The sequence below is a fragment of the Rhodamnia argentea genome, chromosome 1, assembly GCF_020921035.1.
Source record: "Rhodamnia argentea isolate NSW1041297 chromosome 1, ASM2092103v1, whole genome shotgun sequence".
In the NCBI taxonomy this organism is placed as follows: domain Eukaryota; kingdom Viridiplantae; phylum Streptophyta; class Magnoliopsida; order Myrtales; family Myrtaceae; genus Rhodamnia; species Rhodamnia argentea.
This window is the reverse complement of record NC_063150.1, coordinates 11,354,772-11,497,043: the sequence shown is the minus strand read 5'-3', so window position 1 is coordinate 11,497,043 and position 142,272 is coordinate 11,354,772. Positions and strand designations below refer to the sequence as shown.

The following is a 142,272-nucleotide window of genomic DNA, read 5'->3' as shown; positions in this document are numbered from 1 at the left end:
AATTTTCCTTCCAAGTCAAGTGAATCGAGGTTGGGAGCTTCAATGTCAACATTGGTAATCCCTGGTGGATCCTTCAATGTCAAATGTTTTAATAGGGGGCAGCAATATATGAGAGCCTCGAGTGGGTTGGTAGACTAATTAATAGTCCGAAGTCAGTGGAGGGACAGCTTAACAAAGTAATTGACTTCTTGAATCCTTCAAACGAAGGTGGGATGATCAGCATGAATCGGAGAAGTTTCAAATGAATCAAGTGTTGGCAATTGAAGAGGGAGGTGGGAATCTTGTATTGCTGCACAACATAGTTGTAGAGTGCGATTTCTTCGACGGAGATACTAGATAGATAATCAATGCAAGAGCTAATGTTTTTCCCCGAACGACATAATCTAAGAGAGAGCTTGAATTTCTTTATTGGGTCAAGACAAGTCAAGAGAGTCCGCATAAATGTCCTCCCCAAGTTTTTCTGAACTTCTTGCCATCCCTCGATGCCCCAGGTACATCGGTCATCAAACACAAGATTTGGAGCATAATGCCATTTGTACCTTCAATTACTTGACAAAATACTAGTCCTAATTGCCTCCTTAATTGACATGCGCAACGGGATTAGGTTGGTTATGTCGCTTTGTAACTGTTGACTAGTCCGGCACTTGCGTCATTCTCTTTCTCCATTCTGATGAAAATAGCAATAAAAGGAAACATATCATTTAAATGCAAAATTGTATCAAACAAGAATACACTTTATTCTTACTTTGACAAATTGCACTATTTAGGAACACATCATTATTCATTTTTACTTAAATAGATTTCATTGACTTAATTAAAAAATATCACTTAAGATACTTTCTCTTTATCATATTTTCTAAACTTTAAATTTAACGAGAGATAGACATTTGGGCTGACAAATCCAAAAACCAAAGCTTTATTAGATGAATTTGGCTATGTGGCAAAACTTTGTCATGTGGCTTGTCATGGAGCAACCACAAATATAAAACAAAGTTCCAAGGGATGAGAATATGGGCGAACTTTTTTTAGTTTCGACAGAATTAGTTCATAGCTAAAATTACTATGCTTTTTGAATCTCAAATTAAAGATTGATTGCCCTATGTTCTAGATGGTATTTCAATTTAATTCAATCCTATTTATTCTTCTTTGTTAGACTATAATTAGAATTTTATGTTGAATCATCGTGCATTAAATGTACCTTCAATGAGGAGCTTTCAACCTTGAGAATTTGAATATTTGGAACGTGTCGGAAGAATTTGGCAAAATTGGTTGATCGGTGATATATATTTACATAACTACCATTGAGACCTTCCGTGACCTACTTCAAATATTTGTTAAAAACTACAACACCGACATGCAGAAATTTTCCTCCCAAGTAAAGAGACTCGACGTGGGAGTTTCGACATCAAAATTCCTGGTAAACCCTTCATTGTCAAATGTTTTAGTAGGGGCCAGCAAGATATAAGAGCCTCGAGTGGGTAGGGAGAGTTTTACCATGAAGAGACAAAGTAATCGACTTCTTGAATCCTTCAAACTAAGGTAGGATGATCAGCACACATCAAAAGAGTTTCAAATAAATCAAGTGTTGGCAGTCAAAGAGGGAAATGGAAATTTGGTACCGTGGCACAGTATAGTCATAAAGTGCAATTTCTTAGACGGTGCTACTAGATAGATAATCAATGCGGGGCTAATGTTCTTCGCGAGCTTGAGAGAGAGAGCTCAAACTTCGTTAGGAACATATCATTATTCAGTTTTTACTTAAATAGATTTCATTGACTTAATTAAAAATATATCACTTAAGATACTTTCTCTATAAGGTTTTCTAAAATTTAGATATAGACGTTTGGGATGACAAATCCAAAAATCAAAGCTTTATTAGTTCAATTTGGCTATGCGGCAAAAATCTATCATGTGGCTTGTCACGGCGCAACCACAAAGATAAAATAAAGTCCCAAGAGATGAGCATATGAGCGAACTTTTCTTAGTTTCGGATTTTATTAGTTCATAGCTAAAATTACCATACTTTCTATTACAATCTCAAATTCAAGATTGATTATCGGTATTTCAATTTAATCCAGTCCTATTTATTCTGCTTCTTAGATTGCAATTAGAATTTTATATTGACAATTTCATTGTGCAATAAAATGTACTTTCAACGAGGGGCTTTTGTCCTTGAGAATCTGAATATTTGGAATATCGCGGAAGAATTTGGGAAATTTGGTTTATAGCTAGTATATGTTTACCAAACTAACTTTAAGACCTTCAGTGACCAGCTTCAAATGTTTCACAACAACTACAATAGTGACACGCTGAAATTTTCCTCCCAAATCAAGCGACTCAAGGTTCAGAGCTTCAACATCAACGCAGAAAATACCCGGTAGATCCTTAATGTCAAATGTTTTAATAGGGGGCAGTGAGATATGAGAGCCTTGAGTGAGTTGGGAGACTCATTAATAGTTTGAAGTGAGTAGAGAGACAGCTTAAGCCTCTAAAGAGACAAAGTAATCGACTTCTTGAATCATTCAAATGAAGATGTGATGATCAACATACATCCGAGGAGTTTCAAATGAATCTAAGTGCTGGCAATCGAAGAGGGAAGTGGGAATCTGGTACTATGGTACAATATAGTTGTAGAGTGCGATTTCTTCGACAATAGTACAGGATAGATAATCAAGGGACTAATGTTCTTCGTGGAAGATATAGCCTAAAGAGAGAGCTCAAACTTAGTTAGGAACATATCATTATTCATTTTTTACTTAAAAAGATGTCATTGACTTAAAAAAAATATAACTTAAGATACTTTCTCTCTATCATATTTTATAAAATTCAAACTTAACGAGAGATAGAAAATCCAAAATTCAAAGCTTTATTAGTTGAATTTGTTCATGCAGCAAAACTCTGTGGCGTGACTTGTCACGAAGAGATAAAATAATGTGCTAAAGGGACGAGCATATGAGCGAACTTTTCTCAGTTTCGGCTTTATTAGTTCATAGCTAAAATTACTATACTTTCTATTACAATCTCAAATGTAAGATTGATTATCCTTCATTTTAGATAGTATTTCAATCCAATTCGGTCCTATTTATTTTGCTTCATTAGACTATAATTAGAATTTATATTGCCAATATCATCATGCATTAAAATGTACCTCCAATGAGGAGGTCCCGGCATTGAGAATTTGAATATTTAGAATATCTCTGAAGAATTTGTGCAAATTGGTCAATCGGTAATATATGTTTGCATAACTATCATTGAGAACTTTTGTGACCAACTTCAAATGTTTCATAACAACTACAACACTGACGCAAAAATTTTCCTCCCAAGTCAAGCGACTCAAGGTTAGGAGTTTCGACGTCAACGCAAATAATCCCTAGTAGATTCTTCAATGTCAAATGTTTTAGTAGGGGCAACAAGATATGATAGCCTCAAGTGGGTTGGGAGACTCATTAATAGTCTAAAGTAAGTCGACAAACAACTTAACCCTATGAAGAAACAAAGTAATAAACTTTTTGAGTCCTTCAAACCAAGGTGGGATGATCATCACACATTGGAGGAGTTTCAAATGAATAAAGTACTGGCCATCGAAGAGGAAGTGGGCATATGGTAACACGGCACAATATAGTTGTAGAGTGCGATTTCTTCGACGGGGCTACTGGATAAATAACCAATGCAGGACTAATGTTCTTCGCGGAACAACATAGCCTGAGAGAGAGCTCAAACGTTTTTAGTGGGCCAAGGCTAGTCAAGAGGGACAGCATAACTGCCCTCCCCAAGTTTTCTCGAACTTCTTGCCAGCCCTGGTGCCCCAGGTATATAGGTCATGAAACATGAGATTTGAAACACAATGCCATTTGTACCTCCAATTACTTGACAAAATTCTAGCCCTGATTGCCTCCTTAATCGGCAAGGGCAACAAGATTAGGTTCATGTAACTTGTTGTTCTGGTCCAGCTCTCGCATCATTCTCTTTCTCCTTTATGAGAATAGTGATAAAAGGAAACACATCATTTAAATGAAAAACTGTACCATCTAAGAATATACTTTGTTCTTACATTGACAAATTGCACTATCAAGGGACACATCATTAGTCATTTTTACTTAAATAGATTTCATTGACTTAATTAAAAAGTATCTTGAGATGCTTCCTCTCTATCAGATTTTCTAAAATTTAAACTTAACATGAAAAATCCAAAAATCAAAGCTTTATTATTTGAATTGTGTTTTACAGCAAAACTCTATCACGTGGCTTGTCACAGAGCAACCACAAAGATAAAACAAAGTGCCGAGGGACAAGCACATGAGCAACCGTTGGCTTTATTGTTCGAGCTAAAATTTCATACTTCCTATTACAATCAAATTCATGGTTGATTATCCTTTGTTCAAGATAGCATTTCCATTAAATTCGATTCTATTTATTTCGCTTCGTTAGACTGTAATTAGAATTTTATATTGACAATATCATTGTGCATTAAGTATAGTTGATTACGAAAGCCAACTTTCGCCGCAAAGTTTATTGGGATATCTCAAATTAAACGCAAACAAATTCAAGCATATTCTGCGGGCACCCAAAGAAAATATGAATTGGACATCATCTCCAGGATACAAGAAACACCTAGCTGTTGACATTTTAGTTCACCAACACGATTTATACTTTCCCTTTTTTTTTATTCAGCTTCTGCCAAACCTCAAGTCCCACACGAAATAAATTGACACTTCGAACATTTATAGGTTCTCCAAGAAGCTCCACGTGTTGCTGAACATTGCCCAGATACTTCGGATTCGATCACTCACTTCTCTTCTAAAGCAGAACACATTCGTCAAAATAACAACTATGCCGACTATAAACTAGGCAAGTCATCCCTAGTAAATCATGGCATGCGTCGTTTCACCTATTGTGGATGGCCTCAGAAGGTGCACTTCCTTGCGTCCGGCTTCATCGCGCCATCAGTGATCAGTCACACGAGCTTGAAGATGCACTACCTTGCGTCCGGGCCTTGGCGGCTCACTATTATTCTGTCTTCTTTGCTCCTTTTTCCGTTTGTCCCCCATCATTCCATCCTCCTTCTCCTCCCATCTCAATCCATCTCCATCCTCGTGAACTCGAGAGAGAGAGAGAGGTATTGAAGATAGGATTCGATTGTGCAAATCTTAAATTGATTGATTGATTCAGTCAATTTGTATTGATTTAATCAATCCACAAGATTAAATACTTAGTCCGCAAAATAGGATTTTATTTTTTTGTATATCGTTTCCTACGTTGTACATCTATGTGTATACAACACACACGCTTAGGCACATGTAACAAAAAATGAAGAAATACAATTTCAATCCTCCAAAAATTTCCTCGGCCATGGTTCGGTTCCTAGTTCTAATTTTCCAGAACCAGCGGGTATTGGTTCAATTTCCCGTTCTAGATGGGGAACCACCCATTCAAACCGAACCGGACCTATTTATGCTAACAAGCCTAAAATTTCACGACACCAACTTCGTTTGTGAACATGTCGAAGCCACCTAAATGTGATGTGAGCTTGCACCTTGAATTGCGTATCATTGATTGGTGAGTCTTTCATGAGCCATCATAGATATGATGGCCGCTTGCACGCTGGTATACTCTGGCTTGAGTTGGAAACAGATCACTTTGATCTGATGGAAGAGATAACTGGCTCGGCAGATCAACCGGGTTGGGAAGCAAGGAGCTCTTATCGTGGAGGCCCAAGCCCTCATGAAGAACTTCCAGTCTCTCAAGATAGGCCACTGCAGAAGAGAGTGTAATAGGGCGGCGAATTGGGTTGTGAAAGCCCACCGGAATAAAGCCTTACAAATGAACTGGATTAAATATCCCCCCGTCTATCATTTCGGAGTTGCCATGTTCCGAAGCTAGTACTTTGTTTTATCGTACTATTACTTAATGAAAGTTATGAATGAAATTCATTTTCAGACAAATTTCTTAAAATTAAGATAAATTCATTTTCAAATGAAAAGCAGCATAGGATGTCACATCTTTTTCTCTAAAATGTTAAAAATTTTCAACTTTCACATCTAAACTTCGTTTACACCCACTTCTCAGGCAAGCTCATGTCTTCTCTTAAAAAAAAAAATTAATATATTAAATAATTACTATTTACAAAATACTATCTCAATTATCCTATTTCATCAAGAGATGTGATATGGTTCAAGGTTAAACTTTTTTTTTTTTTTTTTTTTATTTTTTCGTTGAGAGGTAAATGATCAATTATCCTTTTATGAAAAAAATTGATGAATTAGGGATGTCTTAAGCTCATAAAAGATTAACAAAAACACACTTACCACAAACTATACCCGCATGGATTATTTATATAAATACAATTTTTCGAACAAAACATAAGTAATTGCTAATCAAGATAGGTTCATCCGAAAAAAAAAAATGATGAACATTATAGCATTGTTTTTTTTTTTTTTTTTTTTTTTAAATAAATTTATTTTTTTTTTTTTTTTTTTTTTTTTTAAATTAAAAAAATTTTTAAAATTAAAATAATTTAAATATATAAAAAATAAAAAAAAATTTTTTTTTTTTTTTTTTTTTTTTTTTTTTTTTTTTTTTTTTTTTTTTTTTTTTTTTTTTTTTTTTTTTTAAATGTTTTTTTTTTTTATTTTTTTTTTTTTTTAAATTTTTTTTTGTTTTTGATTAATTTAATTTTATAAAACCCTTTAAAAATCGAACTGAATTGGTATTCGATTCTCGCCGGGTCCATGAAACGAGCTCAGTGTTTCATAATTCTTATTTTGCATAACCAATTTCTAACGGGCGATTATTAATTTTAAGTTATGAACCATCGGTCCCGGAACCAATGAACCAATAACAGCTACCTACGACTCCTTTAATCTCCTCGCGGATTGCCCCGCCAAAATCGAGGCCGTAGCGTCCTACGCCTCCAATATCCTTCTCGGCTGCGCCTACGGATCCCTCCGCATCAACGGCCCCCCGCCGTCCGTCTGGTCTCCTCCGCCCGACTCCCGCCCGGAGCTCCAGAAGAAGCCTTACGTGCTGCAGCGGAATGTTGCCAGCTTCACGAAGCGACCGTTCCTGTCGATGGAGGTGTTGGCCTCGAGGGAGCTGCTCCTTACGTTGTCCGAGTCGATTGCGTTTCACAGGCTCCATAATTTGGAGACCGCGGCAGTCCTCGCGAAGGCGAGAGGTGCCAATGTGTGCTCTTGGGACGAGAAGAGAGGGTTCCTCTGCTTCGCCAGGCAAAACAGGGTCTTTGTTTTCCGGCACGATGGTAATTCCAACCTTATTTTCCACTTGTTATTATTCTTTAGTGAACCATGGCCGTCAGTAGAATGAGAATTTCGGTACTTATGATCGTTATACGGTTAACGTACTTGAAGCTCCAATAGTGGAGAAAGCGGTGCTGAGTTGCGTTCAATATTTATGTGACTAGATTGACTTCTTTGGAAAAGTTTTCCTCTTTATTTGTAGAGATCGATAAGTGACTTTGCTTTGTGGAATTCAGAGAAAGGATTCTGAAGCTTTGTGGAATTGCACCTGTGTATTCCTCCATTTTGGTGGTGATTTTGCTTTCATTATGATGTAGGGGGAATGGGCTTTGTGGAGGTGAAAGAGTTTGGGGTGCCTGATACTGTGGAGTCGATGTCGTGGAGCGGTGAGAACATATGCTTGGGAATCAGGAGAGAGTACATGATCATAAATGCTACAAATGGTGCATTGTCTGAGGTATTTCCTTGTGGGAGGGTTGCGCCGCCTCTGGTGGTGCCCCTTCCTTCTGGGGAACTCATCCTTGGGAAGGTATTTTGCTCTTTAGACCCTTATGATTCCCTTTGTCATCTCCTATTCTGAAGGCTTAGTTACATTTAGACCAAGAATGCTTCTGAAGATGGAGTTACAATGTGTACTGATTAAGAATTAGGACTGCAGGCTAGTCTTTTGATGGCTTAATGTGCAATCCTTCTTGTTCCAATTAGGAACTGGTCGTGGTTATTTTGTGTGGCTTGTCACCTATTCCACCAACAGAGTTTGACTTGAGTGGCCCTTTGTTGATGGCCCTATGTCCACTATAATGTTCAACATGAGTGGCAGTTTTTTTATGGCCAGGTCATGGTTATTGCATGTAATGTACCATGTTTGGGTGTGGAAATATTTAAGGAAATGTGGACACTATGTGCTGTGTGGCAAGTACAAATCAGTATGCTTCTTCTTGTGGTTTGAATGCATTGTCCTGCTGAAATACTGACTTTTTGAGACTATTAAGGTGTACTTCTTGATGTCAATATATTCTGTTGAGGTGTCATCCAAGTTATGAAGGCCCTCAACAACGACAATTCTAGTAACAACTATTTACTATTCAAGTCTAGTTCCCCTAAGTGGGTAGGCTTAAGAAATTGTTTGATGCCATTATGCTCTATTACATCTCAGGTCCTCTATTAGATCAAATAGTCAAGACATTTCTTTTCAAATTTTATTGTCTCCTCTAGGTCCTTTATGTTTTCCCCTCCGCCTTCCATCCTATATCACATGTTCCCACCGGAGCAATTTTGTGGCCATTATATTTGTACCACTTTTCCAAAAAATCCACCTCAAAAGCAAAGGCCCTCAATTATAAGTATTTCCTCAAGTGGTTGAGGCCTGATAAAGCCTTTTTTTAGATTCCATCATAGCTTTTATACGAACATGTTAAGAAGTCTATGATATCCTAAGATCATTTTTTCCCTATGAGTCAACTGTTACAGCAGAACTGAAGTCAGATATTGTGAGAAGCGCTTACCCTGCAATTGGACATGGGAGGCCATATGGTTCTGCAAAGGCAATGATTCAGACATTTGCTTAGTGTCATACAGAAGCTAATAATATTAGCAGAGAACATTTTTGCATTAAAAGAAGAATCTTTGCAATGGGGCTTGGCTCCAAGATTTAGCTTGAAGAACAAACATGAGTATAGTCATGTATCTAAAACAGAGGATTTTTTTTCTCCATTATGCAGGAACTTAGAACTCAGCAGAAGCTGCAAAAAAAAAAAAATGAGGAAAATGTGAATTCTGTTGGTGAACTAAATTGTCAACGTCTAGGTGTTTCTTGTATCCTGAAGATAAAATCCAATTCATATTTTCTTTTGGTGCCTGCAGAGTATGCTTGAATTTGTTTGCCATTCTGTGTGATGCATTTAACTTGAGATTCCCAATCAACTTTGTGGCCAAGTTGGTTTCTGTAATAAAGACTAATCCTTCTCTGGATTATATGGTGGTATTTTCATATGCTTCAATGAGTTTCTGCCATATTTAGGATAATATTTGAGTTTTTGTGGACCAAATTGGGATGCTATTGCCAGAAGGTAGGATATGTTGATCGGAGGCTCCTCAAGAAGTTGTCATTCAGAAGACATATGCAGCAAGTTTATTACCAAAATATGTTGAGGTAGGCTGATAAGTGTCTTACCAGTTTATTTCTCTGTTCATCGTTTTTGCATGCTAAGCTTCTTGCTGTAACATTCTTCATGTTGGTGTACTTCAGATTTGCTCTCTTCGAATCCCATATCCATTGATTCACTCTGTTGTTCTCTGCAATGTTCGCCATCTTGCCCAAAGTAGGAGTGCAATAGTTGTTGCCCAAGATAATTCCGTATATGGGTTCTTTCCTGTTCCTACCGGTACCCAGGTACTCATGGGGCATGTCAATTTATTATGTGCATTCTTATGTATTTTCCTTTTGTTATTCTTTTTCTTGATTTATGTGCTTAATGCAGCTTGTGCAATTAATGGGAACTGGCAATTTTGAGGAAGCCTTTGCATTGTGCAAGATGCTTCCACCAGAAGATTCAAACCTTTGAGCTGGAAAAGAGAGGTTAATTCATATACTGTAGATTTCCTTGAAAATCTGTAACCATGATAATAATGAAGTAACTTATTGGCCTTAGTATGAAATTTCCATGGAAGGAGAGACAGGTCCGTAATTCAGCTCTGTGAATGAGGTTCTATGTTACTGGATTAAGTAAATTACCTCAATGGGTCTCCATGTATCTTGTGGACATTATTGCTTCAGAACTTTGTCCAAAAGCGAAATCTTATTGTTGAAGTGTTTTGCATCGCTGCATTGACTATCTCCTTACAGTAAATTGCTCCTCACACCACTGATCTTCCTGAACCTGTTACAGATATGCAAACTACCTTTTTCAAAATGGATGCTATGAGGTGGCAGTGGACCAGTTCTTGGCTTCTGAAGTGGATATAACTTATGTGCTTTCTCTATATCCGTCAATAATTCTTCTTAGACCAGATTTGGCTCCTGAGCCAGAGAAAAAATTGACGTACACTTCTTGGGACACTTCATACTTATCTAGAGGTTCCTCTGGTGTGTCAGATGATATGGAATCGTCCCCCCACCACATTCACAGGAATTCGACGAGTATTCAGCACTTGAGTCCAAAAAAATTGAGCCGTAAGCTCTTGTCAAATTTTTGCAGAATAAGAGACGCAATATAATTGAGAAGGCCAAAACTGAGGGCACAGAAGAGGTGGTTTCAGATGCTATTGGTGATAGTATCCCCTCATATGATGTCAGTTTAAAAGGACTAACATGGTACTGGCATTACCTGAAAGTCCTCATATATTAACTAAAATCTGACGATACATGAATTGAAAGAAAGAATGGATCTTGTAGGATTCCCAAGAAATTCTTCGATTTCTTCCGGAAGCAGATGATTTTTTATAAATTTTGTAGCGGCATATACGTTCCCCCCACATCGATAGAAGTAGATAAACGTGGGGTGTTAAATAACCAGCCCTTTGAATAAGCGAGGCTTTCCTAATAGAAAGAGTTGCATGCGAGAGAGATCCCAATTCCGTGTGGAAGGGGAGATTACTTGAGACCCGAAGGGAATGAAATAGAATACCTTTACCGAAAGAAGGGCGGTCCTGATTCCGGGACGGAGCCCTATGACGCGAGAGTGTAGATTCTTGAACTCAAGAAGCGAGACCCTAAAAAAGTTCAAGAAGCTATGAACTCAGAAAGGAAAGATGGAAACACCGGAGTTGGCTGAAAAAGATGGACGGTCAGGATTGCGAAAAATTAATTACATCCGAGCATTTTTGCGGCCAAATCCATTTTGAATTTGATAAATGCATTGCTTGTGAAGTATGTGTTCATGTATGTCCTATAGATCTACCTGTTGTTCAGAGGTTTTCCCTAACTTTGTCCGTGTCAACAAACAATTCGAAATGCCTCGACTTTTTTAGAACATGTCCGAGTCAAATAGCAATGATTCGAAGCACTTCTTTTTATTTTTACACTATCAGCCATAACTACGGGACAAATGAATATAATTTTGATGTTAACTCTATGCCTAAATCGTTTTAAGAAATATTTGAAAATTGGTACATTTTTTGAACCCCATAAAGGAGGGAAACTGGGATTACCCATGTTTATGGTTATTGTAAGCAAGGGCATCTCATAGCACGCTGTTCAATTTTTACTTACCAGCTATGACAAATTAAAAGAAATTATGTTCCTCTAGAATTGAGGTTATAGTTCATTGTCCAGTGCGTAATTTTCTTCAAATCAGGTACCTGTAGAAACATGGCTAAAAGATCTGATATTCGAAATGATTGACCGTGTTGTGCTACTAGTGACAATTTCTTTTGATAAATTCTATCACTACTCTTTCGCGTTATTTTCTAGGTGATCGAGTGCAATCCAATCTAATGCATAGATGCTTGAAGTTGAGTGCACTAATATTACTGCAAGCGTGCTTCTGAACTTTTTCTGTGCTTAAGTTGGTATTGATTATGGATATAATGCTTTTTGTTGGGTCCATAACTTGTCAAGTTGGATATGTCGGTTTAATTATTTAAGGTGCACTGGGTACCTACTGTCATGCAGTGTAATGCAATGCATGTCGAAACGCAATGACCGAGAGTTTACAGTTCAGACATTCTTGTTCATGTGTCAACATCATTGTGCTTGACCAGACACATTGCAATATACAGGCGATGGCATGGATATGACAAACTAATTGAACTAAGGCTGTGTTATTTTGTGTCAATGGATTTTGTGTCATTGTAGTCTAATGTCTAGTTTTGCTTTTGTTCCTCAGAGACGTGCCACCATCGCCATTGGTTCCGTTGAGAGGGACATGGCCGACTAAATTGGACAGAGCACTACTCCAAGCATTGCTTCTCACTGGACAGTCTCCAGCTGCTGTTGAATTACTGAAAGGCCTTAACTATTTGTGATGTGAAAATATGTGAGGAGATTCTTCAGAACAGTAGTCATTGTAACTTAGCTTTCCTTAGAACCACAACTATCCAAAAAAGGGTAAACTAATTCAACCATGCATTGTTTTCTTAACTGAATTTGCTCTTGAGTTTGCAAGCTTCTCCATCACAAAAAAAACTATTAGATGTTTTGGGAATGATCATTTTAAAAAAACAAAAAAAAGGGGGGAGAAAGAAAAAGGAAACCCCAACCCCCCCCCCGGTGGTGAATCTCATGGTCAATCGGGGGGAAAGCCACCAGAGGGTTGTCAGCTAATTCTTCGCTGCAGCTTGTTCTGCGACAGGAGATGATTTTAGTGCAGCTATCTCTTAACTTTTGAACTCCATAATTTTGAAGAAAATTAATGCCACAGATCAGGCCCATTTGTTGTTGTAATGTCACATACAAGTGACTGACAAACAAGTTACCCAAGTGCTGCCCTCTTTCACAAGCCTTAGCAAATCAACATTCATTGAACGTGGCGGCTTGCATTTCTTTAATCAGCTATGGACAGATCTCTATTTCAGAGTATTGGGCACGGCGGATGTTTCTTGCTTCACTTTCCTGTAGTTTAGGTACCAGGATCTTCAGTAAATAATAGAAGCATTAGTGCTTCTTGCTTATGGCAGTGTTGTCATGAAATGACAGATGATGGTTATTATGAAAGTTTAACTTTTGAGGCAAAGACCGGATAGATGAGGGGTTATTGTGATTGCGATTGTGATTGTGATTGTGATTGTGATTGGTGATAAAAAGATAAATCCGTGGAGGAAACGCTCTAATCAATTCGGGTAGTCCAGCTAATACTAAGGAAAAAAGCACAGTAATCAGCTAATTCTATAAAATGCTCTTCAACCTTAGAAATGTTGGTACAACTTTCTGCTCTGTGATTAAAGAACCGAAACATTCACAAAACGGTGGTTTCAAGTGACAAATTTCTTGGCGACACTGTTGCCAGCCCAGTGCTCCCGTAAGGGTCGGTTCTGCCATTGAAATTAGCTGAGGAAGATGACAATGTGAACCCATGGGGCGCCACGATTTGCTGTCAAATGTAATGCAATTTTTTCATCTTTTGCTTGCTTGTAAAAATTCCAATACAGATCAGAGGATTGTTTGTTTCCGGCGTCTGGACTTGGTACATGGGATTGGATTTACAGTAATCGGTGATGGTCTATGCTGGTTAAGGGCACCGGAAGATGCTTTTCATTGGCGACCGGATGAGTTTACCTTCCCTTCGAAGCTTAATTGCATAAGACAGCTCCAGGCGGAGATTAGGCCAACATCAGAAAACTCATTACATGAAAGCTCTAGTTGGACCTTGACAATTCCTCACATGATTCATGTAGACATGGAAACATAAATGTTGATGAGCCAGCAAAAGTCAAAAAAGTGAACAGATTCCATTCTCTACGAGTGTGAACTGAACTTACAGAATTTGGGTGAAGGAAAAGGATGAGGAAGCAGCCCAAATCATCCATTGAAGAACTCCCCCATCATGTTCGTCTTGAATAGACTCCCATCTAACTTAAGGAGGAAAACGGCATCATGAGGATAGATACACTCACGGCAAAGACTTGCCAAAATCTTCGCACACACGCTGGCGGCTTGAAAGACGAAGTAAACATAATCATCTTCTTACCTCCGTCCCTCGGGACCAATAAGGGGAGTGCAGAAATATTCACATGTTGACCGTCGACTATACCTTTCGGCCTGATCTTAGGCCCTAACTCACCCTCTGTGGACGTAGATTATGAAGTATTTTGATGTTATTGGTACAAATACTCGGATACTTGTAGCTCAACAACAGCAGAGTACGAGGATGCACAGCTCTAATAAAGTGCTTTATAAAGCAACATCGGAGGACTTTTTACCAGAATTTGTCGTCGAAGGCACATAAGTAATTATTTTTTTCGAATATAGCACTTAAGTAATCCAGCGAAAAGTTTTAGCATCGTTGTCATATGAAATTTATAACACTTCTAGTGTCTTTTCTCCTCCATATGTACATTTCATTTATTTTTATTTTCTTCTTTTGATCCACTCGTTTAAAATAAAGCATACACATTTGAAACAATTTGCTTAGAAGAAAATTAAATGGAAATTGAAATAATTTTGCATAAACCCGCCTAATTGAAGTTGAGGTTTTTTTTTTTTTTTTTTGGTCAAAATTTTCAAGTTGAGTTTGTTTTGGTCAGACAAGTTGAGTTTGAAAACATATAAGATTGATAATTTTGTTAAATGATTTAGTTTCTTAATTCGATCAAGTAAACTTTACTATGAATAACTTGAATGATACAGTATACTTAATTTGGGAAAGCTATTGCTTTTTTTTTTTTTTTTTGTGATTCTATCATATCCTATCTTATTTTACTATACAAACCACACTATGCGCTCTATTTGCTGCAAGTTGCAAAACCCTACTCCTTCTCACGTTTCCCTACCCCACTCTCCCAAAGGTGAGGATTCGAACCCCTCACCTCCTTCTTTCCAAATTTGCTTATTGGAAACAACATATTTGCCTTTCACTTAATTATGTTTCCTTTTCAGAAATAGTCTTATGTTAATCAAATCATTTAATAGAATCCATTTAAAAGAAAATAATAGCGAAAATCATGTTTTGTAAAGTCCACTTATTTGAAATCAATTTGTTAAAAACAAATAAGAGAGGAGTTCATAAACTTTAATCTATATCGCAAAATTTAAATAATGGATAGGGAGATGTGGTCTCAAATTTTAAATTAGCCATTTAAAAATTGAACGAAGCTATCATTTAAAGAATACGATACTGAATAAGAAAATTCACATACTTTAAACGAGAATAAATAGAATTTATGGAGAAGCTAATAGCATCCCCTTAAGGAAATCCAATTCCTTTTCGAGTCGCCTAATTGGTTTTCTTTGGATATAGAAGTGTTTTATCAATACAGGTGGCATCGGATTTTGGGATCACTAGATTTTTCTTGCATGAAAATGGGTCAATTTCAGTCGGAGCATTTTCGACCAAACTCAATCTCGACCCGACCCACCCATTTGACGGATCTAATTATGACCCATCTCAAGGACATCTCTTTGCTGTGAACGATGCGATGTCGGACTCGACAGATCCGCAAACCAAACATTCCGAGTCATGGTGTGAATCCCATATAATAATCTCCAGGGAGGTAACTAAAGTCAGATCGTATGTCTCGTCATTTCCTTCTAGCGAAAAAGAATAATCCGCAAGAAACAGTCAAGAGCCCAACCGCCATTGAGTAGTTGATCCTGTACTGCCCTCCAACCACCATCGAATTTCGTTATCAGAGAAAGAGATAGCAGCAAACAAACAAAGAATCATTCTCAAGAGGAACTCAGATAACCTAGTCGCTTGTTACCTAAGAACGGAGAATCATTCTAAAAAAATTCTGACGGGCGTATTCAACTGAAACTCCTCCCAGGGAAAATGACGTTATCACGGATCGATTAAACTATCGCAGCCTTGGTTTAGAAGCGGCGGATCCTAATTTGAATCGTCATCTTTTCCTGGTCTTGCCAACCACCGTGTAGATGAAGTCTTGCTCGATGCACTTGAACGAAATCGCAATGTGATTTGCATTTATCAATTATTTGCAGAACCGAAAGTCCGAATGTCTTAAGGCTTATTATACTATTGTTCTTTCACAGGTTGTACTCTTCTCTTATATTTGTTGAGGGAAAGAGAAGTGTTTGACATGGAATCTGAGACCCATTACACATTGGTGAAAAGATTGAAGTATGAATAGATCAAAACCCTTGACCGCGTTATCTCATCTTTTTGCCTTGCTGTTTTGATTCGTTTTGACAAAGTCCACACGTAAATTCAGAGTCCCAGTCTCCTAAGATGATTATCAAGATCATATAAATCCCTTCTGATCACTCGTGAGACCCAAACCCAACCTCACTCCAAGTTTTTCATCCACATCTGAAGCATTTCATCACTGCATTTGATTGCTGAAGAAGGAAGAAAGCAGGAAGAACTTGAAGCGGCGTGAACTGTCATTTGCGAAATGGCCAACAATACCAAGAAGGTAGGCAGCAAGAAGAACAAGCTCATCACCTGCATTAAGGCCCCCATAAGAATCTTCATGAAGGCCAAGAACTTCTACGTGAGCAGCATGGTGCAGTGCTCAGGGCGCATCGGCTACGGCGGCTTCACGAAGGGCCCAGGCAGGCCAATTAACGATGGGCTGCTGAAGAACTTGAGCATCAGCTCGTCGAGATCGAGCTTTGTCACCGAGGAGGACATGAGAGAACTAATAAGGGATGCGTCTACCAGAGGCCACCTGAACGGCCAAATTCAGATGGATCTTGTCCTTCAGAGGCACCCTAAGACTAACGGGATCTCAACAGCGGCGGCAATGGGTTACGTGCCTAGGAGTTTCTCGACAGTCATCGGGAGGATCGATGAGGACAAGCCGTGTGAATTTGAAGACAATGACATCAGGATCGACACCATTGTGCGTCCAAGAAGCAGAAGCCATGCAGTTTCATGGAGAAGAGCTTGATTTTGAGCCACAGAGAATTATGGAGATCAATTGCTTTTCTTCCTTCTTCTATTCTGGGTTGCATTTGTTCAGCAGAATCATTCTTTCATTCAATTATTCCTTGGGTCTTTTCTTCATTATGAACACGACAATTGACAATAACGCTGGGCATGTCAGGACCGATCTACCAACAAGTTAATGTGCTAATCGAACATTTAGAAGAACCACTTACAGTCAGCTACAGCATTTTAGTTCATCAATTTCATAGACAATCTTGATATGTCTAAGATTACTTTTGATATATGATTTACTGGGATAAGTGTCCGAAAAGTTCTAAACTTATTGTACGGCGGTCAATTCAATACTAAAATTTTCAATGGTGCCAATGTATTCCTAAACCTTTTGTTGATTTGCCAATTTAGTCCTAAATTTTTCAATTGTGTCAATTTAGTCCTAAACCTTTTGACGATTTGTCAATTTAATTATAAATCTTTTGATAATTTGTTAATGTAGTTCTTTCTACGAATATAAGTTTAGGATTAAATTAGCAAAATTTTAAAAAGTTTAGGACTAAATTGACACAATTGAAAGTTTTCAAATCGCCAAAAGGTTTAGGAATAAACTGATATAATTAAAAAGTTTATGATTAAATGGACTATAGTACAATAGATTTAGGACATTTTAGACAATTTTTCCCCGCCTTTGTCTCTCATTATTAATTTTGGAAGGTCGATTGTGGTCTCTACTTTTCCCAAACTGGCCATCCGTGGCAATCGGCTAAGTAATCCTACTGCTGGCTATATTATAAGTTACAATCTATTGTTTGGAAAGGAAGATAGTAGTAGCAACCATGACTTTGAAAAACTGCAAAGCTGGACATGGTTGGTCATTTCTTATTTTTCTTGAATCCTTTTCTTGCTATGCTTTTTTTAGGAGAGTTCTTGTACTGGTGCCAACTATTTGAACCTGAGACAAGATCAGATCATCAGCTTTCGAATGACAAAGTCAAAGGAAGTTTTGGGGGCAGAACTCTTAATTACATCTTATTAGATCGATATATTTGTAATTTGTAATTTAATATAGTGTATTTCGATATATTTGTAATTTGTAATTTAATATAGTGTATCTCGTTATTTGGTCAGAGTCAATCATGTGCACAACTCGTACTCCGTCTAGGTTTATATTAAATATTTATGAATATATATGAATTGGTGATTTAATTCTTTTGCACCCTTTGCCTGTATATTCCTCTCCAATATCTCATTTTCTTTAGATAAACTCTTTAGTAGAAGAGGATCGGTCAACCAACATTCATCGAATTCAAAAAAGATATCAATGAACTTCTATGAAATGGTTTCACGGGATTTCTTGAACGAGCTATGAATTGTCAATTGGAGCTATGATTTCGTGCCTTCGCTCAATATTATAAGTTTTATTTAACATGCACAAAATCCAGTATTCAAATGTTCTCTTTCAATTTATGAAAATCTCTTTTCGTCTAGTTATATGTTATGATGTTCTAAAGGTCCATTTGCGCGTGAGATTTGTAACAACTAATAGGTGCACAATGCAAATGAGGATTATCAACCGCAACCAAATGTAATCAAGGATTCAAATCTTTAAAGTTGTAACTGTGTTGTAAGTTACTCGTTTGATGATACATTACAACCCACAACCTCAGAAGAAAATATATCTGACTCACTAACAGTAAATGTTCATAACATGAAATAGCGTAAGTCTAAAATAACACCGTGTTATAACTGAAGTTTTATGAAGGGCTAAGTCTATCTTCAAAATCCAAATGAGCTTAATGCAGGTAGAATTACCCAATCAGTAGTCCTAAACTAATTGTACGGATGTCAATTCAATTATAAAATTTTTAATTTTGTTAATTTAGTTATAAATCTTTTTTATGAAATTCTAATGTAGTCTTTACGGCTAGTTTTTATCGGAAATGGCTAACGTAGTGGTCCAATTATTGCTGGTCATCATACATGGCACGTCCCGACGTCAACCATTTAAAGCGAAAATTAATTGGAATGACTACATTTGAATTCTATGCAAAGATTTAAGACGAAATTGGCAAAATTGCAAAGTTTTGAACTGAACCAATATCCGTACACTAAGTTTAGGATTAATTGGATAATTTTCCATGCTTGATGTATAATGATTGGTCATTTCAGCCACCATCTCAAACTCCTCAAGCTATTCGTGCATTCACATATCTCATAAACAAATATACCTTTAGTAAGGTTTTGATCCACTAGAAGCCCAATAACATCAAATAGAACCCAAAGGTTGTGAATTCACATCTTGAAATCTCACCTTGTGTTCAGAGTCACTCCCGCCCTATACATGTCGATCCCGACGATCATGACCAAACAGTGACGCTTGTAACAAAATTCAATATGGCTCTAGTGTAAACGTTATGAACAGTATACAAACCGATAATCGCACTAAAATGAAATTATAACAATACAATACAATAACAATACAATAACAGAAATGAATCGAAATGGAATTGCAATAACAATATTGAAAAGAAATGGAATCGATACAAATAATACCAAGGCCTGTGCATTTAGAAAAAGAGAGAAGTTTTGCTTAAAATAGAATGGGACATCTCCCTCTAGGGTAAGTGGGCGTTTCGAAAAAAGTTTTCAGGGTGAATACCATGAAAAACCTAAGTAATGACAAATTTACCCCAAACTATTTTTACCACAAAACCCCAAATAATAACAAATTACCCCAAACTATTTTTACCACAAAACCAAGTATATTTACAAATTACCCTAAACTAATTATTTACCACAAATACTCTAAGGTACACATGTACAAATTCACCCCCATTAAATCGTCACTTTGTTTTGGCTTTTGGTCCGCTACGATATGGGAGGACACAACCCTTGGTGCTCCACCCATCCGTGCGCTATGGATGGTGTCATCGTAAAGGTTCACCTTTTGACATAAATAGGTAACCCTTAGGCAACCAACGGCGAAGATCCGACCATGGAACAAACCTGGTAACAATGATACGAAAGCAAGTCTTCGATCTTACAAAAAATTCAAAGATGTCAAATGCTAAAGAGAATAGAAAAAGAGAGGTTAAAACATTTGGTATCCCATCAACTTTCACATGTCACTAAATCAACAATTTGATAGTTAAATAATAAAATTAACGGAATGGGAAGCTATTTGTCCCGGTGTACTATTTAGGTTTTTGTGGTCAAAAAATAATTAAATCAAAGTGCCGGCTGGGTTTTCCAGGTATTAACCCTAATATTAATTTGACGCTATTAACGCGACTCAATCAAGATTAAATCTGCCGTTATAATATTAGTTTTGTAATAGCAATGCCATTAATCTGCCATTACTCAATTGATTCAGTAGTTGTTAAAAAAAAAACTTGTAATAGTTTGAGTTGGAAAAATAAATCAGAAGGCAAAATTGGGCTTTTCGCGAGGCCTACCTTTCGATCCTACATTTGTGTATGCGGGTCGTGCACTAGCACTCAAGTTTCAGCTCGTTGGACCCGAGATTTGCACCCCCTGTGCCTGCGCGCGAGGTATAGTTCTTGTACTATGATAGTTATCACTCCAAAGGAGGGTAACTATCTATAAAGCATTCTAAAGCCTTCTTCCTTTTCAATGTAAGATTAGTGTCTTCTACTTTCCCACTTCCAACTCAAGGGTGTTCTTTGAACATCAATTTCTCATTCATACACCGTTCAATTTATCCCATATTTCGAACAATCCCCACATGAATGAAAATTATTTTAGTTTTGACTCTGCGATAGTGTTCAATAAATGAAACCTGCATAAGATAGGCGGTGTTTTACCCTTTGAACATTCCGTTGTGAAAGTATATTTACTTTACTAGCTGTCCAAGAGACATGATGTCCTTCAACTGCCATACTTTCTTATGTAAATGAATCATACACTTCACACAGGAATCATCTAAATGTTTGTTCAGTTCTCATGATTATGTTCGTTTTGGCCATGAACATCAACCTGGCTCTACAAGAGTTTCTAAAGAATTTAGCCCTAAATAATTCTCCCTTGAAGCGGCCCCACTTTTCTGTCACATAGGTGATTACTTAATTTTGAGTAATTTGCTTACTCCATTTAAAAATCATTAAAGCAAAATTGGTATCATTTTTTCCTTACAATATCCCCGATATTTTATAGGAATGGTTTAGGAATAAACCCCCACAGTGACATCATTAATTTTATATAATTAGGTTGTCCCTTTGAACCTATATCTTGGGATCTCCAATCAACTAAGTTGGGTTTCCTTTATATCAACTTATTCTTTCATGGGCTTCAGTCCCAATCCTCTTATCGATTTTTTAACTAACTCTTTGTTTAACCCTTTGGTTAGTGGATCCGTAATATTATCCTTTGACTTTACGTAGTCAATAGAAATAATTTCAGCTGAGAGTAGTTGTCTAATGGTAATATGTCTATGACAGTATATGTCTAGACTTACCATTATACATGTTACTTTGTGCTCTTCCAATCGCAGACCGACTATCACAATGTATACAGATTGGTGGCACGGGTTTTTGCCATTTTGGAATATCCTCTAAAAAATGGCATAGCCATTCAACCTCTTCACCACATTTATCCAAAGCTATAAATTCAAATTCCATTATGGATCTAGCTATAACGGTTTGTTTATAGGATTTCCAAGATACGGTTGCACCCGCTAGTATGAATACATATCCACTAGTAAATTTTCAATCTTTTATATTAGATATCCAGTTAGCATCATTATATCCTTCTAGAACAATTGGGTATCCGGTATAATGCAAGCCATGATTCTAAGTATACCGTAAGTATCTAAGTACTCTCACTATTGTTTTCCAATGGTCAGCACTCGGATTGCTTATATATCTACTCAATCTACTAACCGTATAGGCAATATATCTGATCTAGTACAACTCATTAAGTACATTAGACTTCCAATAACTCTAGAGTACTCTACTTGAGAAATACCCTATCCTCTATTCTTGGACAGATAAAGATTATTGTCTAATGGTGTTCTAGCAATACCAGAATCATTCATGTTGAATTTTTCAAGAATCTTGTCCACATAGTGTGACTAGTTTAAAATAAGATCTTCTGATGTTCTTGTGATTTTAATTCCTAAAATCACATCAGCAAATCCCATATCTTTCATGTCAAATCTTGAATTCAACATGTTCTTGGTAGATTTGATCGTTTTGTCATCACTACCAACAATGAGTATGTCATCTACGTAAAAACATAAAATGACATAACCATTTTTTGTCTCTTTAATGTAGACACATTTATCACATTCATTGATCTTAAAACCATTGGTAATCATTGCATAATCAAACTTTTCATGCTATTGCTTTTGCACTTGTTTTAGGCCATATAATGATTTCATCAATTTACGGACTTTCCTTTCTTATCCTGGAACTTTAAAACCCTCGGGTTGTTCCATGTAGATTTCTTCTTCCAAATCACCATTTAGGAAAGCTGTTTTTACATCCATTTGATGCACTTCTAGATTTCGCAATGCTGCATTTGCAAGTATCACCCTAGTGGAGTTTATTCTCATCACAGGAGAATAAGCATCAAAGTAATCTAAGCCTTTTCGTTGTCTGTATCATTTGATTACAAATATGGCTTTATACTTATCAATGGAGCCATCTGCTTTCATTTTCCTTTTAAACATCCATTTGGATCCTAAAGGTTTACAATCAGAAGGAAGATCCACTAGCTCCCAAGTATGACTTTGCAAAATAGAATCAACTTCACTTATTATTGCTTCTTTCCATAGAGGTCCCTCAAAAGAATTCACGGCTTCTGCATAATTTAATGGTTCCTTTTCTAACAAATAAGTTAGAAAATCTTTTTCAAATGATTTTTTCACTCTTGCTCTTTTGCTACGTCTGAGTTCTAGCAATGATCCGAATCATGACTTTCTCCATTCATAGTTTCATTTGTTCGTTTAGACGAACTTGATCCATCATTGGAATTACAAGGAAATACATCTTCAAAGAATGATGCATTCCTAGATTCCATGATCGTATTCTTGTGTACATTTGGAATTTTAGATTCATGCACAATAAATCGATATGCATTACTGTTATGTGCATAGCCTATAAAGATATAGTCCACCGTTTTTGGACCTATTTGTATTTTCTTTGGTGTTGGAGCAGCCACTTTTGCAAGACACCCCCACACTTATAAGTATTTATAGGATGGTCTCCTACCTTTCCATAACTCATAAGGGGTTTTATCCTCTTTCTTTCGAGGTACCTTATTTAAAAGGTAATTGCTTGACAAAATAGCTTCATCCCACATATTTTGAGGTAAACCTGAACTTAGTAATATTGCGTTCATCATTTCTTTCAATGTGTGATTTTTACGTTCAGCAACACCATTTTATTGAGGTGAATAAGGCGCAGTTACTTAATGTATAATTCCATGTTGCGCATGTAATCACCAATGGGTACTTTATACTCACCACCTCTATCACTTCTCAATCTTTTAATTTTCTTATTAAGTTGATTTTCAACTTCATTCTTATAGAGAACAAATTTCTCTAAAGCTTCATCTTTGCTTTTAAGCAAATACACATAGCAGTATTTAGTGCTACCATCGATAAAAGTAATAAAATATTTATTACCACCTCTTGTTTGTACGAATTTCAAATCACAAACATCACTATGAATTACTTCTAGGGATTCGGTGTTTCTTTCAAGTGTTTGAAACGATGATCTCGTTAATTTTGCCTCAACACAAATTTCACATTTATGTTTTGAATCAATTTGAAATGAGGGTATATGTTCCAAGTTAATTAATCTACCCAATGTATCATAATTAACGTGTCCTAGTCTACCACGCCATAAATTGGAAGACTCAAGCAAATAAACGGAAGACTTATTATCTTTATTGATAATTGTCATTACATTGAGTTTAAAAAGCCCATCAAATGCATATCCCTTCCCCACATACATTCCAAATTTAGACAAATTAACTTTGTCCGACTCGAACACCATACGAAATCCACGCTTATTCAACAGAGACCCGAAAATCGGGTTTTTTCGGATTTCCGGCACATATAGGACATTGTTCAGAGTCGGCTCTTTTCCGGATGTCATCTTCAGCGGTACCTTTCCTTGGCCTTCGACAACAAAAGAGGCAGAGTTTTCCCATGAAAACTTTCTCCCCATTAATTGGTTTGAGAGTTGTGAGCAAGTCCTTATTGGAGCATACGTGCCTAATGGCACTAGTGTCAATCTACCATTCCTTCGGATTGGACCCAACTAAGTTCACTTCAGAAACCATTATAGAGAGGTTTATGTCTTACACGTCTTGAATGATGTCATTCACCATATTTGTCTCATAATTCTTCTTCTTCGGAAGTCTGCAATCCACGGATCTATGACCCATCTTGCTACAATTGAAGCATTTTCCTTAAAACTTGTTCTTGGAAACTCCTCCTTTTTGTCCCAACTTTGGCTTGGCAATCTTCTTGTTCTTGTGGCCTTGCCTATGCTCCACAACATTTGCCTTAGCTGTAGTACGATTGAACCCTTTGCGTTCAGAACTTTTGTTGTCTTCTTCGATTCGAAGTCTAACAATCAGCTCCTCCAGGTTCATTTCCTTTTACTTGTGCTTGAGGTGGTTCTTGAAATCCTTCCACCCAAGAGGTAGCTTTTCAATAATAGCAACCACTTGGAAGGTTTCACTCAAGTTCATTCCTTCAGCCTAAACCTCATACAAGATCACTTGAATTTCTTGCACTTGACTAATCACGGTCTTAGAATCCACCATTTTATAATCAAGGAATCGACCGATAACAAATTTCTTTGCTCCGACATCCTCTGTTTTATATTTCCCATCCAAGGATTCCCATAACTCCTTTGCCGTCTTTATTGCACAATAGACATTTTACAATGAGTCGTGTAAACCATTCATGACATAGTTCCCTGCACAGAAGTCAGAGTGCTTCCAGGCCTCAACATGCTTGAAGGCTTGCTTATCCATTTCTCCATCGGATAACTTAGGAGCTTCCTCGGTCAAGAATCTCACAAGATTCAAAGTTGTTAAATAAAACAGCATCTTTTGCTGCCACATTTTAACATTCGATCCGTCGAACTTTTCGGGTTTCTCACCATGGTGGACAGAAACCGCAGTAGGGGTAGAGGATGATCCATGCGGTTGCACACCTAAGGTAGAGGCAGAGCTTTGGTTGATGTTGTCGGCAAGCACATCAACAACTTCGTTTCCAGTAGCCGTTTGAATTTAAAGTAACGAATTTGTTTTAAGATTGTAACAAAATTCAATATAGCTATAGTATAAACATTATAAACAGTATACAAATTGATAAACGCACTAAAAATGAAATTATAACGGTGCAGTACAATAACAATACAATAACAGAATTGAACAGAAATGAAATTGCAATAACAATATCGAAAAGAAATGGAATCGATATAAATAATACCGAAGCCTGTGTTTGACATAGTTTCCTTAAAACAGATTCGTCTCCTCTAGTACGTGCTCGAGTTTTCGTGAACATATATCTCCCAGGATACAACGGTTGGCAACAAAGAAGCAAGCACAACACTTCAAAGCCTTCGGCGAACTTGAACAAACCTGAACCGAACACTATAAAAAAAATAATACAAATCTGAGAATAAAAAAAGAGGGAGAAGATTTTCTGGTGCATAAAAATTAGAATAGGAAGCCATCTACTTCTAGGGTAAGTGGGGGGCATTTCGGAAAAAGAATAATAACAGCTGATTAAATCTACCATTATAATATTGATTTTGTTGCAGCAATGCCATTAATCTGTCATTACTCAATCGAGATTAAATCTGCCATTATAATATTAATTTTGTGACAACAATGTCATTAATCTACCGTTACTCAATTGATTCAATAGCTGTTACAAAAAAAAAAACTTGTAACAGTTTGAGTTGGAAAAATAAACCGGAAGGCAAAATTAGGCTTTTCACGAGGCCCACCTTTCGATTCTACATTCTTGTCGTGCGCTCACGCCCAAGTTTTAGCTCGTCGGGCCCCGAGATTTGCACCCCCTACGCCCTACACGCGAGGCATAGTGCTTGTTCTATGATAGTTACCACTCCAAAAGGAGGGTAACTATCCATAAAGTACTCTAAAGCATTCTTCCTTTTTAATGTGGGATTAATGTCTTCCACTTTTCCACTTTCAACTCAAGGGTGTTCTTTGAGCATCAATTTCTCATTCATACACCCTTCAATTTATCCCATATTTCCAACAACGATGTCCCTAGAAACAGACATCTATTTACGTACGAGAAAAGTGACATGACATGACATGCATGAATACAACACTGATGCACCACTCGAATTAGCCCATGGCCATGCCGGTAAAGCTTTCCTATAGTCGTTACAATCACACAATCGAATAATGTAACTCTGATAAGGTGTTTGGCAAACCCTCCAAAGTTGTGGCCACCTCAAACTAGAAGCTGTCTCACCCAACTTTGAAGTGTTACAGCTATATATTCGTATATGTTACCCACTAATTTAGTTTGTTTAGAATTCTAGCTCTTTTAGAGTAGTATCTCACTGATGGCTTAGGCCCCCCGAAAAGAGGCCTTTTTCGCCTTCTATCTAAGCTGTGTAGGAAAGGCCCAAAGCCAATCACAGGGAACAGTAAAGCTTCATAGGGGTCTTTCTGTTCAAGTGCGGGTAGTCTGCATCTTCACAAACATGTTTATTTCACCGAGTTTTTCTCCGGGACAGTACCCGGATCATTACGCCTTTCGTGCTGGTTGGAACTTACCCGACAAGGAATTCCGCTACCTTAGGACCATTATCGTTACGGCCGCCGTTTACCAGGGGGATGATTAAGTGGAAATATTTTGTAGTAACAATTTTTTTTTTGTCGTGATAAGGAAATTTTAGTAGATAAGATATATTGCCAAGTTCATCATGATCGAAACAATCGGTAATAATGACCGGGACCAAGGCACCTTAAATGAACCAATGATCGTGAAATTCCGTTAGTGCTCTGAGCACCATCTTGTACAGAATAAGTTATTAGTCAATTGAAATGGCAATAAATTCAGAAAAAATCGCTGCGTGCTTTTTCTTGAAAATCTTGCCCTCACTACGCCGCCTTCACCTTGTGGCTGGTGAGGGCAATCCAGCCGTCACCGAGGCCTCAGCAACCGGTGAAGGGAAATAGGGAAAACAAAAGGAAAAAAAAAAAGGAAAGACATCAAAAAATTCAGAAAAACTGTAAAATATATATATATGTTTGCATTAGCGTCGGTCGCGCTCTATAAGATGGCTACTGTCCATATTAGCAATTCCCTATCAAAATGGTCGGAAAGGACTACATTGACAAATCGTTAAAAGATTTGAGATTAAATTAGTCAAATTAAAAAGCGTAAGACTGAATTAACAGTCGTATGATAGTTTTATGATTTTTGGGACTATTATCCCAAGTGTAACCGAAGTGCTCGCTGAAGAAATTAAAATTTGACATCAAGATACGGGAATAACACAATTGGAGGCCTAATTAAAGAGATCTGATTGGAGAATGTGTTCACTTAAAGGGGAAGGTAAATTATAATTCCCAATTAAAAGAGATATATGGAGAATCAAGTCCAAAATCTTCATTAGAAAATTTATTTCAGTTTTAAAACTTTTATTCGGTGCAATCAACTCTTGAACATTGTCCAAAAGGGAGTTGCTAGCCCGACAATATGACAAGATCGTTAGTTATTTATGACCGCATTATCTCCCAATTAATGAGTGATTCATGCAAAACACGTGATAATGGTATGTGAATCTACGGTTAAGATTATACTATTATTGACAATACTGCTCCCTTTCCAAAATTTGCACATTTAAGTCCGAAACTTACTTTGAACAGTATAATATAAGGATGTCGACAAAAAGTCAAGTTTTGAGCGTCTCGTCAGCAACTTTTCGGTATGGTTGTTTTAGTAAAAAAATATGGGATTTGATTTCACGGATTTTATTGCATTTCATACATGAAGTTTTAGGACTTTTAATGCTTTTTTCCCCCTTAGTTTAAATCAACTACTGAGGTACGAATTTCACATTTTTGAAAGCTCGAATAGATTTCTCGCCGGACACGGAAAATGGACATTTTCGAAAAATCTTAGCAGACGTGATGTTTACTTTATCTTATGCTAACTTATGCCAGTGGGAAATCCATTATCGCAGCACCATGCTGATGCATGACACTTCATATGTTCACACAATCATGGCGCTTCGGTTAAAACCTACTAATCACCGGGACAACAGGCATACCAGCCGGTCGCTTGTCCTACGTCCAGTGTAGTTTAAGCATTCATAGTACTAAATAGAGCGATGTGATCTGCCGTCGCGCATGATGTTTTCGTTAGCCATCTCGATCACAAGATCGTGACATGTATCCATTGTTCTATAGTTCTTACTACGGGATGAGCATAATGCAACTCGAACCGTTTAATCAAAATCGAACTGAACTGTTTTACTGGTTTGGTTCCGTTTACGAGAGGTGGGTTTTTTTTATAAAAAAAAAAATGTTTGTAGTTTGCACCACATCGTAGTTTGGTTTGGCCTCAACAAAATTTAGAATCAAACCAAACCGGAAAGCTGTTTTTTACGTATATGGCGTATATGTTGGTATTATTAACTTTGCAATCATCTTTTATTAATGTTTAAGGCGACATCATGAAGAACATCATACCTTGTTGTTCAATTTGGACTTTTGTTGGTCAATTTGGAATTTTGGATCAAGATAATACGATTACGTGCACTTCTCTTGTGGCATATTGGAAACAATTTTGTAAAGTGCAAAAATCTCTTTGGTCATGATTTGATCCGGCTTGAATCCAGTATTTACTTTGGTTCTTTTCCAATAAGTAAGAAAAGAGTCGTTGTCCAACTGTGCTTATACCGATTGATTTGGTTTGGCCTTCAAATCACATCGAAATTTATGGAATCGGCGCAGCGGAAACTTAATACATTAACCCTAAATGATCACCCACAAGAAGTCCGAGCCCGAGTGTGTCAACATATTCAGGTGTACATATATCCACTTGAAATCCTAATGAGTTACGGCGTGAGACATCGATTGGCCTAGCATCCTCACACGTGCGCCTTGACAAGATCGATATAGACAAGTTATTATCGCCGAACGAATTTGAGAGAGACGACTTCTTTGGAAACTGCGGGAAGTCCTGGTGGGGACTTAAGCCACCACGATCGGCGGCATGGATGATGCTGGTGCGAATAAAACTTTTGGTGGGACTAGACCTAATAAAAGACGCCAAACCAAAATCGTTTTTGACATTTTTGCCATTTCGGTCGCATTCCATATTCAGTCCTACCTAGTGATCTGATCACGCACCCAGTTTTCTCTGACCGTCCGAATCCAACGCCCCACCCACGCCACTTCCGTCAAAAACTGGGGCCATCCCATCTCTCGTCGTCCGATTTCTGATCATCGCTCCAAGTTTTGGTCTTACGTGCGAATAACAACTTTCACCTTTTTAGGTCGGACGAAAACCTCCCATCTCTCTCTCTCTCTCGCGATCGAAATCGCAGGTGGGTTTTTGCAGATCTAACACGTCTCCAATCTCTCTCTCTCCCTCTCCCCTCTCTCCCTCTCTCACCAGCAGCAGCAGCAGCAGGAGCTGCTATAACGAAGAAGAAGACACCAAAATCTCCCACATCACACCACTCCCACCTTCTCGCCTTCATCTTCATCATCATCATCATCCTCCTCGTGTACCCATCACCATCTCTCTCTCTCTCTCTCTCTCTCTCTCTCTCTCTCTCTCTCTCTCTCTCTCTCTCTCTCTTGTTCGTTCAGATTTCGCTTTCCCTATTTCCATTTTTCCTCGTCCAACGTCTCTGTTTTTCCCTGCTAAAAGACCTCTCTTTGTTCCGTTTTCTCCAGCTTTTTGTCGTCATCGGGAGAGAAAAAGAGAACCCTCTCGATTCCCGCCGTTCAGTGGCCAGCGTCAGAGCCAATAAATGCCACCAACTCTTCTCAACCCCTAATCATTGGGAAACTCCCCCGACGATATTTTCTTGATATTCGTTTTTCTCTCTTTTGGAGAAAGAAAGAAAGGGTTGGATTCGGATGGGGAACTGCCAAGCGGCGGATGCGGCGACCGTGGCGATCCACCACCCCGAGGGGACCAAGGTGGAGAGGCTGCACTGGTCCGTGAGCGCCCACCAGATCATGTCGGCAAACCCGGGGCACTACGTCGCCCACGTGATCGCCGCCTCTCCTCCGACGGCGGCCGCGGCGAATGGCGAGAGCGGCGCACCGTCGAGGCATCTCAGGCTCCTGCGGCCCGATGACACTCTGCACATCGGGCAGGTCTATCGGCTCATTAGCTTCGAAGGTATGTACCGAGTTTTCACGCGTAGCCGCGGATTCTCTGGGCTCTGTGGTTCTTTATTTTTCGATTTCTGAGGGGTTTGGCTTGTTCTTCTTCTCCTTTTTTTTTTGGCGTTGGGTTGGTGGAAGATGTGTTGAAGGAGTTTGCGGCGAAGAAGTGCGTGAAACTGGAGAAGCTGTTGAAAAGATCTGGAGGGGTTGGAGTCGAGTCGAAGAAGAAAGAGTCGAGGACGAGTCGGGGGCCGAGTTCGAAGCGGGACTCGGTGTCTGCCAACGACAGCATGTCCACGAAGGTATTTTATCAAGCTTGGCAACCAAAGCATATACTTGCATTGATAAAACATTTTTTTGCCAATCTTGTTTACGGAAATGACTCGTCCAAAAAAAAATCCCAATTTTTTCAAAACGTGGATTGTATTACTACACAACACCTAGAAACGATTAATCACAGGATTTTTACAGAGTGCGAAAATCGAACTCGGTACCTGTAATAACCTGGATACTAGGTTCCCCATCCCCCAATCCCTTTACCAATAGGCAATCGCATGCCTATAAGCATCTTATTTTCAAGACAATAGTAATTAGAACTCGTGATTAACATAAATCTAAATTAGAGGGTCATGCATAAACAATGACATCCCCCAATCTCTTTACCGGTAGGGCAGCCGCATGCCTATTAACATCTTATTTTCAAGACAATAGTGATTAGAATTCGTGATTAACATAAATCCAAATTAGAGGGTTATGCATAAACAATGACGTGGAAATGTGATGATTATCTATATATCTATTTAATGTTTCGCGACGCAAACCAAAAGTGGAAATATTGGATTTCTCTCCACATTGGGTACCCGAAATCAGGGAATGCTAGCTTTGGGGTCCTTTTTAATTCCTCATGGTCGGATCCTGCCTAACACAAATCCTAACTTTCCTTTTGATATTCGTGATTTCTTTCTTTGTTAACAATTTATCCGTTACACATCATTTTGTAACTTGTCTTACCTCTTATCGTCGTGAGTTTTGCTGAGTCCTATGATTCGTGATATTCCTCAGAACAATAGTGATCTCTACCTAAGTTAGTAGTAAATCTCTTTTCGCGTCGTACCCCTAATGAATCTTGACTTTCCTTTACGGTACGTAATTTCCCACTTGTAGCAATTTATCTGCAAAATATCCTTTTCTAACTTTTCTTCGCAGGGGCGTATTATCTCTTTGGTGGTAGTAAGTTCTCTGGATCTTATGATTCTTGATATTCTATTCTAGAAAGTAATCTTCCCAAGTTAATAGTAAATTTAATTTGCATCATTGTTGGTAAAATACTAAGTGATCCTAACTTTCCTTGACACTTCCTGAAGTTTTGCAGCTTATGCGTCCGTAATTTTCTCTAGGAAAAATGATACAAATGACTTATAAACTTTGGCTCCATGAATTTATAATTTGTTCAATGTGGCCTCTAAACAAATTGAAAGTTTAGGGACCATATTGCACTTTGGGTTAAGGTTGAGGGACCACATTGAACAAATTAAAAGCTTAAGGATCACATTGCATATTGAACCAAAATTCGTGGATCATTTGTGTCAATATCCCTTGTCTCTACTCGATAAAATCTTTCTTAACCAAATGTAGGTTTGATCCCCTTTGCATCAATAAGTTATAATAGAAACCGATTTTGCAAAGCAGATATGATAGACCACAATTTTGCTTTTTATCCCACGATCCAAATTGAATGCATGATAGTGCTAGTAAAAACACTTAGGCTCTATTCATTTCGCAAAAAATAAATTTTAAAAAATATTTTCTTAAAAACGATCTCTTGAAATATTTAGTTAATGTAAAATATTTTCATTATTGACTACAATTTATGTCTAAATATTTTCGTGGACGATAAAAATATTTTTCGTTCATTCATTTTAGTAAACTGATACAAGTGATCATTTTTTTAAAAAAATATTTTTCAAATCATTTATTTTTTCACAATTATTCATTGCGTAAACTTTTTAAGGAGAGAAAGAGACGAAAGACTAAGGTAAACAACATTTACCAATATTGCTCTTTTCTCATAAGCAGAATGTCTAACTTCACGTGGGTCCTCAATAATCCTTCGATTAACTAGTAAAATATATTTAGTAAGTCATAATTCGTTTAATAATTCTCTTCTATTTTTTGTGGGTCCGGTTAGTTTTCCTGTGCATTTCATTTTCTTCTGATGTTCCATAAAGTTAACCTAATCCCATCTTTCTTTCCGCCATGTTGACCCTAAGTCGTTTCCTTACACATGAACCCACATGACTGGATCCTAAGAAGTTAGAAAGTGCTTGGAATAAATAAATTTGAGGATCGATTCATCTTCCACCATGCCGATGACATGCATAAAAGTGGATGTGAACTAGCTTGTTCAAATATATTTCGAGCCGCACTTTAGCATGGTAATTAGAATGAACATTTTCACATATGGTTTTAGATTGGTGTCGGCGTAAGAGGTCTCGATTTCAATTCACTGAACTCGTCTAGGTTACAACATCTCTATGACACTTAAAGAGTCTTCGTCACCAAATCGACTTTTACTTGAGGGAGGATGTCATGTTAGGAAATATATTTCACACTGCTCTTTAATAATTTGTGGCGTTGGGATGTACAGTTTCACATATGACTTAAAGTCAACCGCAATTCATGGTTTATGTTTGACACCAATTTCATGGAGAATGCTAGAAATATGAAAATTAACTTGACATGATCATGGTTTCTCTGTTTGCATGATATTGTCCTTCCATGAGTATCATGCTCTATTTTACCCTATCTTTGACATGATCTACTAATAATTTTATAGGTAAATTGTCTAAATGTGTACTTTTACCTTTTTATCCAGCGACTTATTGTCCTTTCCCATTTGATGAAAATAACCCTCCCACGCTTGCAATTTCACCAAAAAACTCTTTTTGTCGCGCGGGTTTGTTAAATACTGTCAGCAGAATGTGTCATAATATTTCAAAAATTGCATTTTTCATAATTCTCTCGTGTTAAGATTATCTTCTAACTTAGCTGTCCTAGTGGCTCAGAAAATGCCACTTGCGGTTTCTTTTTTTTGGTAAATGATCCTCCTTAAACTGGTCGAAATGGTTTTCTTGATGGGATTGTAAATGGACACGGCTGCTTTTCACCAAATTAAAGATACCTAATCACCGGATAAAAACATGAGAATACAAGGATGTTTGGACAATTTGTCCTGATGTTTGACAAAGCTCAATCAAGCATTCAATTTTTCAATTTCTTCCATTAATTATTATTCTTCAGGAGGAGCAGGGGGTTGATGAATGGGGAAGCAGCGGCGGCGGTGGCAGCAGTAGCGGTGGCCTGAGAGGGGTGGTGGGCGGTGGGAGGCGGTGGGAGCCAGCCTTACAGAGCATTTCCGAGATTGGAGCTTGAACGCTGCTCTCTCTCTCTCTCTCTAGAATAAATCCAAAGTGCCAACCAAAAGTTGTCCATACTTTTGTTCCCTTTTCACCATCTCCGATGTAGTAGTAACTAGTCAATCACTGTCCTTGTCAATCGAACTAACGACTGTTCTTTTCCTTCCTTGGATTCTAGTGCGTTTTAGAAGTAATAGTTTTTTGTTGTTTTTTTTTTTTTTTTTGGGGGTCGGAAGAGTAATAATTGATTGTCGACGCTTTGTGGCTAGGTTGATCATGCCCTTTGCATTCATGAACTACATGTTACCACCATGTTGATCTAACAAAGACACTAGAACTGCTTCCGGCGACGCAATTTAACTCCGCAGTAGACGGGGAAAGCCTTTCGTGTGCATGCGAACGTCCCGATTCACTCGTTAATTCATCCTTCTTGGATTGGCGGCAAATTTGAAAAGTTTAGGCTAAGCAACACTGGAATTCTTGTCTAGTTGAGCAATACTAGCAATACTGGGTGCTTGTTTGGTAAGTTTTCTTTCAAGAGTTAGTCGCGAAAAGAGACGCTGCAATTTTCGTGAAGTGTTTGAAAACTCGTTAAAATTATGACATTCTCAAAGATATGGCAGCTCGTAACATATTTTAGGCCAATGTCTTGCCAATTTTGAGATGCTACAACTTTAAACCATGTACCACCGAATTTAAAAATTATGAGACTTCAAAAATACAATTATTATTGCGGCACTGCCATAATCATACCCAAAAAAAAATTACTAGAAATCAATATACCGAGGGCAAAAATTTGGGCGGTCTTGAGCACCCTATTTTTATATAGAGGTTGATTCATTGAAATTCGATGTATGTTCATTTACTTGCACTGAACATACAAGATCATAACCCTACCCAAATCCCAAAGCCTTCTCAAATTCCTTATCTTCCTCTCTCTCCATCCTCAAATCCAGGTAGTGTAGATCGTTGAGCTGAGTTGCCTACGCCACCATTCTTGCCGTTGCGTTGTCGCCTCAACCGCTCTGTCCCGGTCTTCTCTTTAGTAAGCTCGACACCACCTCTATGAGTACGTGCGAGACTCAATAGCCATAAGGTCGTGAATTGTATCACATTTTGGGCAATTCAATCCTAAACCTTTTTAATTTTTTCAATTGAATCCTTGACATTTTACATTTTTCCAATTAAGTCTATTCAATCAATTTTGGCCCGAAACTAATGACGTGGTCATCACGATCTTACATAGCACGCCCGATGTTGACATGGCCATTTTCACCGTTTGTATCGATGTTTACAATTTCTTTGCTTTCTAATTTTGGATGTAGGCTATGGATGCCCTTGCCCAATGCTAGAAAGGACGTCCCGATCCTTGCTTGTGGCCAGCATGGGTCAGCTAGTGATCCTTGCTGGCCCTCGGGCCAAAAAAACAAAAAAAAAAAAAAAAAAAAAAAAAGAATAAAAAATATGTCAAAAATTTCAAAAAGATACATTCTCTTCTCTCCTCACCTCCACCTCTCACTCATTCCTCTCCTTAGTGGCTATGCCTCACTCGTCACTCGTTCTAGAGGGTGCATTCACAAAGGCTTTAAATGGAGCAACATATAGATGTTGACGATCGATTCATTAAAAAGTAGACGTTTTGGTAAAATTAGGACTGCCACATTGATTCCGAGAAGATGAGACGATTTTTGGCCCTTTGGCTATTGTACGTTTCACGGAGAGACTCTCGATGGTTCGCGAGTCAAGTATGTATATAACAAGTTAGGCATACATAATGTCTATGCTCCAGCATGAGCGGGAGCGTTAGAAATAACCAATGGGGTCATAGTAAACTTGCATATAGATTGTTCAACATTACGTGATCTTGAAATCCCTATTGTGAAACACTTAAATATGGTCACACTTATATGTGTTCGTCCTCCATGACACGCGCAATTTTTTCTTTCCAATCCTTATTGTCAATATCACACCTATCTTATTCGCATGAATATTGGTCACTATGAATAAATGTATAACATAGATCAACTCATAATTCCGGTAATATATACTTTCTTAAATGTAATTAACCATTTCATACACGCTTGTATCTACTATGAGATAATAGTGCTATATGGTAATATCGAATCATCACTAATAGGATACTATAGTTAACTTGTTATTCATATTCGTTATCATATGTAAAGCTATCTAATTCTATGAATAATGTTTTTGATAACGAAAATGTAGATAATCACATATTACCTTCAATTAAATAATAAATTCGCTTATTATTATGTTACGGTTAGTGTTATGATTATCATAATTAAGAAGGTATGTTAGCATTATATCAATTATGCACGCCACCGTACTAATTATCTATCGATAAATTACGATTGTGGCTATGAAGCCTATGATCATCATATTGCAAAGAAATATAATTTTAATAACTATTAAGAAAGCTAAAAGAGACGGCAGCATTTTGGAACTAGCCATCGCAATTTTGGCTATAATAAGTTAATAACTATCACATGGGGAGTTGCATGAGATACTTCTGTTCTATTATAACTTTCATCTCTATGATTCCTCAGGGATATGCCGCCTAACACCCCAGGGCGCAGGCTTATGGTAACATTAGATTCGTCACCATTAAAAGAAATCAACTTTTGAAATTGGCATGAAGTATGATTTCGTTACTAATCTCCTCAAAAGTAGATGGTCAGTTGATTTACAACAAGTTCTATATTCTACTCTAGATTGACTTTTGAATAGTAAAATGGGGTCGTAAACTTTGATAACAATTGATAAATTTGCTTACTTTTGAAACACTTATTAGACACTTAAATGGCGTCCTCGATGACTAGCAATTTTCCGTGCCAATGGTTAGGGTCTATGCCACACCAATCTACTAGTTGGTTTCATGAATAGCGTATGGTAACAAAAAGAAGAAATGTCATCAAAGTGCCCAAAGTGAAGTCAAATTACTGTGGTAAGGGGCGGGATGTAACTTAACAAATAAATAATGAGGAAATCCTTCAAAAATTTATCGCCCCTATATTATCGATGGGTGTTGGGCTATGGAGGAGGGGGAACATAGGTCAAGTCATAAGTCCGGTAAGGTGGTTTGAAACGTAATTAACCATGGGCGATGGGCGGTGGTATCTACTATGAGATAATAGTGCTATGGTAATATCGAATCATCACTAATAGGTACTATCGTTAACGATATTCATATTCACACGGAGTGTAAATGCTATCTAATTCTAGAATATGTTTTTAATAACGAAAAAGTTAAAATTTTTACTTCTCAAAATAAGCCAAAAAATTTGTTTCTTATTAAGTGAAAGCAATCTTACCATTAAGTGAAAAAATCCTATCATAAAGTCAATTTTTTTACCAAAATACGGATTATACTCATATTGGATTAGGTTTAATTTCATTAACTACAAGAAACTTAACGAGACGGGCATTTTGGACTAGCCATGAAGGCTAAATAGGTTAATAAATTTCACATGGGAGTTGAGTCCGCTATTATAACTTTCACTATGATAGGGATTGCCGCCTAACTATTATTGCAAGCAAACATTTGGCTATCATAACTTTGATTATGATAGGGATTACGGCATACGAAGCAAACATTTGACCGGACGGTGAACTTGTACTAAACATGACGGTGTAATAGTTGCTTTTTGCAAAACGTGCTATTAGTACACCAATTTCAAGTGAATAGTGTGTTTTGCCGTGGAAACAGTGATGGGGGCACGGACTTTTGCCAGGAAAAGTGTAAAAAAAAAAAATCACAAACATATTATGTTGATGTCAATTCAGTCTTAAATTTTTTATTGATGTAAATTTAGTTCTAAACCTTTTGCATTAATGTCAATCCAGCCTTAAACCTTTTATTTGTGCCAATTTAGTCCTTAATTTTTTACATTGATACCAATTTAGTCTTAAACCTTTAATTTTTCTAGTAATTTTTTTCTTCTTTTTCTTTCTGACACTTTTTTTATTAGGAGCCATGCAATAAGCAAGGTCTTGAACCACTCGACCATCTCTTCTACACAATGAGCTTCGCCTAAAAAACGTAAAAAATAAAAATAAAATAAAACAAAAATTATTAAAATATTAAAATATTAAAAAACCACTCTCGTAAGCCATCTACAAAAATTCTACATAATTTGAAAATCGGCCAAATTCAATTGGCAAAAACAATAGGACTAAATTGAAAAGGGTACCAAAAGTTTTTTTGGCCAAAAAATATTTAAGACTCGCAGGAGACCGGGTCTATGTAGCACCGACACCCAAAACCCCCCCCCCCCCCCTCCCCCCCCCCCCACCCCCCCCCCCCACGCGACCCCCCGCCCCCCCAATAAAGTGCAAGAAAATAAAAAATAAAATAAAACCAAAAAAAATTATTAAAAATATTTAAATAATATTAAAAAATATACAAATCAGCGTAAGCAGTGCTATGTTGGTTAAGAGATGTTTACATAAGTAATTTTTGGTCAAAATTGGCCAAATTGAATCAATTGGCATAAATGCAAAAAGGTTTGGGACTGAATTGGTGTTATTATTATATTATTTTCTAGGCTGGTTGGGATCAAATTACGGAAGTATTCATGGCATAGCTTCTTTTGATTATAAGTAAAAAATTATAAAAATAATAATATATCATGCATATATAAAAAATATTCATTTAATATACAACGTTCCACGGATTTTTATTTTTTTTAGAAAGGACTTTTGGCGTGTCGCGACCTGGCCGGGGGCTAGGGAAGAGCACCGCCTGGACAGGGACAGGACCAAGAAGCCTGGTCGGGCTGCCCCTTTTCAGGTGAACCATGGACCCTTCCGATGGGCTTTCTTAGTGGTCCAGTACTTACGAAAAATTTGGGATTAACCGGCCCGCTGATTCTTGATCCAGTTCAGTTCTTCTTTCCTTTGTGAAGAAAGATGGCGCTTTTGAATGTTTACGGTTGAAGCTGCAAAGCTACCGAAGATACCCTCCTCCGTCTTCCCCAGCAGCGACCACGGAGGCCATGGACTCTTCCGCACGAATTCGCAGCTTCATTTGCTCTTTCTGGATTTTCTTCCTCCTATTCTATGGCGCCTCTGGCTCAGCCGCGGAACCCACCTTAGGTTTGAGCTTTTTCTTCGTTTCTGTACCTTTCTCTGTATTCGTAAGCTACTGGATTTGATCGGCTTCCCTAAGGATTCGACGTACGGCTACTAGTTGATTGTGCGCTTCAGCTGTTTGAAATGTGTTTTGGAACTTCTTTCCTGATTAGATTTGAGTTCACGTTTTCTTCTTTCCTCGTGGAAATCCCACAGCTTCACGGCAATAGCAGGATGAAATTCCTCAATCCATTTCTGGCCCCTTTTCCCCTGCGAGAGAAAGAAAGGACATTTTTGTAGTTTGTTTTGTGGGTATTGATATGGGCGACTGAGTGTTGGTTGCCTGTGTTTGATTGTGTTCCGGCTCCGCAATGGCAATTGGTAAAAAGACAAAGGAGATGGATTCGAATCACAATCACGTAATGAACCCTTGCCTTACCAAACGTAGCGTTTCAAGAGTTCCCTACCAGTTTCATACTCTATAGTTGCAGTCAGTTGATTCGGCTATGCCTTGTGAGTAGTGGCGCTTTTCACTTCTAGTACATTTTGCCAAACCACTTAGTGGAAAATGATTATTTCTTCTTGTTGTTGTTAATTTTTTTTGTTTTTCGTGTTATGTCTATAGATCTTGTATCTATCAAAGATTACTCTTCCAAAGTGCAGATTAAGGTGCCAATTTGACGGGTCTCTTCTATCAATGACTACTTTATGCTATGAATTTGCAATGGTTTTTGTTACTAAAAGTTTGTTGAATAATTTTGCATCCAAAATCCCCAAGAAATACTCAACTGGTAATTGTACTATGCAGAGTTTTCCTGTTTCTTTACCCAACTGAGCAAGAATTTGAAAGAAGATGAAGGAAATAAGAAATGGGCATGTGTTGGGTTATCTTGACTTATGGGTAGCTTCATTTTCAATACCTGGATTGAAAAATCAATTGAGTTGGCCAAAAAAACAAAAAGATATCTTTGCAGCATGGCCAAAAAAGGAGAATTTCTTGGTCCCTCTCTTTGTTTTTTGGTTTATTTGGAAAGATACAAGAGAAACAGTGAAGAAAATGAGTGTTCTAATTTTTTTGTAATATTTTTGGAATTATAGAAAATTACAATTGATGTAAATGCATTAACTGACTTTTTATATGACTTTTTCCTTTTAACTGAGATCCGTTTTGTTGCTTGAGCTTTTTCTATATTTGGGTTTGCATCCCTTGATGCCCTATGGTGGGTTCCACCTTACCTATAAGAGAAAGAGAGAAATCTGATTAAAATCCTTGTAAGTCCTGATTTTTGCGTGGCTATAAACATGAAAGTAACGATTTGTGCATTACCTTCATTAAGCTGTTTCATCTTCTCATGCTTGTGGCTTATGATAGAAGTAATTGTCTTATTGCCTTTCAGTTTTTTAAGTGCGTCCCGGTCAAGGTAAGTTTGGGGAAAACATGCATACTTCAATTGTCTTCTCTACTTATCGGACCAGTTGTTCTTCCTAACCATCATTGCCTTTATGGAAGTGTCTTGCCAAAGAGGCTATGAAGGATCAATTGTGTGCACAAGATACTATATTTTGAACATTCAGTTCCATGATAGTTTGTATCAGATATACTAATTGCCAGATAGAGGCACTTGATTTTGCTCATTAATTCGATAAAAGAGTTGTGTGATGTAAACTAAAATTGGTTTCGCATAGCTTTTGATTCGATATTGCTCTACTTGTATGATTATATATTCCAGAAATAGAGGAGCCAAAAATTGTAGAAACAGATTATGGTCATAATCAACACATCATTATGACCAAAAAAAAATTCAACACATCATAATGCAGCATAACCATTTCTTTCATTTCCATGCATATGCTTCAAACTTACTACTGTAGTATCAATTTTGCAGTTATTGGTCAATCTACTTCAGTGCAACTATCTCCTGTATTGCTGGTGGAAAACTCTCCTGGTTCCAGGCCCGGCACTTCTCTGTTTTGTGAAAGAGTTCATATCCATGGTTTATCAAGGATGAAACATTTGAGTAAAATAGCCCATTCAGTTAAAGTGAAAATTCTCTCTAATAGTAGCAGTCTTCGTCCGGCCAAGTTTGAGGTTTGTTTCCACAGGTGAGTATTTGTGATTCTTTGCTGATTGTGCCTCTGGAGTGCGTATTTAATATTTTACTCTTTCATTGTATAGCATTGTCAAGTGACATGTTGATCTACTGATGTTAGACATGGATAATTGAACCCTCAGAGTCATTGTACACCTTTTTTCAGTGGAAGGAGGCACAATATTTTGGGTTTTCTTTTGAGGAAAGTTGTGCCAATCAGTGGAGGATCCCTCTTCGCAGTGAAACTAACTCCAAGTATCACATAGAAGCTATACTTAACTTGATAAAATCTTTGAGTTTTGCCATCAAGTAATTGTTTTTTGGGGAGATTGATGCTGCAATTCATGTTTCAGAAGGCACGAATGAATTTCCTTTCTTGAGTGTGCACAGTTTGGCTTGTCTTATATTAATTATGATTTGCTTGAAAGTTATTAAGACAGGAGAAATTTCTATCCAGTTATTCTGGTCCATGTTATTTATAGGCTTAGGCTATTGAAGAATGTTACCCTAACTGTTACTCTAATTTGCAGGAATTTATCTCTTGGAGCGTGCATGTGCCCTCAAAACGAATGGGAAAAAGTTGGCAAGGGTTCATGGTTTCGGTCAATGTCACCATTTGACCATAAGCTCTTAGATATAAGAGTAGCTGGTTCATCCTTGGAAACTTTTGAGTTGTCAATTGAAGAAGGTGTCTAGCAGGAATTGATGAATGAATTGTCTGCCTGCATATTTTTCCCCTTTAACTTTTGACACTATATAAATACCGCTTGTGTATGTTTCACAGAATATTTCCTGTATCGGGTAGTCCTCTTGGTCATGGGCTTGGTTTTAATGACCTTTGCATCTTCTTTGAGCAATTCATTGGCTTTCTACTACAGCAGTGCAATGGCAGTTGGCATCATCCTTGTTGTGCTGATGGTTCTTTTTCAGGTGGAATGGATTCTCTCTAGTTGAATTTTTCATAGTATCATTCTTGGTTGCTTCTTTGAATGGACAATGATCACATCTCTATGGCTTGGATATCTGGTTTTCTCAGTTCTAAATTCAGTATTCTAGAGATTTAATCGATGTATATAACTGGTTATGTAGAATTTTACCCTACTCTATTCTTTCTATTGTCAAGTTTAAGTTCAATTTGAGCCAGTTCTCTTATAGATAGATGCAATTTGGTTGGGTCAGGAGACTTTCTTCTGTTATATTGCATTAGTTTGAGTTTGAAGACTGAATATTCTCGCACAGTTTTGTATATCATGTTGCCATGCACTTCTCTTGATGTACATCCAACCATTTTAAATTCATGAGTACAGGGAAGTCTCTTCCTATGACCATGCCCTATTTCCATTCTTCCTTTGGCTCATAATATGCATGGTTATGTATGTTTGCGTCCAGTTGTACACATACACATATGTTCTTTCCACCTAGCTATCCAACGTCTGCTTACTTTGTGAATATTGTGCTTTGTACTTTTAACCTTAAAAGCCAGTGGTTGTTCTTTTTCCATTTGTTTTTTTATAAGGCCCTTTTGTGGAACTATAAAGAGGTGCTTTAGTTCTTATTTCTTTGTTAATGATCATTGACAGGGAATGAGGCTGTTGCCAACTGGGCGAAAAAATTCACTCATGATATTCATATATTCATCTCTCGTGAGTATCCGGATGCTGAGCATAATTCTTAATCTTTCATTGAGAGAGAATCTACTGCATTAAGTATGATGTCCCCTTTTGTTCAGATCGGTTTGGGCTCTTTCCTTCTCCGCTACTTGCCTGGACTTTTTCATTCAATACTCTCAGAGTTGGGAATTAGCGAAGACATGTACAATCCTGTATGTAAGTTTTCAACAGACTTTTTATTGCTGTCAGTCTGTTTTCAAGCAGATACTCATTTTTTTTCCTTCCAACTACTGAATTATGACCTGTTGACTTAAACTACTAGCATTATACCCATAAGTTGCATGGGATTTTTATCTACATAATTTATATTAATTCTGGGTGTACTTAAGGTTGGAAAAAGATTTTTTTTCATTCTACTTTGTTTCTGAAAATATTTGCTTTTTTTTTTGTGTGTGTTTCTTATGTCATGCAATGTTTTCATGGCAAGAAGAAATACCTTCAATGTTTTATTCTTGGTCAATGTGAATTTTTCATGATGTTTATTACTTTAATTAGTGTTATCTTCACACTTTGATATGATAATCAGGGTAGACCAATTAAAAAAATCAATTTATTGGAATGTACCTTTTCAATCAGTTAGTACAAAGCATTAATGAACTGCAGTTTTATATTGGATACAAGTTTACAATATCATACCTAGACTTGCAGCTGTGAAGCTTAAACTGTTTTGCATTGGATTCGCTTGAGTGCTTAGAATGATTAATACAGTTCTGAAGCATGCTTGTTAATTCCCCAATATAGTCAGCTATGTATTCTGGAATGCTGTAACAAGGCAGCCCTTTTAATTGTCATCTTTTCACCTTCCAGGCTGATATTTTCCCTTAAGAAAGTAAAGGTTTCCCTTGTACAAATTTTCCTTCTTATCTGCTGAAGAAGTATATAGCTCGAAAATTCTGTATCCACTTTGAATTGGTCATCGTTTTTCACGCTTTATACCTAGGTCTTGTATATACTGTCTATAGTTCAAATAGCAGGTTGTGTTGGATCCTCATAGTTTTGCAACCAGATTGTAGATTGTTATTCAGTTTCTGTCTAGGACTGTATTCTAAGTTAATATATTTGAGTGAATTAAACCATCTATCTGTTTCATAAATTAGCCCATCTATCATGAAGTAATGCCCAGTCTCAGTTTCAGTTTTGGGAACAATGGTCCCATTGACTGTTCACCTGCATTCTATGAGGAGATTGTTATGTTTTATGCTAATTTAATAGATTGCAATAGACACGTACATCTTGTTTTACAGACCTGTCACTAAAGTTTGCTCGCTTTTCTGGAGACTACAGTTGGCAATTTTTCTCCTAGTCTTTCTGGTCCTTACTGGAGCTTGGTTGGGATTTTGGGTTGTCCGGAAACTTGTCCTCACAGAAGATGGGTCAGTTGATGTAAGCACTTCTCATTTTGTTGCATGGTCCATTCGAGTTTTGGCTGCTGTTATGATCCTTCAGGTTTGTTTCCTTTTATCTTGAGAATCTTCTTTTAGCATGTAAATCTGTTAATTACAATCTAGCTTGACCATTGAGGCCTGACTCACTTTTTGTTGCCGACTGATTACGTTTCAGTGTTCCCTTGATCCCATACTTGCTCTAGCAGCATTGATATCTGGTATTGCTACCTCATATATGATCAGGAGATTTGGCAGATTGAGATTTTTTCGCCGACTGTGCAGGTATTCCTTGACAAGTCAGGTATCATGCATTTTCTTCAATTGATTTTTTGGGGTTGCTACAGTAAATGCATGGTGAGGTTAAGCCTTAAGCACAGTAGAACAGATTAATCTATTTGCTTTGTCTTTACTTCCATCTCTTGTTTTGTTGTCAGCAGCCAAATTCAATCGCTTCATTAAAATCATGACCAACTCTTTTATTTATATTCATACGGCTTATCAGTTGGTGCTTTAAGAAAAACGTCTGAATTTTGTATGTTGTGCTCTATCAACTAAGCCCAAGCTGGTACCTGAGACATTGAGTTTCATTTCACTATTACTTGTCCCTGAGCTCCTTGAACTTTTGCAGGAAACTGCTTTCATCCCCTAAGGACTACGGTAGAACACCACGAAACTCCCATGTTTTGCATGATTCATATGATGAGAGAGGCAGGTCCAAAATGTCCTCTCCAGGATTGTATAGTTCTCCCTTGCAAGGTTTGCTTCAGTTAGTTGATATTATGTCCATATTGCTAAGTTGGTCCTCATTATATCATCTTCTACACGAACTGCAATTCCTCAGGGAGCAGGACGCCACCTACTCAGCCATCCGGTCCAGAGGCTTACTACTCTACCTTCCACACCACACCTGATGGTGATAGGAAGAGATACTCAGATGACGAGTGGAGAAAGATCACCAAAGAGTACACCAAAAAATCCCTGGAAGAACTCGTATCTTCTCCTGACTTCAGCAAATGGGCCGTCGCTAATGCTGAAAGAATCACTTTGGCTCCAATCAACAATAATGCTAGCACGAGCTGGGCCACGAGACTTCGCAACCTGCTACCATGGACTTAGGCCACATCTTAGGTCATCTTGAGATGCGAAATGTGACTTTGCAGCAGATGGGAGAGCCAAACTTAATTTGGATATATATTCAAATAGCCTTTCAAAGGTAAAGTGGTGCAAGCGGGTTGCTTACACAAGTCACTAATTATATCACACTGTCCCTTTTCACTTGAGGCAGTGAGTTGTTATCCAAGTCCTCATAGCAAATCGTGTCTTTGCTTTTGCGAATGGTATGTAATTGTGACATTTTAGTTTAGGAGATTGTGCGTTACATTTTTGTTGGTAGGGAAAACACGCAGCTTAACTTCTTTAGTTTAGCGGAGTTTTCGTCATAGGTGACTAGTGAAGAGTAACAAACAGCATTCTTGTTAACTTCTGAGGGAGAAGATGATGTGTAACACGACACTCTCACAACTTTCTTGCAATTCTTGCTCAATTTAACTGCGATGTCATGGCTTCCGAGGAGCATATTTTCTTTGAAGAAAGAAGTGAGAAGAAAACTATATGCAGTTTCAGCACTCTCCTGTTGAATGATGATGGATCAATGTTCAAGTATGAGAATATGCAGACTTGATATCTCTGGATGCAAATATGTGTTTCCTGTATTGCCGTCCCATCCATATTTTTTCAGCTTATCAATGCCTGACCCTGCAAGCATGTGAGATTGCTACTTGCTTCAAAGGGAGCAAATTGCTTTATGCCCCCTGTATTTCAGGGTTGATTCAACCCCTCATAATTCGACTTGTTTCAGTCAATCCTCACTGTTTGAGTTTCGACTCAGATTGGCCCAAAATTTCAGTTTGGCACAGTAGAATCCAATGCTCGCGCCATCATTCGAGCAAATTCAAGCACTCGGTCCGGCTAAAACAGTAACACTGCGCCTTTATGTGAGCGTTCGGAAGTCACAAGCAAAGTTCGTCACGTCCAGCCGGAAACGGGTCTCTTGAGGGGCATAATTGAAACTCTAGGGGTTGGCAGTAACGAATTGACTTACTGGGTCGATCAAGAAAATCGTGATAGTACAGGGGTTAAACTGCAATTTACCTTAATTTTTTTTTTTATTTGAAGACAAATTTACCCTACTTCAAAGCATGTTAAAAAACCTCTTTATGGTATGGATAGTAGGAGTTGCTAGGATTGGCTGTATCCGTCCTCTGACCGTTCCGACATCCTCCTTTTCTCCCTGATAGATAATGGAGTGACGGCGGCCTATTACAATCTCTTATGTTGCCATGTGATCACTCGTACCAACAACCGAGTGTTTGTGTAATCAATTGTGCTTTACTAAAGATTTTTCATCAGCCATGCATTAGATTTTCTCAATTTAGGGTTAATCAAGAAACTTATTTACTAATGCCGGAACTTCTTTGAAAAAAAAATTTTGAATCCCCACTTATGTTGTTTGCACACAGGTGATTAGCGAATCGAATAAATGGTAGGGTGAGACTGAGCGAATAGATCCAGCATAAACTCAATTGTTATCAATATTGACTTGTATGATTTGAAGCTAAGTCCGAGCTCAAACTGCTTGGTTATCTTGTTGAGTTCAGCTCGTGCTTGTCGGGCTCGCAAACTTACTTGAGCTTCTCTCATTTGCAAAAGTATGCGATAGTTAAAAAGTCAAAAATCTTGAAATCTATGTAATATATCGTTATTAGGGAAAGAATTCGAGCTTATTAAGCTTGAACTCGAATTCATTTGTAACTTAATTGTGATAGGCTTGAGCCGAGCTTGTATTTTACTAGTGATGTTTTCCACATCCACGTTTGCTTTTTTTTTTTTTAATAACATACCAAAGCAATCTCTATATTCCTATTTAGATTGCATTTTATTGTGTTACCAAACTTGGAAAATATTGATGTGAAAATCACGATCGGTTGGTCTGTCATTATGGTCCTACATCTAATCTATTCGCTATTGACCCACTTTCTTCGCTGCGAAGTCTTCATAATCTGAACATTCCATATTTACTATAAAAATAAAATTCAGAAGACCAAATAACAAAGCAAAGGAAAAAGTTAAAAATAAATAAATTGAGGGTCGGTTTGTTATGAACATATTAAGTAGATTTTACTTTCTCGTTAAAATTCTCAAGATAAATACATTTTTAACTAACGAAAAATCAGGATGATCCTACATACTTTAAACATTTGTGATATTCGGTATCGAATGAAAAAAAAAAATCACAAACAGACCTCTAAAACGAAAAATTCAAGAACAGAGGTGCAGAAGATATAATCAATAATGAAATTCCCGAAACCCAAATTATCTTTTGTTTGTGCATACAAAAAACAAATGTATCATATACCAGTGCTGCACGAATTTTCACAATTTAACATTAAGTAAATTGGACTCCAGAACCACTCGATTTACTTTGTATCTTACCCGGATCATTTGAGGGATATGGATTTTATGATCTCAATGGAGGAACAAGAATTGTGGAATCACAGACAACAAAGTTTCTAGAGTTTCATATGACCAAAGAGAGTATCTACTCACGGACTATTAAGGACAATAATACGGAGAGGACTTTTGTGTCAATTTTTCTCTGCCTATACAGATGATCGTGGAGCATCCTAAATCACAAAGTGAACTTTTTGTGTTCGGTATCCTGTTGAGACAATTCCCGATGAAGTTCATTAAACCCCACAAGCGCAGGATAAAATTGAAGTAGCTCCACTTAATATATCTATCAAACAGAGACGATCAACTATATCACCGCACTATATAATCTATCTAGGAGAGCATGACTACAATATCGGTTGTGTATATTATCCAAGAACTTATACAGATGTTGTTTCTTGTTCTCAATAAGATTTGTGGTTGGATGGATTGAAAGACGAGACGTAATCTATGAAACATAATGATGTTTATGAGGAAAACTTTAAATAAGGATTTGAAATATAATCATTTTTTTTTCTAAATAAGGATCTGAAGTGCCTTCATTATTTTAAAGAATGGTCTGACCAAAGTATTTTCATCTTTTTACATTTTCTAATTTTTTTCTCTTTTATTTTTTTCCTTTTTCTATTTTTTTTTTCTCTTCTTCCTCACCAAAGGCGGTGGGCGGCCTCGCTCCGCCCAGGCGACGATCGACCTCGTGACCGTCGGCGAGGGCGGCCACCGACGAAAATAAAGAGGAAAAATGAAAGGAAAAAAAAAGGAGAAAAATGGGAAAAAAAATCAGAAAATATAAAAAGACGAAAATACCCTTGATCAAGCATTTCTTTAAAACAATGAGGGGAGTATTTCAGACTTCTATATGAAATAAGATTCACTTCATGTTCTTATTCTAGAAAATAATGGCATTTTGACTTCATATCCTTATTTGGTTTTCAACAAAAAGAAGTATATCCTTATTTATAATTTTCCTTTAAAATGGGGGTTTTTTTTTTCACGTTGCACTTATTTTTTAGCGGGGTCTCTGTTTCCATTTAAGCGCACAATTTTTCTTTTTCTTCTTCTTTTTCTTTTTCTTCTTCTTCTTCTTTAATTTTTTGGGGGACAATTAAAAAAGTTGTCCGTGAACGCAACGCCTATTTCATTTTCACTCTCCTCTTTCTTCTTCTTCTTCTTCTTCGTCTTCCTTGCGAACCTCGTTGATCATCGTGGGGCCAGAGGTAACCATCGGCATCTCCTCCTCTCTCGTCTTCTTCTTCCTCCTGCTCCAAGCGCGACGGTGCAGCGCTTCAATCGCCATTGCGATGCAGCGCTGCGGACCGCTTGCATTAGCGTCGCCGCGGCCTCCGATTTTGCTCAATTCCCAGCTTTTTTTTTTTTCCTCTTTTTAATCCGGTTTGGCCCGTCGGGAATCGGCGGAGCGGTGGTTATCTGCGACTGCCGCCGCGTTTTCTCGCTTGCTTTTACGTTCTTTTTGTCCCACCCCCTCCGATTTCCGGGATATGGTTTCTTTGTCCATGCTCCGGTCGCGGATTGATGGAATTTTGTCTCGTTTAGGATCAGAAGCTCCGGGGTTTGAGCTGATTCCGGACGAACTCGCGTGCGATTTCCCTGAATCACCTTCAGTGACAGTTTGATTTTCGTGCGATTTCAGTTTAGTTAGAGTTTTAGCAATTCGGTGCGTAAACATTGAACGGCGTGCTGTATCCTGGCCATCGGCTGCCAGCTGCTTAAACAGAGAATGCTGTTTTTTTTTTTTTTTTTTGGTTTGGTTGCGGAATTTCTCTGTGTGGCTTTTGTTTTAAATTCAGAACCTACGATTGATTTTGTTTTCTGATTTTCGCTGTTGAATGCTTGCTCAATGCTTAAGACCTCTTATATGTGTTTTAGTGCTGGAGATAGAATTAAAAAAGAATTGATCTTTTAATGTTCACCTCTGGATTTTTGTTAAAAAAATTTGTTCTGGTTTTCAGTTCATGGGTGCACCTAAACAGAAGTGGACAGCAGAGGAAGAAGCAGCCCTTAAAGCTGGAGTAATCAAGCACGGTGCCGGAAAATGGCGTACTATACTCACGGACCCAGAGTTCAGTGCCATCTTGCAGATGCGATCAAATGTGGACCTTAAGGTATCTACTTGAATGCACTGCAGTTATTAGTATTAATTAGTGTCGAGATGATTTCAGTTCAGGTGACCGAGTATTTTATGATTCCATCATAGCACTTAGCTATATGAAAGTGGAACTTTTCTTAGTTTAGTGTAACCAAGCACTTTTCTCTCATGATTTGTGAATGTCCGAGCAGGATAAATGGAGAAATATCAATGTGACTGCAATATGGGGATCGAGGCAGAAGGCCAGGCTTGCCCTTAAAAAGAATCAGCTGACGCCTAAGCATGATAGCAACCCCTTGGCTTTGGCCACTGTAAGGAATGATGAGGAGATCCTTGATGCCACCCCTCTTGCGGTTTCCAGCGAAACAATTAACAATGCAAATTCAAAAGAGCGAATCAAAAGGTTGTAGGCATGGTGACAATATTATTGCTGTTTCTGTTTGTTATCTTTGAAGCTAGTGGCGATTAATAGTACTTGAATTTTTCCATTTTCGAGAGTAGATATGGATTTGAAAAACAATGCATGCTAAATAACACGAAAGTTTGATATATAGATTGGATAATGTGCATAAGTACTTCGTATGAATCAATGTATGGAAGTTGGAGTTGTTTTCTTACTTACGGTCAACCATAAGATGCTGATTCCTTCAGAGTTATTTGGACAATTTCGATTCACGTGTTGTTTCAGTATGATTGTAACGGAAATGTTAATGTCATATCAATTTTACAGAGAGTCTCTTCTTGATCAATCAGTTATAAAATTGTTTTTTTTTCCCATTTGTCCTTATTCATGAAGTTCAAGTAGAATTTTTATACTGGTCTTCCATATTGGTTGCCATGTGGGAGACGCGTCTGTCCAGCATCAAACATCATCTGATTTTCGTGTGGGAGCTGGAAGAACCTAACTTTTATTGCCCTTTCGAATGCCTTGATGATTCAACCAAAAAATAATAATAATAAAGAATGCCTTGATTAGCTTCTCTAGCCCTCGCCATCAACTCATTTATGATTTTGTCCTTTTCGGTCTGCCTTCCTTTGTTGTAGGTTGGATAATCTAATAATAGAAGCCGTTACGAATTTGAAGGATCCAAGTGGTTCTGATAGAGCTGCAATTGCCACTTACATAGAGGTACTTTTTTTTTTTGGTCGAAACATAGAGGTACTTTTATTTGTCATAATGTGCTTGGGGCAAAAAGGTGAACATTTATGTCTATATTCACTCAGATAAGATTATCTTTTTGCTAATTGTGAATTTGTTGCCTGCTTATCTAAAAAGGGGAGCAAAGAGAGCATTGCTTGTATGGTAGCGTTTGGATTGTTTCCGCCTTTTCTTCCAAAATGCCTTATCAAACTATTCTTCACTTCAATTCTCCTAATGAAGTTGCCTTTTGCCATCTTTCTATTTTGCGTGCATCATCTTGTCCACATATTGTGACCTGTGTCTATTATATCATACACATATTCTTTGTACGTGGGCGACTTGGGTTAGGGTGGGGATGGCCTCCAATTTCTATTTGCACTTCGAGCCCTCATTCATCTTGATATTAATTTAAACCTCCTCATTTTGTCTAGATCCAATACATTAATGCAGATACAGATGGGAAAAATTAGTGCTTAATTACCTAATACTTGGTAAAATGCTAATGCTTATTATTATCTAAACAATATCACTTGAAATAACGTTAACCAGCAAATTATGTATTTACTAATGCTGGTAGTTGTATGTTATTGAAGGAGTGGGTGAAATTTATAAAAGACTTTTTCCAAAACGCTTTTAATGTCATCAGTTGTCCTTGAATCTTCTCTAATACAAAGAAGTAAAATGCAGATTTTTGATAATTTCGTGTTCTCTGGAAAAGTATCCATATAATCATCATCGAATGCAAAATTATTTCAAAAGGATCACAATTGCCATTAAGGTTCTATACAACATTATAGACATAGTGTTTAAAAGTCACATTAGTATGCTTTGGAAGATTCCCAATTCTATTCTGGACATGAAAAATATTTGAAGTAGAGTATAAGTCTCTTTTTTGCATCCACTATGATAGGAGGACAACACTCATTAACATGATGAAGGCTCAAATAAATATACTTCCCTTTGCAAAGCTATATAATAATATTCTAGGGCATATTCTGCCCTTAAGCTATACTTAGACATATAAAGGATGTTCTGGTCCATATTACAGTTCCATGATGGTTTGGTGTTGAAGAGGATGTGTAGGACTTAACCATTAGGAGGCTGGACTTTCAGAAGCCTTTGAGAACTCCCCAAAGAGCACGATGCAGTCATATACAATATTACTTGTTAGCGAGGTCAAATAAATGGTAGAGAAAACAATCTAGGAGGGGGCAGACGCATATGCGATGTTTTTTCTGTTTGAATATAAACCCATATGCAATGTTGAGCTTACTAGGTTGCTTCTACTTTGTAAAGGCACCAAGAGGGAGAAATTCTGTTTGTAGCCTCTTGGGATGTTGCTCATAATTCCAGTCTGTTGCATTTACTCTGAATTCATGGAAAAGAGGTTAAGAAAGTATCTATCTTTCCAGGAAATACTATACGTGCATTGCATACCTGTTACTAAAGAATGAGGATTATTGTGTGTAGTCATCATAATTCTAAAGTAGTTTCATGGCCAAAAGGAGAATGAAAAGGAACTGTAGTTAGAAAAATAGTTAATCTTGAACCAAGAGCAAGTACTGGGAGCTGCTGGAGAAATTTTTAAGTATTGCAGGAGTAATCATACAAAAGATTGAGATTAATAGTTGTGATTGCTCGAATCACCAAAAAGTTTTCCATTGCCACAAGTTTCCAACTTACTAATGTATATGTAAGTAGGAGATATAGTCAAAACTATATCTTAGGAATCTCTCAAAAGTCCTACATGGCATGGTGCCAATGCCAACTGAGCGAAGCTTAGTTTATATCTGTTGTATTTGTCGTAGAAATTTTGTGTCACAGTGTTTTGCATATGATTTATTGCTGATTCCTGCCTCCAGTCTTGAATCTTGGCTACTTCTAAACTTATAAATCTAGCACTCAAATGATTCTAAACCATATCTTGGCAAAAGGTTCATAGTATTAGGTGGTAACAGCAGGATGACTTAACTAGCATGCATGACCAAATGATTCGCCACTTTTTAGTTTCCAACAAAAAAAAAGTTTAAATTGCTTAACAAATCATGACGTCTCTTTAAGATGTGTATATCCTTGTCTTGGAGTTTTTCAGTAGATGCTCGTTATGATCGTTTGGATGTTGAAGGATTTTCACATGCAGGACCAATACTCGGCACCACCTAACCTCAAGAAGTTATTGTCAACAAAGTTGAAGATTATGATAGCGAATGGTAAATTGAGTAAGGTATGTTATTCTTGGATCTTGTGAGGAAGTTCTTGATGGCATGTGGAAATACTAACTAAAAGAGGAGAGAGCTGATATTATGTAATAAACCATCTTTGTTAAGTCACTTACTTGATATAATGGGTTTCATATTTTACGTCCATATTTGAAATTATGCAGATTTATCTTTCACATAATAGTCTTTCGTGGCCTCGAGCTTTGTTGCTTAGTATGAATTTTCTGGTTCGAAGGCTATTGCATGGGGATATATGTTTAAAGCAGATGAAGGGGTAACTGCAGGGGGAGATTGATAACTTGGTGATGCCTCCTTTAAATGACAGGTAAAACACCGGTATAGAATTGCCCAAAATCCAAAAACCATGGAAGCTAGAAAAGGCTCTTCCAGGTCAATTCTCGAGGGAAGGCCGAAGGATTCTTGTAAGGGAGATAAGAGAGAGGTCAAGATTTTTACAAAATCACAGATTGACGCCGAGCTATTGAAGATGAAGAGTATGACTGCTCAAGAGGCTGCTGCGGCTGCTGCTAAAGCAGTTGCTGAAGCAGAAGCTGCCATTGCAGAAGCTGAAGAAGCAGCAAGGGAAGCAGAGGCTGCGGAAGCTGAAGCTGAGGCAGCGCAAGTTTTTGCCCAAGCAGCAATGAATGCTTTGAAATGTGGAACTCTTCATGCATGGTAAAAGTTTTTCTCTACTCTAGAAGTACATAGCATGCACTGTCTGGTTCAGATCATTTCTTTTTGAGTATATAATCTCCCCTCATTCTAGAGTAAGTGATACAGGAGACTTGTGGCAAAATTTTCTTATAATGGGGTAAAAAGTGCCCCATCTGAGCGAATCATTGCAAAGGAGCCAATATCTGGAAATGAGATGCCTCTGTATCAGCACATATATTTCGGTTGAGTTCTTGTTTACCTAGCAAAATGCCAATTGATGGAAAATGTTCTGTAGATCACTCAGAAAACCTTCGGAGATACTTATTTTCATGGCTGTATGACTAGGTTATATATCTTCTATGTTACTCCAACTCATTTATGGAGGTCATGGTCCTTTTTAATAGAGAGACCTATGTGGGTGTTGGCATGGATGGGCATCTATTGCTTATGTGAACCACGACATCAACACCTTTTTAAAATAATACCTGGAAGGAGAATCATCAGAATATTGTGTACAGTAATAGGTTGGGGCATGTATCACATTCTATTTTTTCTTTTTTCTAATTTACAACGCTAAATGTCAAATTTTCCATTTTTATAGCATGACTTCATCGGAAGTGTGTTAAAAATCTTAAACCTTATGTGCAAAATGAAATTAACTCGCAAAACCTTTTGAGTCACATAATTAAGTCTTGAACCTTATCAAGTCTCCTACCAGAAATTGCTAACATGCCGACAGAAATTGCCTACGTGACTGCTTTAAAGAGCGCCACGCAGTAGAAATCGGGTTGCATTTTTGCTAGGACTTATATGAACCTTTTCACAAAGGTTTAGAAGTTGATTGCATCAATTGAAATGCTTAGAACTGATATTGTCTCATACACAATTTTAAGGACTTCTGGTTCAATTTTCCCCATGACTCTGTACATCCCATAACTAGATAGATGGACAGTTTCAACACTGGGGTACAGACGCAAATCCTGTATCCAAGAATGAGCAACATACAGGAATCCTCTCTCTTCAGCTGATAATCACCTGAGATTTGTTCCTAACATAGACTCCTAATTGCTGACACTATCTTCTCTTTTGTCCAACTGTTTTTTTTTTCCTGGGTAGCAGTCCAAGTGAGCTTTACGTCTGCCATGAAAATGCTCCAGTTAGATTCCTTCTCTCGCTGAAAATTTTAAAGGAACAGTAGGTACAGCTAGTCCATGAACAGCTAACCATCACACCATAAAAATTGGATACTTTTACTTGGCCGCTACTGTGCTTGGGTCTGAGTTGGATCATAATGTTTGTGTTTGTATTTCTAAATGAAGTATAAGATATAATTGTCATTGGCCTAGTGGCTTATTCTTTTCCTGTTTCTTATCAGATAATTATGTTCTGTGTTTTTGCAGACAACTGCTGTGACTTGCAGGTGATCTCAAATGCTGGACATAAACCATCGCTCAGGATGGATGTGAACCCATCCAGCTACTTTTTGTAACTCTTTTTTCACTGTAAATATGTTTTGGGCTGTAAATCTGGGGAATATTTGGGTAATTTTGGGTTTCTCCGGAGGGAAAAAAAAAAAACTGTGTAGAGCTTTTAGGTCTTTCTATTTGAAAGACCACCATGAAATAGAGGCAAAAGAAGAGGAGAATATGGGGAATTGAGGTGCCAATTGTGTTGTCTTTGTTTCTGAACAATGGAGAGAATGAAAGTATAGATTTTGCACAAATGTTGTAGATCACGGTCGGAGAACACAATGGCAAGGACTTTTGTGGCTAATATGCAACAGTTTCCAGCCGCACATTTTATGCATGTTAGGCTCTACCTGGATCTTGCTAAGAAGTGTCTCAAAGAAGCTCAACAAGAAGCTTCAAAATGGAGAGAACTATTTCCTATATACATTGAGATACATTGAATATTAAAAAACACAAGAAAATGTTATTACTGCTTTTTACAAAGTACCATGAAGACATTTTTCATAAAAGGGTCTTTTGGAAATAGGGATAATATTCGCCAATGCCTATCATAAGGATGAAGATGCTAACAGGTGCCTCTGGGAGAATTTTTTTTTTTTTTTTGGCCTGTCCTATTGTAATTCTCATTTCTCTTTCAGATTTTTACTTCTTTGCAGAGTCAAATCTCACACTTGAAATTAAACACTCTCACTCCAACCAATTCCCTTACCATTGAGTCGCGTGCTAGGGGCTCATCTCTTGGACACTTGCCTAGTCTCACTAATGTACTTCGAAAATTTAAAATTTACTATTGAAGTGAATGAGTTTTTTTTATAATTTGTATAATTCCTCCCTTTTAAAGGCCATTTTCATTTTTGGTAAACTTAATTAGTACCAATTAGTGTATCCAGAGCATTTGTTAATGAGAACCTTAAAAGGAACTTCTCGAGTCGTGAAGATGGTCAAGAAAAAAGTTTGGGACTTTAAGCCCGACGAAACCGCTTGATCGAAATTAAATTTTTTTGTCTCGATAAATTTATTCTCAACTTAGGTTGGGAATTTTTTCGAATTTTGTAACTCTAGTATTTATTTCCCAAATCCTCTTATACCAGTATTGATGACATGCTTTTCAATGTTTTCATGCTATGTAAAGTCATCTGAATTTTTAGCCAAAGTAGGAGTAAATAACGTAAGATATAAAATCTTTATACTTTTCTATATTCTATTCATTGTTTGGTGAATTGCGGTTAAAGCTGAATATTTTCTTTGTTTGATACGAACTGCATATCGGTGTAAATAGACTCGATAATGCACCCAGTGTAAATAATAAGAATCTCTCACGATTCACTATTAATGAAACCATAAATGCATAAACGAAGACAACCTCTTACAACCAATCCTTGATCATTATATGATCTAAACCTTAAACACAAAAAGAACTCATTAGGTATTCCGGAGCGCTAGATTCGACTACAACAAAAAATGTAAACGTGTTACTGCAGCATTAACGGGATAGATTAGCCGGCTAATGCCGAAAGCAGTGGGTGAAAGAATCATAACCCTTGAACTTTGCAATTCCAAAGTGTAGTGTTTTTGACTCTTTCGCCGCTTTTCATGAAGTTTTGACATGAGCAAGAGAGCTAAGAAGGTAGAGATTTGACTCTCTTGCTACCTTCGTGAACCTTCGACATAAACTAGAGAGCTGCGAAGGAGAAGATTGGACTCTCTCGTCATTTTCATACAGCTTCGACATAGAACTAAAAACTTACAATGCAGTCATAAAACTTTAATGTGAACAAAACTACAGAGAAGGAGAAAGGGGTAAGGTTTTTTTTAAAATCTCATTGCCTCTCACTTTCGAGAATTAGAAAAATATTTTCTAAGTTTAAATGTGTTCATTCAATACTTGGATCGCTCTACTTCATTTTTATTTACCTATTTTGTTTATTATTTTTTTTTGGTGAGGCCTATTTTGTTTATTATTGTCACTCTCTTTTTCAATTTTTTCTGTTTTCCTTAATACAAAAATATAGGATATACAACTCTATTGTAGAACAAAAAGAAATTCAAATATATAAATTAAATTAGTACAATTTCAATATTATTAATTTTTTTGGGTCTAATTAATCTTTTTAATTTAAGAAGTTTGTTATAAGTGAAACGACTAGTCGCTGCTGTCACACAGCTATTGGATTGCCTTGCCTCCATCATGGTAAAAAAGGATTGAGAAGGTCATAATACAATTGTTTTGGTTGGTGCAAATAACCAAATAATCGTTTAGCTTTTATAGGATTGATATAAGACATCCTATCCACATTTATCTCATTGTCTATAAGTGATATTTTTATCCAATCTATACCACTCCTACATTCGCCCTTATCATGTCTTGGATATGAACCAAACATAGTCCTATCGTAACTTCTAGTGGGGACTTTGATCCATTGCTTTATTTGACTACCAAAGAACTTTGTTTATTAAAGAAGACAGAAAGTCCAACACCTTTTATTTTAAGCTGGTTTAGATCCCACGCCGTTTGGGAACACATTCCCGCCTAAGATTCTTATATTGTACCGAACCGTCCAAACCCGGACTGAAAAAAATTGTGACAGTTAAGGCCCTTAAGGGCTCATTGCTTTCTTTTGCTATAGTTTGGAACTACGGGGGGCACTAAGAATGCCGGAAGTATTGATCGACATCGTCGAAACTGTCCACCAAGATGGCGGAGATCTCGTGTAAGAGAAGAGTACTCATTCTCCCATCGAAACCGCGACGATCCCTAGGTCAGGCAGCTTGTGGAATGATCGAGCAATGATGATCTTATCGTATGACTCCAGTTTCTCTACATCTGGCTCCTGAGGCTTCTAATTCAATATTGAGCTAACGTGTGTTTAAAGCCAACTTACATAATTGAACGTGACAATAAGGAACAATACTTGATTCCTTAGACCCCTCTGCTACGAGCAGAAGCTAAATACAATAGAAACAGAGTCATGTTTAATCAAGTCATTCTTTAAGGCAAAGGCAAACCTCAGAAGTCAAACTTGATACCTCTCCTGAGAGTGATTTCGAATCTTCCTGGAAGCACTCTATTTTCACGATCCTGCGACATCAACAAGATGTTTATTATGACGCATACCATGAGATAAGCTAGTGCATAGCTAAGATCGAATAAGAAGCGTTTCACCAGCAGCAGTTACGCATATTGATAGGTGGAACTCAGATACTACTGACTATCAAGGACCAAATAAAGAATACTTCCAAATCCATCATTACAGCATCAAAAAATGATAATTGAAGAAACAAAAGCAGGTGTGAAGTACCATAAACAGTTAAAAGCAAACACTGAGTTTCTGATTACAAGCTCTGAATCGCGTTCAATGCAACTGATATGCAAAGATATAGCTCGTTACCGCCGGACCACCTTAGAATTTCAAGTTTTTTTTTAGTTTTATTTTATATTTTTATAATTATTTCTTTCCCTCAATCGGTCTTGCTTTTATTTTATTTATTTTTGGATTCATCAACCGCTGATCCTAACTAGTTTAGGATAAAGGTGATATTGATGTTGAATATGGAATGATATTGGCAGCAAAGAAGCAAGAAAGTAAGGAGGATCCATCAATCCTAGAAGATGTCATCCAAACAGCCTTGAGATATTTAAGTGAAGAGAAAGGATAGAAAGTAGGAAGTACCTTTTACGTTCCAGAAGCTCCACCGTCTAGAATTGCGACTTCTCCAACAAAAAATACTCAAATCAGCAGGAAAGCCTACCATCACAAGGATCTGTCTTGCTTTTTTGATTAGTTTGACCCAATAATCCTTCAGTAGAAGTCTGAACCAAAGCTCTATTTCCAAATGAAGAATCAATCCAGTATACAAATTTCGAATAATCCCAACACAAAACTTGGAAAAGCTATGCTTGACGAAGCAATGTTCATTGCCAGCAAGAACTCCACCAGGAAATCGAAAGTGGACTGTCAATTGCCTCTTCGATAAGCAATGCTCAACTTCACCAACACTTCCCAAACATTTTCCCAGCACAAAACCCACAAGGAGCAACACTCAGAAATAATTCCCCGGAATGGAGAAAATTCGCACATATCATCAAAATTTGATTCATTTGCCAATGCTCAGCTCAATGTTATTCCAAATTACAACATCAACTCGACTAGAAAAATAAAAGCAAAATGTCAAAAAGGAACCAAATTCATTCCAATACCACAGTAGCACCCAATTCCTTGAGCTTCTCCAAGATCGGAGCCGCCTCCTCCTTCGTAACCCCTTTCTTCAGAACCGCCGGCGCCTTCTCCACCAAGTCCTTGGCCTCCTTCAGCCCCAAATCCGTGGACCCCCTCACCTCCTTGATAATCTTTATCTTCGCCGCGGCATCGAACTTCTCCAACTTAATGTCGAACACCGTCTTCTCCGCCGCCACCGCCGCAGCACCCGCGCCGGCATCCGCGTGCTTCGAGCCCGGCCCGGGTCCTCCCGACCCGACTCCGGAGACCGCGGGGCCGTACTTGTTGAGACCCATCTTGAGGTTGAACAGGATGGAGTAGTCATATCTCTCGAGCTTGGTGAGGCTGATGAGCTCGTCGGCGATCCGCTCGAGCTTCTGAGTCCGCGGCTCGGTGGGCGTCGTCTGGGTGCAGAAGAAGCGAGGGTGAGCGGGGCTCCGGGAGGCGGCGAAGAGCTTGAGGAGTGATCCGCGGTGGATCTTCGCGGGCATTTTCGCGAGAGGTTTCTTCGGAGAATTCAATGTCGTGATCGGGTTTCATAGATCATTCGATGGGTTTAGGGTTTTAGGGGGTTCTTCATTCGATTGGAACCAAGTGTTCTTGAGCTCTGGTATTTTCTCTCTCCTCTGTCCATTTGCCACGTAAGTAACATTTATTCGTGAGAAATAATTATTTTTAGGAAAAATTTAAAAAGAAAAGGCCAAAACCCTCTCGTTTTTTTCATTAAAGGCCCAAGTGAACTTTATTTTAAATAAGGGCTTGAAATGACATAATAAACTTCAAATAAGGGTCCGAAATGACAATAGAGTTTCAAAAAAGGGCCTGAATTAAATGGTATTTTCGTCATTTCTTATTTTTTTTGAAATTTTTCTCTATTTTCTCCTTTTCCTAGTTTTTAAAAATAAAAAAAATTGAAAAAACAGCCACATGGCCGAAAAGACTGCCCCTCCAACCTATGGCGGTCGAGCCATCACTGGTGGGGGTGGCGAAGGCGCCAAAGACCGGTGGGGTCTCTGACGCCTCTGCTAGGGCCGTCGACCCCTCAATCAAAGGGGAGGGCTAGCTATTTCTGCTCGGGTGCGGGAGAAATCCAACTCGAGCTCCTTCGATTATAATTCTAGTTTCGAAGGGTTCTTGTTGTCCAAGTGGGGCGGTGGCCGGAGGTAGGAGGGGTAGCCTCCTGCCTTTGTATTTTTTTTTTCTTTGTTAAATTTTAAAGAAACAAAAAAAATTAATAAGAAAGAAAAAAATTCAAATACAAGAGAATACTAAAATGCCCTTAAAATCAAGCCTTTTTTGAAATTTCATGGCTACTTCATGCCTTTATTTGAAACAACATTCACTTCAGATTCTTGTTTGAAAAGATAATGACACTTCATACCCTTATTGCAAACAAAGCTTACTTGGGGCCCTTAATTGAAAAAACGAGAGGACTATGGGCCTTTTTTTTAAAAAAAAAATCCTTATTTTTAAAAATACAAAATATATTCACCATGTACCAAAATAATTAAATATAAATCGATCGATAATGCAAATTTTTTTATTGATTAATTATTTCAAATCACTTATTATTAGAAAAAATATTTTTCAAATCGTTCATTTACTGGCAAAACAAACGCTCCCTTAATTTAATAAAAAGCACAAAAGAAAAGAGAAAAAAAGATACAAACGTATAATAGACATAGCATGTATATCTATTATGTTATCCGTTAATGATATATAAATAATAAAAATAGAATGAAAAATATATTTAACTATGTGGATAGTATAATGACATAACCTACTATTAATATGACCGTCAAAATTAAATAGAGTCATTTTTATTAGGTATATAATTCATACTTTTTGCAAATAAATTTAATTCATCAATGGTTAATTATTGACAAATGGTATTGCCACAACCAAAATGTCTTCTTCCACAACTATTTCAAATTCTATCATTTTGCCTAGAGGTGGCCAAATGGACCCGTGAGCCCGGAGCCGGCCCGTTGACCGGCCCGGAACGGTTCCGAGCCGGTTCCAACCTGGTTATAAAAAAAAAAAAAAAGGAAGTAAGTTGAGTGAAAAGAGCAATTGGGCCTTGGGCCTGGCGGTTCCACCTTTTTTTGGAACCGGAACCGCCGGTTCCTGAACTGGAACCCGCGGTTCCGTCGAACCGGCCACCACTAATTTTGCCCTTAACAACTCATTCACAAGGAATACAAATATAACATATGTCAAATAGAGTAAATAGTCAAAGTTTGAACTTACCTTTTTCCTTTCTTTCGTGGAAAAAAAGCTAGCTCTATCTTCATTTTTTTATTTTATTATGAAATAGTACTTTCTCTAATATAGTTTATTTAATAAAGTGGATAAATTTTACATGATAAAAATATTCACTTACTACTAGAATAAAATGCAATTGCTTGTAAATCAATACAAGAAATATTCATCTTGTTTCATATTAGTTTATTTAATTTTCATTAAAATGAAATTGAAAATTATAGCATTCTTTCCTTTTTAAAAAGTTATTTAGGATAGCAACATTACTTATGATATAAAACTATAATTTTTCTCAAATATGATCTTTTTTTTGTATATTTTATGTAGCTTACTTATTTCCTTCAAAATCCATTGTCTTATTTTAATTTTTTCCACTTTTGACGTTCGTTTATTAAATAGATAGCTTATATTATATATTGAATTCACTTAACCAAGAATAATAATAATAATGAGAATAATTCTATTAAAACATCGGCATAATTTGATACGATACTTTCTTTAATAAATGGATATGGAAGAAGTTCATGAGCTTTAACTTATTAATTTGGTTTGAATAACAAATAAAATGAACTAAAGAAGACGAAATTATAATAAGAAATGGAAAGAGTTAAAAGGAAACGGAACGATTAGATTTTAAGAAATAGCACAACAAAAAGGCTGAGTGAGATTTCTTTGATTATATACTCTATTTCAATGCTATTATATTGGAAACGCCTTGGTGTTAATTTGGTCGAAATACAGAAAACAAATGCAACATAAGGAAGACAATGGTGTAGCGGATTCTCCATGCACCAAGGCACAGAACACGCGCTATTTTTTCCTTCTGAGAATCAATCACTACTCACGGGCAATGCGCTCGGCACATTAGCACAACCGATACTTCGTTGAACAGATCCAACATGAACCATCGAATCAGACTAGATGAGCATAAGTCGAGAAGCTGAAGAAATATCGTAAAATGGCTCGGAAGAGGACTGAACATAGATGTGAATAAACGATTCATGTCAAAACAATTGACTTGTCTACCTTGTACCGTACGACGGACAAGGGACTTCACATACTTCTACCACTACGGTAATCGAACATCACGTATCCGCACTTTGGCAGTCACCAAGGTTTGAAGCAACATGTACTTGTTTCTTGCCAAGTTGAAAAGGGAAGTATATACCATCTTTTTGTCTGCTCAGTTTCCACGATTTCAGAATCTCGTGTGCTGTCGGCAACTTTGGTTCGGAATCCTCGGTTGGCATGTGGGGACCGTCTTCGTCAAACTCTTTTAAGCTCCCATCCGAATTAAAGCTCGAAAGAACACTGTCCAGACTAGTGGATTCGCTGCTCGCCATGTCATTTGCCGACGCATCGTTATCAAGGTCATTTCTTCCGTCTTTCCAACATGGAGAATTCCCAAACCTACGAGTAGTCTCTCCCTGAGGCTTGTCTCCTTCCATGTCGCTGCTGGTTCGGTTAGTAGAGTTATGCATAGAAGAGGCAACATTTGCAGTAACCTTCAGCCGATTAGTCTGTTCAGTTTTCACTTCCTCATGACCTCCTGAAAGATACTCAGTTCTCCGTCCTGGCAGAGAAACACCCAAATCTGAGATATCTCTTGATACCGCGGATGCAGATTCACAGAGAGAGCGCAGTGATGTCAGTAAGTTTTTAAAAGATCCTTCTGTCATTACATGGCTTTCTTCGAGAGCACTCAGAAGGTCCTGCAAACAGTGGTTTTCAACCCTGTCTGCATTTTCCACGAAATGGTCCGTCCATTGCTTTTCACTAAGCTGAAAGGACACATGAGTCATAGCAGCAACGATGGTGACTGCTCTTTCATACTGATGTTGAATTGCAGCTTGGAAAACCATCTCAACAAAGAAAAGCGGGTGAGGCACTTCGCCGCTTTCTAGAATAGCATCAAACGCATGCTCAAGTAGATGGCCCTATAGTAATAACAGCATATATTATTTTCCACTGACACAGTGTTCAAGAAGGAATAGGAGATGGAAATAAAAAAACTCCATGCATAGTCAGAGGACAAAAATGTGAATCTATTCAGTTATTGAAATCGTAGTTTCAGCAGAATAGAGGAAAGAAATCTATCAGTGTCATAGAAGGAATCCAGAAATGGGGAGTCTTAAGTTTTAGTGACAACAATAACACAGACCAAAAATCTACAAATTTAAGCAACCTCTTGTGCAGATACTTCAGCAACCTTCCAAGAAATTATCACCTAAAATTTCCTAGTGCCATCGCGTATCAAATATACGTGAAGATAAAAATGGGCATAGTGTAGTCAACTTAAGAAATCAACTAAACAGACCCAGTCCACCATGTTACCTCAGAAAAATATTCAGCAAACCGTGTATCCTTCTCCATAAAATTGCAAAGTCAAAAGCCAGGACAGACTCTAAATACCATTCCGAATTTTGAATTTACAAACTTATAGGATAGTTCTTATGCATCAACATCTTTCTAGAATGAATTAACAGCTTCAAATAAGTGTGTCGGGTAATGCTTTCTTTATCTGTTGATCTACCAAAGAAAGGGGTTGAGAAGCATACCTTTCCAGCTCTGGATGCTGCCACAAGCAGTGAAGTGTGCTTGTTTTGGTCTAGCTGATACCCCGAGAGTGACATTTCCTTGTAAACATATTCAAAGTATTCCCACTGAAGAGCACTAGCGGATGCCTCGAGCATCGAGCCAAATGTGTACTCATCAGGAACCAATGTATTGCCACCATCCTGGCACTTAGTGGAAATATATCTGGTTCCCTTAACTTCCTCAAACAATTCTTTGGCATTAGAAAACATATCATTCTTACCAAAAACCTTTAGCATGATGTTTATGGTCCCAATATTAGGAGCACAAAGACCTCTCATCTGATTAAAAATGGACAGGCAATCATTGATATGTCCACCTTCCATTGCAGACATTATCATCCCAGTGAAGGCTATTTCCATCGGTTTAGCATCAGGAAGCTTCCTCAGCTTCTCAACCTGCACAGTTGGCTTCACTCAGGAAAAATGTACCACGAAACAGAAATAACATTTATTGCAATCATCTCAATGTCCACTCAATAATTACTCAGACGACCAATTTGAAAGAAAAACAAACTCAATACTGCTGTGGAACAATACTATTGATGAGAGTATCAACCAATCATGAGTTAGCATGCACTTAGGCCTAAGCGCCATATTAGCAAGAACAGAAGGTTCCAAAGCTAAAGGATCAGGGTCGTCAAGGGCCAATGGACCACAGTCTTCCAGGCGTGTTGCCTTCCTCCATGTCATTGAAGGGGCGAGTTTGTCAGGAAAAGGAAGTGAAAAGGCAACAAGTAAAAAGTCCTTTGGGCAATAGAAAAATTCATAATGGATGGGGAAGACTATCAACTAATGGCAGATTTCTTATTCCAAACTGACATAAGAACAGTGCATCTACTTCTAGTTCTAAATGTAAGGGGAAATAACAACATAAAGTTTATGATTCACACAGGCTGCCTGCTTCAGTTTTGTATAGAAGAACAAGGTCCCTCATAACCAACCAGCTAAAATAATTTGGGCAATAATGGGCCAACAATCATGTTGTCCAGATAGATTTGGTCATGAGACAGCTCCCTTCACTCAAACTAGCCAATAAAGCAAAGAAACAAAGATAACTACTGTCTACAAGCTCAAAGAAATCACAAAAACAGCTTTTACTTGGAAAGAAGACAGGTTCCTCTACCTTCTTAAGCAATGTCAACACAAAAAGCTAAATGTTTTCTTCAAGAACAGTTCAAAATCCTTAATCAAGTGATTCTACTCTTAACACTAAAAACAAGACAAAATCAGTCACTGAGAGTGCCCGCTTCTTCCTGCCCTATCCTTTGAAAAAAATGTATATCAGAAGAGTTTTAGATGCCAATATAGCCTCTTGCCATTCTTCTGGCAGAAGTTAGATTATAGAGATTCAACTAAATGAATCTAAAATCTATCTTCTAAGAATTAAAAGGTAAAAAGGTCACCTCCATTATAGCCTCTTGCCATCTTCCACTGTTACAGAGGCAGCAGGCCAATTCGTAATAAACACCAGCCTTTCCGACCACTCCCCTGCATTCCATCTCTCTGACAGCTTCTACCGCTTCATCAATTTTACCTTCCTCCCAAAAGGTTCTGACAAGGACTGTAAGTAGCAAACATTTATTCCATAGTTTGTACAGATTCTTGCATGAACAGATGTCTAAATGAGGAACAAAGAGTGTCACCTTTATAAGAAATAGCCCTAAGGGCTTCCCTACTTCTCTTCATTTTCCGGAACAAATCATGGACAAGGTCATACTTTCCACATTGAAGCATTACCTTTCAAGAAGCACCTCCTGTAAGACTTGAATGCGCATATAATTTGAGGACAACAAAAATGAAAAGTTTGCCAAGCAACAGCAATTCCCCCTAGAACTGTCCGTAGCTAAGAGAATCCGCTAAAATAAAAATCAATTGCCTACACTAACAAAACACAAAAATAAATAGCAACAGACTCCAAAATCATAACTGCGACATTATGTCGGTTACAGTTTCCCGTTCTTTCATACTTTAGATTTTACTGGTTTGAGTGCTTTCAAGCTCCTCTCGGTCTTGTTCATAGTTGGGATAGGTTAAGGAGTTGTCAGCCTCATGAAGTTCAAATGAATCTTTGGTTGGTTGGAACAGTGATAATAAATGTGCTCCTTCTCAGAAGATATGTCACTCAGAACCAAGGAAGAACTAGCTCACTCTTACCTCCTATGTGACCATTAGTTTCATCTACATGTTGATGACGGCCAATCCACCTCGGCAGGAGTCAAATATTTTCCCCCTTTACGTTTCTATTTTGACAGAACCCAGACCACCCCACCCCCTAAACCCCCTTACAACAATGGCAAGAGATATGTGCTCCTCTATCTACATATTAGCCAATCGATCAGAAAACATATTACCTCCATTGCCAGTCCATATGTTGCTCCATTGGGTTTCAGTCCACTCTTTCTTAACTGTTCAAACACCCAGGAAACACCCTTCCACTGGTGAGATGGAACACAGGCATTCAGCACCTGAACAAATTTAGCACCCACCGATAAAATATCGAATTGACTGCAAATTCGCATTTGTCGAACGAGTGAAAAAGGGATAGTTACTCACAGCATTATACACAACTAAATCAGGTTCAAGGACTGGATCCCAATTCTTCCGGCGCCCATTTTTAATTATCTTTAAAGGCTTCTGCCTCATGCACTCGACAATGTTCATCAATTCTCTCACAAGACCAGTTTGGCCAAGGGTTACAGCAATGCTATGGTATGCGGCCATATCGGGATATAGATGAAAATCTTCCTGCACCACTCAAAAATTAGTCTGATGGCAAGTTTTTATATGACAAATGATAAAGAAGAAAAGCAGCTGAAGATTACACGCATCAGATTGAAGAAATGGAGAGCTTCCTGGGGCCTCCTTGCATTTCCAAGAACTGCCAGGAGTTTTGTGTAGACAAATCTGCAAATGTCAGTCACTGTTTATATATATGGAACTTTTCAGATATTAGCAACCAAGTTTCCCACATTTTCATACAATAACACAATAAAACAAAGTTTGACATGAAGGATTTAAATCCAACAATTTGTGGTGATCCTCTTTCGAATTTAAAACATTTGGCACTGCACTAAACAATCCAATGGATGATGTAGAAAAACACAAGAAGGTTATTCTGCCATGTAAAATTTAGTATTCTACCACTGAAACAATCATCTCATAATTACAAAAGAGAAAATATTGACCTGCTCCTCCAACATCTTCGTTCTTTATCATGATACACCCATTCAACAACCGCCATTGCCTGTTTCCAATGCCCATCATTTCCAAGCCCGCGCAAAATATTGAGCAACTGCTTTTCCGTGAACTGCAATCCCGATAGCTTCATCATCCTTGAGAATTTCCAATCCTTCCATTCAATCTCCTTGGCACCTAACCTGACCCCCCAAAGCAACCTCAGGAATCTCAAAAGCCAATCCAGAGCTAGATTTCGAATGATAACCAATCAAGAAGGTACGTACATCTCCATCACAACAGAACTGTCCTACCTTACACTAACCAATTCAAATTATACCAATAGGTCAAATGAAAGAAAGATTCACATATACGAACAAGAGAAACAAACTCAAAACCTTTTGACAAGAAAACCAATCGCCTCATCCTCAGTCCTGGTCCTCCTCTTCTCTGGGTCCCACCGGGAACCTTCACTCTCCAACACAATCCCCTCCAACTCTATGTCATCATCCAGAACCCACTGCAACTCCTCTCTCCTCCTCTCCTCAAACATTTCACCAAGCTCCGTCAAACTCTCTCTCTTGAGCTTATCCCCACCAGACCCTTCACTCCCACGAGCAATCTCCCTTAGCCTGACCCTCTCTATCCTCTCCCATGGCACACCCACCATCAACCCTCCGTCGCTCTTCTCGCTCCTCGACCTTACGGCCTTATTGAATTCTCTGTACTCTCGTCTCAAACTCTGGAAGTCCGACTCCTCGGCCATCGCTTGTTTCTGGGTCTCGGAAAAGGGCGTGCTTTGGGCCCGTTTGGCGAGGCGGTCTTGCCTGCGGTCGTGCTTCTGGATGGCTTTCTTGCGGATGTTATGGACAATTCTGGGCGTGGGGAAAACTCCATCTTTTAGGAGCTTGCGCTTGATTTTCTCGGTATCAGGATGGAATTTGGGCGATGGTGGAGGTTGAGAGAAACCTGGTGAAGCTTCCATGGCGGAAGAAGCGCAATCACTGCAAAGAATGGAAGTGGCAATGGTTACAGTATATTTGCAAAGAGTCAGCTCACATTTTCTCGACCAAATAAAAAACTGTGAGATTGGTGACGAAATTAACGTGACCTAATAAATAATGGCATGAAATGCTTTCAAATGACATTTTCGTCGTTCCTTTTACCACCTTTTTTTTCTTTTCTTTTTTCTTTCCTTTGTTTAGGCCAGCAATCCTCGCCCAAGCCCTCGATTGCCGCGGCAAGGCGACCCTCGCCCAGGTCTGGAAAGGGGCTACCTCGCTTGATGGCTGCGAGAGACGCCTTGCTCGATCTAGCAAAGGTTGCTCTCGCTAGATTTAGGCGTGAGTCACCTCGCTGCAACTAGCCTCGCACAATGGCCAATAAGTGCAGCAACTTTCGCCGGCTAAAACAAAGAGAAAAAAATAAAAATAAAAAATAAAAAAATAAATGATAAATAAAAAGACGAAAATGCCATTGATTAGGCCTTTTTTTAAAATAAAGAGAACATTTCAGGTATTTATTCTCAAGCCTTTATTTGGAACATTCCTTGACCTTAATTACGAGACATTATGTCATAATAGGAATTAGACAAAGATCGTCATAATTTTAACCCATAAAATCTAAATCGACTTACCAACTATGTAGCATCAACAAGACATGCAACAAGACACGACACGTCAACACGTGATTTCTTAAAAAATAGAGAATTTCGACACGTTGTACAGTAAATAAATATTTTTATACATACATGATTGATTATCATATTTATTTTTTCTGGCCGAACAATATGCTATCACTTCTAGAAAATAAATTATGGGATATGTTTGGGCCGGGCAATTTGTGTCCTAAACAGTAAAAACATGAACCTTGCAGAATCCCCTTATTCATCATCGCAGCCAACACAGACAAGGAAACACCCAACCGAACGAGAAACACGATTGATGCAGCAGACAACCAACGTTTCAACAAGCGACACATGAGCAACGAGCAAATCGACACCAGCGAGACAGATAAGTTATAGCAATTGCACAGAGAAATGGGAGAACAGAGGAATGAGAGAATAGAAGAATGAAGGAAATGAGAGTAACAGAAGAAGAAAAACCACATAGCAATCGCAACCCAAGGACGCGGCGAAGGAGTACCTGGCGCAGAAGAAAATCCCAACGCCGGTGAGAGTAAAAGCCTGACGCTGGTGAGAGCCGTCAGGCCGATGCCTTTCGACTGCGAGAGAGAGAGAGAGAGAGAGAGAGAGAGCCGAGAGGGTGAGAACTTGAGAGAGAGCCGTCTGAAAGTGAGCCGATAGGGAGAGACCGACGACCGTTTGCTGCGAGAGAGAGAGCCGAGAGGATGAAGGGACGCAGTTAGAGTTTGGGCTTGGGCAAAGCGTGCGACTGGGTGGAGTTTTCTTCAGAATAATAGGTTTTCTTAAATTTACATTTTTACCCCCTAAAAAATTAAAAATTTTCAAGATTACCCAGAGTTTCGAAAGCCAGACACCCACACGTGTCCAGCGCGTTGATCCCGTGTCAGACAATGTGTTAGAATCAAGTGTCGAAAGCTGGACACTCATGTCGATGGCGTGCCCGGCGCGTTGGCCGCTTGTCCGAGCATGTTGGACGCGTATCGGGTGTGCGACACAACACGGCACGGAGCCTTCCGAAGATTGTCGGTGCTACATAGCTTATCAACTCGATAAGGGTGATTGGTCTTGGGATGGTTGGTTCCCACCCTAGAACCAAGAATCGCCCATTAGGGACCGGTTACGTAAAATGTGAACTGTGAATCACCCGCTAGTTTCATGGATCCACTTGAAAACCAAACCGCCGATCTAGTTTGGTTTCCGATTGAATTCCATTTACGGTCCTAGCGAGCACAAACATCAATTAAAAAAGAAAAGGAAACAAGTTCTTAGCGGTTGAAGGAGGAAAATTTTCAATGTGCAAGATAACAATGAGGGACAACGACTTAGTACCATTGCCAAATGGAAAATTTTCAATATGCAAGATAACAAGTATTGTAATATTTGCAAAAGTTATTCCAAAAGGCATAGATCCACTTTAGTGCAGCTATCTAGCTAAGCCTAAACCAACATGTCATAATTCGCTATGTCACTGCAATTATTCCATGTTCCATACTTCATGAAGTAGGGCATTTCTAAACTTATGCTCTCAAATTAAAAGAATATATATATTTGTATTATATAAAAAGGATTGGTTTGATTGGGCTGGTTGGATAGTTCTTACTCAAAATCGGGAACTGAACCGATACCCACCGGTTCCAAAAAATTAGAATCGAAAACCGGATCAAGCTGCCGATTATCATCCAAAATCGGCCGATTAGGTACAGACCGATCCAGTTTGGGTGGATCATGTTTTTTTTTTTTTGCTCACCCTTACAACTCGAGCTGTTGATGGATTCTATGTCACTATATATTACAAACACCGATTGGAACAGTTATGTGAGTTCGATTATCCAAAATAATCATATATCCTATTTTTTTAACATCAACAATTTTATCTTTGAAACTTTTATCAATCAAAATCCCCACTACTTTTATACTCTTTTTTCTGCCCGTGTACTACAGTTTGAATCCAGTGCCTTCCACTTCCTTAGCCTTTTCTCCTACCCATGTAGTCTCTTGCAAGCAAGCAATATTCACTCTCCTTCTAGCAAAAGTATCTACTAACTCTCTTAACTTACCCGTTAAGGTTCCTATATTCCAACTCCTCAATTGAATCATGTTCCAACTCCCCAATCGAATCCTTAACCCCTGGGCATTTCTTACCCCCTACAATCGCCCATAAAAGTGTGAGGACCCTAGCTCACTTATCACCACATCCGAGCATCGATGTGATGCATTACTCTGGGAATGATGGCCCAAAGCTAGTTTCCTTACCCCTCACACCCACCTATCTTGGTGTAAGGACTCTTGCCCATTTTTCGCTACACCTGGGCACCGATACAGCGCGTCGTTTAGAAGGTTACGCTTCCAACAAAAAATCATAAGGGTTCATCTCATATAAATAGCTCTTTTTTACACTGGCTCACTACGCCCGACGCAATCCTCTTCCTTTACCCTAGCTTGGGACATGCTATGTAACCATTTTAAAAGTCTTTAAAAGAAGTAAAAAAAATAATTTTTTATTTTAATTTATTTTTATATCTTCTTTTCCTTTTTTATTTTATTTTTATTTTCTTCTTTTCCTTTTTTTTTCAAAGTCCGGCAAGGGTTGCGGCCCTCGCCAGACTCATTAGGACAAAAAAGTAAAAGAAAGAAAGACAAAAGAAAATAAAAAATCAAAAAACCGTTTTATAACTCACTTGCAATCATTTTATGATTCTTGATTCATTTTGCCACTTTTAGAGGCAGCCATCAGTACCCCTCAAGCGGAGGAACTGAGGAATTTATATAAAGTAATCCTCCAAACTGACTGCAAAGTTCCATGGAATCTCTTCGGTCGCAACATACATATTCGAAAGTCAATTCGTCACCATCACCGGCATCTATTCCACGTAGACCTCCCCCACCCAGTCCCGAATTTTTGTAATATATGGCAGGAAAAGTTTTTGAGCCACTCCAAATGAACTTCATTATCATTCTGTTGTTTTTTCAATGACTTTGGTGTGTTTTTGCTTCTATTGGTTTCTGTTGGCTTGATATTATTTCTGGTTTGGTACTTTTGAGTACTATTTGCTGGTGTGTTTCTCATTTGGATAATATTTGATGGGTATTTGAAGTTTATGCACTTTTATATCACATTTTTATGCCATTTTACGATGCTGACAAAATGGGGGAGAAACACAAAAAGTTCAAGCGGAGAGGCAGAGCGCAGTAAGCAATTTCTAATATTTATGCTCATGCTTTAGTACTTGTGTGTTTTGTGCAGAATCGTATAAAATTTTCTTGACACGAGTATATTTTCTCAAAATCTTTTCAAAGTAAGATTGTGCTTGAAAGGTTTTGTCTCCATCAAAATAGGGGGACATTGTTGAAAAATTATATCAGATTTCGAAGGAAGCAAAACTGTTATAATATGTTGAAAAGGCTTTGTGAAACACTATGAGGGAATATATTATTACGCCTAATTGGCAATCTGCTAAATGCTTATATATTAGTAGAAACAGGTTTCTTGATGCAAGCAAACTTACTCTTGTTATTTGTCAGATCTTCAACTAATCATCATTGTTTTTACAAACTCAACTCGAATTGTCTATTCGGAGAAATTTTCCTCACCAATGTTTAATGATCTGATTAGATATTCCTTTCCTAAGTTGCATTGATTGACCAATAATCTAAAAGATATTCTCGTAACTTTTCATATGAGAAATGTTGATTGATTGGTAATCAATTCGTAGATAATTTTCTTTATTAGAAACTTGATTTATAAAAAAGGATTTGATTGTATGGGCGAACAAATCCTCTCAAGTCTCTAGTCTTTCAAACCTCAATGGTTACATGATCTTTGTTCATCAATCTGTCAACGGCTAAGTTTGAAGATTGATCATCGGTTTGGTTCTATCCAGCGAGAAGCTTGGGTGACGAAGAGTATATGAGAAGCACTAGGTTCGAAGAGAAGCAAGAGAAATCAAGAGTTCATCATCCATATTTCTAGAGAGCTACACTTATTCTAAATTGTCTATTCAAGCATATTATTGAGATCTAATAAGAGGTACAATACAAAGTTCAAGAGTGTATGGAGTGAAATAACTTTGGTAGGAGCAGCACTCGCTTTTGTTGAAGTGCTTGTGTTCAATCCATCACATCTTTCTGTAATCCCATTCGATTACTCAGTGAAATCCAACCAATAGGCTAACAACTTATGAGTTTGGTGACACAATTTTTATTCTGCATTGACATAATGGTTGGTAACGACAAAATGCATATGATTATAGTTTCTGTTGTTTGCGAAACAAGCTTGAACTAAGGTTGTAGAACCATATCTGCATGTAGTGGAAGAAACGGGTTTTCTTGGCGAAGCCAAAAGATTGCTCGTTGGCAAGACAATTACATGTAAGCTCCCATCGAACGCTCTCCTCCTCAAATCTGGTGCCGCAATTGCCTGGGGGATTTTCTTCAGGAGTAAGGAAATTGTCCAGGGAAGCGTCTTGGTAGGAACTAGCTTCCGGCCTTCGCTCGTGTAATTTCTCCTAATCATCAAGTCACCGTCGAATTCGGCTTGTTGCAAGAGCCCGACCTGGCACGTACATGTTGTTGTTGCGGGAGACTCACTGAACGAGTCCCACGTCAATTGCACCGTAAAGTCCGGATTAAGTTGAGATAATCGGACACAGTTGTTGCTGTCCTTCTCCATTGCGATATTTAGAGCACGATCGAATTGTTCTGAGGAGAAAGGAAAAAAAAACAACAAAATTGATGGATGATTTTAGAAAGCAAGAGCACGAGGAAGTTACATGTGAGTGAAAATTAAGGAATGGTGAAAAATGAATAGAAGCGGGACAATTTATATTATTGCAAAACGAACCGTTGAAAAAAACTTTGTTGGGTTGGAGCAGCCCATTAGTGTCTACGGGCCTGATTCGGCCCATGCTGCCCAAGCATGGGCATGGGCCCGTGGCCAGTCTTACCTAAAAGCGAACAACAAACAAAACCGAGGAACAGAGCTGCTCATGTATTGGTGTCCTGTTCTTTCTTGTATACCAACCACAGTTAGTTAACTGAAACTGCTTCCTTAGGGAGGAACAAGGGATTTGAATTGTGCAATTGAGTAGTGATCCTTAAGCGAGAGCTTTTGCCTGGATCGTGACACCAATTTTCCTGTTATTATCCGATCACTCGGAGTCTCGGACTCACATTTCGACCCTCCAAAATCAAGGTCATTAAGCTCACACAAATTCTTGATGCATCTTATCGATTTTCACGTCCGTGTACAATAAATATCATTTCCCAACGATCTCGATACATTTTGCCGGCACGTGCCGGCGCTCCCGTGGAGGCCATGCATGCGTAAGGCTTGAGAAGAAGAGGGAACCAGAGAAGGAGAGGAAGAAGAGGCAAAAAGAGAGGCTTTCGTGTAGGAGAAAGAAAGGCATTGCATCAACAAATCCTAAATCGAGCAAAAGCAAAAAAAAAGGTTGGTCAAGCGATCCTTCCCGGTCGCATGAACCTTAAAAATCGGCTCATGATTCGTTACTCTCCCATGGAGTCTGTCTCTGTCTGTCTCTCTCTCTCTTTTACATACATTTCTTGCTTCATCTGAACAAAAATGGAAATTCCACCAAAGCCATGGCCACAAGCTATTCTTACCTTGGTGAGGAAGTCAAACCCATCACCTCCCTCTCTCCCTCTGTCTCGTTAAAGCTGAAAGATTATAACTGGTAGTGGCTCAATCACGTTCATGTAGCAATAAGTGTATGCAATAAGTCGTCCATGTCAAAAGGCAATGGGGTTCTTGTTCCTTTCGTCCTCTTCTTGGTGTCCACGTCCTTGTTCTCGCCGCGTTCGCTGGCGTCCGGATCCCCCGGCACTGGAGACAGAAGCGGCTGCGGGAGGCCCGACCCTTCCCGCCACTTCAAGTGTTACTACGGGGGTTACGATCTTCAGAACAAGCATTACTGGGCTGTAAGTTTCATGCACACATTTTACGTCCTGCCTGGCTGTTTCTCCAGTCGAGTTGTTTCCGCCGTCTGTATTTTCGCGATTCTCTCTATTCTGTAGAGCAGAGAGAAAGAGAGCATAAAAAGGGAATTGAAGATTAAAAACTAAGTTTACCCCGTTGCGTTTGTTTGACACCGTGAACAGTAGTTTTCCCAACATATGATTCTGTACATAGCATTTTCATAGGGAATGAGAGAAGAGATAGTAAGGTGAAATTGAAAAAGTTGGGGATTGACTGTGTTTTGCTCATCTTCCAGTCTGCGGCATTTACAGGAGTTCACGGATACGTGATCGCTGGGGCATGGATGTTGAGCGGACTAGGCTTCGGAATCTTCATACTTTCGAAGGGCGCGAGCACAAGCTCGACGGACCCGTCAGATCTCCAAAGAGTCGTAGTAATCTCCCTCATGCTCTTGCTCACCCTTCTTGCCATGTAATTCCCCTCTCTGTTCAGCCTTTTTTCTCTCACGTTTTAGTCTTTCCTATAAAAATGTTTGGTTTTAGCAATGTCTTTTGCTTCTCAAATCAGTTGATTTGATCTACTAAAATGATCAAGAAAGAACTATGTTCGATTTCAAATGGTACTAAGTACTTCGGATAATCTGAGTAGGCAAGTCTGACATTATGTGCTTATTCTCTTGAAGAGTGGCCAGCGGTTGCGTCCTCGCAGCGAACCAGCGGTCCCACCACAGAATGAGGAGGCTGAAAGAAACCATTCTCAAAGCGGGCGATGACGCTCACCGAACAATCCGAAGGATCATCACAACAATGATGGGAATGGAGTACCTATTGCTTCCCTATGAACCCGCTGTGTCTTTCCGGTTGAATTTGACCACCCATCAACTCAGAAAGGAGTCGAGGGTCATCGAACAATTCGTCCAAACGAACGGCCGTTCAATCGATCTGGCAATTCAAACTTCGTAAGCATCTTTCATCTCTCCTCTAGTATATGCTGCTCATTTCTCAGTCCAACATCTTCCAACAGCAGTAACAGGGGAGCCAAATTTAGGCCATTCAAATGCCATCTGTTTTGATTTCAATGTGCTTATGTAGGTACATAGCACATATCGTAATCGTAGCGGTCAACATGGTTCTGCTAACTGGGGTGATCGGTAAGTTTTCTTTCTCGACTCTGTACTTCCCGACGGTCTTTGGTTTCTTGTTGGGCTAATGAAGTTGGTGCTCCCTTTTCGCGCAGTTCTTCTTCTACTGCACTGGCATCCGGGACTCGTCATGTAAGTTTATGTGCAAATTTAATCAGCACCATATGGTTGTTCACTTGTAAATTTGTAATCAATCATCTTTCACTTGACTTTTTTCTTTCACTTTCAGGATAATTCTCTTTTGCTGGATCTTAACAACTCTTTGCTGGGTTATCACCGGCATCGATTTCTTCCTCCACACGTGAGTAAATAGATGTTTTTCTTTCGTTTAACAGGTCCCATGAGCTTAATATCTCAACTTCTTGTGGTTATCAGCGAGTTCATTTTTGTCCTAGCTTTCCTATGGCAACTGCTCAAGAAATTCTCTTTTTGGCTGTGAAGTTTTGCAGAGGATACTTGCTCAGCATTTCAAGGATATGTACAAAATCCCAAAAAAAACAGTCTTACCACAATCCTACCGTGTATGGACTCGTCGTACTCAGATCAACTCATGACGGAGATCGGCTCCACCATTTACAACTTCTTCGCCCTGGTACTTACTAGATTAATTTGAAAGCATAGAGAAGCTTCGAATGTCCCAAAGTGTTATCTCGACACTCTGGTCGTTTCTTTCTTGTGATGCAGTTGAATGCCAAGACAACCGTGCTATATCGGTCCTTAGGAATAGGTGACCTGGGCAACGAGCTGACTGGAGTCCTGAAGATATGTGAACCTTTTTCCGGACCTCCTAACTACAGCTACATGCCAGGAAACTGCTCAAAAGACGACATTCCGGTTGGCGACTTGCCAAATGTAAGCATACTGGCTGGTTAATTGTTGACAACACTTCGACAAGAACCTCGATAAATCCCATCACTTGTCATAATTCATGAGTGAAATGCACAAGTGCTTTCATTAGCATTTGTGCTAGTCTTTGGTGAAGTTCGATAAATCAAGTCATGATTCAACTGAGACTTCTGCAGCAGAAATAACACAGTAGAACAATTTTTTACTTGTCCTATTGATTCAGGTCCTCGCGCCATTCACGTGCTACCAGGGAAACTCGCCAGGTAAATGCAAGAGCGAAGGGAAGTTCGTGCCGGAGTCCGCCTACTACATGGCCTGCGCATACAGTCGGTCCATCCAAGGATCTGATCGACATGTATCCCGATCTGAAGGGCCTATCAGAGTGCTCTTTTGTGAAGGACAGGTTTGAGGAGGCTGTGCTGCACCAGTGCAGGCCATTCAGGGCCTCCACACGCCGGTTGTGGTCATCAATGCTTGCCCTGTCAATTGTGATGGTGGCTTTGGTGCTGGCCTGGGTGGTCAAGGCATGCCAGGATAGGGGAAGAGCCTTCTCTAGGTGCTCCATTTTCCCCAATTCCTAGACAGAGGTGACTGATGATCGGGGTTTGGACCGAGCCGGGCCCTTAGGTCAGGCCTAATTTGTTGTCCAAACCCACTTGTAACAAAGACGTTTAGGATGAAAATTGTCGGGCAGGGCAGGGCCGGTATCACAACTAAATCGCCCTAGCCCAAGACCACTCGAATAAGCCGGTCGTGCGGGGCCCCTCCAAGCCCATGAACCATCAACCCTATGATCAAGTCTATAAGCAGCAAGACTACATAGAATAGAGGACAAAACATGACATGACACAACCCTTTTTTATTCAGTTTTGTGGGCTTTTTCTTTGTTCGTCAGCGGTGGCTGCAAGGTGTACATATCATGGAGAATAACTTATACATCATATTTATCAAGGAGAAGAGAAAATTGTATAGACAATTTGAAACATTGAATGGCATTCAATTGGTAATGGCGGAAACATGGAACGTGGTCAAGCACTTACATAAGCTATGATCTCATCAGTATCTGTAAGGTCTGGCTTTTAGATGGGTTTGAGCATGAGTTTTGAATACTTTTCTACGATACCACTTCTCAATCTTTTCTTCTTTGTCTTTTGAATAACTACAGGAAAGCGAGAAACTAAGCTCACAGCACTATGCTCCATGATCCATCTCAATTGTATTCCAAATCATAAAAGGCGGTTATCATGTACGCATACGGTATAGTTGTGATAATCTTTTATGGAGAGCACCCGAGTTCGAATCAAGTCGAGCAGATTTTTAATGGGTCGGAGAACATTCATTCAAGTCTTACTTTGTTCAGACAAATCCTGGATAGGATTGACATTTTTTTGTTAAATGGGTCGGAGAACATTCATTCAAGTTTTACTTTGTTCGGGCAAATCCTAAATCGGATGGACTTTTTTTGTTATCGCTTAAGAATGTGCGAAGGAGAGCCTTGCCCAGGACGAGACGGTTTGCATATTCATGTTATGAGATAAAGCAAAAATTGTCTTAGGTGCTCCTAATGCCAAACTAGGAAAGTTGAAAAATAAAATAAACGTTACTACAGAGCAGCTCTTAAGGTCTTGCTTAATGCTTAGGACCAAGACAAGAATCCGTAATTAATGCCACTCACTTACATACTCGTGTCTTTGCAGATACACCTCCCTCCCCAAAACAACTCCTCCATGTCCCGAGCTCGACACAGGCTGTAATAATCACTGAACGAAGACTTTCGGTGACGCGTCATATTCACCAACGACCGGCCTCTCTCTCTTTGCTCGACTCGTTCTTAAGCGACCTCTCCACTCTGCATCGGTTGCGTCTTCGCTAGCTCTTGAAACTTCGCCAGAGTTTTCAAGAACTCGACCCGGTTTAGCATTTCTAACTGTGATTTGAACGTTCCATGGCCGACAGAGTTGAAAGTGAATCGGCATGAAAAGACCCATGTCGAATTTCGGGTCGCAGGTGATGCGGGTGTTTTCAGGTATGGAGTTTCTGACTTGGGTTCCCATTCTTGTGCGCTTTTGCTTTGACTGTGGTCAATGATAAATCTGCATCCTCTTTTCCTATTTGTTTGTGGGATATGATTGTTGTTCCTTGTTGTGCTATTGTCTTCTCTTTTATTGGTGTTTTAACTTTGATCGTGAGATACACTCGTCCTGGCAATCTGCAATGTGTGGAAGTTTTGAACAACCTGGCACTTGTTTCTTGGTCCGTTGACTAGGGTTTTATTGGTTTCTGATTCAGAGTTTCAAGGCTGAAGCGTTTTTTGAATTGGTTGTGGCCAGGAGATGCTCTTTGAATTTGATTGTATGGATGCTGGTTAAGTTTTGTTTAGCATCGGATTGGTTTGGAGTTAAAAATAGGGATGTGAATGACCTTGGTCTTTCAGAAGAATTGATGATGAGCTTGTTTGATATTCACAGTTTCATTTCAAGTTTCTCTGTACTGGCAAAAGTCAGTTATAAATGCATACATTGTCATGAACTACTAATTTGAACTTTATATCTGGCTTATAATCCTGTAAACATAAGTGTAAAGTTCATTTGAGTTTAGCATCCTGTTCCTTCTCTCTGTTGGTTTAGCGTGTGAAGTAACTTTAGAATCATCGTCTTTTCACACTCTCTTCCGTTAGAAATCTCATTCTTAGAAGAACTCATCTGATGAATCAGTTTTGCCATGATATATGATTTGTCATTTTTATGTATTTCCATAGATTTCCTTTTTATGCTTTTCATTTGCAGCATTATTTGGAGATAAGACAGAAGAGAAAATGGGGATCAGGAACAAATATCGGAAACCAACTACTTTGCATTGCAATGCAGGGAGCAGATGTTCAACCTTTGCTATGGTATGGAGCTTCATGGGGTTTGTTGTTCTGCTTCATTTGATCTCAGTATGTCGCCAAAAAGATGCCGCAAACGAAGGGAACCATTTGCGAACAAGCAACCGTCCCATATATCTTGAACTTGAGACAGTTGAGGAGGACAATCTTCAAATTCCTCCGCCTAAGGGGAAGCGTTCACCACATGCCACTAAGAGCAAAAATAAGAATAGGAGAACTCACCCTATAGTTGATGAGTTTCTCGATAAGAAATCCCAAATTAGGCATGTCTTTTTCCCTGAAAAGAGAACAGCCGTTGATCCAATGAATAGTGCTGGAAATGACAGTTTTTACTACTTTCCGGGGAGGGTATGGTTAGATACTGAGGGAAATCCCATTCAGGCTCATGGTGGTGGGGTCCTGTATGATGAGAGATCGGGAACATATTACTGGTACGGAGAGTATAAGGACGGGCCTACATACCATGCCCACAAAAGAGGAGCAGCAAGGGTAAGTTCCAAAATCTTGAACTCATAGCTATTTTCTCTACTTTGTAAGTTGTTACTTCTGTTAGCTGATCATTCTTGAGGCACTGAGTGGGTGTTTGATTCATGAAATTAGAATGATTAGTGGGTAATTCCTCATACCCTAATGAGAGTGGTTCCCTTTTCTCTTAGCCTGTCTTTTTCATGCCAACTTCATGCATCCTCTGAGTGGCCTTTCTTCTTATTTCATGATCGGCCACATCTTATTTTGTTGTATGGCGTGTCTGTTTGTCTTGAAGTGTTAGTGTCTTTTGTCACTCCCCTGGAAAAGAAGTGATGCTGAAGGATATGAACTTTGGGGAGATAAGAACACTGGGAGGAATGAAACACATTGCCACTATTACCCCAAGATTCTTGACAAACATTTTCAGAGAAAAGAGCCAAAGCCATCTGTTGACGTAGAGTCTATAAACACTGTGAAGGTTTCCGGAGTTCAGATTTTAAAAAGAAAAATCAAAATGCACGTGCTACAATTTACATTAAGTAAAAAACAAAAAGTAAGTCAATCTTAGACACCTTGGTGTCTTTGCTCTACTATTCACGGCGAACTTCTGTTATGGTTTTTCTGCAAGCGCTAAATGCTCATGCGGAAGATGTCTTGCTCAACAGATGGAAGCCCCTGCACATGTCAAGAACTTTCATTAGTGTCATCTGTACTAAAGTTGCTGGTCAATTGCGATAAGTTTGATCTGTATATGCCAGCCTTTTGGACAGCTTGCCAGTAATCCTTTTCATGGCACAACGATACCTATTTCCTCATTGTCATTCAACTTTTGCACTACTTTCCTTAAGGTGATTGTCACTTAAATATATCAATCAGGTCATTTTTTGCTTTGTACTGGTTTCTATAGGGTGACTCCTCTTTCTTCTTTTCTTCTCCCACCCCCCTCCTCCTAACCACTTTTTGATTTTCTTGTCGGAAAAATGATAGAAAGCATGGTGGCATGCAACATGGCACATAGATAGAGCACTAGGTTTGACATGTCGGCTTTTAGTCAATATTTATAGAAAAATGTTGGAGACTTGAGTAATCTCACCTGAACTCATTTGAAAAGTAAAGTGACCTAATCAAAAGCATTTTATAATTAAATGATCTTGTCAAATGTAGCCGCAAGGTTGGATTACTAGCTTGGGCCTTGATAATTTATCCTCCCAAGTCTTCTTTGAGAGGGTATGTTATTGTTGAAATAAACCACTAAACTCCGGACATTGCAGTTTCTTGAGTATTTGTCATTTCTCAAAACATTTTTTGGTCACACACCAACTCTGCCATGACTTCGATATTTTTTGTGAGCAGGAGATGGAAATCCCAATTCTGGCAAGATATGGTTGAGTCAATATTTGTCTAAATCTGCATTTTTTAAATTCTCCATCCTCTCTTTTTTAACACGACTTTGCCAGGCGCTGTTTTCTTGTGTTATAGTAGCTTGTTGTGCATGTGCAATAATGAATGTTAAAGATTAGCACTTCTGCTGGAAAGGGAATACTGAAGTATAGCCTGACTAAAGTTGTTGGGTTCTCCATATTCTCTATCAGTTAAAGTGATGATTTCACCTTTCTAAGCATCTGTTTGTTCCTCTCTTACTTTACAGCAGCCTTAAATTACACTTTTTGGGTCAATGTGCTGTATGTATCGAGCATGTGGTTGAATATCCATGTTATGTTCCTTTGATGTTTTGCTTTTCAAGCTCATATCCATTATACATGGTATCGGTGTCATGTTGCGCCGTGTAATTACTTTGTCCGGTCTTTAGTGTGCTCCTGTTAGATAATTGTAGAAAGTTTATCTTAGGTCTCAACCTTGGGTTAAATTCAGGTCGATGTGATAGGAGTTGGATGTTACTCATCCAAGGACTTATGGATGTGGAAAAATGAAGGGATTGTTCTGGCAGCTAAAGAAACAAACGAGACCCACGATCTTCACAAGTCCAAAGTCCTCGAAAGGCCTAAGGTGATTTACAATGAGAAGACTAGGAAGTATGTGATGTGGATGCACATTGACGATGCTAACTACACCAAGGCTGCTGTGGGTGTTGCCACAAGCGACTACCCCACTGGCCCCTTTGATTATCTCTTTAGCAAACGGCCCCATGGGTTTGATAGTAGGGACATGACCATATTCAAAGACGATGATGGCATAGCTTATGTCATGTATTCCTCAGAAAACAATAGCGTTCTACATGTCGGACCCCTCACCGAGGATTATCTTGATGTGACCCATGTCATGAGAAGGATACTTGTGGGACAGCATCGGGAAGCTCCGGCTTTGTTTAAGCACGAAGGGACTTATTACATGATCACGTCTGGGTGCACCGGTTGGGCCCCAAACGAGGCGATGGCCCATGTGGCGGATTCAATTATGGGTCCTTGGGAGACCATCGGGAATCCATGCATAGGCGGGAACAAAATGTATCAACTCACCACATTCCTCGCTCAAAGTACATTTGTCCTTCCAATGCCGGGTCAACAAGGCGCTTTCATCTTCATGGCAGATCGGTGGAATCCTTCTGACTTGAGGGACTCTAGGTACGTATGGCTTCCTTTGCTTGTCGGGGGTCCAGTGGATGGTCCCCTCGAGTACAGTTTTGGGTTTCCTTTATGGTCGAGGGTGTCGATCTATTGGCATAGGAAGTGGAGGCTTCCTAAGGGGTCAAGTTCATCAACGAAGTAGTGGTGTTCTTCATGAGGGAAAAAAAAGGGATGTGTATATCATCTGTCTTCTTGATCATTCTAAAGGATCTGTGTATATCATCTGTCTTCTTGATCGTTCTTTCATTGGCTTACATATCTTTGTGGCTAGAGGCTAGAGCAGTTTCTGGTTCGGAGCTGATGGTGGTAACATGAGCAGACAGCACTGTCGGTGTAGTTTCTTCTTTTTATTCTTTCAGGTGATGTGCATATTCACCAAGTATATCTTTACAGATGAATATTGTTTTTTTCATGAAATTTCTCACGCAGTTAAAGCAAGCAGCTCAGTTGGCCTAGTTTCTTGTCATGGTTGGCTTTATTTGTTTATTTTCCTTTTCTTCCTTTTGCCCTTTGTTTTACATAGACATCCTGGAAGAGGTTGGATTTATGTTCTATGGACCAACTCAATGTGTGACTTGGTTTATTGATGCGAGGTCGTTTGGTATCTTAAGATGTCTTAGCCTCGCTCACCGCAAACAAGGAGAAAAAGTGGTTTCAGTTACCATATTTCTGTTATTGCTTGGACAGCTTCACTTCCTGTGAACAAGAAAACTTTAATAAGAAGCTGGGAAGGTGAGAAGTGCTTGGTTTTGTTATTGTTAGCGGTACTAAGATAACTATCCTTTGTTGTTTTAGTGACTCAAATCAACATTGATGGAATCCTTCAAATAGTTTGAAGGATTCTAATTTATGCATACCGAAAGTGCCTAAGAAAAATTAATATTAAATGGGTGTGAAATCCATGTTTGATCATTTCAACTGGTAGTGTTTTTTTAACTATTTATGTTCCAACTGTATGCTAAGAAATTTTTTTTTGCAATTAATGGTTTGAGATATGATATGCTTATTGTTGTGCTTCTGTCACCTACCGATACATGGTAAATCGGCACACGCCAAAGTTAATACATTCATCAAAATCGGGACATAACATCGCACAGAATACGAATAATCTACATTCAAGTGGCAGCGTTTCGCTATACAATATAGTAATTGATGTGCCTAACGTTTCATTCAGTCAAATTCTAATCCATAAAAAACGAAAAAATTGTTCAAAAAGTCTTTTAACTTATTTTACTTTGATCAATTAAGTCTTAAATTTTGTAATTGTGTCAATTGGGTTTTAAATTTTTTTGACAATTTGTCAATTTAGTTCTTTTAGATAATTTTGACTGAAAATTATTGACGTGGATATCAGCTATTCTATGTAGCACAATAGATGCTGACATGAATTTTTCTTTTTGAATTTTTATCGTTTCATTGGCACAAGCGTGGTCAGATGCCAATGATATATTTAGGAGTTAAAGACGGGTACCATAATAATCAAAATCAAGTTCGTTCCATACCTTCCGGTCCCATCACGAGCTTTTTGTCCCGGAGTTTCGGATGAAGCTCCCCCACATTCATCATCATCGTCAAGACAGAGAGGAAGGAGGAAGCAACGTGGAAGCGACGGCTATTTCTAGCGGTACCAAGACTCAATCTTCTTCGTCTTCTTCTCATTCCTCAGCCCTTTACTTTGCTTGGAAGCTGAAACTACCAAGCTCTACGTCCCCGAACACTCGCTCTCAACCCACTTCTTCTTCCTCTTCCGCAGAAGGACTCGCCAGGAAAGCGGGAATGGCAGTGATGATCGCGGTGGTCGTGGACGGTTTGGGGACGCTGGTGAGGGCCATCTGGGGGCTGCAGGACCGGCGGTTCTCGGTGGTGAGCTCTGCCGCCACATCGCTGTGCATGGCGTTCCTGCTCTGCTTCTTGTCCGGTGTTCACAGGCATGGTAGTACTAGTGGCGGTCTTGGCCTCGCTTGGATTTGACTCTCTTCTTCTGCTTCATCTTCTTCTTCGTCAAATGCTGTTTGGTTCCTTTTCCATGTTCCCCATTTCGAATTTCCTTTTCAGTAATCAGACAATGCTCTTTGGTATCAGTCACTCACTTCACTACTGGGTGCTCTGCCCCCCCCCCCCCTCTTCTCTCTCTCTCTCTCTCTCTCTCTTCCCTGCAGGAATCGCGGGCTTTCTACATAGGAATCTGCTAAAAAATGGATTCATGAAATGTCTGCATTCATCAAGTTTGCAGCTTCAACATCATTTCGTTTCGCCTGACCTGCAGATTCATCACTTTGGGCTTTGCATCATCCTTAACATCACTTTTTTCACATGTATCCCGCAAGTTTTGATGGTTACCCATCATGGATGAGCAGATAGAGGCTATAAATCTATGTCTGGTCCGAGGAACCAAGCAAGAATTTACAATAACTATGTAAGCAGAGCAAAGGAAGATGAAGCTTTGTCGAAATTCAAGAAGCCAAATCCAATTAGGTTGGGAGGGGAATGGGGACCCTCCAACACTTGATCTTTGTCATGAGCCCTGCCCAACTCTGTTCCCCTGGACATGGACATGGCTGCACCTCCATGATTGACCACAAACTCAATTGACCTGTCAAACCAATACCTTTATTGTCTAGCTATTGGTATTACTCGCTCAATCGATCAAGTGTTTCGGTGTCTGCCAATGCATGCGCCGGTTGCCGTTCCGTTGATATTCGGTACTTATGAATGCTCGATTATGATTAATAAGAACGTCTCGACCAAATACACCCGACATTGGCAAATTCTAAGCCCACGTGAGCTACTCTACGGACACTTACTCTTGAGACATCTCACTGTTCATTTTCGAAGAAGCGAATCGAACTGTGCTAGAAATTGGTGAACTTTGCATTTGGAAATTACTAGAAATTGATCTTACAAAAATCTCGTCTAATGTCGAGAAATTATTTAACACTTAAGAAGCTTGTTATGAACCACATATTGTTTCTAATATTTACTAACTATTTGCCAAACTAATCACTGAAAAGAAGAAACTTACATTCACAATTTAGTCATTACACATCGAATATTCTAAAGTACTTGAGATGTTCACAAGTTACTAAGGAATTTCGGATATTTTCAAATATTTATAGGTTTCGAAATTATTAAAATGTCTAGTAAGTTATCAAACGTTTATTAGAGCGAACTTACTTTATTTGGAATTTTCCTAAAAATGGGAAAACTCCAAATAAGAGCCCGAAGTGCTCTTGTTTTCTCAATAAGGGCCCGAAATGAACATTGTTTCAAATAAAGACATGAAGTAACATAAATTATTTCAAACAATGGCCTCAAGTAGCCATATAGTCTCAAAAGGGCTTGGCCTCAAGGCCATTTTTGTCATTTCTTTTTATTTTTTCTTTAGTTTTTCCATTTTTGTTTTTAAAAAAATGAAAAACCATAAAAATAAAAAATAATAATAATATAGGTCCCGTGGCCGCCGTACCCACCTCCGATGGGGCGTCGGCAATGATCAGCAGGGTCGTCGACAGATCCGGAAGAGGGTCGCAACCTTCTCCGGCGACCCCACCTATATATTTTTTTACTTTTATCTTTTTTAATTTTTAAAAATATAAAAAGAAAAAAAAAGCAAAGAAAAAAAGACAAAAAAAACTCTAAAGTAAATGACCAAATACCCTTGAGGCTATGCCCTTTTTTGAGACTACATGGCTACTTCGGATCATTCTTTGAGAAAATAATAGCACTTTAAACCCTTATTTGAAATTTTCCAAAAAAGTTCTTGATGGATATGGAGAACTTACTTTTATTTTATATGGAAACTTACATTTCCAAATGGAAAGTTACCAAAGATGTATCAGAGTTACTAATCACTTTGCGATTGCTTAATTCGGAATTTGGACTTTAAATATTTGCTAAATAGGAGTATAATATTTATTTGTGGCCAGCAACCAGCAACCTGACATCAAACGTCTCCCTTTGGTGAAATGCATTCGAGTCCTTCGATATGGGCTTTGCTTGTTTGGCATTAATCAATGGCAAAAAGCACTTCCTCACTTTCCGAGCAAATTCTTTTTTTTTTTTAAATTCATATAAGAGCCACAAGTAAGGTCATTTTATCAAAAAATTGGCTCAAAGTTAACTTAATTCTAAATAAAAGCCTGAAATGGGGTATGAGCTCATCCACCAGCTAAATTTTCGCCTGGTGGCAAGCACTCAGTTTTTCCGATAGCCGAAATTGGGCATTCTAGTTTGAATAAAGTACGGATAAATAAAGGAAAACATTCAAACCGGAGGAGTGATTGCAGATTTTCACAATGGTTTCTCTCTCTTCCTCTTTCGCTTCTTCTCGGTAAAGAAGAAGAGAAACGAAAGGGAAAGAGAGAAAGTGAAGCTTCAGTTCGAACTATGTCCACTGTAACACATTGGTTCCAAATTATGTTTCTTGTGTCACATTTACCCACTTCCAAAAATCCCAAACTATACTCATTATGACACTTTTACCCCAAACTTTTTTTATGACGTCAAAAATCTCAAACTTGTGCCTATGTAGCACATTTGCCTTATATTAACGAGCACCGTTACAAATCTTATGTGGCAGCATGTGTATAAGACGGAGGCAAACGATGCTGGTGTAGCACCCAGTGTAAAAAAATATGCCAATTTATTGTTTTTCTTTCTTTTTTTTTCTCCTTCTTCCTTGGTTTGAAATGGGTTTAAAACCCATATTTTAACCCATATTAAATTATGCAGGTCATAAATGGTTTGCCTAACAACTTAATGGGTATTAAATACATTGAAAATTAAGTCATTTCTAACTCATATGAAACAAGGAGAAATAACCCATTTCTAATCCATATTAGGTGGATTAGAGATGTTGAGGCCATTTTTATAATTTTTAAATTTTCTTTTTTTGAATTTTCTCTTTTTCGTTCTTTCTTTTTCTTTTTTTTCTATGAGGCCCTTGCTAGATCTGCGTGAGGGTCACCGGCCATTCTTGGACGTAGAAGAAGAAAAAGGAAAAGAAAAAAAATCAGATATTTTAAGAAAAATTATGAAAATTATCCACTAAATTTATATTGTATGGAAATTTTTTATCAATATATATTTCCTAAAAAATTTATATGAATTTTTTTTATAAATTTTATTAAATATAAAAGTCTTTTAGCAATATGAGTCGGATATAAGTCGCTACATTTATATTGCATGAAAATGGGTCAAAACGAATTAAATTGGTTTATTTAGGTCGGACCATTTTCGACTCGACCCGGCCCATCAATTTGAAGGGTCTATTGGCCAGGGTGTCCGCCGCTACTGCCCTCACCGTCGCCATCCCATAGCCAACACCAGTTTCTTATCGGCCATGCTCGAGTACATCTGCGTTGGTCAGAACAATCTTTGCTTTTGCTCGAGGCCATTCTGATCAAATTGTCAAATGAACTTGTAACGTAACGTTGGGGATTGCCGGGTTTCATTCTTCATTTTTCTGTCTGGCAGTATGGAAAGGGGACTAGACTCTACTAGTCTCCTTTTCCTATGAATGTGTGTGGCTTCTTCTTCTTCTTCCGAGAAGCCCTTCTATTGCATCTAAGTCGAGCATCTATGGTCTATCTGCAATGCTCCACCTTAGACACGGATGAGGATCTTACTCCGGTCGATGTCGATGTGAGCCGGCTTCGATCGCTCGATTTTCTTCCCAAGAGGGAGGGCTTCCCGGGCCAGCTTCGAATTTGCTTGTGTCTCATGGGACTCCGTCCTCCGCAGGATGGCAACAAGGGGCACTAGTCTCTTGAGTTTTTGCGTCTCAGACATGAGGGTCGGCTGAGGGACTCCACTAAAGATGTAGTCAGACATGGCCAAAAGAAGGAAAGGGGAAAAAAAAAGTGAAAGAGAAAAGAAGAAAATACATATTTTTGCCACCTAGGAGCCAGGTCAGCACTGCTCTCTATTGTCCATGTAGGCAGCCACACAAGATTTCTAAATGTGCTCGTTCAAGGAACCTTCACGGAGAGCAAATATATTACGCAAGCATAAGTTTAGGATTTTTAGTGACAAAAATAAAAAATGATAGGATAAGTAGTTACAATAGACATAGTTTGGACTTTTTTCCAAAAAAATCATGAAAACCTTACGTGTTTATCTATATCTCATTATTAACGTACATTGAAAATTTCAGATGTCTTGAATAAGAAAAAAAAATTCAAAGTTTCGTGAGTCGGACGGGTTTTAATTTGGGGAAAGGTTTGAAATAAAAGACAATACAAACATAACTTAAGTTAGAAGTAAAATCCATGTTACATGGGAGACAATCATCACATACCATCATGGAAGAAATTTTCTGGATATATTGATCGCTCAAAATAAATTGAGAAAAATTCTAAATAAAGGCTTAAAGTACGCTTTTTTTTTTTTTAAAAATAAGGGTCTCAAGTAGATCTTATTTCCCGGAAAAAGAATAGGTGGAGAGAACAACCAGAAACCCACCACAACAATCCCACCGCATCACCCGAGTTACCAAACAACCAAATGACACCGAGGGCCTTGACAAAACACATCCCCCATCAACCATATTGCCCCAAACCCACCCCCCAACCGCACAAACACCATCCCCCCCCCGTAAAGGTATGTCACAAAGTTGACCAACAATCACTACGCAACAAGCAGCCCAAATTCCCCCGAATCCACATCAACAAGGCACCCACCATCGACAACCCCACCAGGCAAAAGGCCGTAAAATCCACGGTTTTAGACTACCAAGCCCAGGCACAACCCACTTAAACCCTCCAAACAACAGGCACTGACCAGCCCCACGACGGCCCACCCATTACCGGATGGTTTACGGGTCAACATGCCTGACAACCACCCACCTCAAAGATGCCCTTCATCCAAACCATGACCGACATCTGATGTCCCAAATACCGAGAACGCTCACAAGCCCTCAGGGGAACCAATAGAAAACCACGAAGCCCAAAAAAAGAAAATGGAGGACCACAAGTTTCAAAAGAGGAGGACCCCCTCCCCCCCACATCTCTTTCACCCCATGCCACAAATAGAGGAAACCCAAAAAATGCCTTGGTGGGAACGATCGCATTGCTTTGGGATCGGCCGCCCTACTTCAAAAAAAAACAGCGGTACCAACGAGGAATGAAACCTGGGCCCCCCGACCCAAATTCCCCATCCCTGAAACCGACCCCCAAAAACCACCAACACCTAAACGTTAAACCCACCAAAAATGATCAAAAAAAAACTGCCCATATCCCAAAACCAACATAGCCCACCCCAACCACTTTCAACATGCATGTTCCAACCGGGATTTCCTCCCTTCACCCGATGAATCTCACTCATCCACTTAAACTCCACCACTAGAAAATTCACCCTCGACGGCTCCAAAATACCCCACCAAGAGAACCCACACAAAAACAGTCCTCAATTAAAAGCCTTAGCAAGTGCCGAGAAGTTCACAAGTGATCGAGTGATCAAGCTTCACACACCGATGCTTTTCAAAGGTACAGATGGAAAAACATCATCATTACCAGAAATCGACTCCAAATAGAAGACACCATTCTAAAACAAAAGCCAACGCGACCACCTCCCCACCCCCCCACCATCCTATATCCACCGCCAAGCCCAGCAAACTCTGTCCCCAAGAAGTTCGAACACACCTGACTAAATGTCCTTGCCCTTCGTCTCGTCTCAAAGCAATCAAGAAGGTCAAGCAAAATTCTCGACACTTCATCATCGTTCCTACTTTCCAATTCCTCCCCCAAGACCACAACCTCCCGACTCACCTCCACATTCCCTTCACGAGCTACCTTCATTTATGGTTTCTAATCCCATTGAAAGTTTTTGAGGAAACAAATTCCATCCATTTCCACAATTCAAGCTATTGAGCAAGATGATTCCTCTTCGACATCATCCGTACCACCGTCAAAAACATCTCCTTCTTGAATCCGAAAATGATCCTAACTTCCCAAATCCCAACTATTATGATGGCTGCGGCCCCAAAGAAGAAGATGAAGAAGTGGAATTTGTCAATCTTAAAACCCCTTAATCCAAGCCCATCATCTCGTCCCCATTCCTCATCAAGCACATACTTTACCTTATGATGTTCCTACCATCGTTGGCCCATGAAAATCCAGGAGTTCCATACAGGCTCGCAAACAAACAAAGCACTATAGGTTTCTAGAATTCCACAAGTTCATGAACCCCCCCCTGAACTCAATCGTACCCTATTTTGTTGGTCAACCCACCGAAAAGAACTCAAGCGAAAAGTTCTTTGAAAGAAAATGCTGCTCCACTTCGAAAGGATCTGACGACATTTCAAAGAGATGATTCGACTCTTTTATCATCTCGAGACATCAATCTAAACCAATCTTTTAGCCTCCATCCCTAAAGGTTGCGATAAGTTGATAAACATCTTCAAAGGCCTCTCCTCGAATCTACACTGAAAATACAGTCAATGCCATAAAAAAATAAAAACACACGCTAAAAAACCCAAAACAAGAAAAGAAGATCAAGTCCACCATGATCCGTCTTGTTGGTCACGAGAAGTTCATTTCAAGAGTTTTCATTGCGAAAGCAAGTGAAATTCTCGAAAGAAATCACGAAGTCGTCCAAACATTTATATTTCAACAAGAAGGGTCACTTTCAAAAAATGCCCCCAACAAAGAACACAAAAATCTCTCAAAACACCGGATCTCCCATGAAGACGTTAATCCACTTCCCATAAAACTCTCCACCAGAACTTCCTCTTCCTCTTGATCCCCCCTACATTCCATCCCCCACATTTTCCAATCCCCTCCAAAAATCCATCCAAGTCATTGCCCTCATGACCCGGCGCATGCATCCCCGCTAGATACCAAAACCTTCGATGGACACCATATACCCGGAAACTTTACTACCAAACCCGTAGTAAACCTCTCACCATTCATATTCTCCCGGTTGTGAAATCACCACCCAAATCCTGGATGTCCATCTCAACAAAGACCTCATCATTGGTGGATATTCTCTAAACTCCCACACCAAGATTAACCCTAAGGGGTTAAAATTTCAAAAGAAGTTCCAGGAGTTTGTGAAATCGCTTTTCATCCAACCAAAATCCTGATCCTATCACCAATCTCTTCTCTCCATTGTTCGAATCTCATCAGATTTCTCCAACCCTCTTTGGCAAAATTCGACTTTTTGTCAACATTCCCTTTAAGAAAATGGAGAAATCAATCCCACCAAAGCAAGTCATCGGGCAGAACCCGATCACCTCGCTCAGCACAGCACGTGCTCGGCTTCTTTCCAAGGACTCATGAGCCCTCTGGGCATGGAAGCCTTCTATGTCAACAAAACAAAAACCGTGAAAGCGCGGTTATAAATTACCACCTCTCAATCTATTCATCCAAGATGACAAATTCCCTTTGCCCCATAAGAACTCTTTGTTCTCAGCCTCGCCCACAGATCTATTCCAAATTCGATCTTAAGCAAAGAATTCATCCCTCGACAATCTCCCTAACCAAGATCCTCCCCTTTGGACTTAAACTCTCCGTATTTCAAAAGCTATGCAAATTTTCCAACCCATCCTGCCAATGCCCGGATCTACATTGATGATATCCTCCTGTTTTCCCATGAACATTCTCATGCCGCCCTTAAAATTTGCATACTCATGGCATCATCGTCAAAAGAAGATGATCATAGCTCAACGAAATTGAATTTCGGATGCGTTTAAAAATGGAACCTATTCCCCGCCCACAAAACCATTTCATCCCAAATTTCGATCATTTCTCCCAAAGTTAAATCTGTCAAAAAAAACTTTCCATAAAAATTTTAAAGAAATTCCCAAAATTTCCTTCCAAATTCCTTCCCGGACAATCCTCGCGATCTAGACAAACATTGCCCATCCTCCTGAAAAATCAAGGTGCGAAGAATTGTCATACAAAAGTGGAAAGTTTCAAATGCACATCACTCCACTTTCAAAGAAATTCTCACAAAATGGAATCAAAATTTGAATTTCATCTCATTGGTCATCATTTCTAGAAATGGACATGTCCTTTCTGATCTCAAATTCAAGCGACAAGTTCCTCATCCCAACTCTGCGTCGAATGTTTCAAATACCTTCGATTCAAAACACATTCGGAAAGAAAAATATTTTGGCTCTTTTCCAGCCAAAAAACCGTCATAAACATGTTTATTGAAAAGTTTTCTAAACCAACAACACCATCCACTATTCCTCCACTCCTCAAACAATTCCCAAATTTTCCATTATTTTGGAATTATCACTATGTCATCTTTAAAGATTATGGTGGATTATTCCTCAAACCAGGTCTCAATTGTGATTATCCGTTCACCACCACTAAGATTCTTTCCCCTCCTTTCCCTCCGATTAAAATGGATGTTTTGGTTCATGTTTCATCTCTACCAAGTTGCCATAGAATTCCCTTTGACGAAATCATTAAGGTTTTGTCGATTCTCTTGGAAATTAGACCATCCCAGTTCTTCCTGATATTCCACTTGGTTCCAAAACATGGAAACACTTGTTTATTCTTCAAAGACAAGTTGGTCGACAACCTTCAACAGTTGTCCTTTTCATCATCCCCGGTCATTCATCGGACCCTCGGAGATAAAAGATCCAATTGCAAAGGCACCACCGCCTCAAGCCACTCAAGATCAAGTCTTCAAGATTCACAAGACATACTCAGGATTGTATTTGATATTCCCCAGAATACAGAGAACTCATAATACTATGTCAAGAAATAAGGTTATACCACGAGATATGGCCTTACAACTCAGCAAGTTACTCTTGGGATACACCCAGGACCCATCCTCATGTATTAGCCCTTCAAGAGTACAACAAAACAACCAAGCTCTTCCATACAATCCGACTGGACCGATCATCTCGACTATGAAAAGTAACGAAGTCGAAAGACCCCTCGACTATCAAGACACTCACAAGCCACTCCATCGAAATCTAAGAAGAAGCGTCGGTGTTTACCTACTCCCCCCACTTTGTAAAAATAGTCAAGCATGGCACAGAGTTTGTTTGTATGTGTGTTTGCCCGTAATAATGGCTTCCTCTCGAAGTCAATGTTGGTTGCGCGTGCTTATCGAACCTCAATTATAGAGGTTCCTTTGTGTGTTCGCCTATATAAGGCGTGTTTACCTAAAAGGAAAACTCCCCCCCTTTGTAAAATCAAGTAAAAGCTTGCTTCATGAGTTTCTAAAAAATTCCTTTTTATTCTTCCGTGCTAAAATTCTCTACTTCTCTATTATATGGTTGGTAATCCTCCACTGCCACTAATCATCCGAAAAGTTTGTTAGATCAATATTGGGTTAAAGCAGAGCCGGGGCCTCTCCCACTGTGATTAACTTCGCAAGTGCACTATCCAATATTTGGTGGATAAACCTATGGTGGTAATGGATAGTGGATCGTGGAAAATCGATGTCTTAAAGGCTTGTCCAAGAGCGAGATCAGAACTAACAGCAGTCCCTTGAGTGGCGAGACCCGTGTGGATAGCATAACCGTCTAGATCAAGTTCTTGCTTCCGCTCCTTTTAAATCAAGGGTATTTTCATCCAAAGATAGTAGTTCTAAATTATTCTTTATTTTTTATATTTTTTTCTTTTTCTTTTCTTTGTTGCTACGGGCGAGGGCCTAGCAAGGCGATTCTTGCCTAGATTTGGTAAAGGGTGGTTGGCAAGGGTGCTCTGGCCATCGGCAAAAAGAAAAGAAAAAAATTGAAAAAGGGAAAAAGAAAGAAAAGGAGGACAAAAAAAAAAAGACTTCAAAAGAGTAAAATACTAAAACGCTCTTAACCGGCTTGAAAGCCAAACCCTTCTTTGAGACCGACATAGCCACTTTAGACCTTTATTTGAAACAAAGTCTATTTCTAGCCCTTAATTGAGAAATGAAGACTTTTAAGCCTTTATTAAAAATAATATTTACTTGAAATCGTTATTTGAGAAAATAAAAGCACTTCAAATTCTTATTTAAAATTTTCTCAAATAAATTGTGAACAACGTTCGACGGAATATCGGCAAGGGCAACTTATAGTGTGTGTGGTTCCATCAAGATTTTAGGAGAAAATGGTCTCAAAGTGAAAGTGACTTTTTTGGCCTCTGGTGGACCACCTCTTGCAGATCCACCAATATCCCAAGAAGAAGCTCAGCCATAGAATATCGCATGAAAAGGAGAACAAAAAATCACACAAAAAATGAATGATTTAAAAAATAATCTCTTAAAAATAATTACTTATATTGCTTACAAAAATAAATAATCAATATTAAAACAATTTTAAAGGCTTTCCTTGACTTTGTCCGTGTCAACTACCGATAAATGGCATTTTACATAGAAATAGTATTCTTGCTTATTTCGATGATCCTCGATACAGAAGAAAGAGTTCGAGAATCATTAAATATGGGACTCTAGGGCGGGCTTGAATGAGAGTTGTCCTATAATCATTATGAGAGCGTTGGAGGTTGGGCCAAGATCCTTCCATTTTTGCAATACCTTATGATAACATAGCCTTAAAGTGAAGGGCGAGGTTCAAACGAGGAAAAGCTTACGATGGACATCTAGGCTCCCATGATCTTATCAACATCCATGAATGATAAATCATAAGTCAAACTGTCTTTGCATGTGTTAAGCATGCCGCCAGCGTTCATCCCAAGCCCAATAACGGAAGTTGCAGAAATCATGATAAGCTCACCTTCGGAAACAAGAAGTTTTGGCCTTGAGGGACTAAGGATTCTTTTGGTTCCGGAGGATCCAGCAAAATGAAAATTAGGAACGAAGAGCTTTTCCCCTTTTTTCGCCCACCGTCCACAATATGTTTAAATATAAATTATAATCGATAATGAAAATATTTTTTATTGACTAATCATTTCAAACGACACAAATAATCATTATTGAAATCATGTATTTTTTACGAAATAAATGGAGCCTTAAACTTCCTGGATCATTAGGCTCCTCGGGGTATGGCCTCAACAAGGAAATAAGCTTTGCTAAAATAACACGTATTCTACATCCATAATAGAACATACGGCAAAGCACGCTCCACAAAACTTGGAACCACGACAAAGATTTATTCCACGATAAAATTAATAACTAATAGAAGCAATAAAGACGATCATTTGCTATTATAATACATTCCTATCAAATGCAACCCAGCCCCAGACCAAAAGTTCCATCTTTAATTTATTGCAGCCTAAATTTTGAGCTACGCAACAATGAACAACTTAATAAATTAATCAACGCTTTATTCTACTAACGGAACGAATCCACACTGGAAACCAGGAGTTTCCTTAATGCAAGAGGCTTGGTCGCCGGTTTCAGCCGTACGAATGGTACAGGAGCAGGAGGTTTCAGTCGAGAGAAACAGAGGGCCACGCCATTGCATTAGGCCTTGAGGTACCCTTTCTCCTCCAGGAAACAGATGACTTCTTCAGCCATCTCACAAGGGGAAGCACATTCAGATTCCTTCTGTTGCAACACTATCTGCAACATGCACAGTTTATTTCAGTTTCTTGCATTGTCACTTAGTGTCGAAGAACATGCAGAGGATGTTTTCTTTTTCCTTTTTAAGCTATTGCCAAGATCAAACCCAGACGTCCGAACTGACATTCCAAACCCCACCCTCCCTTGACCACTAGACCGACCACCTACAGTCCACAGAGGATTCAGTCCTGAAAGAATCCAGGAGTGGCTTAAAATCAAAGGAGATTTTATTCGCTTCCATATTTTAGCTCTACGTTGAAGCTTGTACTCAAAACTTGTTCTCTGAGTCCGACTGCCCCACGGATACACCCAATGGCGATAACTGCATGTGCCCAAACACACAGAAAAGGACATATGCAGCCTCAACCTCACTTTCCTTAATTTAGGTTCCAAGTATACCTCTCTCCTTCATCCTACTACCTAATATATATCAAAATTTAAACAAGACTTACCTCACAATCTAGTGGAGGTTCGTATGGATCATCAATTCCCGTAAAACCTGCAAATTCACACTCCAAGCAACCACTAATTACAATCCACTAGCAGGCACAGAAAATGACACCAGTGACAACTAATTCAAGTTTTATGTGCTGTTTAGAAAATAACTGAGCAAAGGACAAAATGTCAATGATCAACTTCAGCGTCATCCCAACAATGCCAGATATTCATCGTGAGAACTCAAGATAGTACAAAATTCAGTCCAGGCCATCTGCTTCTGCAATGGTTTCTCACTCAGAGTGCTCTTGTTAACTTTTTTATTTTAATAATATTTCACCAACACCTTCACGTTCTTTTTCATCAAGCTTATATGAGTTGCCATCAATCACAAAGCATTTGAAGGGCAAGTATGCTATAATACAGAAACAAGGATAGTTTACCCACATTTCCTTTTACCGCCTTCAATAATGCAAGAAATAAACCACCATATATTTCCATCTTCATTGTGTTCAAAAGCTCCAATAGTTCAGAAGGTTGACTTTGATTCAAATTAATCACAGAGAAAACATCTGAAGACAACATAAAAAGCTAGCTAAATCATGAAACATTAAAGTAGCTTTTCCTGTGTCCAAATAAGTATTGAAAGGTGCCATGTCGTCTCAAATACTTCTAGTACTCTTTGAAAACAAACTTCTTTTCACCCAGAGAGATTCTACCAGAACATAGAAAGAATGTGAAAAAAAAATATCAAGCACTCAGAAGACATTCTCTAATCACACTCATGCACAGATACCTTTAATTTTTCCAGCTCGTGCCAGCTTGTACAGACCCTTGGGATCCCTTGCCTCACAAACTTGGAGCGGCACATCCATGAAGACCTGCCATATGTGAGCTTCGTCAGTCATTTCTTTCCTCAAGAAAAGAACTGATTATCTGGCTCTGGAATCAGCTTTCCTTGTTCTCACTAGTTACAATATGTCAGGCAGAGACTCCACCTGTCGAGGACCACCTACCTCAATGAAATCACCTTCTGGCAAGATGGCACGGCAAGCTTCCCTATCTCTTCTATATGGGGATATCAAACTAGCAATGCAAATCACCCCTGCATCTGCAAAGAGCTTGGCTACTTCACCTGAAAATTACATATTTATGAAGTTCAATGCCACTAAAAACGATCAATTTAGTCACTACAAGGAAAAACTCACATCACTACATTAGAAACTTGAGTAATGCTCACCAATCCTTCGAATGTTTTCTGCGCGATCTTCTGCCTTAAAACTCAGATCACTGTTCAAACCATGACGAACATTGTCACCATCAAGGACATAGGTCAGCTTTCCTCTTGAATGCAAGCTCCGACTCAAAGCACAAGCTAGTGTGCTCTTCCCTGTAAAATGTATTTATGTACAAATATAAACATGAGAGAGAAAAGATGAAGATGGCAACAAAGTTGAAGTTGATAGTGAACTATTAAGGCCTTTCAGGTGGTTTACAGAAATCACGTGAAGGGAAGGACAATTCATCTGGAATAAATGAAATGGCCAACCAGCAATTACAACCGTCACAAAAAAAGGAAAACATCGACATATTGCATAATGATCCAAAGGGATCACTTAGTATTTTATGCCAAAAAATTTAGAAAGATTGCCCCTACTTCTGAGAATGAGAAACCTCTTTAGAGAAAGTACATCATGAAAAAAAAAAAAAAAGATTAAGCGTCCAAATCTAGACATCCCAGCAAGCAATCCAGACAGACACTTAACAACACCCACGAGAAACTTTATAGGCACTATCGCCAGCATTTCTTCATCCTTCTGGATAGTGATGATTCGACTAACAATTTGTAATCAATGAGAGTCACTTAACGACATATGCCAGCCCGTTGATAAATTGCAAACACAACAATCATGACCTTGGACCTGGCTTAATCTCCAATCCTCAAACAGCACTAGGTTTGGTCCCCACATGCTACAATTAAGTTCACCCAAAAGAACGTGCAAGAGATAAGAAGCAGGTCCAATCCCACTAACAATGCATGAGGAAAGATAATGTTTGTGCATGTTGGATATTGATTGATATCAGCTAGCTGGTTAGAAGCATTAACTGAGACTAAAAAAGATACAGCTCGGTTTATGCAAACTTGTATTTGGTTTATTTAGGCATATCACATCCTTTACCGAAGAAGAAATGCAAGATCTTTGGCAACACATTGTCTAGGCCCTACTAACAGCATTGCATAAGTTAGAAAGTAGCTTACAAATTGGAAGTTGAGTAGCTAATCTAAATTAACCTGCCGAAGACGGCACAATGCTTTTCTACTTTCTCGTGACGAGACCAAGTGGGACGGATCCGTATACCCCAAATTAATTCATCTCTTCACTCTAGTTAGAACCAAGTTCTACACCAGGATCAGGAAACCTGATGAAAAATTAACTTTTGATACACCACCAAGGGCCATTAAAAGAAAATCGCAGATACTAATTGGATCAGTAGGCACCTGATAATCTAGCAATCCATTCCTTTGTCCTGTTCTTTTTTTTTTTCCTTTTTATGGTCGGATTTCTTTTCAGAAGGGGAGGAGAAGATCTAGCATGTAGCATTAGATAGTAACTGCAGCACAGTCAACTTAAAGTTCACAACTCTAAGTTATTTCCTTTTTCATTCATGGAAAAAATCAGGTCTAAGACTCAATTTACAGCATCTGAGCAGACCCTAGTATAGGACTTCTTTTATCGTAAGATAATGCACCTCATGGAAAATCGTAGGCAAAGCACTCAAAGAGGTCAGTAGCGAATCAAGTTTAATGCCATAATTCTTGCAGGAGACAAATACAAGTGGAGTTTACAGCAAAAGCTAGCTGTTGCTAGTACTGTCCAACATTGATAGAAAGAAAAACCTAAGAACCAAACAAACTCATGAAAAGTATTCTTATAGCGCTTTAGCCTCCATAGGCCTGATGAGGACCTCACTGCTATCTACAATCCTCTTACCTTTGGTCTTTCCACCTTTTCTATTTATCTGTTCCGAACACAACTTACTTTCGCTGTTACAAAAATTGTTCTTTCTAAATCAGGTTACGTAACTGGCTTTTCACTAACTTATAGTGGTAGACTCGGAAATACATTATGTCACTAAGATGAGGAATGAGACCTATTTGATGAGTAGCACTACCACTCAAAACCCGTAATGCAGTATACAGAACCATACAGTAGCACAGCTAAACAATAAAAAACTGTGGGTTTGAAAATATATATGTCCAGGATATTCACAGCACAAGAATGAAGAATTCTACATTATCTAAGCAGGAAACTCAAATACTAGCTCATAAAAATGGGTTAAAAAAAAAAGTTTGCTTCACCACATAAGATGCAAGTTCCTGAATAGACAAACCTGAACCACTGAGACCGGTGATCCATATGACACAGCCTTTTTGCTGAAGCAACTCCTGCCTTTCAAGTTTACTAACTGAACAACTGTGCCACTTGATGTTTGTTGAGTTTCCAACCGTAGATATCTGGTGGAGATTTTCACCTAGTTAGATAGTCAAAATGAGAATCTCACAGCTTATGCAGTCAAAAAGAGAAGTCTAGGGGCCAGATTTTCAATAAGATAAAGCTTCCTCAAATTTCCAATTAATTCAGATCAAGAAGTTGATGGGATTTCGGCTACAAGTGCCTCTGCCCAGTAAAAGCAGCTTCAGAAAATTAAAAGGGTCTACATTAATCATTACATCGGTCTATACCACAACCGCAGAGAAATCTCAGAAGAAAGTAATTAGTATCAAAACTCCTACACACAAAGGTCCATTCAGGATGATTGACAGACATTTCACGACAATTGAAAAAAGAGCAGCTATAAACAAGGTTCCTAGCCTGTAAAGCGTAATGGCTGCACGGACATGAAAGATCTAAATTAACAGAAAAGGCACTTCTTCTTCTTCTTCTTTTTCAAATAAAGCCGCGACTCCAGAGGGCAGACATCTTTGCCTGGAGAGAAATGTGGAAGACCATTAAACTTGGTTTAGTCAGCATTTTCAACCTAACCTTCCACAGGAAACATCCGTGTAGCTCACATGCCTCACATTTCAACATAAATCACCTGCCTATTCGAGTAAATGACGTTCCATGACAGGATTCAATACACTAAAAAACTCGAATGGCCTCACCAATTTAGCGTCGGTAACGTGGAAGCCGATAAAATGTACGTGAAAAAACCACTCAACATGAGCACCAAAAACAACAGACAAGCACGTAAGGGAGTCCTACTTCTCTTCGTGAACGTGAAGCTTGTTTCCGCAGAGGCAATGTCCTTTTCCATTTGGGGGGGAAATAAAAATTAAGTAAGACGTCAAATTCCTCCACATTATCACAATCCCCAATACCTTCAGCGCCATCAGCTTTGCTATTCACGTGAGCGGTCCTGCTCTGCTCCATCGCTCTGACCGGCGCCAAAGGGACCGACCTCTCGCCACGACGGAGGCACACCCGCGACGGCCCGCTCCTTCCGCGCTCGAAACGCTTGGCGTCCAGCCCCGAGCAACTCACAAACCCTAGCTCCTTCTTCGCCAGCCTCAAATCGAGCTCCCCCAAAGCCCCGAACACGCACGCGCCGGGTCCTCGAATCGCAGGCATATCTGAGCCCGACCAATCCAACCGAGCGAAAACGAAACAATCAGAAGACGACCCAACCAGAATCCCAGCGAGCGCAAGCTCGGGGATGGCACAAAAAATAGAAGAGAGAGACAGGGGGAGAGATAGGCGAATTTGAAGGCGGAGCAGAGAGTTTACGAACGGTCACAGCTCGTCCCAACGTACGACGCGATTGAGCACGTTACTCGGTCCACCGACACCGCACACATGCATATATACAGACACGGATACCAACACCAAGGCCATGAACACGTTGCTAGCAGATGCTAGAGAGAGAAAGAGACGGGAGAGGAGAATGGTTGGTGAGAGAAACCATGCCTGAAACTCGGACGAAGACGACAGTTGATGAGAGAGAGAGAGAGAGAGAGAGAGAGAGGGAGTAGCGACCCGGTGGATCCCAACATGCGAGTAAAAATTGGCACTTTAGGACAATGCCCCTACCTTCTCTTAGGATTTAGACAAGGCCAATCCACGTGTCATAAAATTTTTCGGAAGAATTTTAAATTAAAACTCGAAACGTGATCCATTTTATTTATTTTCTTTCCAATAGAGGATCCCAAGCAGATTTTATTTCCAATTAGAGGTTGATTAGCACATGCTTCTCACATGTCACTTCCGCCGAACGTTATCGCCAGGAGCATTTTCGTTCTTCTTTTCTCGGTTCTTCCTCTTCTTTCTTCCTCCGGTTCATCGTCTTCTTCACCGAAGGCGGCCGTTTCTTCATCATCGGTGCGAGCTTGACGGTAGGGGGGACATGGGTCCCCGGTAGAACCGGAGATCGGACCGTACCTTCCCTTAAAATTGGTCCGATTCTTAGGTATGAATCGAATCAAATCAAATCGGACCGAGGACCATAGAACCGATCAAAAATCGAAGAACAAGACCGATACTAATGGTATCAAACTTCAGAATTGGGAATACTACTTTATTATTGAATGTTATTCAATACGTTCTTCCATTACTATAATTATTCTTTTAACTCGCTTTGATGCCGGTGGAAGATATGTACCCATTAAAATCTCCCTCCAAACATATGTACATATTCATTGCAGGAGAAATTTAATATCCTATGCATTTTGGAAACCTCAACCTCAACTACTTTTTTTACACGTGTTTCTATTTTTTTTTTTTTTTTGGTCTATCCATATCTTGTTGAGTCAACCTAAGATATTTTTTAAAAAAAAAAAAACTAGATATGATTCTGACCAACCCACCCCCCAAAAAAAAAGAAAACTGGATATGATAAAAGGAGGCAGACAAAATCGATTGATTGGACAAATCATGGTGAAGGCTCGGTCACGGGGCGAGGGTAATCACGGAGAGAACTTATACATGTGTGCTCTAATTGTAACAGACTTTTCATATAATTAAGTACGAACAAATTCATAATGAGGACACTAACATCCATATCAGTTATATGTCCGACGTTCTGGAAGTCGATTATAATATACCCATAATACGAATCTCTGTAATTTCGCGCTCGAGATTTTAGAATCTCTCGCTATCAGCTTATCCATTCGCGAGTGCTGACTAATATAATCACCTATGAATAATACCTTCTCGTAGAGATGGCCAAAATGAACTGTGGCATATCTATTCAATAAAAAAAGGAGGAGGCCCGGGGAAAAATAACCATTGGGCCTAGAAACCGGAACCGGCGATTCCACCTTTTCCAGGAATCGGAACCGGCCACCTCTACCTTCTCGTAATGCCATTTTCCTATCTAGGATCCATTAGAGAAGAAGAAAAACCCGTGGAAGCTTGTCTCGCGTGTACCTTCAGATGAGGCGGGTCTCAAATAAGACCCACTTGATCTTCCGATGCACATGAGTTGGGTTCTGACACGTGCATTGAGATCACCCCGGCAATGACACGGGTATTCGCCAAACTCATAGGTCTAGATGGATTTCAACCCACAATTGACATGAAGGAATGCCCCCATAAAGAACATACCAACCTTCCTATCGAGATGATCTATCGACTTGATACGAAGAGAAAAGTTCATAGGAGCAGACTATGATTTATTTAGTTATTCAGTTAAACTTAAACTAATGATTCGTTATTGGAGTAGAAAGCAACAACCATTTTATCCGACATTCCGTAGTTTTGATTTTTCAATGGATTTATATCTTTCATTAATGAAAATTCTTGGATGTAGCGAGCAATAATTCTAGTTATTCGCTATTCAAAAATTATTGTTTAAACAGTTCATACCATCCATACATAGTGTTTTGATCCATTTGTAGAGACGAGAAAACCTTTGTTCCTCCGTGGGCCAAACAATTTGGCTGGGTGGTCCAACCATCAATGCAATCATGGGGACCGTTTGTCGGAAAACCGAACTTATGAAGCATGTCATACATGTAATCCGAGAATTGATTTCCGAACCAACTCTCATAGGGATTGCATCTTGTGTACGCACACATGCACATAAGAGGGTGCCAAATTCATTGACTTTGGCACCTAACACTTATTCTATCTTACTTCTCTTAAGACACAGTAATAGACGGTCGCTGCTTCTGGTGTTGTCAATGGAAATAATGAATTCAATTAAAAGATGTTATATCGAACCTCTAAGCTCAACGAATCTTCAAAGTATGTACACGCAAAATGTCTCGTATATGTGTATCGGATAGGGTTTCGCCCAAGGTGGTTTCTAAGGTTACCATGAGTAAGAGACGATGTGATTTTTCAATACGACATTCATCAACTATCCCGACATAATGCTTGATTGCTTAACCCAACCATTATCGGGACTAGCAATTACGATTTCGTAAGAGTAAATTATCTATTTAGCCCATCATTGTAAATCTATTATTCATTACTAAAGTCGGGGTTGAGAATGTATTTGCTTATATACTTGCCACATGGCACTTAACTTTACCACGTGATAAGCCATATGGCATAATTGTGCCACATGGCTCATGTTCGTCCAACTGGCATTAGTAATTTTTCTTCTTTAAGCGTGTATTACCTATTAAATATGAATTTAAATTTAAGCACGAACAGAAAAAAAAGTTATCAAATCTGGAAAGATGGCGGAACTCCTGACGTGGGATTGGAATGGTCTTCAATGTAATTCCTGAAATTTATTTTTGCTTAATCAAAACCTGAACTTCCAAAAGGCAGCTCAATAAAGTCATTTTGTTTTTTTTTGACAAAACCAAAGTCATTTTGTTAAGTTTAATGGGCCTACCACGTTAGAGCCAAAAATTTGATGTGGGCTGCCACGTCATTTTTTTGAAGTTAGCAAATCATTTTTTCCTTTCTTTTTGGGCCACAATAATAAGAGAGAGATGACGTGGAAGCCACATATAAGCCTAGTGAACGTCAGTATGACCAATTTAGTACGTCAAGTTAATATAAAATATGGGGGAGAATTATAAAAAAAAAAATCACAAACCTATTGTAATTGTGTCAATTCAATTTTAAACTTTTTTCACCGATTCAATCTTAAACCTTTTGCATAGTGCCAATTCAATACATCCCACCAATTTTAGCCTTCCCACACTAGCTGTTCGGCGATATAACATTTTAATATTTTATCAAAATTTTTAAGTTTTTTTAAATTATTTATTTTCTTTTTTTCTTTCCGTCTTCTTCCCAGCCGATCGCCCGTGGCGGCCTACTAGAGGCCACGGCCAACCGGAGAGGTCGAGTCTCGCCATGGCTACGCAAGGCGTCGCATCGCCAACCTAGATCTAGTGAGGTCGACCTCGCTCGGTCAGCTGTTGCTTCGTCGACCGGCTAGAGCAAGAAGAGGGAAGAAAAAAAGAGAAAGGAAAAGAAAAGGAAAAAGGAAAAAAAATTCAAAAAAGGGAAAAAAAAATATTAAAATATTATATACCGGACGTTTGGTCTCGACCGGTATCCATATCGGTGCGGGACGGCCGGCTAAAATTAATCGAATGGATAGAATCTGCACAATAACAAAAGGTTTGGAACCGAATTGGCAAAAAAAAAATGTTTAGCCTTGAATTGGTACAATTGCAATAGGGTTTAGAATTTTTTTGGTAATTTTTCCTAAATTATGGTCCCACCAGCTAATAATTTTAGAATTTTTAATGGAAAGATTAGCAAACTAAAGAGACCGTGGAAAGGGGTTCATGATTCCTTATATGTTGCACGTCAAACCTTATCTGTAGGTTAAATTGTGCTTCTCCTTTTTAGCCTTTTCTTTCAACCTCTTGTCCACTTTTTCCCTAATGTCCCTAGTTCGAGCGGAAAAAAAAAATGGAATGTGAGTAGGAGCATAGAACAAACATTATGATGGATTTGGGCAAGATTGATCAGATAGACTCATTTAACAAAACGTAAAAATTTAGAATTAAACTAAAAGGTTTAAGATTAAATTGGTAAAAATGCAATAAATGTGAGACTTTTTGGATAATTTTCTTCGGATCACGGTAAGAGTCGATCCAAAGAAAAAGGAAGTGAGGAGTGTTTTTGAGATTGACTGGTGAGAGGGTGATGCTTTTGTACGTTGATGAGATGGTGTCCTTTCGTCCTTGACCACGAGTGATGTCTTGTGATATATGATGTTTTCTTTTTATGCTTTTCTTGTTGAAATTTTATGATATTTTTGCGACATGCTGCTGAAGCTGCTGGTGGAATGTGTTTAGCAGCAAATGGTCTTAATGGGGTTCAGATCTACTCTAAATAAAGTATAACATGAATTCTAAGATATTCGACCTTCGACCAAAAAAAAAGGAATTCTAAGATAAAATTGCATTTATGTGAACATTTATTTGTCATAAATTTCTACAAAAATTGTAACTCTTATAAACATTCGCGTTTGATACCAACATTCATAATAATATAATAAATGTAGTTTCATACTTGCATAGTTCACGAGCATCTTACTGAACTATTAGTTATCGAGTAAAATTTTAAAAGTTTCATGATCTAATTGCAACCGAAACAAAAAAAAAAAAAATTTAAGGATCATACCTAACGTTCAAGAAAAGTTTAGGTACCTTCCATTCGTTATCCGCGAAATATATGTAGTTGATCCCGAGGAAGCTCCCTTGGGAATTGCCTTTGCTGGCATTGGATTCCATGCTCACGTTCGAGTCCTATATGTGTTTAGTCTTAACCAACGTGACATTAATAATTAGTTTTGCACTAAAATTGCCTTCATTAAAGTTCTTATCTATGAACATGAAACCCTTAGTATTAGAATAATCTTTAAGGGCTGCGTCCGCCACACCTTAGATAGAGCTTTGTCTGAGGTACGTGAACACACCCGTGCTTGGGGATTACTTAAAAGGTTTGATAACCAGTCTAATGAAAAAGTACAGGTTCTTTCACCAACAATGCCTAACAGGTTCATGGCGGAGAATTGGAAACTGAATCTTTCTCATCAGCTTTGTGTTCGAAAGTTTCGAGATATCTATAAGTTGTCTGAGGTAAGAACTTTATGGTATCTCCAAAAATTAAATTTTGTAAAAATAACAAAGGCGCGCTGCAAAATTGCTCGCGGGATACAGATAATATATTTTCCTTACATTTCAAAAGCTCTTGCCATCGATGCTATGAAGATGACAAAATTTCTATGTATTGATATCTACCGTGTTTGTTTAGAACACTCGTTAATAAGATTTTATTTGAGAAATGGGCCATGGCTATGGTTACCATATAAATAAATTATTTATGATACTCCAATTAATGCTCTTGGCTAGTTGACTCTCCCACTCGATGTAATGGTTGGTGCCATAATTTAATGGAAACCGGTCTCACCACCAGCCCCTCTCTCTCTCTCTCTCTCTCTCTCTCTCTCGATGTAATGGTTGGTGCCATAATTTAATGGAAACCGGTCTCACCACCAGCCCCATAATTTAATGGAAACCGGTCTCACCACCAGCCCCTCTCTCTCTCTCTCTCTCTCTCTCTCTCAATTCTTGCACACTCAAATTTGTGTCTCCGTAGCCAGTATTTGTTAATGGACGATAACTTGGATTAGTGTAATATCAACGGATCATTAGTTGGCCCATTAGCTCCTTAATCTTAAATTTAGACGCTTAAGTTATGAATTACCTCATGTTATTTTTAAATTAGTGATACTGCTCTCTTTCCATGCAAGAGTTAAGCACACAGCATGTACGATTAAGGACTGATTGATGATCTGATTTTGTGGACCTTCAACGTGTTTCGTGAGGATTCTCTTTCTGGAATATGATATCGTTGCTACGAATCATGTGTTTAGTGGGATAAACAAGTAAACAAAACCTAACCCTGCTAGTCTAATCAATGTATTTAAATCATGGGTGGGTCAATTTCTTTTGTTCAAAGTGCACGAGCTAGGCAGCTTTATTTTTACGGCTGTTAAGATCATCCTTCTTGGTTACAGCTCCAGCCATTATGAACAGTCATGTTCAAACTCGAATGGTTAATGTACCCTGTATAAATCTCATGAGATATTATCATGTTATAAAAGTGCAGGAGAGTTTCCGCCGAATCTGAGAAACAAGGTTCAAGAACTAACCTGCCTTGCGCGTTCCGATCTCTTTCCAATTTAAATCCGTAAGCAACGGCAGTCAATTGTCCTCGAACACCATCCCGGAGGAAGGAGTACCCTCTATAGCAGAAATCTACCATCTCAAAATTATTGATATGCGATAGGCAGGGGCATGTATGGGGAAATGATAAAACAGAAGTTCACAAGCTTGACACGACAACAAAATTCTCATAAGCTTTGGGGAACTTATCCCGCCTTACAATTTGACAAACTTCCCTAGTCTGGAGACCAAGAGTAATTCTCTGTACAAGTTGCGCATACGCCCCGTTATTGTTCATCCATCTCAGAAAACCTCCCACTTTCAAAGTTATGATGATTCATCCAAACAGGTTCAAGCAAAGCCCGAGCAGCATTCAATTGGTTCTGTCTATACCCTGAAATTTGTTCTCCAAGCTTTTTCTCAATCGGAAGATAGATTTGATCAAGAGAAGCCAACATTGTATCAAGTTGATCCCAATGTCGATTTTCTTGCCCAACTAGCTTTGCAATCACAAAGTGCAAGAGTCCCGACACAAGGCCGTCGTTATCCCTCTCGAGCCCGATCACTGAACCAGCCAAGAAAATCATTCCAACTGCATCAAGTAGATTAGCATTTGCTTTCAGCAGAACGAGTACCGTTTGCATTACCTTCTTAAATGCTGGGTACTTCTCAGATTGAGAGATGCTCTCATCCTCCTCTTCAGAACAATCTTCAGAGAGTTCGTCTACCTCCATTCTTGCAACAACCGAAGGCCATGATGGAAAATGGGTCGAAATATCCGACACAGTTAAAGAGGTATCTCCATGGATCTTGTTCAGCATATATGTGGATCCCAGGGCCACAACCAAATCAGGGAACCATGGTTTTGCTGCTGCGATAAGACGCATGGCACATCCATATCCCAATGATAACTCGACACTGATTATCAGATCGAACAAAAGATTGGCTAGATCAAATATTTCCAACGGAATTCTTGAAGCTTCGCTGGTGTCTGTGAGGACTAGATTAAGCAATTTTACCATGTAAGTGAAGGAGCTCTTCAGACACATGGTTATTTCTTTCATGTCATCCTCTGTCAATTGCAATGAGTGGCTAGATAGTTCCGCTAAATCTGAGATAATCTGTCGAACGGCTGCTGATGAGTAATGTAAGCATCTCCCATAATTGTCGGAATAAAATCTCAAGGTTACAGCATCACTTATGAACTTGAAAATTGCGGTTAGCATCTTCACCTTTCTGGATATCCTTTTTCCTGTTGGTTGTAGAGAACCTGGAATGACGTCACAAAAATAACACGTAGCTGCCAATCAGAGCACAAGCAAAACATCTGTCGTAACCATACAATGACACTTGCTACTGAGATGATCACATAGAGGTTAGTTCGAAGTGATAGTGCAGTTACTTTTTCTAATTGCGACAATTCAAAACAGTATACCTCATCAACAAAGCAATACGTCAGCCTAAAAAGGAAAAATCAGCTAACCAAGGTCCAGTTGTCCAGTTAGGTGACCACGATATATGCTGTTCATGTATATCCTAATCTTCTTTAGATCAACTAAATCATGCCAACAAGAGTAACCCTTCTGAGATTTCCTCGACTCAGAATGTCTTGGCAGTTTAGATGAACAAAACTACATAAACTACTTAACCGACAGTTATGGTCCTTCTGCAGATGAAAGCGGCAAATGAGTTGATGACGAGCATTTCATGATAACAAGGATTATGCTTTCGCTGGTAAAGGCAGGATAAGCAGATGCTACCATTTCCATCCACATTAGAAGAATTTTAATTTGAGTTACTCTTCCATCTAAATGGATAAGATGGAACTGCGAATGTATTCACAGTTGCAAACTATAAGCTAATTACTATTGCATCATGCACATTACAAGTTAAATTTATAAGAATATGAATAAATGGGAAATCCACATAATAGCAGATGGTTAGAATAAAAGGTCTCTCCCCCTTTTTCTCATATGCTCTTCCATGCACACTCACCGCCATCACTTGGTTGAGAAGCGTCTGTTGCTGGTTCCTTTTCTTTTTGTCCAGAGGAATAATCCTTCCTCCGACAATTTTGTCCATGCTTTAAGGACGACATGGCAGGATTAACAGGGCCACCATCTCTGAGCAGCTTCTCCGCACAATTTAGCAACTGATCCATAACCTAATAATGCATGATAATTAGCCAAGCCCCTACACAGGTTCCTTCAGTTATCTGACCGCTTGTAAAAAAAGATCCCCTCAATAAGAGTGGATACTGCTAAAACCTCAAACCAGGGCCCTGAGATTTAAGTTGACAAGAAGCTGGTCCTATTCATTTCTTTTCTATGGGTGGCACTGATGAAGCACGAAAGGAAGAAGTATATCCCTGCTGTTAACATAGAATTTAACTCCATCATAGAGACTGGTTGGCAAGAATACAACAAAAACACCTGAACAGTGAATTTCAACATATATAATGAAAACACATCTAAACCAATACAAGTATCGAAAAAACGCGGACAGGATGATGTTTATGAATGTACAAATCAAGTTCTGTGCCAGATTTGTCACTCTTCCGTCCTAACTCGGTTTACATAAACGCTCATAAGAAATCCATGATGGGTACTCCACTGTTGTACAGACACCTGACAAATATGTTTCTATCAACTGCTGCCATACTTCCGTCAACAGCAACACAGACATTTCATCAGTCCCATGTTTCCAGTGAGGCATAAAGAAGTCCAATTTTATTTGGGCATTCGTTATTCAATTTAACTGTTCCACACGACAGTGATATTTTCACATTTTATAAGCTGACTGTGAGAAAACTGGCATTTGGCACGCCTTAAAATTGGTCATCAGTCAGTATCAGAATGTAGGCATAGTGCCTCGTAAACAATTCTAGGTTTACACTTTATTTTTCCCCAATTGAAAACAAGAACAGAATGAGAAAGCTGGCCTATGGGAAAATGAGAGAAAGGCAGAAATCTATCATGCAGATGGACCAGAAACCACGAGGAACAAATAGTACATAATCATCATCACCATTTTGTCCAAAGTGAACTTCCTACTAAAAATAGTCATTATGAGTCACTTATAAAAGGGAAGAATTTTTACCTTTATCACTGCTCTTGAAGGGTTAGATGTGCTATACGTCCTGTTTTGAGAGCTCTGTGAACTACTCTGGCTAAGATCTGCTGAGGCCATGTGCAGCACCAAGGCTGTATATGCCAATAGAGGGTATATGCTCATGTATTCAACATTCACACACTCCACAATGCTGGCTGTGGCAATAACCTTTAGAGTACTAAGAATCAGTTCACGAGATGAAGAAGCCAGCAGAGCCTTCCGAGAGTCCTCACATCCAAGCAAGTCTTTTATTTGCCAGGCTACTCCTACAGCAGCCAAATAGCCATCCTCAAAGCTGGATGGTGTCTGCTGGCTGACACTTCTCTTTTTAGCTAATGTTTTCAGTGATGACTGGTTTTTTCTCCTTTTTGAAGAGGACATACTCTGCTTCTCTGACATATCAATGCCAAACTTCTTATGGCAATGGAAAGCAGCATTTTGCAGCAATTTTGAGAAAGCATCAAACATATCATCACATTGATCATAAAGAAGCAACAACTTATGGGCACTTCTTACTTCAGATTGTCTTTCTTCATTTTCAGATATGCCAATACAGTCCATGACTAGGCGCCCACATTCTTCAATGAGCCCTGAAACATCATCTGGAGAGATGGCAGAGACGATATTGAGAACAGAAGATTGAGCATGCGCAGTTGGTGCCGCAGCAAATAAGCAATTCAGCTTGTCATTTGCAAACATTTCCTTGATGGCATCCTTGTATGATGGCTCACCAACAAGTTGCTTACAGATGTAAGCTGCAGCGTCAAGTAAACCCTCAATCTGATCTTCATTCAGCTTATCGGTTGACAAGACAAAACTAATAAACACTTTGAAAAGGTGCATAAGACACTTCAATGGTGCACCTTCCAGAGCAGCATACTCACAAAACCTTGCTCCAGCCTTGGGCGACCTCTTAATAAGTGTAACACATCGATTACATGCCTCTTCAAAAGTTACTTTGGAGGGAAAATATGATGGCGAAAGCAATCTAGTGATCTTTTGAGCAACTTGTGCCTGATCAGTCGCAAGCGTGGACAGCAGTGCTTCGAGTGTTACCACCTATAGAACATAAGTGGGAATAAGAAACAAAACCAGCCAAATAATAGATGACTGCGTTATCTTAACATAGAATAGATCGGAGACAGCACTTCAACCTTATTAAACTGGAAAGATTGAATATCTCTAATGAGGAGGAGAAGTTCAATTAGGGCAACCCGCACGGAAAGAGTACCATCCGTAATCAGATGCCCAAGTCTTGGTAGTAGCACTTTAAGAACCTCATGTGACTGTGCATTACCAAGCAAATATGCAACTCCATTTATAGTGGAAAGCCTAACTTCACTGCAGTTGTCATACGCCATGTCATCGAAAATCATTGTAATAATCTTGGTGATGGTAGATGAAGGAATAACTTCCCAGAACAGATTAAGGATGCGGCAACAACCTTCTACTGCAACAACTCTTACATCGGGACAACCATCCTTGAGCAGTCTTTCCAACAAATAGAACTGTCTGTCAAGAAAGCTGTCCTTAACCTCTTTAGTGGCATCTGGATCTTCTAAAGGGAACACGTCCAGCAGTAAGTGCAGTGCATTCTGTCGAACATCTGAGTTTGCGACCTGTCAAGCAAGTGTAAACATTCAGACATTGCATTGGCCAACTGACGTAGGAAAATTTACTCTTGTTCTGACTCCTCGGTTTGTTCAGTATAAATTGGGATCACACAACTACACAGACAGCTGACTAAAGGAAGGCCACTGATCCACCTTTCACAGAAAATTGGACATAAACAGCAGAATCTGCTCCAAATTAACCGAGCTATATGCTGGTTCAACACATGCCACAAACTCCTCCTAGTTGCCAGCATCAAAGTCCAGTTTGTTCACCTCTAACCAAGATAATTATAGATGCAAACAGTATCAAATGATATCAGTAAAAGGGAAAACCTTTGTATCCGTATGTAGATAGCATCATCAGATCATTCATTCCTATCAATCAAACCCACAAAATTTGTTCTTTTCTTTTGCAACAAATGCATCCATAAAATGACAATACCTGTAGTGAGCGGAAAAGTACTGGCTCAGTCAAACGGAAAAGGACCTTCTCAACGCCATCAACAGTGCGCTGATTGATAAACCCACCCAAGACTCTTCTGATAGATGTTGCAAGTGCTGGGGAACTCGAGTGTATCGCCCCTTCAATTAAACCCTGCAAAAACCCATTTTCAATCTCATCTTTTGAATCTCCTTGCGCAGCATTCCACGCCCTGAACAGTATATCCCCATATGCCTCCAAAATCGACTTCCTTCCGAACGGAATCTGCGATTTAATCATAGCCAAAGCTTCCTTCACAAGCTGCCTGCTCAGCCCAAACATGAATGCCACAAATCGCTTCCCTTCCTCGGTTTTCAAATATAATGGCGAGATCACACACCGAATCAACAACATCTTCAAGTCGTCGATGCTGTCATCCTCAAAATCAAACAAGCCGAACGCATCACGCATCGTGTAAACCCTACTCACGTCGACCTTCTTCTTCAAAGTCAGGGACCTGGACACCAGGAACGGCAGGAACTGCGAAATCAAATTCTCTCTCCCGGGAAGATCGCCCTTCCACCAATCCTCACACAAGCCCACAATCTCCGCCGACAAGACGGAGTCCGACTCGAAGAGAACCAGATTATCGTGCAGCGCCCGCACCGCCGGCAACAGATCGTCCGCCAAGCATGCCCCGCGAGCGGCCGAGACGCACAGCCGTGCCACGTGCGCCAAGACCCGAAGCCTCTCCAGGAGCTTCTGCCTCCGGCGATCGAGGCTCGGCGGGGGCCCGCCGTCCCGAGGCTCGGAGAGCCTGGAGGAACGGCGGGGACGCTTCGAAGGAGGGGAGGCGAAATCGGCGGGGTCCGCATCCGGGGAACTGCGGAGGAGGTTCTGGAAAGAGGCGACGGACTGAGAGATGGCGCGGTGCAGGGCGAGGGTGAACGACGACGAGGAGAGAGACGGGGACTGAGAGTGGAGGATGGACTTGAGGGTGGCCTTCGAGGATTTGAGGTTGAGGTCTGCGATGGCGGAAAGGAACTCTTCCGGCGAGGATTTGAGGGAGGAGCGAAGCCGCTTCTCCATTGGCGAAGGAGAGAGAAGGAGAGGGAAAATGGAGACGTCCCTGGCTTTTGAATTTGGAGCGGGCTTGATGACGATTGACGACGAACCCAGAAAAGAAATGGAAAAGTTTTGCTTTTTGCCCCCCGAACTTGCACGTTCTTCTCAATTGTTTCCCTCTCTTCTTTTAATTTATCTAATCAAGTCCTCGAAATGGCATGTAACTATTCCAATCGAATCCCCCCCAGCCCCTAATCCAATCAATTAGAGCCGATATATAATATACTCTTCGTATCTGGCAAGAATTTTGATGTGGAAAGCTCTAGTGCAGTCTCCGTGCTGGAAAACTCCCATTACTCGTGTTTTGATTATGCTCCTCACCTTCGGATTTTCGGTCCGTACTTCAATTGGGAGAGCTACCGAAAAATTTTTAAACATATTACATTTATGTCAATTCAATCCCAAATATTTCAATTGTATTAGTTGAGTCCTAAATAATTTTTAGATTTTACCAATTGAGCTCATCCGGTCTATTGTGGCCGGAAATCGCTAAGTGGATGTCGTCTATCCTATGTGATAGAGCGGACGTTGACGTGAACATTTTTAATACTTTTATTTATTTTTGTTTCTTTTCTTTACTTTGAACTTAGGGCCGGCATGGCCTGGCTGAAATTGGAGTGGGCCATCGCGGCCCTCGCAAGCCCTAAGTTAAATGTAAAACAAATAAAAAAAAAAGAAATAAATAATTCAAAAATCAAATATTATTAAAATATTATTTAAAAATATTCACATCAGCGTTGTTCGTGCCACATAGGACTACCGGTGTATACGTCAGCGATTTATAAGCCAAAAATTGTCGGGATAGGGTCAATTGGCAAAATGTGAAAAAGTTTAGTACTCAATTGGGGCAATTAAAATGTTTAGAACCGAATTAACATAAGTGCAATAAAAATAGGACTTTTTTTGTAATTCTCCCTACGTTACTCAGTAGTCAACAAGGGCAAAAAGTTCGTGTGTATCACATTCTTCTCGATCCCAATTGATGAATCAGCTTCGATTAAATCGGGTTCAAAGCTTGATTGATGGATCGAATTAAATTGGATTCAAAGCTAGAGGAACTTGGTTGGAATAGTTATGCAAGTTTAAGGATTTAATTGAACAAAATGAAAATTCAGTGATCCGGTTGAAAAAACATGCAAATTCGGAGAAGAAAGCGAACTAGGAAAAGAAAACCATTTGTCTTTTCGAAATTTGCTCTTGGCTTTGAGTATTCCTAAGTTATTCTTTCTTTTCTCGTGTTTTTGTCCCACCATTGGTTCGAGGCATTTTCTCTTGTTCTTTTAAGATTCATTCTTATTGCTATGCTTGTCATTCCTCTTAAAGATCTTTCAACATAGAGATCGCATCTTAAACAATAGCCAAAGTATGCACATGAATCGCATGTAAGCACAAAATTGACATTTTAAAGAAAGATGTTGCAAAATCACGTTACTGTGAGATATACGGATCATTGATTAATGGCAAGTACTTGTTTATGCAACATGAAGAAATTCTACATGTATGCATGAACAAATTGCATAATTTGAATGTTGTTTATAAGATAGAACATATCGAAATTTTGAAATCGAAATGCCGGAGAAATAAAACACATAGAATTATCAATTTACTACTTTATTCATTGATAGAATTAACTAATGGAGGATATTTGGGGGGAAATATTGCGATATCTTAAAAGTGGGAAGTTTTTTTTTTTATTTGATAGTATGGACGATATTTTAATGGTTGCAGCATAAAGTAACTTGATTATTAATTTGTATTTTTCTAGAATCAATAACTTCGAAGTACCCTAAAAAAAAAAAAAAAACTTTGAAGTGCCTAAGTCGACTGGCAATCACGGCGAGGGCTGCTATATCAATTCATCATGAAAAAGGTTCCTACTTTTTAACCACAAATTTTACTAAAGAAGAATTGCCGGAGTAGCACTAAGAAGAAGCAAATTAAGGAACTCAAATATATTACTTCATACATGCTAGTGTTGTAACGGGCCAACAGATTCTTGGCCGCTGAATAGCCCATGCGACACCTAATGAGTTGAGAATGCCAGGCCAGTCTTCCTCCTCATGTTGTCCCATAAAACAGTAAGGCGAATAGCTTTCCCGTATCGAATCGTACCATGCTCAATTAAGCTCGGGCACCTAATCCATAATGCAAGACGAGTAGAACATTTTAGACACCACAATTGATTTCGACCTGCCATGACCTCATCGGGATAGTAACATTAGCTCTTGACCATTTTGTGCACGAAGCTGATGGTCCATGCCACTAATGTCCTTGATTAAAAGGTATAGTCTCTGGTAGTTTCTGTTGCTGCCTTAGATAATTAAACGTCAATCAAGTAGCGGAACAAAGGAGTTCCCAAAGGGCCGGAAGAGGATAGGAAGTCCAATTTCGTGGCAGGCTATTTCCTTCTTTGGGCGTTCACAACCCAATCGACAAATTTGTCGGACTCCCTTTTTAATGGATTAAGTTGACCAAAAATATGGAGAAAGTGAGGCCTTTAAAAACACAAGTTCCTAATACCGTTTCCGAATCGCGATTAAGGTTGTTTACCATATCGTACGTAGAACAAGTCGAATCCAATATTTATTGTCGTCGTCACAAAGGACATGATTGCGAACTAGAGTACGATGTAGCTTGAATTGTCACGGATTGAATTAATCAACAAATGTTAATCAAATGCGCCTCATATAGATCCCAAAGAAAAATCAATGGTCGTGACTTCATATGATCCATGGGCTCATGATCCGTGCAAATGTTTTCCCCTTTGGAAACAAGTGAATTTACCGAATATGATCTGTCGTAAGAATATCGGGCCGCTCACCTTGTATGCAAACATAACCATCGATTGCCACGAGGTAATTGACCCGATCCATCTAAAACCCAATCTACGTAAGCCCCGCCCACTCCTTGAAAGCATGTGGAGCATTGGACCTTTCTAACATTCGTGTGAAAATTTACGCTTAATCTTTCACCATTTTACCTCGTTGCGAAACGAAACGAAACTAATGAAAAGAGTTCATATCTCCAGGAATAGATGATATATGGAATTCCATAAGAAGATTTTTTTTTTTTTCGCTAAATTCTTTTCTCGAGCGATATGTCTCGATCTCAAATGAAAATTATCACTCTTAATGCATCTCGTTATGTGAGAGTCTTCTTAAGTTATTCTTTAAGCTTTATTAACTATTAAGGATTGCATAAGTCATACTGATGTCACAAAAAATAAGAACGTGACGAATATGACGGAGAGTCAAATCGATATGTTACAAAGTGCTATTCACATGAAATCATCAAGAACGTAACACCTCACATTCTTGATTCTGCAGTGCCAGCAAACATAAATAAACGTAGTTCGAAAGCGAATCAATGTGCCACGCCGACATACTAACTGAGCTCAAAACTCCTTCATCCGAAGCGCTATTTGTGCCTTTTAAGTATTCCAGCATCCACGTTGATTTAGTTTCATTCAAATAGTAAAGAAAATTCGATGCCTCATTTGGTTTCGTGAATTTATCAACGTCCTAAGTCCTTCGATTGTGGTTTGGCTAACTCTTTTAGACCAAAAATTTGTCCTTATAAAAAAGAGACCAAAACATGAACATGATGCCAACATTAACGAGAAGATAGATATGCTAAAGAAACACAAACCAATCTTCTTCCTCATTCCCCATACCTAGAAGACACTCATTAGATCTAGACACTTTGATAGATCGCAATGAAACGTGACCCATCTTGTGGAGGGGGGGGCAGGGGAGGTGATCATCATAGGCTCCCCAGACTACAACTTAATGGGAAAAAACAGTGGAGCCACTCGTGAAAAGCAAAGACTCCCCCAACCCAACATTCCAAGCAAAAACATCCAATCACAACCAACATCCCATGCTTTTTTATTGGCCCAATCCCACACAAATGTGTCAAATCAAAGCAAAAACAAACAACACATTCCCTCATGCCTTACAGCCTTTTGAAAGACACAAGGAAGCATCCCAAGCTCCCATCAAAAGGTAGGGACTAGCTAGGGTACTGCACTACGCAAATCGTTTAACTGGCCAAACAATTTCACGGTGAACAAAAACCAAAATGAAACAAAATGCCAAAGTGGATAAGCATTGAAGCAGATGGCAGCATTCTAAGCAAAGCTGCAACTTCTAGCATGAATATAGACAGATTAGGATTAATTGGCTGCTTCTTCTTCCTTCCACTCTCCTTGGTCTCTCTACTGAACTTCATGTCATCTTCTTGCTTTTCTCTCTCTCTCTCTGTGAAAAGGTTTCAATCCTTTTTTTTTTTTTTTTGGAATTATATACTCTCTTTTACCTCCAGCTGCTTGGCTTTCACTGGCTGAAGAAAATTCCTTCCTTTTTCTCTTTTGTGGGTATTGGAAAATGAAGACCCCCCAGTCATCAAATCCAATCATGCTAATGAATTCGGGACTTTTAAACACTCATTAGACCTGTAATCATCATCCCCTAATGCAAGAGCCTAGATCAATACCACAGAAAAACTATTGCCTTCTGGTCTTTTTCTTCACAGGACAGCTCTGATCACCGTCAATGAATGGAAGCCTCCTCTTGATGCCACTGGCATAGGTGAAAGATGGCGAAGCGCTTCTCAGGACATCTCTGTGAGAGATTTTTTCCCTAGGAGTCTTGAGTCTTTCCTGCTTCAGTATTCCCTGAATAAGATTGTAACAGACAAATATATGCTCCTGTTTGCAGTGAGATTAAAGAGACTATCATCAGAATTAACAAGGAGATCATCGGGAAAGGGACAGCAGTTTTTTTTTGCACAAAACTCACATTATCTTGAGAATCCCATGATGAGATTCTACTCGTTTTAAGTTCCATTGCTTTTCTACTCAACTCGGCATCAGAAGATGACGATAGTACTGCAGCAGCAGCAATAACAGATGGTCTATAATCCACCAAATTAATCTCTGGCACATAAATTGAACAGAAATACATAAATACAGATTGTAACAAAGATGAATACAGACATATCAATCATGATACGCAAAATGCTTAGTTTCGCAGCTTAGACTGACTTTCTTTTACCTTTTGATAGCGCGAGAACGAGCTCCATGGCGTTGAAGAAGAACTCCCTCTCTCTGGATTGGCCGTGGAATTTAAGGACCAGATAGTGCAGATAAGAGAAGGGAGTGATCGAAGCCAATTTCCACTCGAGCGTCTTCAAGATCAAGAGCTCCGTGTTCTGAATGATTTCGCCCTCGAAAAGGAAATCTTGAGCTTGGAAATCTGATATCGCGGGCACTCTGTACTCCTCCATCTTCGCCGCCAGAAGCAAGCACGCCAGCGACAGCAGTCGGACGGCCCACAGCTTCCCGTCCTTCAAAATGAATCCGACAAATCCCAAATAAATATCGTTCAGAATCAGATTCATCAAAGCCAGAAGACCCAGAAAAGAGGAGATAAAAAAAAGGGGTAGAGACCACACTGATACGACATGTTCGGATTTCGAAAGCATCGACAAGCATGGGCTGACCAAACTCAAATGAGAAAGAGGAGTTCGCTTACGGCTATGGAGCGGATTGCAAGGAACCGATCGAAGTAAGCGATCGACAGATAGGCAGTGTGCAAGTGAAATCCGAACGATTCCCTTCTCTGCAAAACGCAGACTCTTTTCTCTTAGCAAAAGTGAGAACGACCCAGAAATGATAAAGCAGTCAACTTTGTGAGAAAAGAATCCAGAGAGAGGGAGAGAGAGAGGGACAGACATCAAAAATCCAATCAATGGCGCTGGTGCGAGCACGCTTGAGCCAGAGACTGCGAGGGGTGGTGGAGGAGGAGCAGTTGAGCGAGAACGGAGGGTGGTCGCGGGCCTCTTGCCGGATGAGCTCTCGGATGTACTCGTCCTCGTCGCCGAGGGCGAAGAAGAACTGGGTCGACTCGGTGCACCCGTGGGGGTGGTCGTCGTAAGAGACGAGGAAGGCTTCGTCCTCTTGGCACAGAAGGGAGACAACGTCGGAATCGTCGCTGCAGTCCATATTCCTGTCCCTCTTAGTTTTCTTGGCTTAGTCTCCGGCTTCCTTGTCGTTTCCTCGTACAGCTATAGGGAAAATCTCCGAGCAAGAAGGAATCGTGGGAGATTTTGGCGCTAAATCAACGCTGATGGGATTGAGAGAGAGAGAGAGAAGAAATCGCGGGAGTGATGAAAATGGAGAGAAGAAGGCGATTTCGGTGCCGCCAAAATCAGCGCGACGAGAGGGAGAGGTTACTTGCGGTTACATATAACACAGTGTGCTACAGTGGTTATACATTTGTTTTTTCCTCCAGGTTTTATAATTATTATGAGTAGGCATTATTCGCTATTTTTTCTTCTTTTTACACTTTTCCCAAGTTCTTTTATTTGTTTCTTAATGAGATTAATGTGGAATTTAGGCTCCGTTTGCTTCACGAAAGTTTTTCGAATTTTCCCGCTTTCGGTTAATGGAAAATAAACCGGTCAAGGAAAATATTTTCGATCAATGGAAAAAAATACATCCGAAAGCGAGGAAAATGATTTCCGCTTTTTGAAAAGAGGAAATTATTTTCCATATTCTTTCCTTTTTGTGCTTATTCACCTTCCTTTTTATATTTATTTCTTTTTCTTTTTCTTTTTCTCTAAGGTTGCCGGCCTCGAGCAAGGGACGAGCTTGCTAGAGGCCGGCGAGGCGGATTCCGGTGAAATCGAGCCTTGCCAGATCTGGTGAGCACGAGGTTGCTGGCCTTGGACGAGCTTTATGATTGGTGAAGGTAGAAAGAAAAAGGAAAAAAATATAAAAATGTAAAAAAACTAAAAATTCAAATTTTTGGATAATTTTCTCCAGGGTACCAAACGACAGAAAGTAATTTCCTATTCATTTTCAAGTTTTAGCCAAATATGAGAAAATATTGTCATTTTTCGGAAAAATAGCTTTCCGAAAACTAGTTTTAAAAAAATATCCCATTTTTGGCCACATAAACCGAGCTTTAGAGAATGGAGAGGTAAATATAACTTCTTAATATTTGCTAAAGTATTACCCCTATGAATTAAATTATTTGGGGTGATCGTGGGCTTTTAATCGCCAAAGGACGGAATTGCAATGAGACCAATATAGATGAGGTATAATGTTCAATTTTTCTATGAAAATTAGTTAAGTGTTGAAACAATTTCGAACATCATTATTTTGTAGAAACAATAGTAAGGATGATGCCACCGCAAATTCTAACTTTTATCAGGTTTCAATGTTGTCTTTGTGTTCTTTTTCATTTGTATTCATAAAATAAGAATTTAATTTATTTATATTGATCGTTTTGTATTAAAATCTTGATGTGAACAACCATGATACGTAAAATTACCAAAAAGTCCTAGACTTTTTTTTTTTTTGCACTAATTCAGTCCGTTTGGTGACCGGCACTGACATGAGAAAATTGTAACAAATTTTTTTTCCTTTTTTTTCTTTCTTATTTTTCCTCTTCCCCTATGGCTAGCGAGCCGTGGTCGACAAGGGTTGCTGAAGCTCGCCGGCCACCGGGCTAGGCTATCGGGGCCGCATGTGAGGCAAGCCTTGCTAGGGCATTGCCAACCATGGAGAAGGCTGCCTTTTCCTTGTGGCAGGCGAGGCCATGCTTGCCTTCACCGTGGCCCTAGCGAGGTTGGGCTCGTCCCGATCTAGGCAAGGTTGCCTTGCCAATGGTCGTGCCTCGTGATGGTCTCCCGAGCTATAGCCAAGGTCCTCGCACTGTGGCCGGTGAACTCCGGCGACCCTCACCGACCACCGGAGAGAAGGGAAAAAAAGAGAGAGAAAAGAGAAAAAAAAGATATTATTAAAATTTTTCCACGTCGGTGCTGGTAGGGTCAATGAGTGAATCGACACAAATTGCAAAAGGTTTAGGATTGAATTGGAAAAAAAATTATTTAGAACTAAATTGACATAATTATAATAGGTTTAAGATTTTTTTTTAGGTAATTTTCCCACCATGATGAGACTAATTGGGTAAAAGACATCACCACAAAAGAGACATAAAGCCCCGAAACGAGGGGTGGACGACCGAGGGGGAGGGAGGAAGACAGAGCTACGAGTAAGCTGCTCAATCAATGGCCAAGGAAGGTGTACGTCGCCTTGGATGGCGATTGAAAGTGCTAGACACCAAAACATAACCAACTCCTCAAATCGACGAGTGGTAGACTCAATCGATAAGGATTAATTAAAGTTGTTCAGAACAGATTTCATTAGCCTATAATATGAGCTTGTCGACAATGAAATGAATCGGCAACATACAATGTGAATCATCGACAAGAGTCCTCGATAGAACCTAAGAGAAGTTGATAGACGAGATCGTTGACATCGAGCTATTCCAAAATTTTGACCGAGTGTTGGAATGGTGCAGTAAACGAGCAGTGGCCTGCCAGCATACGTAAGATAGTGGATCGACACGAGCACATAGCTGCCGAGTAATTTTGCCAGCATTCTTGGGATTGGGTCTAGTACTTGAAATTTAATGCAATTACGGATAGGTTTGGAAGTTGTCAATGTACTGGAAATCAATAGCTGCTTGTATATAGCCGTCAATAATGGTCTATAAATATCTACATTGTACTCTCGCAAAGGTTTGATTAATTAATCACAAAACTCATTGTTCTTTCTAACTCATCTTTACATGTAAATTTCCTATCAATTTATCTTTCCTGCAATTTTGTAGATTTCAGTCATTTACTTTTCATTCCAAAACCAACAGAAGACCCTCCACGACCTTTATCAATTTAATTCCATCTACATTTAGAAGATATTCCGCTTTTCCGGCAAATTATCTTTTTGGTACGCCTTGTAGGAAAACTTCTGTTGAATCCGAGGAGATTGCAATTGGCAAGAACCGAGAGTTGACAATGCTACTGGCAGCCATACCCCGTTACCACCAACTTGTAATGAGGTGGCCGCACATTTTGAGTCCCCATCTCTGAAAAAGCGGCAAAAGATAATCGTACGAAAGACGGCGGTCTTCTAAGGCATCTCAATGAAGAGCAATTAAAAGAAGTTGCACCAATTCCAACATGATGTCAACATGCGCAAATAGCTCGAGGGATAACAAAATGACATGGCCAACTACATTGTAAATTACATGTTAGATGTGATCATGCCATTAGTTATCAAAACTGTCAACGATGCCATGTCAAGGCCAGAATCGCCCAACCAGCCACAAAGACAGTTCCAAGTGAATCATGTGGTATAAGGGTGCGTTCCTAGTCCATCTGGTCAATTCAATAACATAAATACTTTAGTCTAGGTTTATCAATTCGTGACTTTGCAGAAGCGTGAGACCTCAAATCAAGGCCAAAACAATGGTAGTCATGAAAAATATATATATATACTAGTCAAAATAATCAAATGGGTAATAATAATTTGGTGAATCAGACTATTCGACAGGATGGTCAAGCACCAAATATTGAAAATATAAGACCAACCGGCGCAGTGGTGCCACCAAATGTGCTGAATATTCCCTAACTTGCTGGATACTGTTAACATAGATAATCCAACAAAACCAGCGTCACCTCAGGGCAACAACATGAGCAACCAAATGCTAAAATGACTCCAGAATAATTTGCTGAAATAGTCGGACAACAATTATTATTATCAAACCTATCTACAAGAAACCTAACCTTGAATGGGTCGATAATCAACCTTTTCATGCAGGCTTCGAAACTCTCACTTTGCCATTTTCCTTGACGAAGACGAACAATTGACTCAAAACTTTTCGTTGGATCACTTAGGGAACACTTAAAAAAAAACGATTATTTAAATGTCGACTCCGATTTAGGTCATAGGAAATATGACGTGACAATATTTATCAATTTCCATGACCAACGTGGGTTGCTATATAAACCCTAATTTTTGTTTGCAACAAAATTAGACCAAATATTTATATATATTTATTTAATTTGGATTTGAAAATAATCAAAGAAGAAGAAAACGTGGAAGATGATGAGGTGCCGATGAAGACGAGGAAGGTAACTAAGGTCGTCGCTTCAGTCAAAAGCCGGATAGGGGCTCGGTAACCTCTAGAATCGGGCTCATCCTGAATTTTACCCCATCGATTCTCGACTCCACAGCCACGAAGAGCTCCATCTTCATATCAGGAGGAACGCTCTGCTAGTCCATCTCCAGATCTACAGCCATGGCGACGGCGGCGGTTCGATCACAGCTTCCTTGCAAACTCAAATTTCCTCCTCCATAGCGCAAACAATGGCAATGGAATTTTGGCAGACCACAAGAGAACGGAAAAAAGAAAAAGAAAATAGAAGACGAAGCAGGAAGGAATCGAAGCCATATTTAGAATTTATGACCGGAGGCACTTAATCGATTTTTTTTTTTGGCACTTAAGTGATTTGCGAAAAGATTTGACACCAAAATAAGCTTTGTAATAAAGTTATAGCACTTTTAATGTCCTTTTCCGGCTATATTTGTTTAGGTCGTTTTCACGTTTGTTTTAATTCTTGCTCCATCATGATTTCAAAAAATATTCTGAAAAAAAGTTACTGTTATTTTCTCCAAAAATGTTTTTTTTTTTACTTTGAAAAACAACACTATTTATAGCTGAAAGGACGAAGAGACCCTTGTCTGACTAGGCCAAATAATGACATGACTCAGTCGATTGTAAATCTGACCATATAAATCACTCAATAACATGTTTTTACATCATATTACACATGCACACACTCACAAATTAAGGCTCGCGCGTATATTTGCACGTCTTTTGCATATTTTTCGAAACATAAACAGACAAGGCACGCGAAGTCATGGCAGGCCATAAAATGACGAAGAAATTTCATCTGATTTTGCCTCTGAGAAAATCAAATTCGCATTAGAATTTAAGGAAATTATTCTGATAAATTGCACTCAAAGGACTTATTTCGGAAAATGTGGCGGCCGAAAGTGCGTTGGAGGGACATTAATGGCCTGTTTGGTAACGTTTTTGTTCCAAAAAGATCATTTTTTTAAGAATCAATTTTTTTTTATTTTGTTTCCCGACTGAGTTTTAGAGATTCAGAACGCATTGGTAATCGCCCAAAATTTATGTTATAGAAAATAATTTCTCTTTCCAATTTGTCATTTAAATCAAATAATTACATAAGCACTTTTCATGATTCCTTAGACCCCATCTTCTTGCACCATGACATCTTTTGGCCAAAATAGGGATGTTTCAGATTTGTTCTTTAGAAGGATAATACACTAAAATTGTTGTTTTTCCATGCTTCTCTTGAGGCTATGCATATGCCAAAGATGAAGAGGCGATTTTGATTATCTTTTATTGCTCAAAATGAATAAAATCCATCTCTACCACATAGGTGGCTCAGTTTTACCCTTAGATACCATGCATATGGTCATTGATGCGACATGATACTCTGACAATAAATCAGGCAGGGCCTAGGAAAAGTAGAAAGGTAAAATCACCAAAAACATGATTGGCTAGTTGAATAAATCAATTTCCTACTTTTTGAGATTTTTTGAAATTTTCGGGATTTTTCGGACCGATTTGCCCATGAAGAGCAAAACCGTCGTTTGGGATAAATTGAAAGGAAAAATCATCAAAAAGAGGATTGGCTAGTTGAAATGACCAATCTCCTAATTTATATTTTTTTAGAATTTTTGGAATTTTTTCTGATTTTTTTCCAATTTTTTAAAGATTTTTATGAATTTTCCTATTTTTTGATTTTTAATAATTTTCTGATTTTTTTTATTTTTTATTAATTTCAGAAATTATTATTTAAAAAAAATATTCAGACTGGGTCGGGATGACCTAGCCCACACCTCACGGGCGCCGAACAAAAGTGAAAGGGGATTATCGTTGCCGTTTTGATTCTCAAAAGTGTTCTTTTTTTGGAGAATCAACTTTTTTTTGCTCTTATTTTTTATCCAAAAGTGTTTCTGGAAATAGAATAAAAAACATAATCATTTGAGTTACCAAACATATTTCTGATTCTTTTTTGTTCCGGAAAATAGAATCAGAGGAATAGAATCGTTACCAAATAGACCCTAACCCTCCCGACACATAACCAATTCCTTGGACCGCATCGCAGTTCTTTGTTTTTTGTAAATGTTCCACGTGTGCATAATTGTCCAATCAGCCTAATTTTGGAAAAATCACCAAAAAATTTCTAAACATATTGTAATTATATCAATTCAGTTTTAAATCTATTTTTTTAGCCAATTGAGTCTTAAACATTTTGTATTTATGCCAATTCAGTCCATTCAGCTATTTTTGATCGGAAATCGCTAACTTGGATGCCAATGGTCCTAAATATGAGCGGTCGACGCTAACATGAAAATCATTTAATAATATTTTGAATTTTTTTAATTCTATATTTTTTTTCCTTCCATTCCTTCTTCCTTCGGCCGGTCCAACCGAAGGAAGAAGAAAGGTAAAATAAAAAAGAAAGAGAAATATAAGAAAAAATACATGAATACTAAAATATATATCAAATATGCCCTTCTCGTGGGTTCTTCCCTTCTTTGTCTTTTCCACCCAATGCCCACACTATTATGAAAAATTATCTAAGTTAGCATCGATCACGCAACGTTAGAGTTGACTATGCCACATTAGCAATATCCCATCAAAATTGGCCGGATGGACTAAAGTGGCACAAATGCAAAAGTCTAGAACTCAAATTGCAATATATATATATATATATTTAGAATTGAATTGCCACTATAGCAATAGGTTTAAGACTTTTTTGTTGATTCTCCAACCTAATTTTCTATATTAAAAAAATTAACAATCTTATTTCAAAACCCCAAGTTTCTCAAAATTTTCAACTCAAAGCCTACTCTTAGTTTTTTTTTTTTTTTATCATATCTACTTCCTCTCGGGGCCCGAGCTATAAGGAGGTGTTAAATGGATCTTCTTAGAGCAACAATCTATGCTTTGCAGCAAAAGTGCCGTAAAAGTCCTAAACCTATTGCATTAGTGCTAATTTAGTCCTAAATTTTTTAATGGTGTAATTTTAGTTCTAAACCTTTTACTAGAGCCAATTTAGCCATTCCAGCTAATTTTGATTGGACATTGTTGATGTGGACGTCGTATGGTGTACGTGGCACGGTTGACGCTAACGTGGGCATTTTTATGTAATATTTTATTTTATTTAAATTTCTTTTTTTTTTTTTTTTTAAGGTTTCCTTTAGTGTGTCAGTCATGGTTGGCGAGTGTAGGCAAGATTAGCCTTCACCGGCCACTGGAGGAAACCTGGAAAAAAGACAAGAATAAAAAAAAGAATAAAATAAAAATAAAACATTATTAAAATATCATATCAACATGTTTACGATAGTGCGGCCGTGCCACGTAGGCCGTACGGTGTCCACATCAACAATATTTGGCCAAGTTTGGCAGGAATGATTGAATTGGCTCTAGATTACGAAAATTTGGGATTAAATTGGCACAAATACAATAGATTTAAGATTTTTTTTTACACTTTTTCCCATGCTTTGCCCAAGCCATATGATCTTTGCTCACATTAGGGGTGAGTAATTCTAAGTTCCACACAGGTTTCACTTAAAACCTGGAACGTACCTATTGAAATAGGTTTCTTATTTTTTTGAAACTTGAAACCTATCCTATAAGGGTTTAGATCGCCTAACATTGGGATTTCCATAACATGTGTGACATTACTCAAATCAGGTCGTTCAAATGAAAATGGATGGCTTGATATGAGCCACGTCGTTTATTGAAAGGGAGGAAAAAAATGTGGGCGAGAATTTTTTTGGGGTTTGAAAAATTTTGAATCCCAAACATAGCTCAAATTAGAACGTCCATTTTCATTTGAATGGCTTAATTTGAGTAATGTCACACATGTCAAGGAAATTCCAATGTTAGGCGATCCGGATCCATCCTACATATCATAGAATGTGGAACCTAAGGGCGCGTATGGCAACACTGCTGCTTCAGAAATCAACTTCAGGTCAGAAATTGATTTTTCCACTTTTACTTAGAAGCAGAAATTGATTTTTTTACTTCTACTCCAAAAATTGATTTTTGATTAGAGAAATGGTTGAAAATTTCTAATCACAAAATCTTCTACAACGAATTATTGTTGGCGGCCGAAAAATTTTGTTTCGTTTTTAATTTTTTAACAATAAATTTTATTCTCCGTCAGCTAGAGATGGAGACTTGGCTGCTGCGGCGGTGGTTAGCAATGGCAAGGGATGTTCGGCGGCTGGTGGTTGAAGGCGGTGGTTCGAGACGACGGAGGGGGGCAATGGGCAAGCGGTGGTCATGGGGGCGACAACGATTGGCGCGCGGGGTGGCAGTAGGTGGAAGTCGTGAGAGGGCAGCTGGTCGCGACCCGTGGGGGGCGGTAGTGGGCGACAATGGTCGACGGTGGGCGAGGATTAGCCGTAGGGGGGGGACAACCGTTTTAGGTGACGTGGGGGGTCGGCGGTCGGCGGTGGGTAGTGGCGGCGGTCGGCGGTGGTTTCCAGTGACGGTGGAGGAAATAAAAATGAATTAGGCAAGAGTGTTGTTGGAGATTCTTACCACCTCCATTTGTGCACTTTTAGGTTCCATTACACTAATATGCCATTTAGAAATGGAAACTCGGATTAGTGGTTTTAGATTACACACTCATCATCAAATACTATGAAATACCGCAGGATTGCATGGAGACATATTCTAAGAAAAACACAAAATGTTACAAGTTCCAAGTTCCAAGTTATAAGTTTCACTTATCCGGAACCTACTTGTCGAAATAGGTTTCTCAATTTTTGAAACCTGGAACTTACTTTGCAAACCTCGATCCTCTGCAATGCCAACTATTCATTCCCGGTCCATCTGTTGCCTCGCTCAAGCACGCCCAGCCTAGTGTTTTCGGTCCATGCCCAGCGCAAGTTCAGGGTCACAACCCGTACCAACCCGATGCGCGGATTCGAGGGTCCAACACGAGGGGTAACGAAGTAGTTTTCACATTTCGAATTAAATAGACACGTTCGAGAAATCAAAGCACTCTTTAGTGTTGGGGCATAGCAAAGCTGCCTTTATTGTTCTTTTTGGCAGGGAACTAGGTCGAGAGAGACGGAAAGATTGGGTCACGAAAGAAAGCAATCGATGAAGGAGCGTCTCCACGTGCGAAAGGCTGGACAAACCCTTTGAAGACTTTTGCTCACAGAAAGAGATGTTCTATGATCAATTTACGAGGGGGGAAAAAGGAAAAGGAGTAGGAACTAGGAAGAGCTTGGAGACGCTCCTCCTCTATCCAGCCACAAAGTTGTCACCCACTAAGCATTTTTAAGATATGGAGCAAAGTGTTTGAATAAACAATCATCTGCAATGGGGGCCGTTCTGGCTTGGGAGTAGGTGCTGGGGGACTAGAAACTTTGACTCTGATGCTTCACAAGCCCGAGATGGTCTAGCAGCTTTGACTATTATTATCATGCTCTGCTGCACGCCCCATGCTAATTAAGCAGACTATAGGGGAAAAGATTCGTTAAAGAGGATCAAACTTTACAAATCTTTACAGCGACTTTTTAACTCTGCTTTAGGTGGATAAATTTTCAAATTCATCGAATGATCCACGAACTTTTTTGGTTCTATAAGAGGTAAAAGGGAGGTTGTGCATGTGAAATAAATTGGGGGTAGAACTTGCTCTAATATCATGTTAGAATGCTCAACCCAAAAGCTTAAATTAATAGGTAGCGAGAGAGAACGTCCTTATGAAGTTGAATATGTGACATGAACTTAATAATAGTCTTGTCACCCGACTTAGTCGGTTTGCGAGGACGGGATCACCCGCACATTTTGATAGGTTCTATCCATTTGAGAACTAGGGGAGATTTACTAAAAAACCCTTAAACCTGTTGCAATTGTGTCAATTCAATCATAAATTTTGTTTTGGCCGATGCAAGATTAAACCTTTGCAATTGCGACTGAATAGCCTTTTGCAATTGTGCCAATTCAGTTTTAAACCTTTTACGGTTGTGCCAATTTAGGCCAACCGTCCATCCGACGACATAATAATTTTTCTTTTCTTTTTCTTTCTTCTTCTTTCTTCCTTCTTCTTCCTCCAGCCGGTCGCCTTAAAAAAAAAAAAATTAAAAAATTTTAGTAAAATAGTATGTCGTTGGATGGACTGAATTGGCACAATTGCGAAATGTTTAGAATTGACTTTGCACAATTTCAATAGGTTTTGGATTTTTTTAGTAATTTTCTATGCTAACCGGTTAATTCATTCCCTCTTGTGAAAATAAGAGGCTCCGCTGATTATAAGTAACCGAAAGAAAATGAAATTCATTCATCTTCACCTAATTTTTTTTCTTTGGGCAAAATTTTGTGCTTCCTTGAACTTCCATCGTGCACCACTGCCTGGGCTGATCTAAACTTAGGTAGCTTGTAAAAAGTAAGGCCAACCTATTAAGATCTTTGCTAGAGAGAGATAATCGAGACTCTTGTATAGCTTTGCGACATGTAAATATCTCTAACAACATGTGCAACAAAACATATGAGTCACGGCGCAACGCGGGTACAATTTAGCTAGAGCTATACCAAATGACACCCGAGGCTCTTGCGAGCATCCAATAATCCTCCGATGAATCTCGAAATCACTATCCTAAGTTGAGAACATTTTGCGGGGTCCCGATAATTGCGGGGGGGTCTTATTAACAAGCGTCCCCGAGACGTTTACTAATCATGCCCGGTAAGGGAATATTTTTGTTCGCAGTGTATCGATCGTGCATATCACGAGGGCAGCCAATGTACCGAAAATCGATTGCTTAGCAAGTTGCCCGGGCCGGTAATTAGTGGATGTGATGAAGCATGATGCCTCTTTTTTCAACAAGTGATCATTTTGATTGTTGGGCTCCGGCTCATCTCAGCAAAGTCTTATGGATCAATGTGGTTGATAGCTTGGTGTAGTAGACCCGGGCCACTAGTGGGCCTTTGCTCGTTGTGACTTCATGATGTTTTCCGGTGAAAGAAGACGAAGGAAGAAAAAAAAAAAAAAAACACACTACGGCTCTGAAGTGTTAAATCACATTGCACAGGAGCACGTCCACTGTAAAACAGTCCTTGTACAACAAAATCAAACGTATTGAGCTCACCGACTTCGGTTATTGTCGTTAGTCTCGCTCACATACTGACGAAGGCAAGACATAGATTGTTACGGCTCAATGAAAATCGAATTTGCGCAAACCAAATCAAGCCGGCTTACAGAATGATCTCTAGCAGATCGGCATATAAAATTTCTTATGCTGACTAGGCTTGGACGAAGATTTGTAAGTGATATTTCCGTTTCGATTGATCGCATGAAACTCGACATAATAGTCTTCGAGGGTTATGTGTTGCTATACCCAATTTAATTTCATATGTCTATATTTGTGGGCCAATAAGTCAATTTAGTTATGTTTATAATTGTGTAAGGACGGAAGGTTCGTGGGGGAGGTACGGAAATGTTGGGGGATCAACGGGGAGGCTGTGTGGACATGATTTCATCATTGCTCCATTTTGCTTTCTTTTTTCTCTAGCAATTCCCCACCCAAAAAAGATTATAAAAAAAATCTTAAATTTATTATCAGACTATCAATTCAATCTTGAATTTTTTTATTTTGACTAACGTAGTCTTAAATCTTTTGATAATTTATCAATATAGTCATTCCGGATAATTTTAACCAGCAATTGCTGACATAAACGTCGGCTATCTTATATGGTATAGTTAGTCCTGGAATGGATAATTTTTTTTATGCATTTAAAAAAAATATATACATTTTTGAATTTTTTTTTGTTTTTTGTTTTTTCTTCTTCCTTTATCGGTCGCCATTGGTATCGGCCACGAGCAAGGCCCAAGAGGGTCGGCCTCGCTTGCCTCGCCCAAGGCCGATGACCGGAGGAGGAAGAAGAATTGAAAAGGAAACTCAAAATAGTTGTAGAAAATGTAAAAAAGAATTGTCCACGTTAGCGCGCTACCGATCTTCACAAAGGATGCCACCAACGGTGGGGAGGCAAATGGGTGGCGGCAGCCGGAGGAGTACCGCGACGGCTAGGGTTTATACATGGTGCCCTGTGCTGGTGGATTGTGGATGTAGAAAGGAAAACAGAGGAAAGAGATAAAAGGAAAGCAAAAAAGAAGACAAAGCGAAAATTGGGGAAAAAACATTTCAACCGTTGATAAGCTGATGTAAAATCATATAAGGAAAATAAATTTAGGAATAAATTAAGAGAATCCTTATCCGAAAGAGTCACCAAGAAAATGAAGCCCCGTAGAATCCAACCTAAAGGAAACTGTGCTCATTTTTTCTATTTTCTATTTATTTTTCCTTTTTTTTTTTTGTATTAAGCGTACTCAAAGACGTCTTCATCGATATCTCCACAAATCTCCAACTTTGATTCATAACCTTTCACGATTATGAGCCTTATTCTCACAAAGAAATGATTGTTTGAATGAATGAGGGATTAGACAGGAATATCGTTGACGATAGAGGATCTCATTTCCCAAGATTATGCTCAAGTCCGATTGGAAGACGAGGTCAATGCCTTTGAAATTCGAAATCCGTGGGGTTAAAATAATCAATTAGAAAAGTAACATACGGTAATTGGAGAAAAATATTCATTGATGCATCAAATTCAAGCAATTAGAATGGCAAACCGAGGTAGATTGATTGGTGGACATGAGGCCCTAAATGGCCCCGCGTGCTAGAAAACAAATGTAATTCCACTCATGATTGCATTGCTGAAATAACACGAGAAACACGTTCTCCTTTGCCTTTTCTAACTTTTTTTTTTTAAATTATTTCCTCTATTTTAATCCTTTATTTGACTTTGAGGCCATTTCGCTTGCTAGTTGCAAGTGGTGGGACGTACGTCGGACAAGCCGCACATGCATGCACCGACAAGCTACAATGTATATAATAATCTCATGTGATCCGCACTAAGGCCTTTGAATATTGGCATGGATGTCGTACACAGCGATTAGAAGCACAAATTATAGAGATTGTGACTTAATATATAACGTGATCTGTGAACATTTAATTTATTCTATCTGGTCTCTAAATTTTTGGTATATCTTTAATTTAGCTCTTGAATTATATGAAGGTATTTAACGTTGCCCTTCAATTAATTCAACATTAGGGATGATATTGAACATTTCATATAAATTAGAGGCTAAATTGAACACATAAAAGTTCAAAAATCATATCGAATAAATTAAAAGTTCAAGATTCATATTATTATTATTATTTTTTTTTTTGGATAGTCGAGGTATCCGGGCCAATTTGCGTACACCTCGACTATTCTTCTGAGGAGATTAGCACAAGAACTCACCGCCATGGCCCCACATTTAAATTACAGGTGCTTAGGCGAGAAATCGAATCGGGGACTAGTGTGCCTAATCACATAATTCCAAGCGCGTGCTAACTAACTGAACCACTCATGGATGAATTCAAGATCCATATTATTTATTGAGCTAAAATTCAAAGATCAATTAAATAGGTTAAAAATCTATGAATGATGTTACTGGTTGAGCCAGAGCTTAAATATCATCTTGCCGAGATATATTACCGTCCGCTAATGTCCTGTCGTAAATCAAGTTGCCGTCCTCCCCGATTCCCAACCGTGCATGTCTCAATCGAAAGGAAACCGCCTATTTTATAGCCGCCAGCTAAAATTTTGTCATTTTTTCACTCTGAAAGTACACACTAAAAATATCCGGTGGCAGCCCGTCAACCGGTCAAATCACCCCCCGCACACCACTGCGGTGGTGGGTCCCTGTCCAGCAAAACGCCCGTACGTAAATTTGAGACAACCTCTGTTTAGCTGGAATTTCGATCCTCCTTCAGATCATCTCCCACTTCATGGGTCCCACAGAAAAATCTGTCTTTATCCTTTCATCGAATTTTCTATTTCTCTTCTTTCATATTATAATTTCGAGTTGATCCCTTGCTCCCATCCTTATGTTATGATTTTCGAACTTTTAATTTCGATCGATATGATCTTTAAATTTTGGTTAATGGGTAATATAATTCATGAATTTTTACTTTGATCAATATAATCCATAAACTTTTGAAACGTATTCAATTTAGTTCTTAAACTGTGTTAATATTCTCAATAGAGTTTTTCATTAATTCAAGTTTAGAAATGATATTAAACAATTTTTTTTATAGTTCGCAGACTAAATTGAACATATTATAGTTCGAGAATTATATTAAATAAATTAAAAATCATGGACCACATTGTACGTTTAGCTAAAGTTTAAGATCTCATTGTATATTAAATTAAAGTTTTTTTTAGTTGGAAAATCAAAGTTTAAAGACCAAAAAACTTTGATTTAATATGCGCGTTTTCTTTGTATTTTTTTAATTATAGAAGGAAATGCGAGTAATTAAGGAGCACGGGAAAGGACCGACGTGAGGATCTCGGGCAATCGAGCGGGGGTTTTAGTTGGTGGCCGTTGGTCGATCGCGAAAACGCGGGAGAGCGCGTGAAGGGGAAGGGATGGACCGCCAAAAGAAAAGATAATCCCCAAAAAAAAAAAAAAAAATTTACGAAAGACCCCAATTTCTTGATTTCTTCTTCTTTCTGTTTCGATTGTTTGATCTGATGTGTGTCTGAATCGGCAGCGTGATCTTCTTCTTCTTCTTCTCTCTCGCTCGCTCGCTCTGACCTTCCGATGCTCGTGGCGGGTTTCTTGTTTTTCTGCCAGAGAGAGAGAGAGAGGAGAAAGACTGACAGGTAGGAAACACGAGACATTGACGTTTGACGTGGTCCTTTTCTACATAAGCTGATCGAAACCTGTCTCGAAGAATTCCAGTTGGGTTGAGCAATCCTTCAATCTCTCTCTTGGGTTTGTTGATTTCAAGATAATTAACAGAAACTGCACGACCAAGTTAACACCTTTGCATGTTGGGGATCGGTTCTTGATTCTTCTTATATCTAGGGGGATAAACCCAGAAGCTGTTTCTTGGCAGAGAAGCTGTTTGCTTGCTCGTCTCCTCCTGATAATTTTCCACATCTCCTTCGGCATTGGCCCCATTTTCCCCCATTCCTTGCTGGCGAGTAGGCTGGCTTGTGCCCGCTTCCGGAGATTTATAGAAGCGGAAGGTGTGCGGAGATTCGGAGCGAATTGAGTTCGGGATCACACCGAGTTGAATCTGTTCTCGTTTTGCGTTTGGGTTTCTTGTTTCTTCCCCGGTGTCTCTCCGGATCCGAACTTGGAGGTATGTGATCCTTTCATCCGCCAGAGAGAATGGGATTTGATTAGAGTTGGGTTCGAGAACCGGGACTTTTCTTAAAGTTTTGCTTGTGATGATACCCCAAGATTCTTGAGGGATTTAATCGGATGAAAATTCACATTTTTTGGGCTGGTAATGGTGATGTTCTTATGTGACTATTCATTTGAGCAGTCAAAAATCTTGTGGGAGTTACGGAAGTGACTGTTCTGATCCTCTCAAAACTGAAACATTTTGTCAGATTTGGACAACATATGGCTTAATTGGGCTTAGTGATTAGCAATATGATCATTTTTGAGAGAACCCCTAACTTGGTTCTGCAGTTACTAGCTCCACCATAATCTGTCCTGGATTTCTACCTTAGATGTTTCTCCTCTGTAACTTTAGTCTTGGTTTGATGGTAGACAACAGAATCTACTCATTAATGAATTGGCAATAGGATCTGCCAATTACCAATTTCCTATGACAAGCCTTTCTTGTCCATATGGACAATAGCTTTATGTATGGCATAAGTGATGATCTACCCGCTTCATTCACAGCTGAAGAAACATAATTAGATGAATTATCATCTAAAGTGCTTCGGTTAGAAATTTGACTTTTAGGTACAGTTTCCGCGATCACATGCTTACTTAACCAAGGTTAATGTTTGTTGAGCATCTTGTGGTTTGCTTGTGTGAAGTGACTAAAGCATCTTGAATTTTAACAGGAACTGCGACCAAGTCCGTTTCCATTTGTTCGGAGGAAAAACAATCAGAAACAGATGGTAGGGATCGACAGAAACAGTGATGATTCATCGCTCAATGCACGGGCTGGTCCCCCAGTGGCACCTCCTTTACCTGGTCCGCCCATGACCAAATGGGCGAGGAAGGGAGTGCCTCAAGGAGCCGATTGCTGCGTCTCAACAACTGCGATCGATCTATGGGACCGACTTTTTGATGAAGGCTATAAAGCAGATGTCCGAATTCACACTGATGATGGTGGTGTCGTCTATGCACATGCTTGGATAGTTGTAAGAACTCACAATCCAACCTTGTTCAATTCAAACCATAAAATCTTTCTGGAAATAATGAGTCTGTCACTTTCCATCCTAAATTGCTATGCTGGAATTTCACTACTCTCTGTGTTGACAATCTGAAAATTTCTTATTGTGATCATGAAAGCCAAAATTCTCACATTCTAAATGAAACTTTGTGTCATCGATGTTTTACCTTTCTGGAAAACTTTGGCATGAAGATAATTCACCCTTTTATGATCGTTACTTAGGTTGTGAAATTGTCATGTCACGAGAGTGGATCTGATTCTTTATAAACACGAAAATTGATATCTTCAATGATTGAGGCCACGTTGGTGTGAAGTGGTGTGACTTTGTACTTCTAAAACTCATCACCAATTCGCCATTCTTTTGCAGAGCATGGCTTCTCCAGTAATGAAAGGCATGCTAAAGAAATCCAAAAGAAAGGGTCGTTATCAAGTATTATCAATCGGTGGAGTTCCTCATGATGCTGTTCGTGTTTTTGTTCGATTCCTGTACTCCTCCCGGTAAATATATCTCCCTTGCTGTCGCTTCAAGGATAGTGGAAACATTTTAGACTTCCTACTTACGGTATTCTATTCTAAGCATCGCTTCTGTTTTATGTGTAGTTATCAAAACCAAGACATGGCCGAGTTCATCGTGCCTTTACTGGTGCTCTCACACTCGTTCATGGTTCCTCGGCTCAAGCAAATCTGCGAGCAGCAACTCGAGCAAGGTCTACTTAACATGGAGAATGTCATTGACATCTTTCAGCTTGCATTGCTCTGTGATGCTCCTCGTCTTGGCTTCATCTCTCACCGCATGATCGTGAAGAACTTCAAGGATGTGTCAGCCACCGAAGGGTGGGCAGCAATGAAGCAGAGTTTCCCCTTACTAGAAAAAGAGCTACTAGAGTGTGTCATCGAGGAAGACAATGTAAGCATTGGAACTAATTGTCTGTTGTCACATCATTTTTTTCCCTACTTTTGGTTCTATTAGACAAAAAGAACAGAAGGGAAAATCATTTTGGTGTTTAATTTTGCAGAGAACAAAGGAGAGGATCAGAAGGAAGAATGAGAGGAAGATCTATTTGCAGCTATACGAAGCGATGGAAGCTCTTGTTCATATTTGTAGAGACGGGTGTCAGACGATTGGGCCTCATGACAAAGTCTTCAAGAAGGACCAGCCGCCGTGCAGCTTCGAGGCTTGCAAGGGCTTAGAATTGCTGATCCGCCACTTTGCGGGCTGCAAGTTACGGGTTCCGGGTGGTTGCATCCACTGCAAGCGAATGTGGCAGCTGTTGGAACTGCACTCCCGTCTCTGTGCCGATTCAAATGTTTGCCGAGTCCCCTTGTGTAGGTATGTTCCTTGCAACGAAATTTATCCTCTTTCGTTTCGGCCAAATTATGTCGGCACATGTTTTGTTTACACAAACCCTCGTGTTCACTTGGTTCCAAAAGTGTTGTTTCGCTCTAAACTTGCGTCTTTTCAATTTACTGAACGACAAATTGTAAGGCCAATCACAGTCTTTACCAAATAGAAGTTTTTCCAATTTGTAGGAACTTCAAGGACAGGATCAAGAAACAGAACAAAAAGGACGAGACCAAGTGGAGAATACTTGCGAGAAAGATCTTGAGGACGAAGACCATCGGGGTAGCGCCGTTTTTCACATCGGCATGTGGGTGCTAGTTAGGAAAGCAAATCCCGGGCTTCTGTGGGATGTCGATCCGAGTGTAATATGTAATGTTCATATGCAATGAGAAGCCTGGCATTGAATTTGGGTTGTTCTGGATGCATCTTGATTGCCAGAATCAGAAGGATAGGAAAAATAGTTCGCATTCTCTTACACGTCTCGACCTTTTCTGAATCTTGCAAAGCTGGACTGAACATATTTCATAATCTGTTAACAATTAAAAAGTTGACACCAATGTAAGTGACAGGTTCACATGACGTTCAGTACACGTTGTAACGGGTTTGAACATAAGGAATTCCAACAGCAATCTCTTCCTATTCTTGTCTTGTGCCGGCCCTGCCGGGACGATTCGGTGTTACCCGTTAGGGAAATGATTCACATGTCCAGGTTTCTAAACTTCTGAAACTGAGTAGCCCGACTGCTGAACATCGTCCATAGCGAGACAGGAAACATAGATCACAGAAAACATGGTTCTTCAAATCGATCTGGAGGATTTCGGGATGTAAGAGCGTCAGAACTAACATTCATCCGTAAGTGCTTTGGTCAATGCGAAATTAACTAGTCAGAATTCAATGTAGTACTACTGCTTCGCCCTGCATCTGCCATGCATCTTCATGGATGAGAAGAGACCAACAAACAAATAATCCCCAGTTCAAATGCCAATTTCTGCCATGTAACTTGGACAGTGACGAGTGATTTCAGACGTTGCTGATAAGGACATAGCAGCAACTTCCAGCTCCAGGGACTCTTGAGATCCAAAACCAAAACGTAGCCATGCCAGAGAGAGAGAGAGGAAATGAATGAATTTAAAAAAAAAAAAAGATGGTGACCGGTCGGAAGCTACTCTTCTATCAGAGCCAGGTTTCGATCCTGGGTCGGAAGCTACTCTTCTATCAGAGCCAGGTTTCGATCCTGGGACCTGTGGGTTATGGGCCCACCACGCTTCCGCTGCGCCACTCTGATTTGTTAGTAATGGTTTGTCACAAATTTTATATAGCTTATGGAAAAGACTTATCCTCTTACCCCAGTCATTTGAATGTGCAGGACACCATTTGAAGACCATGAGCAAGGACCTAGTTACAGGAAATTCCAATTCAGGTTCGATAAATCATTGAAAGGTCATGCGTCGTATTCCTAGTCAACAACGTTTAATCTCACTCATTGACAGTGCTCATATATGAATAACTTCTTGTGCTTACGGATTTCGTCGCTCTCTCACATCTGGGCTGGTTCGAATTGCTTTTCCGTCGGCTTTTACAGCACCTAACATGACACATTATCTGGAACTTCATTTCGGAAACTTTGATTTTCTTGGACAACTCTCTTGATTGATGAGAGAAGAATATGCTATGACCATGGGCTGACTGATTTAGTTGAAGCGCTTCATAAAAATTGCATACCCTGTTATTTCTTGACATTGGGAAGATCTCATGAGACTGAAATGCAAAACCAGAAGACCGAGTGTACTCTTTGTTTTTTTTATGTTGCTCTGTTCAGATGCTGAAGCATCAACCCGCACCAAACTCTTAAAATTGATTGCAGATATAGGCTACCAGAAGAACAGCAAGATTGCAATAGTAGTGTTGGAAACCATGGTCTGTCCTCTGACTGGATTGCGTCTAGAGCTGATTAACCAGGCCAAGAACACCCGCCGTGTCGATCCATATGGATGCTTCACACCGTGCCTTACTTGCAACGGCATCGAACTACTCAGTTCAAGAGATCTACTGGGTCACCCAAGTTTCAGTACTTGGCCAAACTCACCGCAGACATGCTAAGCTAGGTTGTAACGACAGAGAGAACTTAATTCGTTGGCTAAACTGGGCCTGAAACGGTGAAAAGTGTTCCCTTAGGAGCCGCTGATTTGTTGTCTTAAAGTAGCCCAAGAAGAAAGAGTCCAACCAAATTTTGTTGAGAGGACATCTCCATTCAAGACAACTCCAAAGTAAGCTTTGCTACTCAAGACCTCGAGCTTTCACTCTCAAGCTCATCTATCAAGTTAGCTTTTCCGATATTAGTCACTAACCTTTTCTTCTCACAGTTTAAACTTTTAAAATAGTGCACAAAGTTATCATAAAACTCAACTTTATGCGCAAGTAGTTCTTTACTTCGTATAAAATACCAATAGTTAATGCAGAAGATTTGACACCATTGAACACATTGGGTAAGAACCCCGAAAAGACCACTAATGGATATGCGTCAAGCATGATGAAGTCTCAAATACATCTAGAAATATGTTGGATAATAGATATGGTTAGAGGTGGCAAAATGGGCCTAACACCTATGTTTTTGTTGAGGTGTGGTTCATACTTCCTATCAATAGGAAGACATGTGGATCTCGCTTTACGCTGAGCGGGTGGGGGACCGAGGGAGCAGCCCTGGCAGAGGTCTCAAGAGGGCTGCACTCCCTGGACATCAGAAGATTTTTATAGTTTGAGCCCCTAATTTTTCTTTAGTATTTTGAGTTTGGTCTCATAAATAACTACCGCTATATATATATATATATATTTATATATTTGTTTGTAATTGAGAGATGTAACGAGACGTGTGGTGTGCTAATTATAGTAGAATCCTCTGCTAGATGTAGTCTTAGTTTAAGAGTGAAGTATGATAAAATCTTGTGTGTCAATTTCTCTTTCTTGCTTTTTTGCCTTTACTTTATTGTGATTGTGCGCCGAATCCTAACAATTTTAACCCATATTTTATGGGTGAGTCATAAATGGGTTGCTGTAAGTTTTAAAAACAAGCTTAAGTAGGTCATAAATGGATTACTTAACAAGTTAATGAGTCTTAAATAGATTTTAAATGGGTTATAAATGGGTTACTAATTATCTTAAAGCGAGTTATAATAAATAAGTCATTTCATAATTTTTTATATTTTTAAACTTTATCGTCTTTCAGTTTCTTTTTTCTTTTTTTCCTACGAAATCCGGCAAGGGTTGCTGGCGCTAGGAGAGGGTCGCCGATCCTCGCCATCGCTAGTGACTAGGGAGGGCTTTGCGACCCTTGCCAAATATGGGTGAGGGGTCGATCCTTGCCTATGGTCGACGAGGGTTCTGCTGGCATTCGCTTGTGGTCGGCGAGGGTTGGGCAACCCTCGCCCGTGACCGGCAACCCTTGGCGGACTTAGAAGAAAAAAAAATTTTAAAAATTTATTTTTTTCAAATTATAAAAAATTTTCACAATATTTTAGCAATTATTTTTTAAAATTTTTTACAGGAAACAAGTTTTTTTTTTTAGATTAGATTAATAATAAAAGTGTTTTAGCATTATGAGCTGAGTTGGGTATGGGTTGAGTCAAAAAATTTGCATTGCAATGAAAGGGCCATAAACCGATTATATGTGTCAATTAGAATCAGACCACTTACGACCCAACTTAGATTCGACCTGACCTATCCGTTTGACAGGTTTACAAACAGTGAAAAGAGATTGATATAGCGGATTTGAGAGACTCAAATTTGAGCTACCATCACCAACTCAACTCGCACATTTCGACCTGAAAGGGGAAAAAAAAAAAACTCGCACATAATATTTCATTCTTCATTTTTCTCCGGGGAGAGGAATTTAGAGAGGGTTGGAAAGGTGCGTGGCATGTGGGGGGGAAGTAAAGAGCCCCATGATGGCTGGGCATGCTCTTCGGCTCTCTCCAATGCCAATTGGCCAGAAAAACCTTTCAGCATGATTCAAGCAGCAACTTTAGGCACTTCTCGATAAAAGGAGGGGGGGCCTGCGAGAGATAGAGTCCTAAAACCAGGAGATTCAGGACCATCCTCTTTCCATTCCCATGTGTTGTGAAAAGAAGTTCATGCATTGTACTTGTCACAGTCCCCACTTCCCACATCACTAGGGTTTCCTTCTTCTTTTTTTCTCTTTTCCAACATGGTTTGGACAGGTTTATAAAAATCTTTTCCATCCTTTTGCACCTTCAAATTGTTGAGAGTGTGCATTTTTGTTTCTCTTTTAGATTTAGAGGGCAAAAAATGTAGGTGAGGGGAAAGTTAGGTTGGTGAACAGTACGAAGTTTTGGGACTATCGTAGTTCTCCTCTCTCTAGGTTGAGATTTCTTTCTATCTGGCAAAAGATAATTTGATTCATTTCATCTTAAGATTGCAATGCTTAGAAACGCATCTTGAGTCTCTACTACTCATCTATAGTGTTTTGAGCAATATATAAATATTTTAGATATTTTAGAAACATATTTTTTCTGATTCATAGGCATAAGCACGGATGCTTTGCTAGTTTATATAATACCCAACAGACTCTTATGAATCGGGATATCCTTAATCTAGTTCAGTTTGTATATAATTGGTGGGATTTGAATTGACGAAAATCTCCTGATGCACCAATATCAGCTGCCGCAACTCTTGAGGATGGAGATCTCAACTATTTCTTTTAAGCAAAAGAAAAACAAAGAAAAAAGGGATGAAAAGATTTTTCT

The 142,272-nt window shown here is 39.1% G+C and overlaps 12 protein-coding genes and 1 pseudogene across 22 annotated transcripts; 8 read left to right on the top strand and 5 right to left on the bottom strand.

Annotated features, from left to right (window-relative positions):
• Positions 1-4,897: 4,897 nt before the first annotated feature.
• On the top strand, positions 4,898-16,001 carry LOC115729943 (annotated as a pseudogene).
• Positions 16,002-16,265: 264 nt separating this feature from the next.
• On the top strand, positions 16,266-16,763 carry LOC115728224. The gene has a single exon (XM_030658563.2). It carries the CDS (start codon positions 16,266-16,268, stop codon positions 16,761-16,763), a length of 498 nt encoding a protein of 165 aa, XP_030514423.1.
• A 12,834-nt stretch (positions 16,764-29,597) lies between these two features.
• LOC125315453 lies at positions 29,598-33,748 on the top strand. The gene is made up of 3 exons (XM_048280471.1): positions 29,598-30,146; positions 30,272-30,435; positions 33,434-33,748. Exons 1-3 carry the CDS (start codon positions 29,879-29,881, stop codon positions 33,563-33,565), a joined length of 564 nt encoding a protein of 187 aa, XP_048136428.1. The 5' UTR covers positions 29,598-29,878; the 3' UTR covers positions 33,566-33,748.
• A 4,722-nt stretch (positions 33,749-38,470) lies between these two features.
• LOC115747081 lies at positions 38,471-45,344 on the top strand. Of its 3 annotated transcripts, none has more exons than XM_030683125.2 (10): positions 38,471-38,664; positions 40,527-40,743; positions 41,261-41,418; positions 41,515-41,660; positions 42,311-42,373; positions 42,460-42,552; positions 43,685-43,846; positions 43,961-44,067; positions 44,414-44,497; positions 44,627-44,753. In XM_030683125.2, the coding sequence occupies exons 1-10, from the start codon at positions 38,565-38,567 to the stop codon at positions 44,694-44,696; spliced, it is 1,200 nt and encodes a 399-aa protein (XP_030538985.1). In that variant the 5' UTR covers positions 38,471-38,564; the 3' UTR covers positions 44,697-44,753. The 3 variants fall into 3 exon arrangements, with proteins under 3 accessions (XP_030538985.1, XP_030538984.1, XP_030538983.1); XM_030683124.2 differs by having other exon boundaries at positions 38,476-38,664; positions 44,414-44,493; positions 44,627-45,344; XM_030683123.2 differs by having other exon boundaries at positions 38,476-38,664; positions 44,414-44,541; positions 44,627-45,344.
• Positions 45,345-48,394: 3,050 nt separating this feature from the next.
• On the top strand, positions 48,395-54,980 carry LOC115747071 (telomere repeat-binding factor 2). 2 transcript variants are annotated; one of them, XM_048280336.1, is made up of 7 exons: positions 48,395-48,512; positions 49,266-49,418; positions 49,594-49,805; positions 50,447-50,531; positions 52,684-52,767; positions 53,088-53,437; positions 54,817-54,980. In XM_048280336.1, coding segments are annotated over exons 2-7 (882 nt in total). In that variant the 5' UTR covers positions 48,395-48,512; positions 49,266-49,268; the 3' UTR covers positions 54,818-54,980. The 2 variants fall into 2 exon arrangements, with proteins under 2 accessions (XP_048136293.1, XP_030538971.2); XM_030683111.2 differs by lacking the exon at positions 54,817-54,980 and having other exon boundaries at positions 53,088-53,441.
• Positions 54,981-58,684: 3,704 nt separating this feature from the next.
• LOC115747072 (50S ribosomal protein L7/L12-like) lies at positions 58,685-59,720 on the bottom strand. Its single transcript, XM_030683112.2, has one exon. It carries the CDS (start codon positions 59,591-59,593, stop codon positions 59,072-59,074), a length of 522 nt encoding a protein of 173 aa, XP_030538972.2. The 5' UTR covers positions 59,594-59,720; the 3' UTR covers positions 58,685-59,071.
• Positions 59,721-62,345: 2,625 nt separating this feature from the next.
• Positions 62,346-68,188, bottom strand: LOC115747073 (pentatricopeptide repeat-containing protein At5g67570, chloroplastic). The gene is made up of 9 exons (XM_030683113.2): positions 67,534-68,188; positions 67,147-67,338; positions 66,784-66,865; positions 66,515-66,706; positions 66,313-66,426; positions 65,605-65,698; positions 65,365-65,522; positions 63,923-64,357; positions 62,346-63,301 (listed from the first exon to the last, which is right to left on the bottom strand). Exons 1-9 carry the CDS (start codon positions 68,118-68,120, stop codon positions 62,450-62,452), a joined length of 2,706 nt encoding a protein of 901 aa, XP_030538973.1. The 5' UTR covers positions 68,121-68,188; the 3' UTR covers positions 62,346-62,449.
• A 6,318-nt stretch (positions 68,189-74,506) lies between these two features.
• LOC115747066 lies at positions 74,507-77,378 on the top strand. The gene is given in 11 exon segments (XM_030683100.2): positions 74,507-74,717; positions 75,011-75,186; positions 75,398-75,673; positions 75,807-75,865; positions 75,952-75,988; positions 76,086-76,157; positions 76,298-76,448; positions 76,541-76,708; positions 76,926-77,045; positions 77,047-77,291; positions 77,334-77,378. Coding segments are annotated over 10 exon segments (1,488 nt in total). The 5' UTR covers positions 74,507-74,525; the 3' UTR covers positions 77,284-77,291; positions 77,334-77,378.
• Positions 77,379-78,383: 1,005 nt separating this feature from the next.
• On the top strand, positions 78,384-83,093 carry LOC115747065. Of its 5 annotated transcripts, none has more exons than XM_048282916.1 (4): positions 78,411-78,514; positions 78,659-78,728; positions 79,489-80,078; positions 81,930-83,093. In XM_048282916.1, exons 2-4 carry the CDS (start codon positions 78,677-78,679, stop codon positions 82,782-82,784), a joined length of 1,497 nt encoding a protein of 498 aa, XP_048138873.1. In that variant the 5' UTR covers positions 78,411-78,514; positions 78,659-78,676; the 3' UTR covers positions 82,785-83,093. The 5 variants fall into 5 exon arrangements, with proteins under 5 accessions (XP_030538956.2, XP_030538958.2, XP_048138873.1 ...); XM_048282923.1 differs by having other exon boundaries at positions 78,412-78,514; positions 79,570-80,078; XM_048282928.1 differs by having other exon boundaries at positions 78,461-78,479; positions 79,570-80,078.
• Positions 83,094-95,661: 12,568 nt separating this feature from the next.
• Positions 95,662-101,504, bottom strand: LOC115747034 (adenylyl-sulfate kinase, chloroplastic-like). 4 transcript variants are annotated; one of them, XM_048281459.1, is made up of 8 exons: positions 101,327-101,504; positions 100,917-101,168; positions 99,926-100,066; positions 97,773-97,922; positions 97,549-97,667; positions 97,329-97,413; positions 96,550-96,596; positions 95,662-96,097 (listed from the first exon to the last, which is right to left on the bottom strand). In XM_048281459.1, the coding sequence occupies exons 1-8, from the start codon at positions 101,391-101,393 to the stop codon at positions 95,999-96,001; spliced, it is 960 nt and encodes a 319-aa protein (XP_048137416.1). In that variant the 5' UTR covers positions 101,394-101,504; the 3' UTR covers positions 95,662-95,998. The 4 variants fall into 4 exon arrangements, with proteins under 4 accessions (XP_048137416.1, XP_048137422.1, XP_048137418.1 ...); XM_048281465.1 differs by having other exon boundaries at positions 101,323-101,440; XM_048281461.1 differs by having other exon boundaries at positions 100,917-101,472.
• A 6,350-nt stretch (positions 101,505-107,854) lies between these two features.
• LOC115747032 lies at positions 107,855-113,964 on the bottom strand. The gene is made up of 5 exons (XM_030683063.2): positions 112,848-113,964; positions 111,947-112,411; positions 110,781-111,851; positions 109,677-109,845; positions 107,855-108,951 (listed from the first exon to the last, which is right to left on the bottom strand). Exons 1-5 carry the CDS (start codon positions 113,913-113,915, stop codon positions 107,969-107,971), a joined length of 3,756 nt encoding a protein of 1,251 aa, XP_030538923.1. The 5' UTR covers positions 113,916-113,964; the 3' UTR covers positions 107,855-107,968.
• A 3,850-nt stretch (positions 113,965-117,814) lies between these two features.
• On the bottom strand, positions 117,815-120,201 carry LOC115747033 (cyclin-D5-1-like). The gene is made up of 5 exons (XM_030683067.2): positions 119,686-120,201; positions 119,486-119,572; positions 119,006-119,297; positions 118,751-118,887; positions 117,815-118,659 (listed from the first exon to the last, which is right to left on the bottom strand). Exons 1-5 carry the CDS (start codon positions 119,953-119,955, stop codon positions 118,456-118,458), a joined length of 990 nt encoding a protein of 329 aa, XP_030538927.1. The 5' UTR covers positions 119,956-120,201; the 3' UTR covers positions 117,815-118,455.
• A 14,721-nt stretch (positions 120,202-134,922) lies between these two features.
• On the top strand, positions 134,923-137,987 carry LOC115747084 (BTB/POZ and TAZ domain-containing protein 4). The gene is made up of 6 exons (XM_030683127.2): positions 134,923-135,117; positions 135,836-136,138; positions 136,538-136,668; positions 136,771-137,077; positions 137,187-137,500; positions 137,701-137,987. Exons 2-6 carry the CDS (start codon positions 135,890-135,892, stop codon positions 137,828-137,830), a joined length of 1,131 nt encoding a protein of 376 aa, XP_030538987.1. The 5' UTR covers positions 134,923-135,117; positions 135,836-135,889; the 3' UTR covers positions 137,831-137,987.
• Positions 137,988-142,272: the final 4,285 nt, after the last annotated feature.

Coding starts and splice junctions, on each gene's coding strand:
- LOC115728224 (XM_030658563.2), top strand. CDS start 16,266: ATGGCCAACAATACCAAGAAGGTAGGCAGCAAGAAGAACAAGCTCATC.
- LOC115747072 (XM_030683112.2), bottom strand. CDS start 59,593: ATGCCCGCGAAGATCCACCGCGGATCACTCCTCAAGCTCTTCGCCGCC.
- LOC115747033 (XM_030683067.2), bottom strand. CDS start 119,955: ATGGACTGCAGCGACGATTCCGACGTTGTCTCCCTTCTGTGCCAAGAG. Junction 119,298..119,485: donor TTGCAATCCGCTCCATAGCC/GTAAGCGAACTC, acceptor TTCATTTTGAAG/GACGGGAAGCTGTGGGCCGT. Junction 118,888..119,005: donor CGTTCTCGCGCTATCAAAAG/GTAAAAGAAAGT, acceptor TTTATGTGCCAG/AGATTAATTTGGTGGATTAT.
- LOC115747065 (XM_030683096.2), top strand. CDS start 78,677: ATGAAAAGACCCATGTCGAATTTCGGGTCGCAGGTGATGCGGGTGTTT. Junction 78,729..79,488: donor GGTGATGCGGGTGTTTTCAG/GTATGGAGTTTC, acceptor TTTCATTTGCAG/CATTATTTGGAGATAAGACA. Junction 80,079..81,929: donor ACAAAAGAGGAGCAGCAAGG/GTAAGTTCCAAA, acceptor GGTTAAATTCAG/GTCGATGTGATAGGAGTTGG.
- LOC115747081 (XM_030683123.2), top strand. CDS start 38,565: ATGGACTCTTCCGCACGAATTCGCAGCTTCATTTGCTCTTTCTGGATT. Junction 43,847..43,960: donor CTGCTGTTATGATCCTTCAG/GTTTGTTTCCTT, acceptor ATTACGTTTCAG/TGTTCCCTTGATCCCATACT. Junction 44,068..44,413: donor TTTTTTCGCCGACTGTGCAG/GTATTCCTTGAC, acceptor GAACTTTTGCAG/GAAACTGCTTTCATCCCCTA.
- LOC115747034 (XM_048281459.1), bottom strand. CDS start 101,393: ATGTGTGCGGTGTCGGTGGACCGAGTAACGTGCTCAATCGCGTCGTAC. Junction 97,414..97,548: donor CAGAAGGTGATTTCATTGAG/GTAGGTGGTCCT, acceptor CACATATGGCAG/GTCTTCATGGATGTGCCGCT. Junction 96,597..97,328: donor ACGAGCTGGAAAAATTAAAG/GTATCTGTGCAT, acceptor GTGAATTTGCAG/GTTTTACGGGAATTGATGAT.
- LOC115747032 (XM_030683063.2), bottom strand. CDS start 113,915: ATGGAGAAGCGGCTTCGCTCCTCCCTCAAATCCTCGCCGGAAGAGTTC. Junction 112,412..112,847: donor TACTTTTCCGCTCACTACAG/GTATTGTCATTT, acceptor CTTGCTTGACAG/GTCGCAAACTCAGATGTTCG. Junction 111,852..111,946: donor AATCTTTCCAGTTTAATAAG/GTTGAAGTGCTG, acceptor TATGTTCTATAG/GTGGTAACACTCGAAGCACT.
- LOC115747084 (XM_030683127.2), top strand. CDS start 135,890: ATGGTAGGGATCGACAGAAACAGTGATGATTCATCGCTCAATGCACGG. Junction 136,139..136,537: donor ATGCACATGCTTGGATAGTT/GTAAGAACTCAC, acceptor ATTCTTTTGCAG/AGCATGGCTTCTCCAGTAAT. Junction 136,669..136,770: donor CGATTCCTGTACTCCTCCCG/GTAAATATATCT, acceptor TTTTATGTGTAG/TTATCAAAACCAAGACATGG.
- LOC115747071 (XM_030683111.2), top strand. CDS start 49,269: ATGGGTGCACCTAAACAGAAGTGGACAGCAGAGGAAGAAGCAGCCCTT. Junction 49,419..49,593: donor GATCAAATGTGGACCTTAAG/GTATCTACTTGA, acceptor ATGTCCGAGCAG/GATAAATGGAGAAATATCAA. Junction 52,768..53,087: donor CGAATGGTAAATTGAGTAAG/GTATGTTATTCT, acceptor TTTAAATGACAG/GTAAAACACCGGTATAGAAT.
- LOC115747073 (XM_030683113.2), bottom strand. CDS start 68,120: ATGGAAGCTTCACCAGGTTTCTCTCAACCTCCACCATCGCCCAAATTC. Junction 65,699..66,312: donor CATATGGACTGGCAATGGAG/GTAATATGTTTT, acceptor GCTTCTTGAAAG/GTAATGCTTCAATGTGGAAA. Junction 64,358..65,364: donor GGCAAGAGGCTATAATGGAG/GTGACCTTTTTA, acceptor CCAACTGTGCAG/GTTGAGAAGCTGAGGAAGCT.
- LOC125315453 (XM_048280471.1), top strand. CDS start 29,879: ATGGGGAACTGCCAAGCGGCGGATGCGGCGACCGTGGCGATCCACCAC. Junction 30,147..30,271: donor TCGGCTCATTAGCTTCGAAG/GTATGTACCGAG, acceptor GGTTGGTGGAAG/ATGTGTTGAAGGAGTTTGCG. Junction 30,436..33,433: donor ACGACAGCATGTCCACGAAG/GTATTTTATCAA, acceptor ATTATTCTTCAG/GAGGAGCAGGGGGTTGATGA.